Raw genomic sequence first — 144,179 nt, 5'->3', positions numbered from 1 at the left:
TCATTTGTGAATGCAAACTCTAGCACTATGTTACACACCAACCTATATGAGGGCATGCATACTGTCAGTTGCCTGTCTGCCATGATTAGCCACATACCCATACACTCAGACCACCTTTTGAGCTATACACATGGCTCTGGCATATTCCATGTTGTTGTGCAGGACCTGTGATGCAGTATTCTGGACTGCATGGAAACACATGTAGGAACTGTCAGGTCTTGTAGCCCATGTAGGTATGTCCCAAGGCCTGGGTAACATTCTGCCATTGGCCAGAATGATACTGCAGTATAGGGACAAAGGGATTGTATTCCACAATTGTCTAGTGTAGTGGTGAAAGTCAAAGGGTATACAGTATCTGTCATTCTGGGATAACATGGTTGACAGACCATGATGCTTTGCCAGACAGGGCCTGCACCTGTCACCCCTGGGAATCTGGATACTGCCTAGGGGTCATGCTTCCCCTAGAGTGCCTTTATCATGCATGGTTCAAGTGAAGGTCCACTGCTGTTACAGGGACAGCCAAGCAATAAACTGCTGGTCTCGCTACACAATCATACATGTCAGAAACACTATATGGACACACATATGTCAATCCCTAACATGGAGAACATATCTGTGCAGTGGCTGAGACATGTTTCAACGCTCCAGGGAGCACATCCGCATGACCATGTTATAACACATACCTCACCTCTTGCCCATTATCCTTTATTGGAACACACGGGCCACAGGTGTTTCCATATTCCTGAAGGATATGTACACCCCCACACTAGTTGCACTTGCATAACTTCAGATGCATTATGCTGAGCAACTACCTTTGTGCCAAAGTGAAATTCAAATTGCACCTTGCGACAGATCACCCATCAGGCCACGGATTTCCCAACTGTCATAATGTGCTGTAATGGGGAAGATTAGGTCTGAGACAGAACCATAATAATGGCTACTCTCAACTATTCCATTATGAACTGGGAAGACTCCTCATGTACCAACACCTGAGCTCAATGCATGTTGGATTCCATCAACCCCACTGACCTGGATTGCAGTAGTCACACGAACAGGGCTAACAGTATGCTACACATAGTCTCCACTGCCAATGTTATGTTTCCTAAGAGCAGAGTGGTGACTGTCATGGCACCCATGCAGATGGACAATGTATGTACAAATGCTGAATCCTACACAAATGAACCTTAAGCAGTCACATATGTGCAGTGATTGTGCCATTGAAACAAAACCAGGATTCAACCCAACACAAACAAGAAAGCAAACTGGTGGTACAGTGCTTTAAACTGTACCACAAAAGGTAATAACTGTTGCAAGAGTGAGCACACATGAGTGTAGGTGTTCCCTGGTCAGCCTCAGTAAGATGCAGATACACCATATAAAACCACACAAAGCTACTGTGAAACTAATCAGCCACATATTATGTGGCCAAACACAGAGCATTCTATAGCTGTGTCATTAATTGTAATGGCAACAACAAGACCTACTGTGCTGCACAGCACTTTGGCATGGGAAGAACTGCACCTACAGAAATAGCACCCGTTCATCCAGAGAGGGTCTTGGAGAACCTAAACCCATTCTCAACCCCCCAACAAGTACACTTAGTAATATATCCTTGTACACTACAGGGCCCCTGTACTAACGACTATGCAGGTACAAGTTGCACTCTCTAAAGGCATACATACAGCTTTCATGGGACCTGCCAGCATCCCAGGATGTATCCTAAACAAATGTAAGAACATTCAGCTATCCACATACACATCATGTTCAATCATAGCTCCATGTCAGGCTGTGTACACACCGAATGGTGCACAGCAACAGTTATCACACCCCTCAAAGGGGGAGACACCATTGATAATGGGACATAGTGCACAACTACCCTGCTGAGTCTGGTCTGTACAGCCATGAACCGCGATAATGTATTTGATGTACTCGGTACAGATGTAGATGACAGTAAGCTTGATTCACACGGCATATCATGACCTTGCCAGGGCATAGGACACCATCATCCATACTGTGTTCCAGCTACACTCAGTAAACTAGGTATATATTCTTATGTCACAAGAGTGGTTGGCAACTGGACTGCTGGCAGAACCTACATTATAGAAGGTGTCTGACTAATACACGCACATCAAACCAGTGCCAGGCACAGTAATACAGGGTTCATTCCTGGTACTCCCCCTCTTTGTTATCTATACCATACAGACTAACACAGAAGGCATCAACCTACTGATGTTTGCAAATGACTATGAACTAGGAGCAATAGTCGACTCAATGTGTGCTGCATTCAACATACAGAAGGGCCTTAGTGTGTCAGATGTGTGGTGTGTGACGTATGGCCACAATCTGACAGCTAAGTTTTGCATTGTTATCCCCTATGTTACAAACCCTGTACCCATGAACTACCGCCTAGGCAGCTGTCAACATTATGGCAACTATGTGTATGGAATGCAGCTGGACAGTACTTTCCTTTGATAGTTGCTTCACCACACCAGACAGGTAGTCGTATGTGGCACCCCTAATCATGACAGGGTGCCATCCAGTAATATAGAGATAATTGCTCAGCCATAATCAACACCCATGTGACCCATAATAGATCCCATATTTCCTTTAAGGGTTATTGCCCATGTGTAGATGGCCTACACTGCCCTTCCCATTCCCTAGCTGCACTATGTAGCATGCAGCCTACCATGAATAAAGACATGCTACACTTAACACATCCTGATCCCAAATAAACACATACGTCATGGACATCCACCTTTCTAGTACAAGGATCACAACATGCCTGACAGAGCTTTGTCCCATACACTTAACATACTCTTGCCATACTATGCATCCCTGTCCAGCGAAGCTGCACATAGCCCCTCTCTGTGACATGGTGTGATGACCACATGCCAAATATATCAGTAACCCTGTGGATCAGTTATGTGGCACTGCTTGAACTGGCCACTGAAACTTACCTGTCTGTTGCCTACAGCTAGGTAACCTGTCTGCCTATGCTCATAAATGGCCCAGGGCATATAGCCTACTAGATCAATATGACCATACATGCTATAGTTGATATCCAACTTTGCAAACACCAACAGGCTAGCTATTGTCCCATGTGTTACACATGTGCAACACGGGTGATATATGGCAGGATGCTACACAGCTATACAATGTCATGTAGATGTATATTGCAAAACACATACATGCTTGTAAGTCTGCAGAGTCACAGGTCATGTCCCTAACGGCTATATATGACTATATATGTGACATATACACAGCATTAAGGTCGATTGCATTAATGTTAACACATCCAGGCATGTGCTGATAGGTAAAGACACCAGTACAGGCAAACAGACATGCCCACGTCAAGACAACATCCACATGGTGTATAAGCAATGTCATCACATGACACACACATATATGGTGATAACATCATATCACCAGTAAATGTTAAATGTGCGTGAGTTATACATGTCAGTGGTGTTAGTGTCATGTAGATTTGCAAAGATGTATTTGTAATCTTAATAAATGTGATACACATGTATGTTCAGCTGTACTTCTGTACTTCTCTGTGAGTTACTGTGAACTGTCTCCATCATTATGTCTTCCAGGTATGTCACGTAGCAGACTGCTGGCATACAGCCACTTGGAGGATGAGGTCCTTGTCCCATACCTCCTTGACAACTACACAACACTCTTCAGCCATGTGCCACAGGATGCATAGCAGTGGGATGCCCAGTGGGAGGAACTCTGCAGATGGGTAAATGATGTTGGAGGTCACAATTGCACCTATCAGCAGGTGCTCCGACACTGCACTGACCTCATAGGACTGGCAAAACAGCGTGCTAAAGCAATCATCAGGGAGCAAGGTGCAACAGGTGGAGGGCCACTCACCCAGCCCCCACTCACACGTACTGAGGAGCTACTGGCCAACCTGGGGACACCTGCAGACCTCCAGCCACAAGCTTTAGCTGGTATTGTGGAGGTGGGTGTCTCTCAACCACCGAGCCTGGAGTTGCCTGGTAAGTCACTACTGCACATGTAACATAACTATATTTCACATAGTTACATGTGTTACTGTACAATATGTAATGTATCATCATATGCAAGGCATGTATGCACACATGCCACATACTATAGTCTGCTACTCTATGTATGCACAGATGTGCATACTCCATAGTATAGTGTATTGTACTGGCTTATGTGCTAACATGGACATTGCACCCTGTAGCTATCACACAGGTGTGTATAATGATCTTACAGCTGTGACACTCTTGTTTAGGTACCTCTGGTGTTTTGCAGCAACAGCAGCCTGTGTCAGGTGAGATTGTTATTATTTACCAGACTTGATAATGCATGGAACATATTAATTGCAAGCTATCTGCCATAGCACACGTACAAATAATGAATGGTGGTCCTGTTAATGGACACTGGTCAGACCTGCAACACATTGCAGTGTTTACCCATGTGAAACAATTGAAGACTATATAAAACACCTACACTAAACCTTCCAAACTGTCATTGCCAGACATGTGGACAACAGGGAATACAATGGTGGAGGTGTGTTCCACTGTAGGGACAGGTACTACATATCAGCATTACACATGTTGGAAATATGAACAGTACCATACAGAGAGCATAGGTGTGCACACACTCTAAATGTGTTGGAGCTGGAGTATGACCAGCACACAGGATACACCCTTGTGGAGTATACCCTTGCTATGAATGTCACACAATGTCATGTCCTATCAGACATGTCCATGACATGTAGTGGGCTGACTGCAACACTGCTCAACTATCCTGCAAAACATGTCTCACATCCCATACATACCACACTTTGTCTGCATAACACTGTCCTCAGTGGAGCATATGACATCTATGTGAAATAAAATGGCCATCACAACCATTGGACAGAACATGTTTACACATGGCCATGGAGGATGGCCTGAGACATGAAACAACACACACAGTAGAAGTGATGTACATGTGTGTACACCCTGTTGTACATTGGCTCGACACAATACAACAATGGCCTTTGGTAATGGCGATATTGCATTTGTGAAACACTAAACATCATACAGGCCTGTGCACAGCTTGTGTAGGCATAACATGAAACCACCACATAACATGTCTTGAACATCTTGAGTGTGTCACGACATGGAAGCATTCACCTATACAGTATCCAAATGCATACATGTGTTGCACAACATACACATACAACAACATCAAGCCACAGATACAGTACATTCACCTTGCTGGTGTCAGACATCACTGTCATGCCTGCTCCTCATGTGTGTGAGGTACACAGATGGCATGTGGGACATAGAGTACTGTTAAGTTAGCCATGTGTGGGCATAGTTGCCAGGCATCAGTAATATGGTTGTAGATGTGCAGGGGTGGCATCCGTATACCCTTCTGTGACCTGTGTCACACATTCCACATTAGGGTTTAGTGTGTATACACCTCAGTGACGTGGGTCACATTCCACATTAGATATGTATTGTATGTGAACATAGTCATGGCTATGAACTGTGTCAGTAGCTCACACTGTATAGCAGTTGTGAAGCCACATGATGCTCTGCAATGGATATGCATATCAGCTCAATGTACAGTATGTCCCTGCATATTTGTAGGGTGGACAGACAACACTGCATCAGCTGAAGGCCCATGTTAGTATAACAGGTCCCTGCACTGGGACGCCATTACCATACTGTAGATTGGGAAAGAACACCATTGTGTTACACATGTATGCATGTCATTCAACACGTCAGCAGATGACATGTCATGCTACATGTGACTGGCAAGGTCATACGCCACACAGCAGGCCGGTGCACTGTAAACCTGTGCTGGTCTGTGGCACCATTGCAAAGTAGGGACAACCATGTCAAACATGTGTGTACAGCCACATGCACAATGTCTAGACTCAGCTCAGGGGTAGGCAGAATAATGTTGAACAGACATGCACTGCTTTGGGGGAGATATGCAAGCTGGGGCTCAGGCAAACATAGTATTCAGTCGACATACCCTACTGCTCATGTCTTCACACATAGGGGCAGTGGCTAACACAAAGCATCAGTGACAGATGTACAAAGGTCAGTGATGGTTTGTTAACATGTGGTGTATGTTGCACACACCATGGCAGTGAGGAGAAACGGTGCAAAGTGCATGCATTGTGTTGCAGCTATGGAGCATAGGCTCCTAACACAAATGGTGCAATATAGGTATGTATGCTAACCACCACTACAATTGTCTAAGCTGAATGCCATCTGCCATATCACCTGCATGTAGCATGTGTGTGTGTCTGTGTGTGTGTCTGTGTGTCTGTGTGTGTGTGTCTGTGTGTGTGTCTGTCTGTCCATGTGTCTGTGTGTGTGTCTGTGTGTGTGTCTGTCTGTCTGTGTGTGTCTGTGTGTGTGTGTCTGGTATAACTTTTAATGTACAGTTCTTGTCTTCCCCTCACAGGTATGGATGTAGGTGTGTTGCCCTCCTGCGGTCCACCTAATGTTAGTGTCCCCACAGACTCTAGCAGTGATGATGATAGTATGATTGTGGCACAGATAGGGTTGTCAGGGGCTGAATCTGTGCCATTGGTTGCCATTCTACCTGTCTCCCCCTCATCCTCACACACAGTTCCCCTTCCAGCACATACCCCATCATCACTGGCCATAGAGGAAGGACAGTTGGCGGGTGGTAGCATGGAACAGGGAAGTGTGGAGACTATGATCCCAGTCAATAGACTGGTGATGTCCCACACAGGCATGTGCCAGCACTGCTCGTAGGAGGACTACTGGCCAACATGCCCCTGCGAGACAAAGCGCATCAGCTGGAGTCACCAGATGCATGTTTCAGGCTGTAATGGAGGCACAGGCACATGCTGAATGGCACAACAGAGAAGGTCTGAGGCTTCAGAGGGCTGCTGTCCATTCATTAACTGACAACATACAGGCACTTGCAAATGCTCACCATCATCTTGCAGATGTTTTGGATAGACATGAGATGGTGGGAGTCCTTGACCGTGGCATGTCAATCCTCGAGCATTGAATGTCTGTGATGGAACATCTGGTGGGAGTGAGGCGTCAGAAACATGGATGTAGGTCAGCTACATCACCTGTTGAAGGTCTACGTGAACATGCTACTGCACATGCCCACTCCCATAGTGGCGGTAGCAGCAGCAGTGCAACTGGTGCTGTGCAGTCCACACCAGGACACAGCAGGCCACGTGCACATGGTCCTGGATGGTCCCAACAGGGACAGGATTCCAGTGGACATGTGTCATCAGACAGTACCCAATCTGGACCTCTGCCTGGTTGTGCCCGTGCAACCCATGGCAGGCGCAGGTCACGTGGTCATGGCTGGACACCATGAACTGTGAAACCTGCCTTTTACAGTCTGCAGCTGTCAATAATACCCATGTGTAGGCCAGCCACATGCCAGACCTGTGTTCATGTATACACACACACTGGAAACAAATGTAGGGCACCTCAACACACACACGCATAACATCCACACACGCCCAATGATATCACAGGCCCTAACACACACACATGATGTCATCCAATGGTGCAGTCTAGGCCTCTGGCAAACATTATCACCCTGTGCATATGATGATGCCTGTGCCGCATCCCTGTCATCCACACCATCAGTGCAGGGACATGTTCATACGGTCTGATGGGCAGGGTGAACATACTAGGTAGACAACTGTAGATTAATATTGTTGAATAGTGTTGACAGGCAGCAGACATACCATGTATTACAGTTTAAGAATGCATTTTGTACATTTGACAGTATGTATCATGTGTAACAACACTAACAGCATTTTGATCTTGACATTCTGCCTTCCTCTTTCAGGTTTAGTTGCATGTGCCAGGGGATGTCAGTGTTTGTGGTTAGTGTCCCATATGTACATGCTGACTACCCACAGGTCAGTATGACAATACCTGCATGCAATTTGTAGCTTCCACATCACAGTTATATTCTCCCATGTTTCAATTATGTTTAATGTTCTAATGATCCAAGAGCAAGATAGCTGTGTAGTAAGCTACTGTTTTCAGAGCCATCACATCTATAGTGGGTGACATCACAGGTATAGTTACCTGGAGCGTGGAGGAGGTAAAAGAGTGGTATGCTGGATGACAAGGGTAAAGGCCAGTGGAAATAGTGGCTTCTCATTGGGAAGCAGTAATACCCACTGCCATGACAGCATGCAAACACAGACACACCCACACACTCAGGGATTCACAGACACAGTAACACACACTCTGACACACACACACAGTTGCCAGTGTTTGAATGAGAACCCCTATCTATGTGCATATCATCATTATAGTACTACGCAATTACAAGACGCCCCACAGAGATTACACATGTACAGGTAGTTGGAATGGCCTAAGATCGAGGACATCAAAAGGGATACTACAGTGCATTGAGTGTATGTGGGGAGGGGGGTCCATCAGTAGGCTATGTAACAACAGGTCACACTCCAGGGTGTACATGTTAACAGGTGGTTAGAATGCCCATCTACAATTGATGATATCAACAGGGATGCTAGATTGCATTGACTGGATGGGGGGAGGGGGCATTAACATTTCACTATGGTAAAATACAGCCTCACTCCAGGGACCAGACAGCCATACACACGGACAGCCATACACACACACACACACACACACACACACACACACACACACACACACACACACACACACACACACACACACACACACACACACACACTCACACACACTGTGGCATTCACAAAGATATACACCTATGTCACACACATACAGACACTTTACATGTGTGAGGTTCAACCACCTGCCTATGCCTTTCTTTCTACACTTCACTCTGTACTGGTGTCAACAACAGAGTTCAGGAGAGTGATAACATGTGGGATGTATTCCCAACCATACGTGAAATATATGGACACACACATCCACATGTGCCAGTACTGTGAATAAAACCTGCCTATCTCATGATAGGTATTACAGAAGTGCAGCACTATAGCATCTGGTACAAAGCTTACTGACTCTTTCCTTTGCCAGATGTGCTGATATATGCACAATATATGCACAGGGGAGGTATTACTGTTACAGGTGTCATGAGGTTTGCCTTCAGTGTCACCCTTACAGAATTCTACATTGTCTGTCTTCCACTTCATTTAACAAAACCTGACCTTAGCAGTTACACAGGTTATTGTAGGACTGTAACACACCAGTGAGCTGTTCTCAGTAATCATTCATCTGCAAAGAAGCCCCACCACTTAGTAGCCATGTCCAAACATATGTCCATTCCTCATGTACGGCTTACTGTACTTATAGCATATCACCATATACAGTTGGCAGTGTTGAGGCTGTATTGCAACAGTATGATGTACTAAGACAACAGTCACTTTCAGACATCAAGCACTGCACACACATGGAATCTACACAAATATCAATACATGTACACATATGCAGTCTACATCAGTAAGTGCACTAGCAGGTCAAGAGGATACATTCCACACCTTCCCCATGCCATGTGTGAAACATAGCCAGACATTACACTATAATGGATGTTGTATTCATGTACTGGTAGGACACCACCACCTTCACCAACTAACCAAGTGTACATATATGACAACAGCACATATCAGCAAGACACACACAGCATTATTCCATGTCATGCTCCTACAAACTGTTACTTGACAGTGCCATGGTGAAGCCAGGGCACTGTAATGGTCAACAGTGAGCACATCATATTTGCCACACACACCTCATGTTTACTGGAAGAGTGCCAGCAATGTGCTCTGTTAGAGCTAGGCAGTACACTCATTCAAGCATGTGCAAGGTCTGTGGCTTGAAAACATCTCACCCCAGCATGTTCTGGCTATTGTGGTACTAAGGCTAATGTCCAGACAGCACACAGCATGTATGGCTTGCAATTGTTGACATGTGGTATATGTCCACACATGGCTGTGCATGTCATGAACATATCACCTGTAACTACTCAGGAACATACAGAGCAGAGCTGGATTTCCCTGAGTCTGTCAATACAGGCCTTGTGTAGGTCCTATGATCCTGTTAGTTGGGTATATTTGTAGGCATTGCATTAGGTGGACATGTCTAAAGACACACATGCCACATGGGGTGTTGTATGATATAATAGGTGCCATGGGTGACCAGTATAGTGGGAATATTACCTCTGTTAACATAGATATCAAACCTTATGTACTGTTAGCATGCTATCTGCCATGTGCATGTGTGTAATGACTGTAGCTACCTGTATGTAGAAAGGATAACGAAAGCTATGGTAATGTCATTTATGTTGTATGAGTGTGGGATGCACGTATCCAGGGCTGGTACAGTTAGGTCATATCCAACCATGAGGGTGTTGTTTGCTGGTGCACAGCAACAGTCGACCGTGTTAATGCTGACAACATCTGAGGGACCCTGGTATGAGTACAACTGAGCTGGTTACAAACAATGGTATTATTGCATTGTATAACACATTATGCAGCTGTGTCTGTACATGGGTACTTTGCACAGTTGATGTAGGCCTAGGTACAGTCCACCAATTGAGGGTTATCTGGTGGTCTACCATACTATGTCATACCGTATATGGATTTGTGTTGGTAGTCTGAGGACAAGGTGGTAGATGTATATGAGGTTACAACCTAGAATGCAGCATTTGCCACTGTCACCTTTACCTGACTCATCTGTGATGCATTATGTCAGAGTAGTGGTCTTTACATGTGAGTAGCCTTTATGAATATGTGGACACCACCACCTGGAATGGCCCATACCACTGTTATGGCCCACATGTCTGGATCTGAGGTATATGGTGGTAGTGCAATTGTGCACTACAGAGCCTTCAGCCAGGTGTTCTTCACTGCACAGATGTCAGTATTCCCCATTGTAGGTTCTACATTGAACAAATGGATTACTAAAGCCACACATCTAGCACTAGTTAGCATAAGCATCCAATGCAATTGTCTTGTAGGTGTCAGGGTGTTACTTCTGGGTGTAGGACACTTGCCTTGGAATGCAGCTATATGGGTAAATGTGACCTAGGTATTATCCACATACACATGAAGCATGGATGCATGTGCTCTGTGCTGAAGGCTCGTCGTTCAGTCATGACAGCCCAGAATGATAGACACTGGACAACCTCATAATAACAGCAGGACATTGGCTCATTGTTTTGGTCTAGCAGTTGCCACTTGTACCATGACATCACTGCGAGTTGCATTAATGTGCGTGGTAGCAAATGCCTCATGTAAGGTGACAGACAGCAGTAGAAATTGTGTATATGACCAATGTGAGATATACTTAGGGTAGCAGTCCTGCTAATAATGACATCTACTAACACAGCCAGGAGAGGTCATCTTGGCACCTGCACCTCAGTACCATTACACAATGTGGCTCACACATTATGCTTGCACATGCCACTGTTCCATGTATAATGCCACTGTCCACAACCTGCTATCAATGTATGCCTTTCAGGGCAGCAAGGTGTGTGACACATGCTGTAGGTAGCATCCACCTGTGTGACCCAGGTAACCTATTGTCTGTCATGTCCACACACGCATAAATGTGTATACTTAACATATATATGTCAGTACATCATGTACATGTATGCATGGGTATCACACAGCACAGACACAGATATATCATTTACGGGCCACATACAGTTATCAGGTAGTAAACCAGTATGATGTGCATATATACTGACAGGTAAGATGTACCTAGCTGTAAATCTGTGTGTTTAAAATAGGAGTCCATTACAATGTGTTCTGTACATGTAAGTGTATGAGCATGCACACTGTGGCCTCCTGTGGTTAGAATCGGAGTTCATCCCAAACAGCCCTGTGCTACTAAGTGTATGAGCGTACCTACTGCCACCTTGTGTAATTTGAGTCAGTGCATCCAACAAGCACTTTTGTTACTATGTGTATGAGTGTGCCCAGTATAACCTTGTGTAGTTGTAGTCATAGTGCATCCCAAATGGCCCTGTGCTACTAAGTGTATGAGCATGCCCACTGTAACCTTGTATAGTGATAGTATTTGTCCATTCCACAGATGGCCATACTCCAGTTCAGGTTCCTGTTGTGCTACAACTATACCTCTCAGGCCTAACTGCAGATGATGTATCTTGTTTGTGCATACAGGTTGTAATGGACACCTACTTTAAACATACAGGTTTACAGCTATGTACTTCATGACTGTCAGTCTCCCTGTTGTCCTCAATCTTAGAAGGGCAGTCAGAGTGCCTTGGAATGTGCAATTTCTGTGGCGCGTCTCGTGACTGAGTAGTACTGTAATAGTGATCTGTAGAGAGACAGGAGTTCTGATCCCACCACTGGCAACTGTGTGCGTGTGTTTGTGTGCACGTCAGCAAATGGCTGAGTGTGTTTGTGTGCATGTGTGTGTTTCTCAAAAATGGCTGAGTGTGGTTGTGTGTGTGTATTTGTGCCTGCATCCTGTCATGACAGTGAGTTTTGCTGCATTCCAAAGAGATACCACCTTTTGCACTGGCCTTTATCCTTGTCAGCTGCTAACCCCCCCCACTGCAAGTAATCGGTCCTGTAATGTGACTCAGCTCAGAAGTGGAATCAGAGTAAGTGTAATTGTATGTGTTTTGTGGCACGTACCCCAACTGCATACCACTGTACTAGTTACCTTTACATAGGCAAGATGTGTATGCACAATACCGGCATGTGTGTGCATGTTTGTGTGTGTGACTACCCTGTAGCCAGGCATACACATGTGTAGTGTCTTTTAGCACACCATGGTAGCCATCTGTAGTGACCGGTGTCTACAAAGTATTACATAGTTAGGAATGGTAAAGAATACACAGTCAAGCACGACTACTGTTGGGTATGTTATTTTCCTGTGCCACTGTCGAGCAGTGACACAGAAGTGGTCAATGGGGAGTAAGTCCATACCCATCATTTCCCCACCCAAACTCCACAATCCCTGGGGTAGATTACATTAGCCATCATTCCCCACCTCAAACTCCACATGCAGAACAACCATCCCTTCTCTGGTGACCTGCTTAAGATTTAAATGTTATAACACAAGTGATGTCTCTGTTTTGTGTACACGTCAGTTCCTTTGGAATCCTTCTGTGTCACAAAGGGTGTTCAGATGTGTGTGTGTGTGTAGATTTATATACATATATATATATATTGAAAACAAACCCAGATAGAGATGTGAAGAAGGTGCTGATCCAAATGTAGTGAAGACAATCCAATGAAATAATCCAATTCAACGAAAAAACAAGAACAGCTTTATTTACAAAGGTAAGCGCTTTCACGGAGATGTGTTCCGCTTCTTCAGATGTACTACTAAACACTCATACATTTTCTCTTATATAGTACCATACAATTAATTAATCATTCAATAATTCAATAATTAATCCTCGTAATTGCAAAATTACAAAATTGTAAAACAGGGTTGGTAAAAACAATATCAATGCATAGTATAAAAAAGAAAAACACTTCCCAATACATATACACATAAATATGGATAGAGATAGTGAGTCTTCGGTAATTACCATATAAAAAAGCATAAATAAATTATTATAAAAGTTGTAAAATGTTATATTATATTATTGTAAAACATAAAATACAAAGCAGATAAGTTAAAGGAAACAAAGTATGATACATATGACTGAAGTGTGATTTATGGAATGTGTATATAACCTAAAAATATATGTATTGTATTTACTACTTAAGAGACCTTGCTTTAAGCATGGGCTTAAGAGAAACAGTCTCATTAAGCCCACTATCCTTGTGTGCAGCAAGTCTGAGAATCCACCTAACTTCAGCCTGTTCAGTCAGGTTAGTAATATCACCTAACCTAATATTGGTATTCTGTACATGTAGCACTTGAAATTTAAAAACATGTTCCTTGCCCTTATGAAGAGTGTGTTTGGCTAGGGCACTATATTCCTGTTGTCTGGAGAGACAATAAATGTGGTCCCTTATGCGCTCTCTAAGTGTTCTGTTCGTTTTGCCCACATAGAAACAAAAGCATGTTTCACAGTAGGCCACATATACTACATCTTTAGTATTACAGTTAGTTTGGCACCTAATTTCCCATAACCTACCAGTATCAGGATGTTTAAAGAATCTGGACTCATCTATACAACTACATTGGACACATTTACCACATTTCTTTGTCCCTAGATATGGTTGGTTATCCTGCATCCTACTATCACTTAAATCAGTATAACACAAATGCTGTTTGAGACTTTTCATGTTTCTGTACGTATATAACGGATAATTACCTACCAATTCTCTAGTCCTATTATCAACCATAAGCATATTCCAATTATTAGAAATAGCTTGTTTGACAATGTGTAAATTTGTACTATAGGGTAGTATCACATGTGGTTTAATTAGGCTACCATTATTACTAATACTTGAAACTGTCTGAGTTCTGTTAGAGTAATATGGTCTGGCTCTAGTTTCTCTAAACTTATGTACTATGGTATGAACACTATCCGCCTCTCCAACATTGTATCCTCTAGTTAGGAAGCTTCCTTTTAACTTATTCAGCTCAACATGTAGTGAGGTGTCATCACAGCAAAGCCTAGACACCCTCATAGCCTGTCCCTTGACTATGTTATTAAAGACTTTTGGATCATGCATACTAGTCCTATGCAGAAATGCAGGTCTGTAGCACGGTTTCCTGTATATCTTGGTCAAATACTCATTATTGTGTCGATAAATGGTCGTGTCAAGGTAGTTAATGCTGTTCATAGAGAACTCCAGAGTAAACTTCAGAAAGCCCCCCAAGCTATTAAGATGTTGTAAAAAATCTATGAGGAGTGTATCTGGTCCTTTCCACAGGAAAAAGATATCATCTACAGAACGTCTATAAAAGATGATACTAGAATGGTTCAACATAATCTCCCTTTCCCAGGCCACCATGACCAGATTCGCATAAGTATTAGCACAACTAGTGCCCATGGCCACACCTCTTTTCTGTCTATAGAGTTTGTCTTGAAACAGAAAGACGTTGTTATCTAAAACTTGTTCTAGTAGTAAGCAGAGTAAATCTGCCTTATCCACTGACATAAAATCTTGTTCCAACAATAGTTTCCTAACCATCCCTATGCCTTCCTCATTAGGGATGCATGTGAATAATGACTCCACATCCATGGTGGTCAATAAAATATCTGTAGTGTCAACTAAAGTAATGGTATGTACAAACAAGTCAGTTAGAAACTGTTCTGTATCTTTCAGAACATGTGTATATCTAGATAGAACCTGTTTAAATTCATTATCCAAATAAATGGAGACCGTTCTGTAAGCCAGCCTGCGCCAGAAACTATAGGTCTAAATGATGGAGAAGTAAGATTGTTATGTATTTTTGGTAAACCGTGTATCCTCGGTATTACAGGATACTCTACATAAAAATAATCAAACAATTCAGCAGTTATTAGATTCATCGTCTTACACTCAAGCAAAGTATTATAAATACTACTATGTATTGTGGCTATATATTCAGGCGAAATCAATTCATAAGATTCACTTCCTAACATTGCAAGCATGGAAAAAAAATAGAAGTCATGGTCCAACACTACCAGCGGTCCGCCTTTATCTGCTGGGCGTATGACTATACTCCTATTATTCTTAAGGCTATCAAAAGCTATTCTTTCTTGTTCACTCAAATTATTACCGGTGGTTATTACCTGACTATTAAATTCATTATATAAGTCATTTTCCACCGCTTTAAGAAATAATTCTAAATCCGGCGGTAAGTGTGGACAAAATGTGCTATTCTTTTTAAAACACATTAATCCTGAATTAGGAGCATCAGCAAACATAAATTTCAAAGTTACATTTTGTGTAAAAAGTCTCACTGCTAAAATTGCTTCACTCACATCTATTTTGCCTGATGGTATGAAATTCATACCTTTGTCCAACAGACTCAGTTCATCACGTGTTAGCTCATACTTAGAAATGTTCAATACTAAAGACCTTGATTCCAGGTCTTCTTGGAAAAATGTACCTGCTGTTGGACCGGAGGGTCCTTCCGTTTGGCTCCCCTTCCTGGATCCTGGTCCGTTGATCTTTTTCTCCCCACCCGAATAGGTAGGGGAACCACTGGAAAATTCTGGCCCTCTGCTTTATCAAGTTGTATCTTCCTTCTCACTACAGTGCTGGTACGAACCATGTTATCATCATCCTTAGCTTGTTGATCCGACATTAACTCTGCCGGTGTAAAATATATTGAAGTTGTCGGATTTGGAGATATAACTCCTTCTTTTAGCAAGCCACCTTGTACGTTGTCCTCCATAACCATTGATACACTTCGTTCTGTCTTTTCAGACCTGAACTGTTTCAGTTCCTCTTTTTCCTTTGATTGAAGATCCATCGAGCCAATGGCCTTCACTGGCTGTGAGGGCTCCTCCCTCCTAGTAATCGTAGATGTTCTCTGATTAGCTGCAGCATTTTGAGTAACAGTCACATTATCCATGGCCGTTCCATAAGTCCTCGGCCACATAAAAACATTGTTCTTAGTGAAGTCCTGTTTATCTCTATTAAGTTTTTTCTTTTTCTGTTCTAATAGAGTATGTTCATATCTTAGAACTCTATCTATTAACTCATGCATATATAGCTCAGTTGTATCAACTCCGTTCAGTTCATTCAACTTTTCCTGCTGTTCAATAATCATATTTCTCAGGCCTATCTCTAAGGGATGAAAAAAGTCTAGCAACAGCTGTGTATATGCATTGCTAGCTTTTAAATTGATCTGTTGCCACTTAATGAATAGATCTGGGTAAGTGTTCCCATAGGTGGGCATATTCAGGATCCTTAGCCCCCTAGGAACAACATTACAGTCAAGACATGCCACCAGGTGATAACGCTGACACTGGAAGCGTTTGAATTTATAAATATTATTCTCAATGTCTCATTTGATTTGTTTGATTACCTGTTCATTCGCAGGATTAATACCAGGTTCATGCTGATTGTTAAAACCTTCCGTGCACAGCAAAGGATTTAGCACTTCAGTTAGGACTCCTCGCAGCCTTCCATTAGACGTAAAGTCAGCTTGCTGAGAGCCTTGATTATTGACAGCACCTTCCATAGCACTGAAAGGAACCCCACTTAAATATCTCAAAAACAGTCCAAGTCCCAAGTAATTTACTGAAAACAAACCCAGATAGAGATGTGAAGAAGGTGCTGATCCAAATGTAGTGAAGACAATCCAATGAAATAATCCAATTCAATGAAAAAACAAGAACAGCTTTATTTACAAATGTAAGTGCTTTCACGGAGATGTGTTCTGCTTCTTCAGATGTACTACTAAACACTCATACATTTTCTCTTATATAGTACCACACAATTAATTAATCATTCAATAATTAACCCTCATAATTGCAAAATTACAAAATTGTAAAACAGGGTTGGTAAAAACAATATCAATGCATAGTATAAAAAAGAAAAACACTTCCCAATACATATACACATAAATATGGATAGAGATAGTGAGTCTTCGGTGATTACCATATAAAAAAGCATAAATAAATTATTATAAAATGTTATATTGTATTATTGTAAAACACAAAATACAAAGCAGACAAGATAAAGGAAACAAAGTATGATACATATGACTGAAGTGTGATTTATGGAATGTGTATATAACCTAAAAATATATGTATTGTATTTACTACTTAAAAGAAGGAAGATACAACTTGATAAAGCAGAGGGCCAGAATTTTCCAGTGGTTCCCCTACCTATTCGGGTGGGGAGAAAAAGATCAACGGACCAGGATCCAGGAAGGGGAGCCAAACGGAAGGACCCTCCGGTCCAACAGCAGGTACATTTTTTCCAAGAAGACCTGGAATCAAGGTCTTTAGTATTGAACATTTCTAAGTATGAGCTAACACGTGATGAACTGAGTCTGTTGGACAAAGGTATGAATTTCATACCATCAGGCAAAATAGATGTGAGTGAAGCAATTTTAGCAGTGAGACTTTTTACACAAAATGTAACTTTGAAATTTATGTTTGCTGATAATCCTAATTCAGGATTAATGTGTTTTAAAAAGAATAGCACATTTTGTCCACACTTACCACCGGATTTAGAATTATTTCTTAAAGCGGTGGAAAATGACTTGTATAATGAATTTAATAGTCAGGTAATAACCACCGGTAATAATTTGAGTGAACAAGAAAGAATAGCTTTTGATAGCCTTAAGAATAATAGGAGTATAGTCATACACCCAGCAGATAAAGGCAGACCGCTGGTAGTGTTGGACCATGACTTCTATTTTCTTTCCATGCTTGCAATGTTAGGAAGTGAATCTTATGAATTGATTTTGCCTGAATATATAGCCACAATACATAGTAGTATTTATAATACTTTGCTTGAGTGTAAGATGATGAATCTAATAACTGCTGAATTGTTTGATTATTTTTATGTAGAGTATCCTGTAATACCGAGGATACACGGTTTATCAAAAATACATAACAATCTTACTTCTCCATCATTTAGACCTATAGTTTCTGGCGCAGGCTGGCTTACAGAACGGTCTCCATTTATTTGGATAATGAATTTAAACAGGTTCTATCTAGATATACACATGTTCTGAAAGATACAGAACAGTTTCTAACTGACTTGTTTGTACATACCATTACTTTAGTTGACACTACAGATATTTTATTGACCACCATGGATGTGGAGTCATTATTCACATGCATCCCTAATGAGGAAGGCATAGGGATGGTTAGGAAACTATTGTTGGAACAAGATTTTATGTCAGTGGATAAGGCAGATTTACTCTGCTTACTACTAGAACAAGTTTTAGATAACAATGTCTTTCTGTTTCAAGACAAACTCTATAGACAGAAAAGAGGTGTGGCCATGGGCACTAGTTGTGCTAATACTTATGCAAATCTGGTCATGGTGGCCTGGGAAAGGGAGATTATGTTGAACCATTCTAGTATCATCTTTTATAGACGTTTTGTAGATGATATCTTTTTCCTGTGGAAAGGACCAGATACACTCCTCATAGATTTTTTACAACATCTTAATAGCTTGGGGGGCTTTCTGAAGTTTACTCTGGAGTCCTCGATGAACAGCATTAACTACCTTGACACGACCATTTATCGACACAATAATGAGTATTTGACCAAGATATACAGGAAACTGTGCTACAGACCTGCATTTCTGCATAGGACTAGTATGCATGATCCAAAAGTCTCTAATAACATAGTCAAGGGACAGGCTATGAGGGTGTCTAGGCTTTGCTGTGATGACACCTCACTACATGTTGAGCTGAATAAGTTAAAAGGAAGCTTCCTAACTAGAGGATACAATGTTGGAGAGGCGGATAGTGTTCATACCATAGTACATAAGTTTAGAGAAACTAGAGCCAGACCATATTACTCTAACAGAACTCAGGCAATTTCAAGTATTAGTAATAATGGTAGCCTTATTAAACCACGTGTGATACTACCCTATAGTACGAATTTACACATTGTCAAACAAGCTATTTCTAATAATTGGAATATGCTTATGGTTGATAATAGGACTAGAGAATTGGTAGGTAATTATCTGTTATATACGTACAGAAACATGAAAAGTCTCAAACAGCATTTGTGTTATACTGATTTAAGTGATAGTAGGATGCAGGATAACCAACCATATTTAGGGACAAAGAAATGTGGTAAATGTGTCCAATGTAGTTGTATAAATGAGTCCAGATTCTTTAAACATCCTGATACTGGTAGGTTATGGGAAATTAGGTGCCAAACTAACTGTAATACTAAAAATGTAGTATATGTGGCCCACTGTGAAACATGCTTTTGTTTCTATGTGGGCAAAACGAACAGAACACTTAGAGAGCGCATAAGGGACCACATTTATTGTCTCTCCAGACAACAGGAATATAGTGCCCTAGCCAAACACACTCTTCATAAGGGCAAGGAACATGTTTTTAAATTTCAAGTGCTACATGTACAGAATACTAATATTAGGTTAGGTGATATTACTAACCTGACTGAACAGGCTGAAGTTAGGTGGATTCTCAGACTTGCTGCACACAAGGATAGTGGGCTTAATGAGACTGTTTCTCTTAAGCCCATGCTTAAAGCAAGGTCTCTTAAGTAGTAAATACAATACATATATTTTTAGGTTATATACACATTCCATAAATCACACTTCAGTCATATGTATCATACTTTGTTTCCTTTATCTTGTCTGCTTTGTATTTTGTGTTTTACAATAATATAATATAACATTTTACAACTTTTATAATAATTTATTTATGCTTTTTTATATGGTAATCACCGAAGACTCACTATCTCTATCCATATTTATGTGTATATATATTGGGAAGTGTTTTTCTTTTTTATACTATGCATTCATATTGTTTTTACCAACCCTGTTTTACAATTTTGTAATTTTGCAATTACGAGGGTTAATTATTGAATTATTGAATGATTAATTAATTGTGTGGTACTATATAAGAGAAAATGTATGAGTGTTTAGTAGTACGTCTGAAGAAGCGGAACACATCTCCGTGAAAGCGCTTATGTTTGTAAATAAAGCTGTTCTTGTTTTTTCGTTGAATTGGATTATTTCATTGGATTGTCTACACTACATTTGGATCAGCACCTTCTTCACATCTCTATCTGGGTTTGTTTTCAGTAAATTACTTGGGACTTGGACTGTTTTTGAGATATATATATATATATATATATATATATATATATATATATATATATATATATATATATATGGCTATGGCTGTGTCTGTGTATATGCATATATATGTGTGTGTGTACACATCCCGTAGGTGTATATATATATATATATATATATATATATATATATATATATATATATATATATATATATATGCAGTTAGGACAGTTGTACAGATGTAGACTTGTCTTTATTGTTTCACAGAGTACAGTACATTCACGGGTACTGTACATATGTACACAAAGTGACTGTCCCATTTGTTTTCAGTACTGTGGAATACTTGTAGTAAGATGTGCATTATAGACTCCATGCACCATGTATACAACCCAGATGGCTTAGTGGTACGTCCAGTGACCTCAGTGCACATGGTCCAGAGTTCAACACCTGCAAGCCTTGTTGATACTGTCAATTAGGACTGCATAAGATACTTTTAAGCAGGTGTAAATGTGTTTTTGTGACAGTAAGCAGCGGGTACATGCAGGAAACAGACATACAACTCTTGGTACACTTGAAATGCCCTTCTTTGGCAATCCTGTTGATGTCACCCACCTACGAATAACCTCTGGGACTGCTGTAACCCAGTAATCTCCATGGCGTGTGTGTATCTGTGTGTGTGTTAAAAGCGATGCTTTTAGAGTACGCACACTCTTTGCAATTCATATACCCACCTTTGGAAATCCTGCTGTCACCCACCTAGAAATACACCTCTGGGACTGCTATAACCTAGTATTCTCCATAGCGCGTGTTGTAACTGTGCATTGCTATAGTGTGATAAACTAGTTAGGGAGGGGTTCTATTCCAAGAGAGTCCAACTGTGTGTGGCTGCCTGAGAAAGTAACAATTCCTTTTAGAGTATGCACACTCTTTACAATTCACATAACCACCTTTGGCAATCCTGCTGATGTCACCCACCTAGAAATACACCTCTGGGGCTTCTATAACCCAGTGTTCTCCGTAGTGCATGCTATAACTGCATATTGCTGTAGTGTGCTAAACTAATTAGGTAGGGGTTCTATTCCAAGAGAGGCCAACTGTGTGCGTGTCTCACAATGCTTTATAGAGTATGCACACTCTTTACAATTCACATAACCACCTTTGGCAATCCTACTGTTGTCACCCACCTAGTACTACACCTCTGGGGCTATTGTAACCCATTAATCTCTATAGCGGGTGCTGTAATTGTGTAATGCTGTAGTGTGATACACTGGTTAGGTAGGGGTTCTATTCCAAGACATGGCAAGTGTGTGTTTGACAGTCAGAACCTGTATGGAGGTGGCTGTGAGTGTCTAACCACTGAACATGTTGAGGAGTGGATTTTGTAGTTTTCCTATATGGTGTCTGTATTATATGTCACGATGTCCACCTCACGAGGAGTACAGATGTCAGTCAGCCAAGGGACTGTGTTGGCAATCCATACCCCTACATCTGGCAAAAGGCCTTGTGAACAAAGTATGCAACCCTACTATTATCCGGAATACGTTATGAACCCATGTGTCATACACAAACACACTTGCCTAGAATATCCCACTATGTTGCTAGTACCCTGCATATTGATGACGGGTAGTAGGCATGGTGTGATTACAGTGGGCTGCAAAGGGCATGACACCCTGTACAGTAGTACAATAGGCACATAATTGCAGACAATGTGCCTTCACTATGTTCCCCACTGGATGCCTGCAACATATGTGGTACCATCAAATGTGATCCACAGAGGCCATACAATGCCTTCTACAATGCCTTACACATGTGCCCTGTATGGACCGATGCCACTGACACCAGGGAATACCTGTATCATGCTATCAATGTGGGTGCAGGGTCAACCTGCTGTCTATAAGCAGATCCTGCCACACCAGGCCAGTATTGGTATATCTGAGGATAACAGTCTGGGTAAACATGTGCCAGCCAAACCAGGTACACTTGTACATGTCACTGTACATTATTGGTGGACGTGCACATCCCAGGCAATGTCCATGTCAAGGACTATCAAACACAGACATGGCATGCATTGCAAAGCTATGGCTATACACAATGGTAACCAGGATGTCAGGACAGTTCATACAATACCCATCTGTGCGGGACATTGCAGACACTACACCCCTGTACTACACTGCACACCATTGTCGGGTGGGGTGATGCCAAGGATTACCCCTCACCCAGCCTTGTACAGCCATCTTGCACAGCCAACCACTACACACCCATGAAGCAATGCATACATACATGTCAGTACTGGCACCTTGTGTCTGCATGTGGGGTATGATGCTCCCAACCACAGTCACTCCCAGTATAACTCCCATTGGCATACAGATTGATGTCAATAATGTTCACATGCCCTAGCCCACAGAACCTCCGGATATCCTCTGTGGTGCATGTAGTACCTGTGCATTACTGCAGTGTGGCAAATTAAGTAGTTAGGAAGTGTATTTTTGGGCCTGGCAATGTTTGTCAATGTGAGTCCATTAGAGACTGTGGTTGTGTTGACAATAACATCCGTTCATGTGGACAGCCATGTGTGCTGCACCTAATGTATGTCTACTATATCTCTGTTGCAGATGTCGCTCAGCCGCACACATGTATGTTCTTACAGCACACCTACATGTCAGCTTTTTTGCACATGGAGCAACTGCATGCACTTGTAATAGTAATGACTAGTCAGTCAGGGGTTTGAACCCCTGTACTGGTAGGTGTGTGACAGACGATGCTTAGGTTTTAGTCTCCAAGCCCTTCTCTGATGTACTTTACCTCTGTCTGTCCCACCCACACACTCTGGTGGATGTGGTGCTGTACACCTGCTCAGAAGCAGCTTGTGTTTTGTAAGTGATGGTCATGATCAGGTGATGGCCTCTGCACCTATTGCAGTCCTCCTCTAGCTATTTTCTGTGGAACAGCTGTGATGATGTTCCCATAGCCAATTTCATGGAAACACAGTACAATATCTAGGAACATCATGTTGGTGTTTGCCCATGACAGTCACTGTGAGTGGTACCTGGATCTGGTGTTTGGTAAACGGCATCACAGATGATATGTGGATGTTCCTCAAACAACATACACAGTGGGAAATAGCCTAAAGACAGGAGGGTGATGTGCTGACATGACTACAGCATGTAAGTGTAGCTATGCTTCATTGAGACTACTGCCTGCTTAACAAGTTGTGTGTGTTAATGGCTATTCTGCATGTTTTAAAACTGACAAGACAGTGCTCTGTTTGTGAGGGACCCCCATCTGTAGGGCCATCTGTGGACAGGTCAGTGTGTGGAACCATTTGTTTCCTGTGTTACTCACTGAATACACATCTGTGAACTGCAGGAGCATAGTGTGAGGATTGCAGTCAGTACATGGTGATAGTGATGAGTTACTGCCATCACATCCCTGAATCGACATATGTCACATGAAAGATTGGTATGACAGACACTGTCTGGGGTTCTCAGTGACATGCTAATAATGGGCCATTGTTCATAGCTGCAGTCACACGTCTTCTACACTTTGTACAGATGTCATGCAGTATATATGCACGTGATGTGCTTCCTCTGCAAATGTATACCATCTGTTGTGTTGGGTTGATGGTCATATCTATGCATGCTGTCATAAGTAATCCTGAATGCTCTTGACTATTACTAAGCCATATCTGTGATTAAACTGCAACACCATAAGCTGTATGGGTTTAGAGGTTCTGGCAGAACCTCCTGTCCCACTTCAGCAGGCCATGGCACTGGGCACCAGCACATCTGGGGCCCAGCTTTGGACCTCCACCTCTGTTGGCTCTGCACCACCTTCTGATGGAACTGCCACTGAGGATGGGGCTTGTCCCCCTGGGAGCAGGTCCAGACAGGAGCATGTCCACTGTCGTACAGTCCCAGACGTGGTGCATAGGGGGCTCAATAAAGGGTTTTAAGGCCAGATACACCAGCTCAAGGGCAGAGTGTTACATTTTACAGGGTGAGCTTGCCCCTCCTAGGCAGCCCCCAGCACTGCCACCTTTGCGGCTGTTTTGGAGCAGTGGTGGCTGCCCATGGCCAGGGACCACCGTCCCACTTTTTCCATCTGGGGGCTCATGGGCTTGTGACTGCTGAACATCCCTCCCCATCCAAGGTGTATCCCCCCACATGTGCCATATACCGACCCTGTATGCTGTCTTGTCTGTCATCCTACCCAACCTATCCTTCATGAGCATACCTACTCTCCTTCTCCCACATCTCACTCTCACCCTACGGAAACAAAAGGCCAGTCAGTTTCTAGAACATTTGCTTCATACATAGCTGTCCATTTCACACACATGTCCACTGGACACATGTAACCCTTTTAATATGCATCACAACATACTCCAGTAGTCCTCACCCCTGTCTTTCAGGCACACGATCCTGGTATGCACATAACTCCTAAAGGTTCCAGGTACACATGATGCAGACGACCCCATTGTGCACACACTACTGGTCTCTCTATGGTTACCCCATTTACCTTTTTCATGATGATGATGTTGCACACAGTACCTTGCAAGAGTACTGTTCTCACATAATGATTGGACAGGAACTGTTGTGTTAATGTAAATAAAATGCACAGAGTGATGTATTTGGCCAATGTACAAATGTTTGAGTGTATTAATGACACATGTCTGTCTGAGGGAGTCTAGATATTACATAGGATGACACCACTACATAATACAGGCATTGCTGGTGTTTCCCATTTCATTCCTTTGTAATGCTTTGTTGTCACATGGGATGTTCTTGATATATCTATGTATATGTATGTATCTATATCTGGACATAAACACTCACACATACATCTACATGATGGAATACAATTCCTATATTGTTGAATGACTGCACTGGATGATATGTTTGTGATAAGATCTGATGTCTGTATATCTGCCATGGCTTAATGATAAATCACAATAGATGTGTGTGCAGGGTCCTGGTTTCAAGCCTTGCAGAGGCCATTTATTTTGTTGCTGGGCAGAACAAGGCCGTTGGATACGGAGTGATTAAGGCATATTAAAGCAGTTGTGAGTGGGTGTGCATGGGTTTGCATGGAGCTAAGCAATGCTAACCTCCGGTTACAGTTTCTTATACTCAGCCTCTACATTGCTTCACCAGTGTAATACTCGCATACTGGGGGCCAAACAGGCTTACACCCGCTTGCAAATGCACTGCATTTGGTGTTTACATCTGACACTCTTACCCCTGGGTGGGAGTGAGGACTACAATATTACCTTGTGATGCCTATTACATCGGATTACATGCCTACAGTATCTGGAATGGCTGCCCATTAGGCAAAAGCATGCCATTCTACTGTACGGAATCCGAGGCCTGTCCAGAGTTTGATTCATATTATTGGTGTGTTCCTCTTATAATCTGCACCTGTCTGGCTAATACATGGGAATTGACACTCTTCAATACAAACAAGTAATTGGTTTTGGAACCCACATCCTTCAGCTGAGTCATGCTACTGCATACCTAATATTCTATCATCTTTCTAAGGTTGTCAGTGGAATATGTGCTTTCTGTCCCTATCAGACCTCTCATACGATTAGGGAAAAATGCCAAGTGAATCAGGGACATGTCATAACAACATCAGGGACACATTTAAATTATTGGTGCTATTAACCTGACACATTGACAGACTCAGAACATATGAATTCATACACATTTTCTGAGGTAAATGATGTTTATAACTCTTAATTGTTGTCATTATTCATTACGTGTAATTCACCACCTTTCCTCCAAAGGTCACTAGTTTTAGGAGGGATTAAGTGGGACAGAGTTAGAAATTGAGTCAAAATCAGGGACGTCCCTGGAAATTGGGGACAGTTCAGAGGTATGGTCCTGATTTGTTCCCCCAATGGTTTATGTTCTGTCCAGTGGATTTGCTCTTAGGTGTTGAGAAGTATGGGTGTCAGCTATGCCCATTTTGAAATATTACTTACATCCCCGGGGCGGTCTTAATATGACTGCGTCAGCCAACACCTGCATGCCTAGGCCCATAATCGCATACCCATAGTTCCACCACCTGCCACTCCACTACAGCACTCATCCTTACTGTGGGTGCAGGTGGAGTATAAGCACACCACTACACACAGCCCACTCTCCCCGTGTCGGGACACATGCCGTATGCTGTGTTGACTCTTGGGTTATCAGGCTTGCACAACCTACTGATCCGTGTACATCTACAGCCTGGTTTGATGAATCATTATTGGGACTGCCGCCGATGACCATTCATTTTTGGTGTCCCACAAGGGACATCAATGTCTCTGTTTCAAGATTAGACCTGGCAGGTCTCTCCCACTGGTAGTATCCTGACGGTGGTCTGGGAAGCAGTGGTGTGTTTGCTTTTATTGTGTGTCTGTATGTCTCACCAGCCTAGCTGGGGGGGTGAGTTGACGCTACATGTTACAAGTTTGTTTATTGGACCCCTCACCCCCATATGCATGGCCTGTGAACATATGTAACTTGTAACTGCATATCATATCCTGGCTATATACATGTGTATATTTACAGTCACATATATATATATATATATATATATATATATATATATATATATATATATATATATATATATATATATATATATATATATATATACATTACTATATACAGATATATCTGTATATGTATGCATACATGTATATATTTATATATTGCTGTCTATATATATATATATATATATATATATATATATATATATATATGTCTAACAACATATGGGTCTATGGGTGTCTGCATATGTATATATTTATATGTGGGTAATATAGGTATTCTGTCTCTGTATGTATACATTTGTACTACAGAGAGGGAGAGGCTTATCTCTATGTCGCTATGGGTAGATATACACACACATACCTCTATATATATACATTTACATATGGTTATTCCATTCCTTGTCATATAGATTACACTTTGCTGCAGTAGGACTCGTAGTGGGTGTGACTGCTCATTGGGCGACGCCACTGCCCAATGAACACATTTGCTTACATCCTTAGGGCTGTCCATATAGGCCCACATCAGCCAACACCTGCACACCTAGACCCATAAGTAGCTACCCATAATTCCCCCCCACACCTCCTCTACAGCACCCATCCTTAATCTGGGTCCTGGTCGGTTCTGGACACACCACTACACACTGCCCACTATCCACTTCACGGGACCCATTTCATACAATTGTCTCGACCCATTGGTCATCAGGCTTTCCCTCCCTTGTATTCTGAGAATGTATACACCCCAGCCAGAATGCTCAGTTTATCACCTTCTTTTGGTCTTGCCAATTTTTGGGGTGTCCCACAAGGGATGCTCCTGATTCTGTACCAAGATTAGAATTCACAGGTACACTGTGTACCCCCCCCCCCCGGTTGTATCCTGAGTGTGGTCTGGGGAGCAGTGGACTCTTTACATTGTTTGTGTGTATGCTTCCCGTGTCCAGCTGGGGGGGGGGTGTGAAAGATCATGCTATGTGTTTCATGTTTCTTGCTTGGCCCCTCACTTCCATTGGCATAGCCTGTGAACATATGTCATTCTTGTGTGCTGTTTCCTATCATAGCTGTATATCTGTGTATATCTACGCACACACACACACACACACACACACACACACACACACACACACACACACACACACACACACACACACATATATATATATATATATATATATATATGTCTGCAACTATATCTATATATATATATATATATGTATGTATATATATATGTATATATATATATATGTATAAATATATATATATATATATATATATATATATATATATATATATATATATATATATATATATATATATATATTTATATCTATCTCTCTCTCTCTCTCTCTCTATATATATATATATATATATATATATATATATATATATATATATATATATATATATATATATATATATATATATGTGTGTGTCTGTGTGTGTCTGTAAAGCAATGCATACCCCGCGCAAACATACTTACACATGCTTACTGGTGTTTATATTTGCTTAAACCTGCTTACTAGTGCCTTATTCATTATGACACTGACACTTCGCTCCAGTTAACTTTTAATTGTTATTTTGCAGGTTATACAGTGGACAGATGTTGCAATATGTTCATGTACAGATTACCGATGGTAAATGGTATGTGATGCAGTGGGATTCGGAACGGGAATGTCTGTTCATTAGGTGGTTGCTCTAACCAATACACTATTGCTGTGCTGCTTCATTTGCATATATACCCATATACCCATGGCTCCTGGTTCCCCAAACACCCACCCCAACGCTTCCCTAACACTGCAGTCATCCATTCTCCAGTTGGATTTGCGGTGTATCCACACCACTATACATTGGCCACTCCCTACTCCTATAGACCCATCCCTTTAGTTGACTCACCCCACATATCCTCAGAACTCCCTAACTTTTAGTCCACAAACATTGGTGACATGAGCGACCAAAAGGACACTATTCACAATTTTTGGGTTGTCCCACGCATGTGTTTATGCCAAGATTAGACTTACTTCCGTCAACATGACACTAAAATGAATTTAATAAGTATGACTATGTGGTAATGCACACATTACACATGTGAGCCTAATTATGTACATGTTCGGCATATTTCTTTAACAAATAAACCGGTTTAGTAATAGGCATTGCCGTAGCATGCAGATCACAGAAATTATTCCATGTGTGGGAAAGTCCTCACATTTGATTTTTTTCAGCACAGCACTGACTTTGGACATTGTACACACGTTTGTGTTTTGGCAGTTTCGTCCCTTCCCTGTTATGCACAACCTATTATTCTATCTACTGTCGAGGTTTGTAAGGGCACATTCATGTTATTTATGTCTGCAAATGGAATGTATGTGTTACAGAGAATGTACTTCTAGATATTGATGTCTGCATGTGTGTATGCATATATACTTTTAACAAACTCGCTGACCTCCACGGAGCGGTCCAATTAGAACCAGCCCATCCAACCCTGGCAAGTCTAGCTCCATAATTTCATACCCATAGTTCCTCCACTCCACCCCACTCCATCCCACCCAAGTTCAACATACACGGATACCATCCATTGTCCAGTTGTTATCGCAGTCATGACATACCTCCACACATTGTCCTCTCCCGAGCGTTAGGGGACCTACACGTATTTTGTCCCAACCCATGTATTCTCAGGTTCTCCCACCATTTAGCCCTTGAACATACCTGCCCTTGCTTGTGTAATGGTTGGATGGCAAAATAACCTATCAATTTTTGGGTAGTCTCACCAGGGATTACCCTCTGTGTGTAAAGTAGACTTAGCCAATCAACAATGTTACTCCCACTGGTAATATCCTGCCTGTGGTGTGAGTAACAGTGCTTTGCTCACTCCTGCCCAGCCTGATATGACATATGCTGACAGCGCTATATAATACTGGGGTTGCTGTTGATTCCCTTCTCATTCCTTTTGTATGCTTTATTGTTACATCATTCCTTCTTCATATATATATATATATATATATATATATATATATATATATATATATATGTGTGTGTGTGTGTGTGTGTGTGTGTGTGTGTGTGTGTGTATATATATATATATATATATATATATATATATATATATATATGTGTGTGTGTGTATATATATATATATATATATATATATATATATATATATATATATATAGATAGATATACTATATCTGTACATACTTATATACATTTCCTATGCTGGGCACTGCTTAGTCCCGCGCAAGTGCACTCAGACTTGCTTACTGGTACTTATATATGATTACTGCTGCTTATTTGTGCTTACACCTGCTTACTAGTGCCTTATTCATTATGACAGTGCCACTTTGCTTGAATGATATTTAAGTTAAATATCTCATGCGATACTCTTATGTCGGTTTTACAGCAAAATGACATTCATTCCATATGGAAAATTATATGTGCTATTGTTGGGCTCGAACCGTGAATGCCTGTTTGTTAGGCAGATGCTCTAAACACTACACTATTGACATTTACATTGATTCTGCATGTTTTTCTCTGTTTGACTGAATCTGATGTGTAAGCTACGCTCGGCAGAGGGCAGCAACATGCAAACATGCTATGCTTTGCTTACACCTTCAATATTGCAGCAATTCAAATGTATAATAGGGATACGGGGAATCTAATTGTGAAAGTTCTAGGGACAGGGCTCAACATTCCACTACGTGCGTGTGTGTTTACTACTTCAATTTTATTTCACTGTTCACGGACACTCTTGTATGCTTAGCATACATTTCTGTATCAATGGACACTGAATTGCTGACTTTCTATTAGAGGTGGGCTCTACTAGTAGGCATAGTAGGTTTTTCAACTGTTGGGGCATGTTTATGCCTCTATAGAGCACTTGTACATGCCCCCTGCACTCGCACACGTTTCGTTTGCACGTCGAGGGTGAGGTGGCGTGCCCTCATACATATTCATATGGCACTGCTGCGCCATCTGCAGTGAGGATGCTCGGTGCAAGGCTAAAACCTTCCTTACGCTGAGCGCCTTGAATCCCGGGAAAGGTCTGTATTAAAAGTTACTGCACACAGTAAAAACACACAGAACACCAAACCAAGAACTGTATACTGTGCTGGAAGCAGCACACTGACCACGATGGAAGAAACTTTGTATTTATTAAGTGCTTTCGTTGGTAATAAACCTCTGACTTCTTTAGAATAAGCAGCCATCACATAAATACTTTTAAAAATCACATGGTTTAACATGTAAATGCTTACATCAACCTTAGTCTATACATTTAAAATTACACTTTCATAAAAAGTCATAGGCTTGTTGAATAACAACAGCAGTACACCCAAACCAACTTATGTTAACCTAAATTTGTTAATTTCTCCTTGTTGTTCTTAAAAAATGTAAACTATTTTTTCAAAAATTTATATATATATATATATATATATATATATATATATATATATATATATATATGTGTGTGTGTGTGTGTGTGTGTGAACATGTATACGTATGTAATAGTGAATAATAAATCAGAGATGTAATAAAAACCAAACTACTATTACAATACCCATATTTTGTATATTTTATATATGAAACTCTGCTTTCAGTTTTAGGTAACTGGAAATAGATATCATATCATTGAGCCCAGGTGTTCTTGTGGCATCACATCTTAGTTGCCACATTAATTCTCTGAATTCAAGATAAACCTCAGTATGTCCACCCCTTCCATGGTTGCAAACTTGTCCAATACCACTAAATCGAAACTGATGGTTAGGGTTTTCCATAATGTGTTTACAAAGAGCATTATTAAGATTACCCTTCCTTACATCATACATATGTTGATAAATACACTTATAAAAGCTATTGATAGTTTTACCAATATAAAAATGTTTACATTGTTGACAAATAGCTACATATACTAAACATTTACTATGACAATTCATCCTCTGTCTTAAAAAAACTTTTCCGTAACCCAAAATGTCCACAACTTTATTTTCTAATATAAGTGGGCACTGAGGACAGTGTCCACATTTCTTCATATATCCTTTGTGTTCATTAGAAAAAGATCTCACTAACAAATTCTTAATACTGGGTTCCTTTTTATACACAATTATTTGTCTATTACCAAGTTTCGTGACATAATCACTATTACTACTAAAAATAGCCCAGTTATTCATTATTACCTCTTTGATATCATAAAACAAAGAATTGCACGGTAGTACTAATGCACTGTTATATAGCTTAGTTTCAAAGTCTTCGCTGACCATTGCATCTCCTGTTGATCTAGTTGAATTATATGGGACACCTAGCAATGGAAAAACATGCCCTTCAAATTTTTTCCTGATGACCTCGTTCAAAATAGGCTCAATAAATGTATTTGGATACTCTCTCCTACCAAGCATGATTTTCAGCATCTCATCTTCTTTTAAGTACATCTTGAAATCACTAACATTGGCCCTTTACTAGTGATCTTTTTTGGTTTATAGGGTGACAACTATCGAAATGTGATAGGGCATCGGAGTAGGATGGTTTCCTGTATAGATTAGATACAAATGTCCAATTGACTCTATCTATGTGCATTGATATATCCAGAAAATGTATCACCTCTAAGTTTGACTCCATGGTAAATCTAAGGAAATTAGTACTAGAATTAAAAAAAACAAAAAATTCCCTTAGTAATTTCTGCGAGCCTTCCCAAAAAATAAGAACGTCATCCAGGTAACGGCTGTAAAATTTGACATATTTAAACAATTCAGATTTAAACACCACTGAAACTTCTCATTGGGCAAGAACTATGTTAGCGAATAAGGGGGTGCAGACCACCCCCATGGCGACCCTGGTCTTCTGTCTAAATAATTGATTCTCAAACAATATAAAGTTATTTTGAGAACAATTTCCATTAATGTTTTAAACATAAGAATTCTACCATGACCATGTGTAGTGTTGGCACATAAAAAATCATAGAACATTAAAGTACCTTGCTCATGGGGGATCAATTGTAACCAGCATTAAATTATCTGAAAACCATTCTCTATTGATTTTTTGAGACAATCCCAATAATCCTTTAGAATATGTATATAGTTATCCAAACAAGATTTTAAGTGAAAATCAATAAATTTAGCCAATGTAAAAGTTTTAGAAGTCTTGGCATCAACTATCGGTCTTGGGGGGGGGGGTCCACTATACATTTGGGAATTTGTGGTATTCCAAAAATGGTTAGAATACATGGATTAGCTTGCCTCAAAAACTGAAATTCACAAACTGTAATTTGGTTGTCTATGACCAGGTAGTTCAAAATAATATCTATATTTCTATATGCTATATTTAATTCATTGAGGGAAACCTCCTCAGATAATTTAATACTAATATAATTATTAATTTAAGATTAACATGAAAAAGATGAAATTAACAAACTATTCCACAAACCCAAAATATCTGCATAAAATAGCTTCTAGGACCAAAATGGTTATAAAATCAAATCATATCAAGAAACTATACAGTAAGGACAAAAAAAAAAAGAACGTCACTGTCATTAAATATATAGTTATAAAGTCCAGTTCATATTTCAAAAAGATTAATAAAGATAAACCCACTATGGACTCACAAGAAATAATAAAAGCATTTATTAATAAACATGTTAAAAATGGAATAACTGAGCAACATTTGGAAATAATCAATAAATTTATATCTTTGTCTGAGCTCACCAATCAAATAACTAAATTAAAACCTAATAAAGCACCAGGCAATGATGGAATAATACCCAAACTTTATAAATTAATGTCTAAATTGCTTTAAATAATCTTCTTAGTGCATTTCAGTTAGCTAAAGATTTAAAGATAGTTCCTCCTTCACGGAAGTACACTCTTAGTTCCTCCTTCACGGAAATACACTCTTATTTTCCCAATCATAAAAAGTGACAAGGATCCTTTAGAATGTGTACCATATAGACTGATATCATTGTTAAATGTCAATTATAAATTATTTATGTCTATTATTGCAAACAGACTTCAACAATTTTTACCATACCTAATTAATAATGATCACACAGGTTTCATAAAAATAGGAATACTTATGATAATGTCAAAAGAATTCTGTCCATTATTGATTATACTAATAATATAAAGCAATATATAACTTTAGTAAGTTTAGATATAAATTCTGCCTTTGACAAGTTGGGATTACCCTTTTTTAGTATTGCAAGAATATAATTTTCCTATGGACATGGCTCGGTAAATCATTTGCCTATATAAAAATTGGTTCTTATTTATCACAGCCAATCCCTATTACCAAAGGTATGAAACAAGGCTGCCCCCATAGCCATTATTGTTCACCTTAATAATGGAACCTTTTGCAAACTACATTAGAACTAACCCTGAAATTAAAGGAATTCAATGTGGACATAATTTAAATTCAAAAATACTTTTATTTGCAGATGATATTTTGCTAACCTTACAAGATAATTCAGTTTCTCTTAATATTTTTTAAAGCTGTCAATAAATTCCAGTCCATATCCAGTTTAAGATTCAATGAAAATAAGACAAAAAGTTTGTGTACCAATCCCAATGAAACATCTATTTCTGAAGCATTTTCCAAATATTTAGCTATTGATAATAAAATAAAATATTTAGGAATTACATTAACTAAAACATTAAAGACATCATTAATATAAACTATAGAGAAGCTATTGAGAGGATTAAGAATCTCATAATTAAATGGAATAATTTTTTATTTACAATAGATGAGAGATATCTAATTATAAAAATGATACTTTTTCCCAAATTATTATATATAATTCAGTCTTTAGCCATCCCCATTCCTAAACAATATTCAAAAGATGTTAATACTTTAATACTTAAATTTCTTTGGCATCCTAATAGACCTAGAATAGCACTCAACCATCATCTGTGTAGTTGATCCAGGGGTGGAATAACTTTGCCTGATGTAGAGTTATACTCTACACCTGCTATTATTAAAACAATTAATTTGTGGACAGATAAAAACTATTATGCTAAATGGAAAGATATTCATGAATATATACTAATGATGAATAATCAATCAAAATTCAATTGCTACAACAAAATTTATAATAGCTTTCTCTGGCTATTAAAAAATCATATACTTGCATATCAAAAACTCTCAATAAATTCAACCTATATAGCTATGACACTCTCCAGTTTCAAAAATGTAGTGTATAAGGCATCTGAAAATGTTACCTGGATATTCTCAATCTTTCCAATGGCATATGCACAAAATAATATTATTACATTTAATACATTCTCAATGAGTAAATTTAAAGAAAAACAATTAATGTTTTGGTTTCAATTAATGGACAAAAATAAAGTGCACTTGCTAGATTATATTCTAAAGAAATTCAATCTACATACTGAAATGTGGCTTGACATACAAAATTGTAGATATGCTATAGAAAAGAAATTATCATTGATGAAAAATTCAGTTAAAAAGGAAATTCCAAAATTAATACAATATTTGATATCAATTCATCAAAATGTTCCAGAAAAAGGTTATCTTTCCAAAATGTATAAAATTGTTAAAAATAATGTGGAATTTTGTGATGATAACTATTGGAGATATTTTGTAACTATTAATAATCACCCAAATGAAACTTTGAAAAAATGTTACTTTTGTCCTCTGTACAAACTTCTACTTCTTTAAGGTGGAAATTATTCTCTTGGAAATTTCTACATAAAGTATTTATCACTTCTCGCAAAATACAATTGATGTTTAAAAAAAAAACCTCAGTGTTGGAGATGTGCTTCAAACACCATGGCTGATTGGCAACACATGTTTTAAGAATGCAATATAATTAAACCTTTTTGGTGTAATGTTAATTCCTTTTTACAGGCTCTTTTTATTGATAATTTTAATTTAAGTAAATCTGTAATTCAGTTTAATGCTCCTATACCCAGTTGTGTTAAAAAAGTTGATTACTCTCTTCTTTGGACCCTCCTCACAATTGCAAGGAAAGTAATGACAAAAAAATTGGAAGACCACTACCACTCCAATCATGGAAGAATTTTATAATATTGCCTCTGATACTTGTCACATGGAGATCTTAACAATTAAAGAAAGAGCTACTAAAATAACATCTTCGGTAAATTCATGGATGAAATTAAACAGACTATTGGACAAATATACACTACATCTGCTATGTCATAAATGGACTGTTAATGACACAGTTTATTTTGTTTATGTATTATAGACACCATGTAAATAGTTGTTTATTTATATGGTTTATTGTTTTATTGTTTGTTGATGATTCTTAATATGTAATTTCTATCTATAGATTAATATGACAATTGATTATTTTCATTTTGATTTAATAAAAATAATTGGAAAAAAGATGGATATATTAAATCCTCTGATGGAGTATGGCAACATCCAGATGGCTGACTAGTGAAGCCTGCCTCCTTGCTGCATTACCTGGTAAGGGCATATCTTTTACTAGCCCATGCAGGTAAGACAGCTTTAGTTAGTCAAATGAACTGAAGTTGGTATACCACTCATGGCTCCTCTTTGATACTTCAGTATGTCAATAGTTGTGCGATTGCTTAGAATACAATGTCAGCAAAAAAAAATGCAAATATTAAGGCTGAATGCTTACCACCACTTTGGGGACCTTTTGTTAATGTACTTTGGACTTTGTCTAGATGACTAAAGTACATAATTTACAATATGTTTTAGTAGTGATTTGTATCTGCATAGGTAAAAGCTCACCCATGTCACAAAGCAGATTCTGTAAATTTGGTGTACCTTGTACTATCAACAGTGACCAGGCAACTCATTTTAATTCCCTGACCACGGAACTATGGAATTTTTCTTTTTAAGTTGAGTCTTCACTGTCCCAACCATCTGCAATCATTTAGACTAGTATTGAGACCCTATGAGATATTAATGGGAAGATCTACAGCCCTTCCAGCTGCTCCCCTTGTGTCAAATGAAAAGATAACTCTAATGGATAATAAAAAACAATAATTTCTTATAACAGTATCTCTTCCTTCACCACCTGACCAGCCCTGTCACCAACTGCAGCCAGGTGACTGGGTTTATGTGAAAATTTTCCAAAAAAAAAGAACTGTTAGAGCCTGAGGTAAAAGGCCCTTTACCTTGACCTGACTGCGGTCCACTGTGCAAGACAACCAACCTGAATTCACTCATCCCACTGTAGGAAGACCTGTCGTGTGCCCCTGACAAATCATTATTGCTGGTGAAAGAAGATCAAAGTGTGAAGGATGACTCATCTGCCCAGTGAAATGTATAAGGAAATAATTCAACTAAAACAGCACCTCAAGATGAATCCCATGTCATCAGGTATTTTTGCTCTGTTTTTGCTGCTGTTTTCTTTAATAACTTGGTCAAGAGAAAATCGTTTCCTGTTGGTTCTTCGACAGTACACTGTGGACACTAATTTAACCTGGTGTAATCTGACTAATTTTTAAAGGTTGTGTCTCTTCAACTTGCCACCACAAATTGTGGACACACATGTTATGACAGAAATGGGACTGTGCCAGCAGGAATCAGCAAATACAATGACACTAGACATGAAAGTGTGTTGAATTCTTTGCAGTTAAGATGCTATGACTGGGGGTGTGGCATGGGCATGATGGAAAATTGTTACTACATTTGTGGTGATCATGCCTACTCCTGGTTACCTACAAACTGGTCAGGGTATTGTTTTGTGGGTTATATTACTCCTGCTATTCAATATTTAGAGAACCCTCCAGCAGGTAGACTGAGAAATAAGCAGGCAATCCACTGGGTGTAGCAAGTATTTTCAGTTAACTGCTGGGTATGGAGTGCAAAGGACAATGCTTGAAATCACCAAATGTAATCAAATTCTTCATGAGGTAGCTAACCATATCACATCACAATGACAAATTGAAAAATGACTGCAATATGAATTGATTGGTACTCAATGTAATGTCTGCTACAAAAGGTGAGGGGTCATGTGCCCTCATAAAAATCATTATTGTTCTTATATTACTGACTACCATAATGAACAAGAAAAATTGGCCAGTTTCATGGAGCAGAGGGCCAAATATTTGGATAGTATTTCTAAATAATGGACACTTTTCGGATGGTTGGGCAGTGTACTTGGCAACCTAGAAACTAGTATATTACAAGGTATAAAAATTGGCATTATTCTTGCAATTGTTTTAATATTTTCTGTTTTAAAGGCTGTAATCACAAAGTCCTTGATCGCACCTGCACATGAAATGCCACTTGCACCTGATGATGAACTTAAGATGAATAAAAAAGTCAGTCACTACAGATGAAGTGTATTTTATTAAATTAAGGAAAATCAAAATATAATTGTGTATTTTATGACGCTAGTAGTGTCAAAGGGGGGGAGTCTGTTAGAGAAAAAAACATCTCTCATGATTATTCTACACAAAATGCATATTAACTTACAATTTCTTCACAAATATGTTTGAATTATTTAATATTTGTTCATGTTAAAAAATGATATGTAGTATACATGCTTAGTAATGAAAACCACAAATACTTATTGTAGTTCTACTTGTTTCACAATTGCATTCTAATATTAAGCTGTAAAGTGTATTAACAGATGACTGAAGGTAAACAACGTGCTGAAAGGGTTAAGGGATGTATTATGGTCTACAGAGTCTGGAAAGCCCAGGAAGGGAGGAAAGTACACAATGTGAAAGAGATTTTGTTTTGTGTTAGCTCTGACCTTCCCAGGCTGGGATGGGTAGTTACAAGGAATGTTGGGGAGTTAGAATGTTACTAGTACTGAAATATACAAGGTCAGAAAACAAGACTGATTACCAAGCCAGATGGCTTGTGTTTTTCTAAAACATTATTGTTACTAAAAGCACAATTGTTGAGTGTTCACATGCAGCACTAAGCGGAAGCACAAGGGTCTGCAGAGACCCTATTTGTCAACGTCAGTATTCTGCATGCATGATACTGGTAAGAAAAGGAAATAAAAACTGTGTATTTTTGCTGCTTGGTGAGACTGATTTTTAGACTGTGAAGGTAGTCTCCCAGTGCTGATGTATATGGATTTAAATTAAAAAAATGTTTTGCACATCCTGAAGAGTTATTCTTGACTCAAGACTAAAAGCTAATTAATGTTATTTATGTATATTTGAAACTGCACTTTAACACACTAGAGCTGATAACATCCTTGATCTGGTCTTCTGAAACATGGCAGAATGTTGTACACTCTCCCACTCCATTGTAATGTCCTTGCTGGTCAGATCAGACCATAAAGCTGTCTACTTTGAAATAAAAATGAAAAAGGGACCTCAGCTGACTCGGGAAGTTTTGGGAATTATTCTAGGGCAAGCTTCTTACTATTAAGTGACACACTCTAGCAAAATTTCAAGCTTCCACAAACTCTGAGAACAATGCTGCCTATGAGGAATTGTTCACAAAAAGCCTTTACAATCATGTAAATGGCTACGTAGAGACAGCTACACCTACGCGAAATAAACACAGGACAAACTTAAAAAAACAAGCCACCCAGGTAGAATCCAAAAATCAATATGCTGTATAACAAAAGGAAAATAATCATGGCAAAATTAGGAACTACAATGACCAGCAAGGTAAAAACTCCCTCATCAATTTAAACAAGCAACTCAGGAAGATAATCAAGTCAACAAAAGCCACATTTCAGATAAAAATAGCCTCTCAGGCCAAGATAAATCACAATGCAATGCATCTTCAGCTATGTCCACAACCTCAAAGACAATACATAACAATATGCTGAATTAATTTAAATGAAGCCACCTATTCTGAGCTAGAAGATATAGAAAATCTACTTGCTGACAAATTTAGCACCAACTTTACCCTCAAGACACCCCTCAGGAAATATCCTCAATCATAACTCTTACAACTATCACCACAGATCAGGTCCTCAATGCATTTAACAAGGCGAAGAATATTGCATTGATGTCCCTGATAAATCCCAGTGTGTGTGTGTGTGTGTGTGTGTGTGTGTGTGTGTGTGTGTGTGTGTGTGTGTGTGTGTGTCTTTCGGCTTTTCCTGGTTAGGGGGCGGCACAGCGGAACTCCGGTCTGCTAATGATTGGCAGTTGATTTTTACATACCGGCTTGCCAGGCCTGATGCACAACCTTCAACGAAGGTACGCCCATTCACGCATGTCTCCACGCAGAAGACGCTCTAGCTGAGAATCGAACCAGACAGCGTCTTACTGTGAGGCGACAATGCTACCGCAGCACCACCACCGCGGGTTGCCTCCTTAATAGCATGAAACATGACCTATTAGGGCCACTAAAATCACTATTTAAATATATTGTCCAGATCAGCTTCATACCAAGTGAATGGAGGAGCACAACTAGTACCCCACTGTATGACAGCAAGCCATCTATGGACTAGGATAACCACAGACCCACTAGTCTGACTAGTTACATATACAAAGCCATTTAAGAATTATCATGGAAACCTTAAGACAATGGATCCAACCCAGTATGGTTCTGTCAAGGGCAGGTCATGAATGCTCAACCTGGCAGACTTCTTCAAGAAGGTCACTGAAGCAATGCATGAGGGCAAAATGGAGCATACTGCCTACCTTGACTTGGCCAAAGCATTAGACAGAATATCCCACTTGGGCATTTTATACAGACTCATGAAATTAGGTATGAACCCTTATGTCACCTGCTAGATAACCAGTTGGCTCAAATGTAGGACCCACTGAGTTAGGATAGGGGATGACTTTCTCTACAAAAAAGGCCAGCCACTTAGCAGGGTTCCATAAGGCTCAGTAGTGGGGCTGCTCCATTTGCCATCTACTTCACTGTAGTCAAGGCCAACATCAAGGGCCTCTGACTGATGAAATCTATAGAGGATTGCAAACTAGGTGCAGTCAAAGAATCCTCAATGACACAAATACCTTCTACGAAGACCTGACACAGACCACTTGCTGGTGCCAGAGCCATGGTTTAAAACTCAATGACAAGAAAGGCATAATAATATCCTTTGGGAAGATGGCTATCCCTGGAAATTCCCACATTAATGGTACACTACTAAGAATAAACACAGAGGTCAGGGATTTAGGAATTAATGTAATCAGTAACCTCGCCTTTGACCATCATGTATCTACAGTAGTAAATAAATCATTCTATGTTGTGGAACTTATAAGTTTGGGTTTAGCATCTAATCTAAGGATGTTATTGTTCCACTGTATTCAATCTCATCAGTTCAATCCTTGAGTATAATGCCCCCTTCAGTATGTGTCTGACCAGGTATATGCAACTTTTGGAGCATCCACAGGGGTTCCTCACAGAAAGAATACAGGATGTAAACTGCATGTCCTACACGGTCCACCTCAAAGCCTTATCCCTGTAGTTGGTCTCCTGCAGACTTTTGAGAAGTGGCCTATGCCTGGCCTACAAAGCATACTTTGATCCCACTATGATTGACCTGTTGCACATCTGTAAAACAAATTGCATCAATTACCTTTAATAGGGACCTAAACCTCATTTGCATCACAAATTGGACATATTGGAGAAAATTATGTGTCTTGAGAGACTACCCTTTCTCAGAAGCAGGTTTCCCATCTATGTGAATCAAGAGTTCTTCCCTAACCCAGTTCAAGTGTAACTTGAACCAACAGGTGGGGAATTGGAAATGGAAATGTATGTAATCCTGGTCTGGCACCTGCGTGTTTTTAGAGACAGGCGGCCTGTAAATGATTGAGCATCCATAGGCAAATCTACATAAACCCCATGTTATGTCTAATTTAGTATAATTATTTAAAGTGTATTTTTGTATTATTTTTAAAGACTGTAAAATTATTATTATTAAAATGTTTTGTAATACTTTGGAGATTTTCTCCCCAGGCCTTCACTGAAAATGGGCTCCTGCCCAGTCAGACTTTCCCAGTAATCAAATGTCAATAAATAAATAAATAAATAAAAATAATTAAATTAACTAAAATAACCTAGGGTATCATAACTTTACAAATTCATTTGTGAAATATAGCTAGACTTAAAATGACACCTGTGGTTCTTAGCCTAGTAATCTCCTATGAACCAAAGAAAAAGAATTAAGCCAAACTCTCAATGCCCCCAGCTTATTTCATCATCATCATCATCATCATCATCTTTCGGCCTTTCCCATTAGGGGTCGCCACAATGGATCATCTCTTTCCATTTCTTCCTATCCTCTGCATCTTGCACTGTCACACCAACCACCTGCATGTCCTCTCTCACCACGTCCATAAACTTTATCTTAGGCCTTCCTCTTTTCCTCTTACCTGGCAGCTCCATCCTTAGCATCTTTTTCCCAATATACCCATCATCCCTCCTCAGCACATGTCCAAACCAACGCAATTTAATCTCTCTTGCTTTGTCTCCAAACTGTCCAACATGAGCTGACCCTCTAATATACTGATTCCTAATCCTATCCATCCTAGTCACACTGAGTGCAAATCTTAACATCTTTAACTCTGCCACATCCAGCTCTGACTCCTGCCTTTTTGTCAATGCCACTGTTTCCAACCCATATAGCATAGCTGGTCTCACTACCTTCTTGTAGACCTTTCCTTTCACTCTTACTGGTACCCGTCTGTCACAAATCACTCCTGACACTCTTCTCCACCCATTCCACCCTGCCTGTACTCTCTTCTTCACTTCTCTTCCACATTCACCATTAGTCTGAACTGTTGATCCCAAGTACTTAAACTAGTCCACCTTTATCAACTCTACTCCCTGCATCCTCACCATTCCTCTACCCTCCCTCTCATTTACACACATATATTCTGTCTTAGCCCTGCTGACCTTCATTCCTCTGCTCTCTAGAGCATATCTCCACCTCTCCAGAGTCTCCTCAACCTGATTCCTACTCTCACTACAGATCACAATGTCATCTGCAAACATCATAGCCCACGGGGCCTCCTGTCTGATCTCATCTGTCAACCTGCCCATCACCACTGCAAATAAGAAAGGACTCAGAGCTGATCCTTGATGTAATCCCACCTCCACCTTAAACGGATATGTCACTCCCACTGCAGTCCTCACCACTGTCACACTACCCTCGTACATATCCTGTGCCACTCTTATATACTTCTCTGCCACTCCCAACTTCCTCATACAATACCACAACTCTTCTCTAGGCAACCTGTCATATGCTTTCTCCAAGTCTACAAAGACACAATGCAACTCCTTCTGACCTTCTCTGTATTTCTCCAATAACACTGTCAGTGCAAACACTGCATCTGTAGTGCTCTTTCCTGGCATGAAACCATACTGCTGATCACTAATCATCACCTCCCTTCTTAACCTAGCTTCGACTACTCTTTCCCATAACTTCAAGCTGTGACTGATCAATTTTATCCCTCTGTAGTTACTGCAGCTCTGCACATCACCCTTATTCTTAAAGATAGGTACCAAAACACTTTTTCTCCACTCCTCAGGCATCCTCTGACTTTCCAAAATTTCATTAAACAATCTAGTTAAAAATTCCACTGCCATTTCTCCTAAGCATCTCCATGCTTCCATTGGGATGTCATCTGAGCCAACAGCCTTTCCATTCTTCATCCTCTTCATAGCTGTCCTTACTTCCTCCTTGCTAATCTGTTTAACTTCCTGATTCACTATCCCCACATCATCCAACCTTCTCTCTCTCTCATTCTCTTCATTCATCAGCCTCTCAAAATGGTCTTTCCATCTACTCAACACACTCCTCTCTTGTGAGTACCTTTCCCTCACTATCCTTTATCACCCTTACTTGCTGCACATCTTTCTTATGCTAATATAATACAAACACCATTCCTGACGGACATTTTCTTTTTTATTTCTTTTTTCTTTTATTTTTAATTTTTTCAAGAAAGATGGACTGCCCACAAAGTGACTGAAAACAAACAAAAGTACTGACCATATGTTCAAGGCATGCATAGCTAGCTAACAAATTTAAAAAAATGAGAAAAAATATATATGGGCAAATAGATTAGCATCTGCAGCAATTTTGTGCTTTTAAATAGAAAAAATGTATGTTTCAAGTTCAGACTTATTTAAAAAAAATGAAATACAAGTTATTTGCTTTCTGGCTGGAATCAGCACACACTAAAAACATTGTCACTGCAGTTTTTTACTCAAATTCAATGAAAAAAAAAACTTCCTTTCAAAACTGGGGTGAAATAAAGGATAAACAGAACACTCAGTCACTGAAATTTTCCAGCCTTTTCCCAATGTAATAAGTACTACTGTATGTGTTAACAGATAGCACCAGCAGATAAAAGCCAAGCCTGGTACAAAAATACAAAACAACTAAAAACAATGGATCAAGAACCAACGAGAGTAGCCTCATTCCTCATTAAAGCTGATATAAGACAATAAGCTTTTGCACCATATGCTTTATCAGATCAATAAAATAATGCTCTAGAAAACTTGCTAAGTATTAATTTTAATAAGCAATACTCATAGTTTTCATACTGCTCACCTTCTAGATAAGAAAACAATTCCCAGCTTCCCTCTTTAGGATAATAGCCAGACATACTTTAACACCCAGGTAGGTGAGGTCACCTAACACTTTACAAGCAACCTGGGTTTCCTTTCAGCTTTCATACACACCAGAAAATTCTAAGTCCTTTTTCCAGGCTCAAAGTAATCCTCCAAATTGCCTTTCTCCAAACAATCAATGTGAACTCAGAGTTCCACCCTAGAGCTCCTCCTATGACCTTCCAGGTCATGGATCTGTCTCCCATTAGTCTCTGTGTTCCTCATAAACTCTCTGCAACATGCACTGAATCCCTGGTTCTAGCTGTAACAGAGAAGTTCATGGCCTTGGACAAGCCATCCATATTCATGTGTCCTGGCAGTTCAGTGTCTTAATCTGAAAAAGGCTGTGAGGGTACGGCCAGCCTAGCAAGTTTGGAGTTACTATGTATTTGTCTATATAGCTATTGGAGTGATGCATGGTCTATAACTAACAATAAATCTCTCTTTAATAATTAATGCTTGATCATTTTTATTGCCCACATTTTGGCTAAACATTCTTATTTACTTGCTGAATGTCTTGATTCAGCTTTAGGCAGCTTGCAAGTTTTGTAACATATTACATGTTCATCCCCATCAACTGTTTGTGTCAATGCTGCTGCTCTGACCACCTTAGACAGATCTAGGAATACTGAGAGCTGTTGGATGAAGTCAGATACTACAAGACCATAGCAGTTATTTCAATGTTTGGAATGCCTTGGCTGCCATCTCTGCAGAGGCGTAGCTGACTCAGTCAGTGCCCTGTGTCAACAACACAACCCAGCGCCACACCCCAGGTTTATTACAGTTACAGCCATGCCTCCACCCCATCCCCACCACCAGCTAGTTCTTTCATTGAAAAGCAGAAAAAATTATGTTTATCAAGCAGTTCATGGGACGTGCTATAGTGGCAAAGTTCAGGATAGACTTGTAATAGTTGCTAGCCAACCCTAAAAAAAACATGAAATTGTCTTTGATAATTAGTATCTTCTCAGTCTGTGGCTTCACTGTTCATCTTCTTATCCCTCTTCCTATGACATAACTTAAGTATCATGCTTCAGCCATACCCAGTTTACACTTGGTTGGGTTAGCTTTTAATATAGCTTGATGTAACGAGATTGGGACAGCTTGGCACTTATGGAACTGACTTTTCTAACCTTCAGAGAAAAATACATCTTCAAGATAACCTGTTGTTTACCTTGTGTGGGTCTAACAATCCAATCTATATGCCTCTGAAACATTGCTGGAGATCCATGAAGGTCAAATGACACAACCTTATAGTAAAAAAGGTCACATGGTGTGACCTATAAAGTTAAAAGTTTTTTCCAGTAATCTTTGGTCATGTCCAAAGTGGACATAAATATAGCATTGCTCAATTTTTCAACTAGATCATCTACTCTTGGCATGGAATAGGAATCAGATTTGGAGATACCATTCAGTGGTCTAATATAATTTCAAAATCAAATAGTCCCTTCGGGTTTGGAAACCAGTACACTGGAATTGGTTCTACAACTTACGCTTAAGCATTCTCTGTATGTCTTACTTATCTGCTTTGCATTGGGATTCTAACATCAATATGATTTCAGATTTACCTTTTCACCTGGGATGTATTCAATGTTCTGTTGGACTTAATTAGTTCTGTCAGGCAGTTCTAAAATCATGTACCATATCCTTGAGCACATTTGTTAACTTAATGTATCTGAGTTACTGAAAATTTCTCACCTATCTTGATGTCAGGATATTCCCTTTGCTTTTTAACTTTTGCAAATGTACATACTACAGAAATCTCAGTTTCTCCCAACAGCTGTTGCTTATGTGATATAACTGTTCAGATTTCCTCTTTCCAGTTTGTCTCACTCTATTTACTTCTCCTAAAAGGGCCTTGCCACTTGACAAGGAATTTGTTCTTGGAAGTGAATACCAAAATATGCCCTTCATCTCCTGTCTATAAGCTAAGAATTTCACTTACATGCTTTCCTTTATTTTTCCTGTGCTCTCTCCACATATTCTCTTGCATTAGGCATGAGACTTTCCTGATGTTCTGTATAAGGTCTTATCCTTCTCTTAAAAGGAATATTTTCCTCTTCCTATGCATCCTTCGTCATAACTAACAAAGCTCAAGGATGTTTGCCATATTATGTTCAAATGAAAACAAATCTGGTAGAGACTTGGAGTATTTCCATTACATCAAAAGAATACATGGAATCAGCTTGTCCCAATATTCCTAATACTGTTTTTTTAAAGCATTAAACTATCTAATCTATTTGACAGTGTTAGACAGATGTTCTCAACTCTTTCACCTTAAAGAAATCATAGAGTTCATGCGATGCTCTGGACATGAATGTAGTGCCTTGATCATTAATAATTTCTCTGGGAATTTCCTTTCGATAAAATACTAGTACCAGTTCTTTTTGCTGGTGACTTGGCATTTGTTATTCATAAGCATACTGCTTCTGAAAAGTTTGCTGCACAATCAGCGATTACCATACCTTACCACAAGCAATCCCATGTTGGCTTCTGCTTTCCAGCATAACTGTTTAGTAGGAAGAGCTTTATTTGATTTGTATTTTACTTATATCTCTAACTTTAATGTTTCTTGGTAAAAGGGTTAGATTGTAGGTTGTCACATTCTAGTCTTCCCAAGGGTTCTAAAACGTTGTAATTTCAAAGAGTGTTGGCAGAACATTCCAGACTGATATCAAACCATCCTGTAGTACAGTGTAGTTTATGCATTCTTACATGAATGTTTGGTTGGATGAGCTCTATTCAATTTATATTTGCTTTTTTACTGTTGATTGTTACTGTTTGCTGGTAGTGGGTTCCAACAGATACACACTATACCTTTCAGAAGGAGCCTAACTAGTTATAACTTGAACTGCAGCTGTGAACAGAGTTAACAAGCTAATGCAAAGGTTTGTGTGTGACATAGACTCATGCAGTATCTTAGTAGGATATACATGACTGGCATGATGGCTCAGGATAAGTATTTTATGAAGCATTTCCTAGTACTTGTCCAAGTATTTCTACAATATCAGCTCAGTGTACTTCATTTAATATTGTTTTTTATATTGTTTTCACAATGTTGTCATAAAATTTGACTTAATCTAATGATTGTTCTAGTTTCTGTGAACTCCTTTATCATTGATTTAGAATTTTTTTTTCTTCTAAAATTCACAGAGAATGGATTTATTAAATAAGTATGCTATTAATAATTTGCTGAAAAGCAGATATCTTTTCCAATGTATTAAATGTTGTGTATATATAAAGGTAATACACAATAACATTGGAAATTTGTGTTCCTTATGCCAGAAATTGACTAATTTCCTTACTATTACTGATAGCAAATCTAGACATGCTGTGGGTGACTGTATTGCTCAGTCAGCACAGCTTGGAAAACTGTTGCTACATATGTAATTCATTGGGTTGATGAGATATAGAATAGTAGGTAAAGTATAAATAGTAAACATTTATGAAAAAAATGCCCTCTGCCAGTAAAGATTACTCAACCCCCTGCTAAATCTGATACTAGAGATGACAGCTTTCAAGTTCAGGATACAAATACAGAGTGAGCAGAAGATTCAGAAAATATAGGAAAAAATTAGAAAAAAGAAAAGGAGAAAGTCAAAATAAATGACTAGGAGGAAAAAGAAAATGACCCATACATACAATCCATCCTTTGGATACTGCCATTCTTACAGGCCTGGCTCTCCCAGCTAATGCATGCATACTCATATCAATACATGCATTACTGGCATATATGTTGAATTTTCTCTTTTTTTTTACTTTTTAAAACATGTAGAAGGATGAATGCAAGCAGCAAGTAGTTATATAATATTGTATGTTTTGCATTAGTTTATAAAGAAGTACTAGTACAGAACCATATTCTGAGTGACTACTGCTTAGTCAATTCCCATGTAATCAAATGTAAATGCTCTAAATAAAAGTATAAAATCAAAGCCAGGGCAAAGTGATTAAACATAAAAAAAAAAATATATATATATATATATATATATGCAAAATTACATATCAACCGATGTAGATGGTCATTTGCACTGACACCTTCAAATATTAAATATACTGTGATATTATATTACCTCTCAAATACAGATGACATAGTTTTCAATGAAACCTAGTCTCCCTTTATTTTAAAGAAAGGCAGCCTCACAGAATACTTAGTAACTCAGGTTGTGAGGCATGATGCTATACAGAGAAGCAAAGGCACACCCTCTACATGAATAGCAGCTTCAGGTTTTACTAATTTCCTTCGTTCATAGATTTTTTTCATTAAAATATGTATCAGATGGCTTCCATTATTCTACAAGCTTCTTATCATAATAAAGCTCATTAAATATGTGAACAATTTTGTAGTGCATGGAGCACTGTAGATACTCTCTGAAAATGGGACAGAGATAAACTTGTTAAGCACTTCCCTAGCACAAGACCTAACCTTATCAGTGCTTACAGGGACTAAACAACCATTTGTTAAGGACACACAAATGCTATTAAGATTGGGTCTCATATTGCAAAGAAACCGCCAGAAAGCAAACAGCAGAGGCAGAAGGTATAAAAGCTTTTAAAACATTGTTCTGCCACACTTGCAAACAAAAAGTTTAACAGCTTTTAAAGCCATTAAAACTATGGAAAAGTATTTCATTTCTGCCTGCTGTCCATTTTTCCCAAATGTTACCAGCTCTGCAGAACATCCCTGATTTTATCTCGTATTTCTGCATGTTTCTTTTTTATACTTCGAGAAATTGATAAAGATTACAGTCAGTTAGTAATGTCAGACATTAGAGTTTCATACTTATTATTCAGAAAATTCATATTAAATCAATCCTGTTGCTCTACTCTTTACAAGAATTAGGGCAACACTGTGATCTAAGCCTTCTTTTTGTAAGGAGGTACAGTGTATCTTAAACTGTGGTCAGTTTTGTGTTGAAAATTCTAAATCAGAGGCGGGTTCAGACATGGCATACAGATGAGTCTAATCATTACGCAGGGTGTTGAGATTTGGTAGCTTATTCTTTGGGAACAATCCTCCTTCAATTATGTGTTCTGAATGACCAAATGGATTTAATGAGTTAGTGGTCACTCAGACTACTGGGAAGTATTTCACTGTGAAGGCCCCTATTCTGTATGTAGGTTATATTAGGTGAAGAATGGAGCTAAAACCAGTTATTTGGGCAAGGCTAATTGCTGCAACATTTTCTTCAGAGTCAAAAAGTCTTTCATCACCGAGAATAACTGTGTTGTTACGTATGCCTTTAAGGAAGATATGTTGTAGAGTTTTATGTGAAACAGAGACAGAAGAGGGTGGGGGTGTAAGCAGTAGAAATCCACATGTGAGCATCCCCACCTAATGGGATGTGACAGAGTATTCAACTGGGACTCTTGTCATCTGTAGTATGAGAATTGCTGCAATCCACAACTCTAATTTAAGTTTTCCTTTTGATTAGAACTGAAGCACTACCACCAGTTCTAGGGCCTGGTCATAATTACAAATTATGCAGTTGAGTTTCCCACATTTGGGAAAATCACAAGGAACAACCCAACTGAACTGTGCAATGGAAAGGTAACACACTAGGGAAACCACCTTCTTTATCATGGTATTCCCCGTGCCAGATAACTATTTTGTCATTTTATATTCATATCTGCATTTATCTATCACTATATACAGGTACTCTCTCATATCCTATTAAGTGTATATATACACATATATCTATCTCTCTCTCTCTCTATATATATATATATATATATATACATATATATATATATATATATATATATATATACATATATATAAAATGTATGTCTGATATATATATATGTATATTTATAGATATATATTCACACACACACACACACACACACACACACACACACACACACACACACACACACATACACACACACACACACACACACACACACACACACACACACACACACACACAGATATATATCTATATATATATATATATATATATATATATATATATATATATATATACACACACACACACACACACACACACACACACACACACACACATATATATATATATATATATATATATATATATATATATATATACAAATAAAAAAAAAAATATATATATATATATATATATATATATATATATATATATATATATATATGGGTCTACTTCACATAATCGAACATCCAAATGTTCGACTTTCATATGGCTGAGCCCATAAGATCAAACATTTGAATGTTCGACAATGTGAAAAAAATAAATAAACAAAAGAAAAAGAACTAAACAGTGCTAGCAAGAGGGCAAGCTCCCCTGCTCCCGCCACATCCCCACTATTTGCATATACCAACTCCAAGATCAGGCTACAATGCGGTAAAGGGAAATCTTCCCATTCCGCACTCTATGGAGATCCCCATTCAGACACATTCAAACTTTTACAAGTTCTATCATATGGTCTCGGCCATAAAGAAAGTCAAACTTTTAAAAGTTTGACTATCTGAAGGGGTCGATATCAGCATATTGAATGCTGAAAACGCCAAATGCAATTTAATCGAACTGAAATGTTTGAAATCTCAAAAGAAAGAACTGACGCAACATCGATTTCTTTCCCAAGGAAAGTAATCGGTGTTCTGTGCAAAAAAAAAAAAATGTCAATACTTTAAACACTGACCCACACCCCCAAATGAGGGGGGCTGTGCCCCCCACACCCCCCCTACTTAAATATACCAACTCTGAGACCGCACGGCAGTTGAGGAAATAGCAAACTCCTATGACGGCCCACATTTCAGTTCGATTAAATTAAATTTGGCATTTTCAACAATCGAAATGCTGATAGGAACCCATATATAAGTATGACTGTTGCCGAGGCTGTACTATAGTGCGGGTAAGGGAAATGTCACTTTTCCCCACTGTAGTGCTGTCTCAGAGGGAGAATATTTAAGTAGGGTGGGTGTGGGCCCCCTGCTAAAATGTAAATGAAGTGTTTTTTTTTTTGTCACACGCTTTAACAAAAGCTCTTTTTCGATAAAAGCGTTTTCGTTAAAGTGTGTTCGGGTTGTATGGATTTGGACGTTTGCTCAGTCGAGCAAACGTCCTAGATATATATATATATATATATATATATATATATATATATATATATATATATATATATATATATATATATATATACATACATATATATCTATGTATGTGTAAATGCATATATATATATATATATATATATATATATATATATATATATATATATATATATATATATTTATATATGTTCATAGGTAGGTACTAGGCTATCTGCTTGAGGGCATTTATAAGCCTAGCCAGAGTGTGTCGGGTTTCACCGCCCCATTGATTAATTAACTGAGCCTCTGTCAAGCAGAGCCAATGAAGTTATCCCAGGGGTGTACTTTCTGTTACCCATCCACTCATCAAGGCTTCTTTTGAAGAGTGTTAGTGAGGGGCTCTGCCTAATGTAGTTAGGAATTTTGTTCCAAAGCATGGGGAATCTGTGACAGGAATCTATCCCTCCAGCATGTTCTATTTATTGTTGTGGTGAGGTTTAGCTCACTAGAGCATGTGGCTCACAGTGACTTGGATTTCTTTAGATGGAGCATGTCCATCAATTCTGAGTTGGACATGGCTTTGTAAGTCAGGCAGAGATCACCTCTCAGTAAGCGATATACCACTGAGTACAGCCGGAGTTTTTTCAGTCGGGCTGCATAGGACATATGTTTGAGGCCAGTAATCCTCTTGGTGAGGTGCTTTTGTGCTCTTTCAAGCTGTTGGAAGTGTCTTGTGAGGTACATCCCAAATGGGGCATTGTACTCTATGATTGGTCTGATGAGTGAAGAGTAGAGGGGCAACATAACCTCTTTATTTCTAGATGCAAACCCCTTAGTAATTAGATGGGCCACATAGAAGGATTTTTTAACTACTTTGGCAATATGATTGTCAAAGAAGAGATTACTATCTACCTGGGTCCCTAGATCTCTTATTACCTCTTTTGTATTAAGGAGCCTGCCGCCTATGTGGTAATTCATGGGTGTTTTGTTTTTCCCATTCGGGATAACTATACATTTTTTGGCATTTAGCTTGAGGACATGACTTTGACACCAGGTGTCTGTCTCAGTAAGGCCTTTTTGGAGGATGTCCGTGTCAGCCGGAGAGTCAATTATGGCTCCCAGTTTGCAGTCATTGGCAAACTTGGTTAGCCATAGTCCTCCTGTGTTTGCCTGTACTTCTGAGAAATATATGCCAAACAGTAGGGGTCCCAAAACTGAGCCTTGCGGGACACCACTTGTGACTGGCTTAGAGTCAGACCTGGAGCCCGCTATTCTTACCATGTGAGTTCTGTCTGTAAGGCAGTTGGCAACCCATCTTGTGACGTAGGGGTTTATGCTCAGGCTGGTGAGTTTTTCTATAATACCTGAGTGAGGAATGGTGTTGAACGCCTTGACAAGATCAAGGTAGGCTGTGTGAACTACCTTTCCCTCGTCTATTGCCTTGGTAACTGTCTTGAAGAAGTCAACCAGGTTTAGTAGGCATGATCTGCTCTTAACAAAGCCGAACTGGGTTGGATCAAGTGTTTGGAGGTTCCCAATGTCTTTGTTAATGAGTTTCATGATGATTCGCTCCATAGCCTTGCAGACCAGGCTAGTCAGGCTTATGGGGTGATAGTTACCAGGGTCAGTTCTGGCTCCTCCTTTGTGGAGCGGAATAACCATTGCTGTGTGCCATTCTATGGGCATGTAGCCTGTGGAGAGGCTGAGGTTGAACAGCATGTTTAGGTGGGGGGTTAGTTAGTTCAGTAGTTCATGCAAGACGCAGCCTGGGACACAATCTGGCCCCATTGATGCTGTGTTTTTGGCTTTTGAAAGGGCTGTTTTCACCTGTGCTTCTGTGATTTCTGGGACACTACAGTTTTCCGGTATTGTTGTGGGCCCTTTTGAAGGTGAGAGGGAGGTGAAGTTTGCAGTGAATCCATCTACCAGTATGTTGACAATATCAGTAGGGTCAGTTTATCTCAGAGCATATCTGCGGGTTGCCACTTATATTTTTGACATAGCTAAAGAAGGCTTTATGGTTATCTTTCAACTCCTTGGCTATTTTTCTTTCGAAGTTAGCCTTGGATGATTTTATGAGGGACCTTAGTTTCTTACTGTTACTGATCAGGGATGTCTTTCCTTCTTGGGATTTGCTTTTTTTCTGAACTAGTTTCCTCCTTTTGTTGTATAACCTGTTTATGGCAGGGTTCCACCAGACTGGTTTCCTTCTCTTAGGGTGAGTCTTGGTTTTGCTAGGGATGGCATGATCCATGCATCCTTGTAGGTGCTCATAGAGTGCAATTGTAAAGGATTCTGCATCTTGGGCAGTGTTATCCTTTAGCGTGGCGGCTGTGAAACTTACCACCTCTTACTTAAGTAAGGTGAAGTTTGCTTTAGAAAAGTTTGTCACTGTGGTTTCCTTGGTTGGGGGTGGTGGTGGGGTGTGGACATCCAGGGTGATTAGTTTATGGTCTCATCTAACCAGTGACGGGTTGACCTCTGGTATGGAGCACCTGTCACCCATGTTGGTGATGACCAGGTCCAATATGTTGTGGCCTATGGAAGGGGAGTTTACCAGCTGATCCAGGGCATTTGAGTTGAAGAATTCCAGGAAGTGCTGATCCTGGGAGTTTGTACTCAAGTAGTTTTCCCAGTTAATGGTAGGGTAATTGAAATCTCCCAAGATCAGGGTGTTCGGTAGGACCTTCATGTTTTCCATTGTCTCCAGAAAGGTGGAGTGGTGGTCCTGGGTCATGGAGGATGATCTGTAGCAGGCCACAATTTGCATTGCAGATTTGCCCGATGTTAGTTGCACATGTATGATCTCAGAGATATCATGCTGCGCCACTAACCTGGAGGTGTGGGTATCATTGATTAATATGGATACACCCCCTCCTTTTGTGTTTCGGTCCTTGTTCTGTGGCCGAAATATGTGGTATGAGTTGTAGCCCAGTAGTGCTGGAGTGCTCTCTGGAGCCTTGAACCAGGTTTCAGTTACTGCACAGATGTTGACGTTCTCCATACTTAGGAGTGCTTTGAGCGCATGCATTTTGAGATTTAAACTTCTGGCATTGAGTAGCATAACCCACAGTTTTTTTACTTGTGCTGTTTACGGAGGTGGGTTTGAATTTTGAGCCTTGCCTAAAAAAGGCACTATGGGGCAGCAAGAGCCTTGGCCAGTATTTGAAAGCCAAGGGGTGACAGGTGCAAGCTGTCTCTTGCAAAGCAATGAGGCCTGTCGAGCATGTCATCCCAGGCTGACAGACACTGGATCCCCTTTGAATGACACCAGAAGCTTATCCAATCATTGAAATTGATCATTTTTTCTTTATACTGAGGTATCATTCTTGGTGAAGGCAGGGTGCTACACAGGGTCAGGAATGTACCGCCTGGGCTATATGATCAGAGAGCTCTTTCATGTCTCATTTCATGTAGTCCATGGAGGTACGGCTCAAGTCATTCACACCAACATGAACAATGACAGAGTCATATTTGTACCTGTTCTGGAGTGACCTGAGTGCTTGTGTTATATGGCGGATTCTGGCTCCCAACAGGCACCTAACAGTAACTTTCTCCTTGTCCAGTCTAGTGAGTGATATATATATATATATATATATATATATATATATATATACATATATATCTATGTATGTGTAAATGCATATATATATATATATATATATATATATATATATATATATATATATATATATATTAGGTTCATAGGTAGGTACTAGGCTAGCTGCTTGAGGGCATTTATAAGTCTAGCCAGATTGTGTCGGCTTTCATCGTCCCATTGATTAATTAACTGAGCCTCTGTCAAGCAGAGCCAATGAAGTGATCCCAGGGGTGTACTTTCTGTTACCCATCCACTCATTAAGGCTTCTTTTGAAGAGTGTTAGTGAGGGGCTGTGCCTAATGTAGTTAGGAATTTTGTTCCAAAGCATGGGGAATCTGTGACAGGAATCTATCCCTCCAGCATGTTCTATTTATTGTTGTGGTGAGGTTTAGCTCACTAGAGCATGTGGCTCACAGTGACTTGGATTTCTTTAGATGGAGCATGTCCATCAATTCTGAGTTGGACATGGCTTTGTAAGTCAGGCAGAGATCACCTCTCAGTAAGCGATATGCCACTGAGTACAGCCGGAGTTTTTTCAGTCGGGCTGCATAGAACATATGTTTGAGGCCAGTAATCCTCTTGGTGAGGTGCTTTTGTGCTCTTTCAAGCTGTTGGAAGTGTCTTGTGAGGTACATCCCAAATGGGGCATTGTACTCTATGATTCGTCTGATGAGTGAAGAGTAGAGGGGCAACATAACCTCTTTATTTCTAGATGCAAACCCCTTAGTAATTAGATGGGCCACATAGAAGGATTTCTTAACTACTTTGGCAATATGATTGTCAAAGAAGAGATTACTATTTACCTGGGTCCCTAGATCTCTTATTACCTCTTTTGTATTAAGGGGGCTGCCGTCTATGTGGTAATTCATGGGTGTTTTTTTTTTCCCCATTCGGGATGACTATGCATTTTTTGGCATTTAGCTTGAGGCCATGACTTTGACACCAGGTGTCTGTCTCAGTAAGGCCTTTTTGGAGGATGTCCGTGTCAGCCGGAGAGTCAATTATGGCTCCCAGTTTGCAGTCATCGGCAAACTTGGTTAGCCATAGTCCTCCTGTGTTTGCCTGTACTTCTGAGAAATATATGCCAAACAGTAGGGGTCCCAAAACTGAGCCTTGCGGGACACCACTTGTGACTGGCTTAGAGTCAGACCTGGAGCCCGCTATTCTTACCATGTGAGTTCTGTCTGTAAGCCAGTTGGCAACCCATCTTGTGATGTAGGGGTTTATGTTCAGGCTGGTGAGTTTTTCTATATTACCTGAGTGAGGAATGGTGTTGAATGCCTTGACAAGATCAAGGTAGGCTGTGTGAACTACCTTTCCCTCGTCTATTGCCTTGGTAACTGTCTCGAAGAAGTCAACCAGGTTTAGTAGGCATGATCTGCTCTTAACAAAGCCGAACTGGGTTGGGTCAAGTGTTTGGAGGTTCCCAATGTCTTTGTTAATGAGTTTCATGATGATTCGCTCCATAGCCTTGCAGACCAGGCTAGTCAGGCTTATGGGGTGATAGTTACCAGGGTCAGTTCTGGCTCCTCCTTTGTGGAGCAGAATAACCATTGCTGTGCGCAATTCTATGGGCATGTAGCCTGTGGAGAGGCTGAGGTTGAACAGCATGTTTAGGTGGGGGGTTAGTTAGTTCTGTAGTTCGTGCAAGACGCAGCCTGGGACACAATCTGGCCCCATTGATGCTGTGTTTTTGGCTTTTGAAAGGGCTGTTTTCACCTGTGCTTCTGTGATTTCTGGGACACTACACTTTCTGGTATTGTTGTGGGCCCTTTTGAAGGTGAGAGGGAGGTGAAGTTTGCAGTGAATCCATCTACCAGTATGTTGACAATATCAGTAGGGTCAGTTTATCTCAGAGCATATCTGTGGGTTGCCACTTATATTTTTGACATAGCTAAAGAAGGCTTTATGGTTATCTTTCGAGTCCCTGGCTATTTTTCTTTCGAAGTTAGCCTTGGATGATTTTATGAGGGACCTTAGTTTCTTACTGTTACTGATCAGGGATGTCTTTCCTTCTTGGGATTTGCTTTTTTTCTGAACTAGTTTTCTCCTTTTGTTGTATAACCTGTTTATGGCAGGGTTCCACCAGACTGGTTTCCTTCTCTTAGGGTGAGTCTTGGTTTTGTTAGGGATGGCATGATCCATGCATCCTTGTAGGTGCTCATAGAGTGCAATTGTAAAGGATTCTGCATCTTGGGCAGTGTTATCCTTTAGCGTGGCGGCTGTGAAACTTACCACCTCTTACTTAAGTAAGGTGAAGTTTGCTTTAGAAAAGTTTGTCACTGTGGTTTCCTTGGTTGGGGGTGGTGGTGGGGTGTGGACATCCAGGGTGATTAGTTTATGGTCTCATCTAACCAGTGACAGGTTGACCTCTGGTATGGAGCACCTGTCACCCATGTTGGTGATGACCAGGTCCAATATGTTGTGGCCTCTGGAAGGGGAGTTTACCAGCTGATGCAGGGCATTTGAGTTGAAGAATTCCAGGAAGTGCTGAGCCTGGGAGTTTGTACTCAAGTAGTTTTCCCAGTTAATGGTAGCGTAATTGAAATCTCCCAAGATCAGGGTGTTCGGTAGGACCTTCATGTTTTTCATTGTCTCCAGAAAGGTGGAGTGGTGGTCCTGGGTCATGGAGGATGATCTGTAGCAGGCCACAATTTGCATTGCAGATTTGCCCGATGTTAGTTGCACATGTATGATCTCAGAGATATCATGCTGCGCCACTAACCTGGAGGTGTGGGTATCATTGATTAATATGGATACACCCCCTCCTTTTGTGTTTCGGTCCTTGTTCTGTGGCCGAAATATGTGGTATGAGTTGTAGCCCAGTAGTGCTGGAGTGCTCTCTGGAGCCTTGAACCAGGTTTCAGTTACTGCACAGATGTTGACGTTCTCCATACTTAGGAGTGCTTTGAGCGCATGCATTTTGAGATTTAAACTTCTGGCATTGAGTAGCATAACCCACAGTTTTTTTACTTGTGCTGTTTACGGAGGTGGGTTTGAATTTTGAGCCTTGCCTAAAAATGGCACTATGGGGCAGCAAGAGCCTTGGCCAGTATTTGAAAGCCAAGGGGTGACAGGTGCAAGCTGTCTCTTGCAAAGCAATGAGGCCTGTCGAGCATGTCATCCCTGGCTGACAGACACTGGATCCCCTTTGAATAACACCAGAAGCTTATCCAATTGTTGAAATTGATCATTTTTTCTTTATACTGAGGTATCATTCTTGGTGAAGGCAGGGTGCTACACAGGGTCAGGGTCGTACCCGCCTGGGCTATATGATCAGAGAGCTCTTTCATGTCTCATTTCATGTAGTCCAGGGAGATACGGCTCAAGTCGTTCACACCAACATGAACAATGACAGAGTCATATTTGTACCTGTTCTGGAGTGACCTGAGTGCTTGTGTTATGTGGCGGATTCTGGCTCCCAACAGGCACCTAACAGTAACTTTCTCCTTGTCCAGTCTAGTGAGTGAGGCATCAGTGTTCCTGACTATTAAGTCACCTATTACTAGTGTGTTAGGTATGTTATTTTGCCTTAAGGGCTTTGATTGTGCAGCACATTGATTTTGTTTTTTATGTGTTGTCTGGTTTGTGACAGGAGGTGCAGGTTTTGTGGGTGTCTGCTTTGGAGCTCTCTGATGCTTTTGCAGGTTTTTATTTAGAGCCTCTGAGTATGATTTTGTGTATTTATGTGTATCTTTTGCCAGTGCTGGTTTAGTAGGTCTATGTGAGGCTGATGGTGTGGTGCAAGTGTTAACCTTCTCCTCATGACTGTCTGTTCCAGTCTTGGGTGGAGATACCTTAGCCTCCAGTTTGGCTGTATAATTGCATCTCTCACATATGTTAGTGTTTTGTGGTAGGAGGAAAGGGCTGTCTGTGTACATGAGGCAGTTGTAACATTGCCTCAGGATACCCAGATTCACCAGCTGGACTGGAGAGTACACCTGAAGTTGGGGTTACATCAAGGATCAGCTCTGAGCCCTTTCTTATTTGTAATGGTGATGGACAGGTTGACAGACGAGAACAGACAGGTGTACCCGTGGACTATGATGTTTGCAGATGACATTGTGATCTGTAGTGAGAGTAGGGAACAGGTGGAGGAGACCCTGGAGAGATGGAGATATGCTCTAGAGAGAAGAGGAATGAAGGTCAGCAAGACTAAGACAGTATATATGTGTGTGAATGAGAGGGAGGATAGAGGAATGGTGAGGATGCAAGGAATAGAGGTGGCAAAGGTGGATGAGTTTAAATACTTGGGGTCAGTAGTTCAGAGTAACTGTGAATGTGGAAGACAGGTGAAGAAGAGAGTACAGGCAGGATGGAGTGGGTGGAGAAGAGTGTCAGGAGTGATTTATGGCAGACGATTACCTGTAAGAGTGAAAGGGAAGGTCTACAAGAGGGTAGTGAGGCCAGCTATGTTTTATGGTTTGGAGACAGTGGCATTGACAAAAAGGCAGGAGTTAGAGCTGGATGTGGCAGAATTGAAGATGTTAAGATTTGCACTGGGTGTGACGAGGGTGGACAGGATTAGGAATAAGTATATTAGAGGGTCAGCCCAGGTTGGAAGGTTTGGAGAAAAAGCCAGAGAGGCACAATTACGTTGATTTAGACATGTGCTGAGGAGGGATGCTGAGTATGTTGGGAAAAAGATGCTAAGGATGAAGCTACCAGGTAACAGGAAAAGAGGAAGGCCTAAGATAAGGTTTATGGATGTGGTGAGAGAGGACATGCAGGTGGTTGGTGTGACAGAGCAAGATGCAGAGGACAGGAAGAAATGGAAACAGGTGATCTGCTGTGGCGACCCCTAACGGGAACAGCTGAAAGAAGATGATGATGATATACACATACATATCTATATATATATATATATATATATATATATATATATATATATGTATAAAGATACAGTTTACTGTGTATATGTTCTTTGGTATTCAAGAAAGAGTTGCCACATTTCCCAAACTCTGACAAATTTCCATAGTTATAAAACACATTTTGAAACCTTCACCTGCTTCCAATATCTAAGCCTCTGCCTAGATCAATGTCCTAATTTCCACCTCCATAGTGATTCATTTAGAACTAAAACAGTGGTGGCTGGTGACTTCAAATCAAAGGAGGGCTGCAGGAGACCACTGAATGGGTGGGGCTAACAAGAAGAGGTGTGGCCAACTAGAAAGGTGTGGAGCTATGCTAAAAAATGCAAAAACTGGGACTTTAATTAAGTACGCTGCCCTGGGTGCCAAACAGTCATTGTGAGATTCCAATCAAGACAAGTTGAAGTGTAGAAGAAAAAAAAAAAGTTTCAATGCATTGGCTACATGACAGCTTACTTCACATCTAGATGGAAACAAAAAGGTTGTGAGGCATTAAAAAATAAATTACTTTTTAAATACATTACTGGAATGCCAGTCAAAATCAAGTATAAAAAATCAACTCAAACCACTTCTCCTTGCATTGCAGTTCTAATTATAATTTTTATTCAGCTTTATAAAAGTACCAAGTAACATGCTGAAAGTAGCAATCTCTGAGATACTCCCACTTGTAAAAATGTTTTTTTATCCAAAAAAGACCTGCTGCCTGACAACAACTATTTACTTGTTTCATGGGGAAAACATGATCAAAGCACAAAATGAACAGCAAATAACAAACAAGCTCAAGATAAATTGCTTAAAGGATTACTGCACAGGTTATGGACCACACATGATAGACTGGCATTCTGTTTAGTTTACGGGTAAAGCCTGCATAGATGACTGCAAGTCTCCAACAAATGTAATGAGGTTCTGAAAATACTGTAATCCTGTCCTTTATTACAAATGCTGTCATATGCATTTCAATACCTAAGGTTTATACGCTATCTAGTTATGTAAATATTCTCTGCATGGCAACAACAAAAAGGCTTTCAATGATGGTAATTCTTTAACAGTATGCTTATTAAAGCTTACTTGCATCTTACAATCTCAGACAAGCTTACCTGATGGTCATTAAATCATTGCTACTTAAACACACACCAACAGGTATTGCAACAACATGCATTTTCTGAATAAGAAGAAGCATACATCGACAGTATAAAAATATGACAGAAAACCAGAACATTCTGCAAAATCAAGGACAGATGAAAAGACACTGTAGTACTTGTGCCTACCTTGGATGGGGTATACTCTGCACACTTACTCTGCATAACTGCTCCTTGCCTTGCTTGGACGCATCCAGAGTTACTACATGGGGGAGTGGGGTACAAGTATGTCACAATTTGAAATGTATCTGGTTGACGGTGATGGCCCTGACATATGTGTCATACCTCTCAACCTCAGACCAAGAAATCTGTACAAAGTCATAAATAGAAGTGAGACAAAGGCCCAAAAATAAAGACAATTTTAAATATTGCTCTTATAAACTTGGAAATATAATAGAATAGTAGGTCTTGCATTAGTATGAATTTTCTGAAGGGTATTAAATCTGAAACTCAAATGTCTGTCATTATTTTCTAACTTCAATCTTTAATGATTTGCCACTAATTTGCCAGAAAACCACAATTTTATGAAAAACAGACCAAAAATGTGATGCAAAAATATAAAATAGCCACACAATACAGCTGGGAACCTGTCAAAGAAGAGACACTTTTTAATATTAGTACTGTTAACGAGCAGCTGACAAAATAAGAATCTACATGCATTCCTGAAATTAAAAGTAATCTATAACTCTGATCATTACAATTACTTATTAATTGTAAACCTTCCACAATTTCTTCCAAATTTGCCATTTTGCAGAGGGATTATTCGGGGGAGAGCAACACTTTGAGCCAAAATGGGGGACAGTTGAGTGGTTTGGATGTACACAATTCTATAAAGTGATTTATTTGCACATACCTCTCAACCTCTTAATGCCAAAAAGCTGGACAAGAACAAATATAGTGGGAGAACATACAAACAGTACTAAAAATTGTTCTTGTATAAACTTAGTTGATATAATAACAGGTCTTGCTTTAGCAATCATTTCTCTGAAGGGGATGAAGTCTGAAACTCAATGTTTCTCATTACTTCGTGACTTCATTCCTAAATGATTTTCCAGAAAACCACAGGTTTTATGAGGAACAAACCAAAATAAGCAAAAAAATCTATTCATTCTGTAAAAATCTTTACAGTTGAGAGGTATAGTTCAGCCAGGACTGTCTATGGGTTTGCTGCTCTTCCCCCTTAGCAAAATCATGGTCAAATTGGGCCTTCCCCTGTAGCCATTCCAGTGTCCCATTATCGGCTATTTCACCCCATTTACCATAAACACTGTAATGTGCATATTGCTTTACTTCTATGATGATTTGGAATTCATTTAAAAGTTTTATTTTATATTTTACAAGCACAAACACTAATAGACATCTGCTAAACAAAGCAATGCAGTCTCACAATGAAAATCGACTTAGCATTAAAACATCTCTGCCCTTGAAACTCACATTAATTGAAACATCATTGAAACCCACATATAAAGAAAATACATCTGGCCAGTGGCAGATACAGATTAACTTTGAGCGGTTTTCAAATCACAGGCCCCTTGCACACGAAACGTACATGTGTTCTTTAATACACCTTCCTGATTGTATTAAATTATATTATATAATACAGTATAGTTGTCAGAGGGTGTTTTAAATTTATTGTTTTAAACAATTTTCCAGTAAACAATGGAACAAAATGCATGCACCAATAATGACAAAATTGCCCATTTCAGAATATGTCCATCAAAAAGTCTACTCAAACTTCTACAATCCACCAGTCATCTAAATAATTCCACATTAAAGAGATCTGCAACTAATGAAGAGGTTACTGCTAGTAAACAACTTTATATTTCATTGTTTCATCTACAAATAAAGTGCCTGTTGCCCTTGATGAATGCATTGCCTATGTTACACTAAAAAATAAGTTAGTAAATGTGCAATAGGGACTGGATAGCAAATTGATAACAGGTTCATAATTACTAGGCATCTCCGCCAAAGAGGACATTCTCAGGATTGCAGCAAACACCCCCTTTAAAAGTATAACACAGTACAGTATCACCAGTGCATCTACATATTGTGGGAGTAGAACCCACGGCCTTCTGCATCAAATGCAAGTACACTACCTGTTGCGCTATTAACAAAGCAAGCTGATGCAGCATAAGCAGCACTAAACTTATCTTCCCCTGAAGCTCTCAGCTCCTTGTAAAATCCACTTGACACTCAACTGTATCTCTCAATTTTGCAGCACAAGAAATCTGGAAAAGCCAAAATTTATTGTGGGGGGGGACAAAAGCCCAAAAACCAGGGACACATTTTAGACATTGCTTGTATAATCTTGGAAAGATGCTAGAATAAAACGTTGTGTTACCATTACCACCATGCATTTCACTGCCAAGCCTTGAACCCAAGACCTTGTACACTACAGTTAGAGCAACATACCTCTATGGCAAACTAGCTATTTTTGCAAAGGGAGGAAGACTGAAACTTAAACGGCTATCATTTAGTGAATTCATTTCTCACCATAGCTCTCAACCTCTTCACACAAAAAAACCTGAACAAAGCAAATAATGGGAGAATACAGCCCCAAAAATAGGGACAAATTTCAATTACTGATCTTATAAACTTAGAACAATTGCTATTATAAAAGGTTTTGTGTTACATATACCTTCTGAATAATATGAAGTCTGAAATGCACATGTCTATCATTCCAGAAAACCACAGATTTTATGAGGAACAGAACAGATAACAAATATGAGGCAAAAATCTGAAAATCTTTTACAAGTGGTGGTGGGTGAGGAATTCAGGCTCTTGCTATTTGCATGCAAGGTACAGGGTTTGAGCCTGTCTTTAGGTATATTTGCATGGGACATTTTACACACACACACACACACACACACACACACACACACACACACACACACACACACACACACACACACACACACACACACAAACACACACTAGGTCCTGTCATGGTCTCCATAAACAACTTGGTCCCTGGTAAACTCTGCTTCAGCTTACCTCTATGGTCCAGTGAGAGCAGCAGGCTTACAGTTATCCAGCCTGCAGATGTTGCAGTCCAATCCCTTCCAGTCTATGTGGTTGTAACTGCATAGACTTCTGGGGCATCTGCAGTCTCTGATGCCTTGTTTCCCATTCCAGACTGCTGTTTAACCTGACTGAGTTTGTGAAATGGACACGCTATCTATTTTTTTTTTTCTTTTTATAGCAGTGATCAGTCTGAGCTAAATGGTCTGGACACTCTAAATTAGTGGTCCAGACATTTTCACAGCAGTCTGAGTATTTTTTTTTCTTTTTACAGCTGAGGGGGGCTGCAGTCCAATACACAGGCTGCCACTGCTTGTGTGTCTTAGTCTGTCTTGTGTAGTGGAAGGTTTTAGTGATGTTAAGGTATATGTTTATGGTTAGGCGAAGCCCCCCTGCATCATTAGTAATGGATGCTAACACTAACCCTAAGTTTGCCATATCCTCCAACCTCGCTATTGTTCTTGATTGAACTTATTTTCGTGGTGTTTTACATTCAACATTAGGGCAATTATATCATACACAATTGACCTATATATATATATATATATATATATATATATATATATATATATATATATGAATACATTGTCTCTAAATGTTGATTTTACTTGCACTTTTCTATGTCATCATGGTAGATTCAATATTTAGCTCATTCTTTGTTTGCAATTGCATGAATCCATCTGTATTCAGGTTATTCTGAACTGAAAGTTCCAACCCAGTTAGGTTTCTTGATGGAAGTGTAGATACATTCAGTGTAAAGTGCAAGGTGAATAAATCTTAGTAACTACGTTTCAGTATTTTGTAATACTGAAGAATTTTGTGATGAATTGAAGGCAAAGCTGGGGACAGTGTATTCAAGCCATGTTATGAGGATCTATAGTGCTGCAATTCTTCTAGCTTCATATATCAGCAAAATGGGAATTCTATAGGCAACTTAATGAATTTAATATGTTTTGGACTTGCCATTCTACATGATTAAAGCACAGTATGCGAATAATTAATATAATTAGGTATTTAGCTCTTGAACATTTGTCCAGATGCATTCCCTTATAGTTCTTTATTTAATGGTGATGAACTACAATGATGGTTTTCTGGTTGTTCCAGATAACATAACATGTCCGATATGGGAAATTGATTTCTAATTTGTTGCTGGTAACTAATTCCAGAGGAATTTAAAATCATTGTACAAATAATGCTGCAGTGTGGTATTATTTTTCTAGCACAAATAAGGGCAATACCATCTGCATAATGAAGAATCTGAAATTGTGGAAGGTCAATGTTAATAATCATGGAAAAGAGAAATGGTCTGAAGATATAGACCTGAGGGATATATTACCTGAAAATGAAAGGTGGGTCCCTGAAGAGACTACAAAAGTCCTTCTGTCAAGATATCAACTACAGATATTGCCAGAAAAGGCAACCTTTTTCCAGTTTTTGTAGTAACAGTTCATGATTAACATTGATAAAGGCTATTTCTCAGATTATGAAATATTGCTCATGTTAAAAGCCCCTTTTCACTGTTTGAAATAATTAGGTTAGTGAAGGAGTAAAGTGTTATGAGAGCAATATGTTTATTTCTGAAGACATGCATGGCTTCAGTAACAATGTCTTAGGTATGGAGGTGTTCTAAAATTTGCTGATGCACAATTTTTTAAGCAATTTTTCAACTAAGCAAATGTTTGAGATGGGTCTGAATATTTAGGTCCTGATGGAGTATTTACCTTTGGAGGAGGAATAATAAGAGTGTTTAAAGCTAAAAGGGATAGAAGTGGTGGTTAAAGTAAGGCTGAAAACAAAGGCTAACAGTTTGTAAACAGTTTCATTTCCAAGACAAAGGAGCTATGCAGAAGCATTATAGTCACAATCCATGAACAGAAGCAGAGTCTTTAAGATGATGGGCAAAGTCTTTTTTATCATTTCTTTTTGGTATACTTATGCCTTCATCATGTAAAGTGGGCTTGCTGATTCTAAAATATGTAGGTTTTACTTTAGTTACTTCAGCGGACTGAAAAACTTGTGTTTCTGTTTACTGTCTGCTAATTAGCTGTCCGATTAGTTCCTGATTCCATGTGTCTCAGCCCCACCTTCTGATGACGCAATAGTGGGAGGAGACAGTTTGTAGTGGGTAGGCATGTTTTCTGTAGTGTGAGGCAATTATTTACTTAGCCAGACAATAAAGCAAAAAAAATAACACAGGAATATTCAAGTGGAAGGGAACAAAAGTAAGATGGAACAGGATAAGAATCTTAGTAAGGTATATAGTGTGTGACATACTGTATAATAAATATTTGTCTACCAGTGGGTTATACACTATGGAGCCATTTCAACGATAGCCCTACTATGAAGTGAGTTTGTATGTTGTATCTCAAAGAGATTAGTGCTTAAAAGAAAACACAGAGTAATTTGCCCATCTGTGAAGATGAAAAAACAGTGGACTATGGCTGACCAAGTTTGCAGATGACTGCAAGTTGGGAACAGTCATCAATTCTCCAGGTGATGTGGACATCCTGCAAGAGGGTCTCACCGAAACAAATCACTGGTGCCAGAAACATGGCCTCCAGCTGAATGCCAAAAAATGCATCATCATCCCCTTTGGGGAGAATGACATACCCACATATTATCACATTGATAACAATGTCCTAAGTACACAGTCAGTAGTGAATGATTTGGGCACCCAGGTTAATAGCAACCTGACTTTTGACCACCATGTTGATTCTGTTGTATGGAAAGCTTTCTACATGGCCCACCTCATAAGTAAGGGTATCTCATTAAGGGACAAAGAGGTCATAACATGCCTGTATTCTTCCCTTATAAGGCCGATTATTGAGTAAAACTCCCCCTTCATCATGCAGCTGGAAAGACCACAGAGGTTCCTCACCAGGACCTCAAGCATCTACCCTATACAGATAGGCTAAAAGCCCTATCCATCTACTCAGTTTCATACAGATTCCTCAGGGATGACCTCTGGCATATAAAAAATCTCAGACCCCACCTTGATAGGACTGATGCATATCTGTAAGTCAAGCTCCACTCAAGCAACCCGTATGTGTGACCTCAATCTGGTCTGTGATATCAACAGGACTTGTTGGTGGGCAGATTTGTGTCCCAGAGACTCCCACATCTGTGGAATAGGCTCCCTCTCCACATCAAGCAGAGTACCTCATTATCCCTTTATAAAGGAACCTGAATAACTGGATGGGAAATAGAAAATACACCCCTGACAAGAGGCTAGTAGCCTTGTGATTGATTAACAAAGAATAAATGAAACAAATGCTTGAGCTTTTACTGCATTTACTGGCTGCCTAACAAGCTGAACTACTGTTTGTCTTAACATGCTATACCCACAATTTACTTAAAATCCATCTACATCCAGTATTCTACTCTCTTTATTGTAAAGTCAGTTTTTTTTCAGATCTTTGCAACCAGTATTTTTGCTAACATTATTGCATCTGGCTATCACTGCCCTTGTACCTTTATTACAAATAGCCAAATTAGCATCACTACTTGTTTACTCTTGCTGCAGCTAAAGGGAAAACAAGCAAAACTAAGAAGAAGGATAAATCCAAAGCAAAGAAGCCAAACCAGGATGCAAGTTGATGCTTTATTATGAACAAACAGAAGTTAAAAACAAGCGCTTTCGCTCAGTTGTTACCGAGCTTTATCAAGTTAAAATGAAAAATAAAAAATGCACCAGAGAGTTTAAATATGCTCTGGTAGGTCGCTAATTAACTAATTAGCATAACTGATTACAAACCAAGTTTTGACCTTAAATTTATTGTACTAGAGCAAGTGATGCTGGATGCCAGGGGAGGAGACTGGGAAACAACTCTTGAGTACAAAGAACTCCTTTGGCAACTTAAGTTGGATGCAGGCAGATACCCCGGTCTGAATGACAACATTAACATAAGTAGTGCCCTTAAACTGAGAATGGCCCAATTATAAAGAAACTATTTCTAGTTTTTGAAACAACTCCTCGGGGAACAACAATTAGTAATCTGTTTTCTTACCCCACTTGCTTTTGCAAGTTATTTGTATTTGCACATACACTTATATTCACTGTATATATTTAATATTTTGTTGTACCTTTATTACACACCTTTTGAGAATTCAATTCTGAGTTTTTTATGAATGCTGTATTTTTATGAATGCTGCATTTGAATGTGTTTTCTACATTAGAATATCTGATTTAACATGTTTTTAGACTCGTTAGCTATTTTTATTTGTATCAATCTTTATAGAATTGGTCAAAAGAATATATATATATTTATATATTTTTATACACATATTTTTATATATTTTTTGTGACAGCACATTGATGTTTTTGATTTTAAGTGTTAGAATGCTATATTGACTTCAATGCACTTGGTTTGTAATCAATTATGCTAATTAGTTAATTAGCGACCTACCAGAGCATATTTAAACTCTCTGGTGCATTTTTTATTTTTCATTTTAACTTGATAAAGCTCGGTAACAACCGAGCGAAAGAGCTTGTTTTTAACTTTTGTTTGTTCATAATAAAGCATCAACTTGCATCCTGGTTCGGCTTCTTCAGTTTGGATTTATCCTTCTTCTTGCTGCAGCTAGTTAAATTATTATCAATAGCTTTGCACATTTATTGTAGGTTAACTGGTGAGTACTAGATTAGTTGCCCTTGTGGGCCATTTTATGTCTAGCTAGTTTCTGTTTCAAGGGTGAAAATCAATCCATTTCCCCCTTGTGAGTGTGATGTAAACTCAAGCTACATCAGATGTCTCTATTTAACCCAAGGAGATTAAAGGAAAAGGTGTCCAAACTGAAGCTTTCTTTTCTCTTGAGTATATCCATATCTGTACTTTTACTGAAATTTGGCTTCAGCATATTAATAATACTACCTCTACTTCTGGGTTCAGTGTTTAGTATACATAAAGACCCAGCATAAGAAGTGGAGATGTCTCCATATGCATGTTTGATCATATCATCAAACTTGAGCTTAAGATCTTGCTTATCCTTAATAAAACCAATGAACATATCCTTGTAAATTACAAGCCCCCTTCCATGTCACCTGATAATCATGTTTGATAGCTAAATTACTTGAAAATATATCTATTAATTTCAGTATGCTGCTTCAAGTTGACTTTAACTATGCTTCTATCAACTGGAATAACTATATTACAATTATTACACATGTACAATGTTTTCGAGATTTTCTGAATGCTTATTTCCTAGACCAAATTGCACACTGCCACATTAGGTAGAAATGCAAATTGTCTTGACCATGTCCTCATCAATATTGTCCATGCATGTAACCAGTAGTATGTTTCCCTCTCTTTGGTTAAGTCTGATCATCAGACTGCTATCTTCTCTATCAGAGCTAATATTGCTCCACCTGAATCCTGCTATATTCAAGGACTAGTCCAAATCAACCCTCCTCTTTTTCTCAGACAACTAAGATAAATTTCAAAGAATCCTCCCCACTTACCCATTTCCAAAGTTACCATATTTACCTCTGACTTATACACCCATCTTAACATATGTTTTGAAGCATCTGTTCCACACCTCAGGTACACTGGGAAATGCAAAAATAAATCAATATGGTGGAATTCCTATATCAACAATACATATAACAGAAGGAAAAGTCTTCTTGCCATACATAGGAAAACCTCCAATAACCTCACAAGGGATCTAAAACAGGTTAGCAAAAATCTCAACCAATCTATTAGAAAAAGTAAGGCTACATATAAACTAAAGACAAACACAAAGCTCTAGATTTAATAAAATCCATATAGGCATTATGTAGGCATAATGTAGAGCCTACACAGAATGTTACTGTGTCCGTATACATGGTTCCACCTCAGCAGTGCCGCATGCATATTAATTATGGTGCCTTGCCGAGGGAGAGCCATGGGACACAGTTATTGAATCAGTGTAAAGATTGTGGTGCTGTGTCCACAGATGAGTAACACACTCCCTGCACTGTCCAATTGGAGTATAGCAATGTAATTTATTTTTTTTAAAGCATGTTTGCATGGTGCAGTGCAGAGCACAGCAATGCTAAGCCGTGGCAAGACACCAGACATCTAAAAATAGAAACTGGATGTATTTAATTATTTAGGTAAAGGTCAAGTTTAAGCATATCTGAGCATGTTTGCATGGTGCAGTGAGGTGCTCAGCTGTGCTTAAAGGTAGCTCAGAGGTATATGTAAATGTATAGCAGCATTCCACATATCCATGTAGCCAAATGTGTAGAGTTATAGCCTTAGGTGCAGGGTTTGAATATCTAAAATGGATATTAAGCATTTATTTTACAAATATAAATTATACTAATTATTTTTAAATCCTGATCTGCTGCACTCAGCTAAGCTCTGCTAAGATGTGCTATGCCTTGCCAAGCACTGCTCAAACAAGATATGTTTTAGCACTGCCTGGCAGTGCTTGCACCACTCAGCTATGCTTAGCTGGTTTATGCACTGCTATGCACTGCCAGGTAAGCATTGCTCAATTGAACTGTGCTGGTTTTCATGGTGCTAAGCAACGTGCTGCATTTTTAAATATTGCCTAGTGGCATGTAAGGGTGGGAAAACAGGCTATATTAAGCTCAATTGGTGGGAATACAGCATATTCTGTTGGAGTTTGAGCTGTGCAGTTGCTATGGCTGGCATTGGAGAGGGTGTGCACTTCTGGAAGCAGTGGTGGGCCATTCAGGAGTCCAGGGTCATGGTTGGACTCCTGGTGAAAAACCCTGATGATCGGCTGCTGCAGGGTGAGTTCCAGGGCACAGAGTGTTAGGAGGAGGCCTTGGACCACGCAGCATGTCAGCTCACCAGTGAGACAGGTATCTCCTGCACAGGTGAGCAGGTCCATTCCAGTAAGTTGACCTGAAGCATCAGAAGGGGGATGTCTTGACCACCTGGGTCCAAGATGCATGGGCAGGGCATACCCCACAAGTTTGTAAGTACTGTTACCATTGTTTCACCAATACCTAATCCGAATGTCTGATAGACAAGTATGCATAATGATGTGCTTCTCTCCGTACAGCTGCAGGGGAGACAGCTTGCAATGTTGAGGTGCATGCTGGGTGCTTGGCCAGGTTGCATCATGAGTGTGGTGAGTACAGATGTATTTTGCAATCTATAGTCATATAAGCAAGAAAGAGTAAAGCATTAACTGCCATTAGGTATATGCTGTAAAGATTGTATTGCAATGAATATGGACGTAGACCTTTTCTGCAATAAATGTCTTTTGGCAACTTTAGTGCAATAAGCAGGGAAAAGTAAAGCATTAACCTTGATAAAGTAAATGAAATGAAGTTTCTACTACAATAACTGTGGAATTACAGCTGTATTGCAACACATGCATTACAACTGCTGTGCAATAAAAACCTGAAACTATATCAGTAACTGCATGAAGGTACCTCTAAAAAAGCTGGGCTGTGCAATATGTGTGAAATTAGGGCTGTTTTGTATGAAATCAATTATGACAACTGTTCTGCAATAAAAATAAAAAACATTGCCAGTTTCTGCCTCAATGTATATCTAATAAAGTGTCTTGTGCAATAAGTGTAAATTCAGAGCTATTTTACAAGAAATGGATTATGACACCTGTTCTGCAATAACACACGAAGCAATAACAATAACCCCTCAAGTATATTGTGTATATCATGATTGTCTTGTTTTAACCATTGTATTTTAGCTATATGCATTCAGCCTCTGAGGTATGGTGCTGCAGGCAAGTATAACAGTGTAATAGCTGTAGATTGCAAATATAATGTCTGCAAATGTATAGGGTGAGCTACCCAACCCAATAATCTGATATGGCTTGTAGACCTCACAGATATTTCAGCCCACTAGCAATATATTGTGTACACCTGCATTCAATGTAGTAATGTATAGGTTACCTAGTCTCTCTGTCATTGTTGAATTGCATGCCCGTGTGTTCAACTGTCACTACAGTCTACTATAAAACTGTACTACTAATACCAAGTTATATATTGGTTCCAGGTGAGGTCTAGGTAAATATCAGTCTGTAAGTAAATAGCAGTCTGAAGTACATTTTGCCACACACAGACCAGGGTTCAAATCCAGTGCACTGTAGCACTATATATTACAGTAGCAGTGACAAAATGATTACATATTTGCTCCCACAGGAACTACAGGAAAATGGGTGAGGTAGGCCATAGTCTGAGTAAATAATTGTGTGCTTAGATGTCACAGACTGTTAAAATTATTACCAGGTATGTGAATATACAGCATAAAATAAAGGAAATAAATATAATACTAATAAAATAAAATAAACAAATGTGTAATCATTGTTATGGCTGTATGCCTGAAGTGTCTGTTAAAGGTTGCTGCAGTCAATTAAAACATTTGATGCAGAAGTCCTCTGCAGTCACTGCTTTTGCATTCTATCCCCATGCCTCTCAAGCAAGACATGATAGCAGTATAGTTTTTGTACTGTACACATAATTGTCTCTCAAGTGTCACGCTGTCACAGAATGTAATTAGTAGTGCATAATCCCGCTATCACACATTTACCATTGACATGAGTATTTAACCAGGAATGTATCACTACACCAGCTGACAGTACACCTTGGTAGTTATATAGGTCCACCTGATGTGCAAGTGTTCTGTGTAGCTTACTACCCACATTTGTTATGGCTTGGCCCATACTACCCCATGCAGATAGCTTGAGAGATATGTATGTGCTACAGCAGCTATAGCCCACTTGTAAACATAAAGAAAGGACAGACCTATAGAGTAGATAGCAGTACTTTTCTCCATGAAATAGACTATAATGGTATTATTGGACTGTTTATTTCTCTCTCTCCCCACCCCTTATCTTTATTTATTATTGTTATCCCTTGCTTATGGTTTGCTATTAACATCTGTTATTACATTAAACTTTATTTTGGGGCATGTGTATTACTATTGTTATGTATTATAATGGTTGCATATTAACATATCTTGTTGAATTACCTGTTATTGGCCTTATGTCAAAACTGTTACTGGCATGCTAATATACTGACTGTTATGTTATTTATTGTTGTGTTCCATATAATATGCATTGAAAAATGTGAATGGGTTATTTCCAATGTTCTGGCATGCTGTTATTACTAACAAATTGTGCTGTTCATAACAAACCTATACACATTGCTATACCTCTATCACCACAGCATGACAGGGTAGGCCCAGTTCCTGCTGAACAACCTCCTCTACCTCAACTAGCTATGGTACTGGGTACCAATGCATCTGGGACTCAGGCCAGTGGTGCCCCCTCCTTTGGCCCTGTACCAATTTTGGGTGGAACCACCTCAGGGGACAAGGCCCAATCCCCTGGAAGTGGTGTTGGAGGGATGCAGTAACCCAAGATCAACTACTGGCCATGGTGCACATGATAATTCATAGGAGCTATGAATTATGTCTGCACTGGATTGATGGCAGACTCGATAACCTGGTGGGACCTGCTGGCTCTGGCACCCAGCCTTCAGTACAGCCACCTTTGGGGCAGTGAAGGAGCAGTGTTGACTGCCCATGGGTGGGGCCCTCAGTCATGCTGCTGTTGCCTGGAGGCACATGCTTCTCAGATTCCACAACATCCTCCCCATCCAAGATGTTTACCCCCCCATGTCTCACACATTGCTCTTGATTGCTGTCTTGTCTGTCTTCAATTGCATCCTCTCATATCCAACTTACCTCCCCACATGTACCTACATCCCTTCTCCAACATTCCACTGTCTCCTTATTAAAAAAAAAAAAAAAAAAATGGGCACCTGTCCCACAAAAAAAAATCACCCCATACATAGCTCTCCATTTCACACACATGTCTACTGGACACAACTAATTTGGTCCAACTGGCTTGATAACACATTTATGTTGTCCTCATCCCTTTCTCTGGTGTGTGAGAGTCCAAAATCATCCACAAAATCTGTCAAACTGCACAGCTGTTGCTGTACAAGAACGGGAGAGCTGTGGTTATTTCCTACACCCTTTCTGCACATCCCTGCCTGCCTTTTAGTATGTTTCCCCCTGCTTGCCCCCATTTCAGTACTGTCCTATCACCTTGTTTTTCTTTTCTTTTTACATTTTTAGCGTGAGTTTGTGTGGAGCTAAGTGAAGCACCGGAATGGGGCATGTCATGCAAACCCACTCAAAAGTACTTGAATTATCTTATGTGTTTCTCACAGTGTTAGGCACATGTACTAGTCATACCTGCCAAGTCTCAAACCCTGGCCCCTGTTGACTACAGCCTACAGCACTAAACTACTAGGCCACAGAGATCTGGATTCAAGCAGGTATTTCCATCAATACTTCTGATTGCCAATGACAGACTGAAAGCAATCTATGTGAAAAATGGGAGTGTACCTAGGGCTCTGATGCAAAAACACCAGTAGACAGCCAAATAACTAATAATAACAGTATGTGAGACATGGGATAGCAGGTAAATGCTCCCTTTTACCTGCAATACCTTTTAACACACTTGCCAATGCATTCTTGTTACAGTGCATATGTTCAACTAGCAGCCAGCTGCAGAACAACTGCCTTTGACAACCGTGCATGTACTGATGGATGCAGACAATGTGTGTAACAGGCTGTATGTCTGCACATATATCTGGCAACTACACCTGCTCCAGCACTGACTCAGTAGCTTAGTGTGTTAAATGACTTGCATACAGAACATTTTTCCATACACGGTCCTGGATTTGAATCCTGTCTGTTGCAAGTCAATTATATTGTTGTGAAGACAGCAAGAAATAACTGAGTTTTGCACTTTTAATCCCCATAGGTTGCTGCTACTGAATTATCTGCTACCCAGTTTTAAAAGTCAAAGGCCTGCAGGTAGGAACACACTGCACATATTCATGTAGCCTAACTATATGTTGTCTACTACTCTGTTATTGGCACTGTTGCATAACAGCTATACCTTTAGCACATGCCTCGATTGGACTGTAAAGGTTACCCCCTACCCTGGCTCTGCTGTAACAACAGGGCTGAAACTGCTGCCACAGTTACATGTACAGCTTGCTGACCTCCAAAGTGTTCAAACTCTGCCCTATGTGTCCTAGACTGCAGCAGCAGCTGCAGTCTGGAGCATACACAGTTGTATGTTAAGCTAGCTGCTACAGACATAACATACCTCACAAGCCCCTATAACAAGGGATCAAGACACAACCAGACATAAAGGGGGAGCAAAGGCCCAGAGATAAGTACGTTTCACAGTTTGCCCCTACAAAGATAGTAAGTTGATAGAATAGCAGCTACTGCATTACCATACATATTCTGATGGTTATGAAATGTGACACTCACATGTCTCTCTCACCCTTCTGACCTCAACCTACAATGTTTGCAGTGACCTGCCAGATAACCACACTGTCATGGGACATTGACCAAACATATGAGGCAAAACTGTGGACATACATCATACATCTCTACAATGGACAGTATTTGTACTTACCCTCTGCTATGCTGTAGTCTCCACAACTCATTAATGTCCATCTCAAAAACTTAAGAAAGGGGCCTTATATATTGCACTGTGGTGCCATGTCATTGGTTAATAAAAGTGCTACCCAGCTGTTCTGGATGCAATTAACAAGTCTGAGCCACAGATTGGTGCGGAGGCAAAAACCTGTGAATGAACATTACCTACAAAAGGCAAGCAACTGCTAATGAGGAACAGGTCTGTATGTGGTTTTACTCACACAGTGTATGTGCAAAGCATTTGCAGAGGAACCCTTCAATAAAAGGAATACATCACTTTACCAGGTATGTATTACATTTCCCCATAAAAAGGGATGCAGATGGGAGGTTGGAGGTATGGGAAATAGGGATTAAAACAGTAGGCCTGTATTAGATCTATGATAATGACATGTCAGTGATACTCTACTGTCCAACATCTGCCTCTCAATTGTCCCTGCTTTGAATCACATCTCTACTCTGTCCCTGTCCATCCCTCCTACAATGGTCAGCTGTTATAGTAAAGATAATGGATTACACCTAAGACATAGTGACACTAAGTAAGGGTGTACACTCCTGTAACATCAACCTATGAACTTTAATTCACCTCCTCTCAGTCTGTCAATGTCATACATAAATAGTACAAACATTGTAAAAGTGTCCCTAAATGTCCCTTTCGTACTCTGGCTAAGACCCTGTTTCCTGGGCATTCATCTCTGTCTGGTTGAGAGCTATACCTAACATACCTTTCAACCTCCTACAGTAAGAAATCAGGACAAAGTCATATTTAATGGGGGACAAAGGCCCAAACTCAGTGACAGAGTATACATATTGGCCATGCAATGTAAGAATGTGATTAGAGAAATAGATATTACTATAGAATAAGTGTTGAGTGAGGGGTCTGACAGGTGACAATTATATGCTGTGTCAGTCTTCTGACAGCAACCATAAATCTGTGGACAACCATTTGTCAGACATGCATAAGTTTGTGCAAGAAGGACCACAGCAATGAGGCAAACATGGTGATATTCTTCAAACATCTGCATAGTTGAGAGGTATGAGCCCTACAGGGAACATATACGACAGCAGGTTTGCATTACTGTCTGTCATTGTGGCACACTGGTGTGGCTGGATTGCCCCCATATAGTTGCTGGAATAGTGCACTGCTATTTGTCTGACAGTGGCCATGTCACATATTAGTGGGGATTTGCCTGTAGGGGACACACCACAGTACACTACAGTGATGGGTGTAGAGACATACAGCAGAATTTTCCCAACAGAGACATTACACAGTATTGCTACTATATTGGTGATAGCCACACATGTAGTGGGTCACCAAACTGTGGGGTATGATGTGTGAGGGAGCAGTGGATAGTACAGGCCATTATTGGTGTGTAGGGTGTGTACACAGTGGACATCCAAGTATCTGGTCCTGTAATGTGTTCCTCTCTTGTTGTCTTGCAGGAATGATGTACCGACGGAGACACCACCCATTTTTATCTGCAAAAAATGATGCTATACTGGATGCCCTCAGACTCAGCCATCACATCCTGCTGTCAGGGGGACAAGAGCTATGAGCAGGTTCGACACTGGGCTACAGACATGGTCAATGCCACACATCAAAGGGCAGATGCTGTTACCAGGGATCATGCTGCCACTGGTGGAAGACTTGCAACAGAACAACCACTCTCAGCCACTGAGGAATTCCTGGTGAACCTAGGATCAACCCACAGCTCCGAGCCAACCATCATGCCATAGAGCCTGGAGGTGGGTGCCACAGCATTCACATCAGAGGAATGTCCAGGTAAGCTGACTGTGTTCACCAGTATAATACATTAGCAGTCATTGTGGCAGGCTCTACAGACCAGTACATGGGTGTCAGGTCTATCTGAATTGGAAGGGGGGGGTGGCTTTTAGCCACAGTTGTGCACACATACTCAGAATGTCAGCAATATAGCCAGTATCACATTAGCTACTGTACATGTGGATATATGCACATATTACCTTGTAACACTGCAACATTTGGTGTTGCTAATAATACCTCTCCCTTACCTTTTCACAGGTACAAGTGTGGCTGGAGTTCATGGTCCTGTACCTGGTAAATGTGAAACTGTTGTTTTGCCCAATCAGATGCTCCCTGTGAATGTTGAGGGCTGCCATTTTGTCTTTTGCACAAGTGTTGTGCTTAGCTAGAGTAGAATATTTGTATGTTCCATTTTGGAGCAGTTAACTACAGTGCATACCCTATGGAATGACAGGTATGTATTTGTATAAACATTAAAACATTTGCACTTATAGTTATGAGCAACTATGCAGCCTGCTATACATGAGGCAATTACTGCAAGATGCCCATTCAAACACAATAGGGAACAGGTACAAACCTGAGGCAGTGCCACTACAACTGGCATATCATTGTCAAGATAGGTGTACTGGGTTTTATGTGTAGTTCTGTCACATACACTGTCATATTGCTTACCTTACAGGTGTATTGAACTGGCAACATTACCTGGATGTAGGTGAAGTGCATATTATACAGGGCCTGGGCTGTCTGTGTAGGTTATTGTGAATGTGTGTGTTGTGCATGGGATCAGAGATGAGAAGATGTGGGACATGTAATGCAGTTGTGGATCCACATATATATGAGCCTGTGTGGATTACCATACGTAATAGTGCAGGTAGTAATGTACTGCTTTTGTCTTGCTTCCCACAGGTGAACAAGGGGGTTGGAGTCTGTCCCCCTCATAACCTGATGTCAGTGTTTCATCTGACTCTGATGATGGTGGTGGCCATAGTGAGGCACAGGTGGGGTTGTCAGTGGCTGAATCTGTCCCTCTTTTGCCCCCATTTTCCCCACACACATTCAGTATGCCCACACATACCCAGTCACCAGAGGCCACAGATATTGGACAGTCAGAGGGTGGTGACATAGTACAGGACAGTGTGAGAACTATGGCATCAGTGAGTATAGACACTGGCCATAGCCAGAGAGCTGGTGAGGTCTCACACAGACAGATTGACAGGGATGCTAGAAGGAGGACTGCTGCCCATCCACTTCCTGTTGCAGGTGTCACATCATGGGTCACAGCATGTTTTGAGCTGTCATGGAGACACAGGCACGAGCTGAACACAACACCAGATGGATGCTTAGAGTTATGTATGCAGCACAATCCAACATCCATGACTGCCTCCACCACATTGGTGATGCCATGGAATGTTTCACTGATGTAGTGGACAGACAGTGGGCTCAAACAGTGTCTGTCTTTGAGCGCATTGTCTGTGCTGAACATGTGGTTGAGGTTGGGCATCAGACATGTGTACATAGACCAGCAACAACACACACAGGGTAACAGTCTGCATACCTCTCCCTGTACATATTTTTGCGGAATGTCCACAATTTCACCCCATATCTCTGCTGTGTTCCTCATGCATTTGTGGTTTCCTGGTGCTATACTGTACATCAGTCGCTGACTTGTTGTACCTACTGACACATTTAAGTGATGGCCTTTACATCCTGCTTCTAATCTGACTTGTTTCAGCCTGCTGTTAAACTAACCACATGCTAGGTTACTCAGAGCTTATATAATGTGTCTGTAGGTATGGCCCTTTTTACCTCCATTCACTCTGTCTTTGTCCAGCTTTCTTGCAGTAACCTTTCTTGCAGTAACAGATTGAGGTGCTCTGACAGTCTAGACTACCATCGTATATGTACCTCACATACATTCAAACCACCAGCACCATCACATCTGCTACAGTCCCTGGTCCACTGAACCACACTGGCTGCCAGACAGAGAGGTTTCTTCCCCTCATACTATGAACAAGATAGGGGAATTTTCTGGTCTGCTGGTATATCATTGCAGACTTACTGTTACAGCAGTTGTATGGCAACACTGATGTGTTTGGGGTGGGGGACGATCAGCCTATGTAGGTTGTCAGTGCATGTGCTATGTGTTGTCTCTTGGCCAAGGCCAGGGCATATTGGGCACTCCTATGTCTGACTACAGGGACATCCTCAGGGGGTTCCTCCTCCAAGTCCCCCTGTGGGTGCAGCTGTGGTCACCTTGGCACTGGTGGGAGGCTGTGTATCCCTTCCCTTTGCTGATCCTACTGCAGCTGTTTCTGCAGGAACATATTGTGCAGCATAGCACATACTGTGAACATCTGTGCACATCTGGCTGGAAAGTACTGCAAGGCTCCACCAGATATATCGAGGGACCATAACCATGACTTTAACAACTCAAACACACACACACACACACACACACACACACACTCTATGATGTTCCTGGTTTGTGTGTGTGCCTCATTATGGTATTCTTCGGTGGGTGGGTGTGCATTTCTGATGGGTGTCATCATCAACAGTTCCAGTATGTAGCCAGCATCCCCAAGTAAATGGCCATGTGGGATGCCCCCCTAGCAAACATCTGGTACAGCTGTGATGCATGCCAGATATGGGAGCTGTGATAACTTCTAGGGCTGCCAGCACACACATTCATGATAATTCCCTGGGCATTGCACATGACCTGGTAGTTGATGGAGCGATACCCCTTGCGGTTGACGTAGATTCTACCTTCTTTACTGGGTGGTGCCTTGATGTGTACATGAGTGCAATCTATGGCACCTAGTACCTCAGGGTAGTGTATTATGTGATAGAAGAGTCACGTACTGCTGGCCATCTACTCAGGAGTGTGTGGAAGATAAATGTGCTTACTGGCATGTAATTGGTGGAATACCCTGGATGCAGATGCCTGTGAGACCCCCATCATGTCCCCAGTCTGTCTTTGGAAAGTACCTGTAGTTGTTTACTAAGGGCTACACATACCTTTGTTTCCACTGGGAGGGGTTCCCCTCTGTTGGCTCTGGGTCTGAGTTGAGGGCAGCAGACCTCACTGAGTTGTTGTAGTATGTCCTGTCTACCCTGTAGATCTCTACAATCTCCAGCTTATGTAGCTCCTGGTAGTTTACCCTGGGCCTGAACACTCTTCTCCTTCACAGTCTAGGCCTATGGTCAGCATCAGCAGCAGCTGCATTGACCTCATCATCTAGTACATGCATATGTAGCAGACCTGCAGCAGCCCCTAGCATTCTCTAAGTTAAAATTCCCAAGTCTGTACTCCAGTGGTGTAGAGTATGGGGAAAAAGCAGATTGTAGGGCATATGCATAGTTTATAGTGCTCTGCTGTAGGTGTACTCTGTGAGATTGGCAAGCTATGATGCATTCCACCTGCCAAGTACATCATTAAGGGGTTTAATGGTCCTAGTTTAAGTGTAAAAGGGCTCATCAGCAATTAATATATCATTGGCTTTTTCAGCCATTTTTTTTGTTGGCAGTCTTCCTTGCTGAGCATTGTGGTGCACCATGCAAACACACTCAAACATGCTGGCACAGATGCCCCTAAGGTAAACATAGCTTAGCAGTCATCAGACCCCCCTCCTGCTGAGCCAAGCAGCGTGGCATGCAAACATGCACCACTAAGCTCCAATGAGCTTAAAAATTTGCAGACACACACACCCTTTTGATGCAAGCTACCTCTTCTGTAGATACCAACATGGTTCTGTACCTACATGGATGGGAGCTGCAGACACAGATACCCATTTCTGCTATTCAGTAACCCCAGCTCATTTGCATACAGATTTGTACACAGTACCTGGTAACTACACAAATTCAGGCCCTGCTTCATTAGCAACCACAGCAGTCCTACAATGTACATACTCCACAGAGGGTCCTGTAATGCATTCCTGTTACATACTTACAAATTCTGACTTTCACTATAGATATATATATATATATATATATATATATATATATATATATATATATATATATCTATATATATATATTTTTTTTTTCCCCATAACTGCATGTTTGCACACTGTAGGGTGCTGTGCAAACATACACAGGGGTATTAAAAAATATATTTTACATTATTTTCTATATCTGTGTCCTCCATACTATTTCTGCCACTGTAACTCCACTTTTATAGCCCCTGGTGTAATTTTTACTTCCTCTACACGGAATTTTTCCGTGTACATTATGGACACCAACACAGAGTCTGCACGACTGCCTATCTGCTTGCTGGATCACTCTACCTACCTCATTTGCATGCATTTCACCTGCTTATGAGGTGATTTTCATGCCATGGACACGTCTGTGTTTGCACTCTCGTGTTCGCCCTTTTGGCTTCCTTTACTGGATCATGCCATTTTGCCTACATGGCATATACGTCCATGTAGGCTTTATTAATTTCCCCCTAAAGTCTTATTTCACTGTATCAGAAATTTCAAACACAACACTCAGTTCTGCTCAAAGCACGTTTCTAACAGTTTTACTTATTCATAATCTAAGACCGTTACAATAGCTTTGCTGATAAATTCAACACTTGTCGCACCTTGCCTATCCAATCCTAACTTCCCTCTGTTACTTACTAGACCACACTTACCCTATGCGCTGTCTTGATGATGTCCTAACATTGCCATCAAAGATAAGAAGAAGAACACCATTTCCTTGGATTCAAACAATGTACCTGTCTGCTTCCTAGTAAATATCAAATACAGCTGTGCTCAACCCCTTCTTAACATGTTAAACCATAGCTTCTTCACTTGTTACATAACATATGCTGTAGTGATCCATTTACATAATAGTGGCCATATTACAGGTCCAGATAATTACATACCCATAACCATCACCTATATTATTTGTAAGGGTATAAAATGTATCAAAACTGATCTAATAAACTAGGACAAAGTGAACCTACATTTCCTTGATTCAACACAATATGGCTTTGTTGAAGACAGATCCTATCTAGTCTATCTAAATGATTTATTTGACAGGATTTCAGAAGCTATAAATGTAGACTACTTCATCTGTACTGCTTACCTGGACCTGGCTAAAGCCTATGATACATTCTCCCACATGCAATTATTTTTGACAAGTTTACACAACTTAACATTAATATCTACAACATCCAATCAATAGTCAGCTAGCTTAGTGACAGCACTCATGCAATTAGTATATATATAATAATATATATATATATATATATATATACATATGTCTCTATCAACATATATATATATTGTATGTGTGTGTGTGTGTCTGTGTGTATATATTTATATATATATATATATATATATATATATATATATATATATATATAGGGGGGGTCTAAGTTAACATGTTGCTACTCTTACAGTACTTTTCAAGTTGCAGCTGTAATGTGTGAAGGTCTGTACTACTATAGACTTACTATACAGTTGTAAATGTTTTGTACCATGCACATACCACATTGAATGATAGTACATGTGATCGCAGAACTCTTGTCTTATCACTGGTATTATTCTGTACTGTCCTTACCTTTCATGCCTATTTCATGTATAGACTGGTTAGGTTAACCAGTATGATTAGTAAAACTAACAGGTGTATTAGAACTCCAGTACTAGCTTGACATATAGCTCATACTGGAACTACAACATACACCTGACAGTTAAAAGCAGAGGGCATGTACATCAGGGTGTTGAACTTTTACAGATGATCATGTTGTCTAAGTTTTCCTCAGATGTTACCAGTCATATCCTACTGATCCTCTAATTGCCAAAAGATACCACGGGACAGCCACCACTGCACATGCTGGTGTTACGTGTCATTAGTGAAACTACATGTGCTATCATTCAAGTACTGCAGAATTATGTGCGCCAACAAGCATGGCTTTTTAAGCACAAAGGTTAAAGGAGGATAAAGCTGGTTGGTACAAAGGAATATAGAAGGATGACAATGCTCATTGCCTAAGATATGCCATATACAGCAGATACGGAATAGAGTTTCATTGTGTTCAATTGCAGTGTACCAACTAGACCTTTTCTCTATTGTTTTCTTGCTTGTACCTATACTCCTACAAGCACACATATATATTTTTATTCTTAGTGGCTACCAAACATCTCTCTCCTGCAATGAACCAGACCCATCTTTCCTGGCAGAGGTTGTTCACTATTCATAGGAGACCATCGTCCAAGTAATCATCATTTTTTGTTGTTTTTGTTTGCTATTGTTATACTATTGCAATAGCCCTTCCCCTGTGTGACTAGCTGCATATCCACAGATGCAAGGAGATGCAATGTCTTTTGCCAGGGGCATGCACGTTCCCATAAAGACTTCATGAAGAGAACCATATATGCAGCTTTCAGAGACCAAATCATAGGTCCAAACTATTTCTGTATGTGAGACACACTTTCTCCAATAGATGTCTGCATTACAGTGAGTCATTTGCTGCCTTCTTTCCCATCCCAGGATGTATGACCCAGTATGTGCCACTCACTCCCATCCTCCCCTGCACAGCTCATCTAGTGCCTGAGCAGCTAATCAAACTTGGGTCACCTTAGTGATGGCCATGACTTTATCCTTGAATGCCACAGTCCAAGTCTTCTTCTGCATCCCTTTTAGTCTTCAATTTTCTTTTGTACAAAACACTAAACCCTTTATTGTTTCTCATTCTCAACTTTCTCTTTTCTCAATCTACAATTACGTCTTATGATTGCTTGTTGGAGCTCTTCATCATTAAAAATGCATTTATCTGTTAAAGTCTCTTTTATTACTAATTGAATGAAACATGAATTCTCCAACAATAATATTCATTTTATTACAGTGTTTTTCTTTTCATTTTCTTTTCAACGCATGTGATGGATTAATGTCTATGATGCTTTTACATGGGCTCCATTATGGAATCCTGTTGCACTGTCCTGTAGTATGCCATGATATATGGGGATATTCTGCATCACTTCAACATGAAATGGCCACATCTACATCCTGTCTTATTTCTTCCATCAATGGCACAGCTTGGAAAGTTGCTGCCTTTAAATTGGGCACAATGCCTGTGTAATTCCATTCCCCTGTCCTCCCATTATTAATTACGCCACTGCTGTATAAGCCATGCTTATCATTTCTGTGGCAAATAGTAATGTGCTACATAAGGTCAGATTTATACTACTTATCTATTGTTCTGCCTCACCCTTTGCTTGTGCTATCCGATATCCCATTTATTAATGAGCTTTAATAACCATGTAAGTGAGTAAGCAAGTAAGGTTCCTTTTAAAGCATGATTGAATGCTAAAGCAAAATACAGTATCATAGAGTCCAGGTAAAATTACAGAATAAACAGACGTTACATATTTTTTTCCCAACTATGCAATCCATTTTCCCCAGTAATATTTCTTGCCTGTCTGACTGTTCCATAGTCTATGTATTATGAATGAGCTGTATTATGCACCCTGCTGCCATTCCATCCACTTCAGATATAGGATGTACTTTTAAGATTCTACTTTCTCACAGTGATACGTTGTACAGGGTATGCCCATGCACACTTAAACACTGACAAATTCTGATTATCTGAAATATATTAAGTGTCTACCTCTCACTTACACCTTTATCATTCTAAAGGATGCCTCATTTTTGTTAGCACAACATTAAACCACATTCTGTAGGTACCCTTTTATTGTTTCAGCACTTCATTTGGTACAGTCCATCATCATGTGCTACTAATAAGCCATTGAGAACATCACTGAAATGCAGTTGTGTTGCATTAATCACTGAAATGCAGTTGTGTTGCATTAATCACTGAAATGCAGTTGTGTTGCATTAATCACTGAAATGCAGTTGTGTTGCATTAATCACTGAAATGCAGTTGTGTTGCATTACTATTTCCTGTAGAGATGCATAGTTATAGCTGGACTTCTCATGCTTATTGATTATTACACATGAAGATTCACTTGACCCTTTTTACCATTATGTCACAGCTATGCTGAATTGTGGTAGCTTGCATTGTTTATATCATTTTCAAAAGTTCAGGCTAGAAACATAAAGCACAAGGACCTTGGATCCTTGGATGAGGTGAAAGCAGTACATACCAGCTATCTTGATTTAGCCAAGGCATTTAATGCAATTCACCACTTGGGGATCACTGAGAAATTCTCCCAGCTGGGGATTAACCCATACATCACTAGATGGGTTGCCAACTGGCTCACTGATAGAATGCACACTGTTAAAGTTGGGGAGTCTATGTCCACTAGTAGATGAGCTACCAGTAGTGTACCACAAGGATCTGTACTGGGCCCTCTTTGGTTTGGAATCTATTTCTCTGAAGTCCAGGTCAAAGTAGATGGCCTGTGACTTACCAAGTTTGCAGATGACTGTAAATTGAATGCAATCATAGAGTCCCCCAATGATGTTAACATATTAGAGAAGGGACTGACACAGACAAATGATTGGTGCCAAAGAAGTGGATTAAAACTAAATGCAAGAAATGCCTCATTACCCCCTTTGGCAAAGAAGTAGCCCCTCCTACTTCTATTTGTATGATGTAGATAGCACCACTCTAAGCTCAAACATAGTGGTACGAGACTTGAGAACACAGGCTGATAGCAATCTAAACTTTGCTTACCAGTTGTGCTTAGTGGTAAGGGAAGCCTTCTACATTGCACATCTTATAAATAAGGGCATCACATCCAAGACCAAAGAGGTTATACCTCTACTGTACTCAACCCTTATCTGACCACTAATTGAGTACAATGCTCCCTTCTGTATGTACCTCAGCAGACATCTACAGCAACTGGAGAGACCATAGAGGTTTCTAACTAGGAGAATCCAGGGCCTCCAAAACATGACCTATATAGAAAGACTGAAGGCCCTGTCACTGTACACTGTTTCATACAGGCTGCTGAAAGGTGACCTGTGTTTGGCCTACAGAGCAGTCTCTCACCCTGCCCTAATACATCTGTAAACCAAATGGGACAACAGTCACTTGCTCTAGAGATCTCAGCTTAGCTGTGACATTAATAGAACATATGACAAAGACAAATATATCTCCCAGCGACTGCAGCTCCTCTGAAATAAGCTCCCACTTCAAGTGAAGCAAAGCTCCTCAATGACCCTATTTAAGCCCAACTTTGACAATTGGATGGATAACCATAAATTTAACCTGAGTGGCACCCATGTCCCTCATGGACAGGGGCAATCAGTGCCAATCATAGATAAGCTATGTTAACAATGACCACTTAACTATGGTCAGTTGTGGCACATGGGTTTTTGTAAGGCTAGCCTTGTAAAGACTCTAGGGCCATTAGCCTAGTAACTTCCTATGAACCTATGAATAACACCTAATTATTTCATACCTATCTATCATGTGAGATCATTTATCCAGCTTATTTTGTTTAGGCAGAGTGAAATTCTGGCTATAGTTTGGTTAATTTTATTCCAGGTAACCAAAAAGCACAATACAGAAATCCTTCTGACTGGATAACTAAAGTTGCATCACCTGCAGTATTGAACCAAGATATGGAATCTGAATATGTATCTTAATTGAACAAAAATGTAGCCAGCACAGTAACAACTAAACAGAAAAAAGTCTGATAGTTAAAGAGATCATCATATCAATGAATTGTGAGTCAGTTTTATTTGAAGTAAGATGGATATGCATAGCTCCATTCATATCCCTGGCTCACTTATCTGCGCAAACACACACACACACACACACACACACACACACACACACACACACACACACACACACACACACGCATGTACACATGCACACCATGTTTATACACACACACACACACACACACACACACACACACACACACACACACACACACACACACGCACACACACACACACACACAGAGTCATATACACACGCACACATGCACACCATGCTTATAGGCACACACACACACACACACACACACACACACACACACACACACACACACACACACACACACACACATGCACACATGCTCACTCATGTACACATGCACACATGGACATCATGCTTATAGACACACACACACACACACACACACACACACACACACACACACACACACACACACACACACACACACACACACACACACACACACACACACATTGACAGCTTCATGCTCTTAGAACTTTGTCCCTGATGAGGTACTGACTTTTGCTAATTATCAGTACTGCGTTACAAGGACAGCAATAAACAAGACAAAAAAATTAATCCAACTGTGCTGTACCTTCAAATGAAATGTATTTTCTTCTGACAACAGAGTATGTACACTGAGTTCCGTGGGTTCAAGATACTGCGATTCCATTTGTAAGAACTGTTACTGTTTCTTGTAAAGACTAAGTATCACAGTACAGAATAAGAATGTATCAAGTCAAAAAAAGACCTATAATACTGTAAAAAAAAGAAAAATATATATGAAAAAGAAACCAGATGACTGTCAGCCATTGCCACTCAGTGTAACATGGTTCAGCACATTTGGTGCCCAATGCCGCTACAAAACTCAAAAAAAGAAGCAAGAGTAAACAAAATACCACTCTAAAGTGGATAATACATTTTTCATTTCTATGCTTTACTGTTATCAGTGATGTTGCTTTCACAGAAAATAAGTTGAAATGGCACTGCATTATATTGGCTTTCTTAAATTCTGAAAAGCAATTTTCATTCCATGTAGTTAAAACACTAAAGCTGCTCACAACTCCCTGAGCATGCTTATTTTTCACCGCAGCTGTTGTGAGGAGTACTGAAATATTGGCAACAGCAATCCTGCTTTTAAGCTAGTTTGACATATGAGCCGCATAGCAATCAGAAAACTGCTGCTGTAGCTGTCTTTAAATGATTTATCAGTGGACGCAACAAGAGGCCAAAGTAGTTCTTTGCAGAAATTTAGCAAGATTACAGGTATGACATCCCTTATTATAATGCATTGCATCTCTTGTGGCAAGTCAAGACTTAGTTCTAAAGCCTGTTTTACCTGTCTTTATGAAACATTTCTGAGCTGTCGCCATGGACAGATTATCAGCTGTGTGCACAGTTCATGATATTTTCATACTTTGCTAAATGACAGAAATTCAGGATCTTATCATGGTCATAATGAAATATGATCAGCCTAATTGTCATTTTCCTGACTATGTCAGCATTTCAAGGTGGTGACCTGCAAAGAAGTGAACCACAAAGCCACTATCACATGACACAATACTATGATATGACATGGCATCCTCTCTTTAATGTTAATTCAGAACTGATGATGAATTGAACTCCTCCTTTGTCCTACCTTATCACATGTTTGTTTGGAAAATAATAAGGCTAATTTCTGTTTAAAGAAGTGACATAAACATAATACAAGATCAATGTATGAAAAGAACATATAATATGCTGTTATTTTTCTTTAAAAGTGTTTTGAATTTAGTTGTTCAGAACAATAGTAAGGCAAAAATCTACTTTTACTAGTTCTTAAAAAAGACATGTAGTTCTTTTTTAACTCCTTTCAATAAGTGGTAATTCTGGCTGGATCTTTTCTGTGCATTTTGCCAGACAGCCCTTTCTAAATATTTATCCAAAGCACACCGACTCATTTTATACTTAATGTAACATTCATATGTTCAGACAGAAATCATTATTACATGATGCAAGTAGGAATGACGTGTAGGCTCAAAAATAGCTTGACTTTGAATCTGTGGTAATCTTCATGCCAGCAGATGTCATCCATTATACTAAATTGTCAGAAATGCCATCTCAGCCAGAAACAACTCTGATGCAGAGTTCAATAATGGAACAACATTGCTGAATGACAGTTGATACCATCAGTAAAGAAATGCCAGCTGTTTTCTTTCTTTTTTTTTTTTCAGTCCCAATTTGGCCATCTTTTCATCACCCTGGCCAGCAGTGCCCTAGATCCATGCTGGGTCTATTACTTTACCAGTTTGTCTTCTACCCCCCTAGACTTGCTCTGATATCACTAGGGCTGGTCATGGATCCTAAGAGCTTGACCATCTCTACTTCCATTCTGTTTTTTTTTTTAAATGCTCTACTCACCTCCTCATTTCACAGCCTTGACACTTACATTCAAGAGCAACTCCCCTCCTGGAACCATGCCTTCCCTAACAGAAAGTGAGCATCAGTGACAAACTGTTTTACTATCCCTCCATTAGTTGTGTAAGCCACTAATCAAACCCCAGCCGATCGAGCCAAAGGCTTTACACCTCTATGTCACTGGAGTGGCCAAGAAATGTTAGCTGTTATAACCAGAGATTTTTCTTCGATGCTTGTGCAAAAATATCAAACACCATTTACTCACTTTCCAGAAAAAAACAGTAACCACTAAAAACAAGTAAACGTTTTGATTATCCTGGGAAGCCATGATCTATTGATTAAATAAAATTGAATTTGCACCACCCTCATATTATAGCCATTAACATCAACTGATCTTGTCAAGCCTTCAGAAATTTAAGGGATCATTATTTACCAGATGACCTTCACAGGAAGGCATGATTACTTGTAGGACTGAGTAAACAGCCTCTGATGTCAGTAGACCTTGCTGATTGCCTATTATTAAGACATTTCTGTTTGCAGGGGTCTGTGTTATCTGAGATACTAACATATTGTTTCATATTCAGCAGATTCCTTGTCTCCTCTATGTACTATATTATATTTACTTTTCTTCAAGATGTTCTGTAATATGACAGCACCCATATTCTGAAATCCAGGGAGCCATTTTCTTATCCATATCCATGTCTGATTTGCATTAAATATCATGTCTTAACTAGAACCCCACTTCCCAGTTCAGCTCTACATAAGGAAAAAAGAAAAACATTTCATGATACCTACAGGACTTCAACTCATCCAGTATTAGCTACAGTATAAGATAATAACATTTATTTTCTAATAATAAACTGCTATCTTCACTTTCTTATGGAAAAAAACAGAGTCTAAAACATTTGATTAAAATAAATCCAAGAATTAAATGCTCATTTTACATATTTAAAGTGTGGTCTCACCCACAGGTCCTTCTGACAATCCTTAAAAGTTCCTGTCCAAAACCAAATTTCTGCCCATAAACATTTAACTCCAGATTAATTTTGTTCATAGTCAAGTTTGCTTATCCCAGTGGAGTAGTTCCTCTAAAATGACTTTATCTTATTTGGATTACTGATATTCCTTTTTTAAGTTTAGGTTAAGCACATACTACCAACACAGTCTCTTTGTTGACACTTCATGTGTAATTTTCTCCTCTTCCTGTTTCTCAGTACCCCAGCACATTAAATGCTAATGATTTTGGTTTGTTTTATGTTTGTGTCTGAGGTTGTGTCTTAAAAATGTTGGCTTCTTCATTAGCAAGCCTACCTCTGACCATAGCTGACTGAACAACTAAATAATGTTTCCTCAGAAATAAATAAATAAATAAATAAATAAATAAATAAATAAATAACACGAATAAATACATAAATAAATAAGTAACGGGCGCTAGGATCCGCCACATAACACAAGCACTCAGGTCACTCCAAGGCAAGTACAAATATGACTCAGTCATTGTCCATGCTGGTGTGAATGACCTGAGACGTACCTCCCTGGACTACATGAAAAGAGACATAAAGGAGCTCTCTGAGCATGTAGCCCAGGCCGGTATGACCCTGACCTTGAGTAGCATCTTACCCTCACCAAGAATGATGCCACAATATGAAGACAAGATGATCAATTTCAACAATTGGCTTAAGTACTGGTGTCATTCAAAGGGGATCCAATGCCTGTCAGCTTGGGATGATATGCTCGACAAGCCACGATGCTTCGCTAGGGACGGCTTGCACCTGTCACCCTGGGCTTTGGATATTGGCAAAGGCTCTTGCTACCCCCATAGTGCCTTTTTAGGCAAGGCTCAAAGACAAACCCACCTCCATAGGTATCACAAGGGATAAGAAACTAAGAGTAATGCTACTCAACGCCAGAAGTCTAAACCTCAAGATGCATGCACTCGAAACTCTCCTTAGCATGGAGAACATCGATATCTGTGCAGTAACAGAAACATGGTTCAGGGCTCCCGAGAGCACCCCAGCACTACCAGGTTATACCTCATACCATGCTTTTCGGCCCCAAAACTTGGATCGAACCACAAAAGGAGGGGGAGTATCGATATTCATCAAAGATACCCACACCTCCAGGTTGGTGGCAAAGCACGAAGCATCAGAGACTATCCATGTGCAACTAACAGTGGGTAAAACTGCCTTCCAGTTTATAGCCTGCTACAGACCACCCTCCCAATCCCAGGAACCCAACTCGGCCTTCCTGAGAACACTGGAAAATATGAAGGTCTCTCCAAACACCATTATATTGGGCGACTTCAACTACCCAAACATAGACTGGGAGCATTACTCTAGCTCCAACACCCTAGCCCAAAGATTCCTAGAATTTATAAACTCAAATGCTATGGAACAGCTTGCTACCACTCCCACAAGAGGGGAAAACATACTGGACCTGATCATCACCAACATGGAGATTCTATGCTCCAGACCAGAAGTGTATCCCTCTCTGGTAAGATCAGACCATAAACTAATCTCACTGGATATTCACATCCCGACCCCACCCCCTGCCCAGAAAACCACAGTGAAAAACTTCTCTAAAGCAAATTTCACACTCCTCAAAACTGAGGTGGAATCCTTCAAAGCCCCCGGGCCTGTGGAAAATACAGCCCAGACCGCAGAATCCTTTATAAACGCATTCTATGAACACCTTCAGGAATGCATGGATCATGTGATCCCAAATAAAACCAAGACCCAATCCTCCAAAGGCAGACGTCCTGTCTGGTGGACCCCAGCCATAAACAAACTATACAATAGAAGGAGGAAGCTACTAAATGATAGAGCAAAATCCCAAAAGGGAAGGCATCACTGATCAGTATTAGCAAAAACTACAGGCACTCATAAAATTGTCTAAGGCCAGCTTGAGAGATAAATTGCACAGGACACTAAGGATAATCACAAGGCTTTCTTTAGTTATGTTAGGAACCTGGGTGGTAATTCCCAGATATGCTCAGAATTAGTCCAAAATGACAAAAATACACTGAACCCACAGACATTGCCAACATCCTAGCTGACAGGTTCAGCAAACTTCTCCCTCCCCACCAAAAGGGCAAATATCTATCCCAGCAGAGTGCTGCCCCTGACATCTCAGATGCTCAGGTAAGAGCCGCCTCTCCAAAGCAAAAACACAGCATCAATGGGACCAGACGGTGTCCCGGCTGCGTCCTACATGAACTCCAAGAAGAGCTAAACCCAAACATAAAACTACTGTTCAATCTCAGCCTTACTACAGGATATGTGCCCAAAGAGTGGCGTACAGCAACAGTGGTCCCTCTCCATAAAGGTGGTGCCTCAACGGATCCTGGAAACTATCGCCCCATAAGCCTGACTAGCTTGGTCTGCAAAGCTATGGAAAGGATCATCATGGACCTCATAAATAAAGATATTGGGGACCTACAGACACTGGATCCTACCCAGTTCGGCTTTGTTAAGGGCAGATCCTGCCTCTTAAACCTGGTTGATTTCTTTGAAACAGTCACCAAGGCCATTGACGAGGGGAAGGTGGTCCACACAGCCTACCTGGACCTCGCAAAAGCCTTCGATAAAATACCACACTCGGGCATTATAGATAAGCTCACCAGCTTAAATATAAACCCCTATGTCACTAGATGGATTGCAAACTGGCTCAAGGACAGAACCCACATGGTTAGAATTGCTGGAGCCATGTCAGACTCCAAACCAGTTACAAGTGGTGTCCCACAAGGCTCAGTCCTGGGACCTCTCTTGTTCGGTATATATTTCTCGGAGGTACAGGCCAACACGGAAGGACTGTGGCTGACCAAGTTCGCAGATGACTGCAAACTGGGCACCATAATTGACTCTCCAGCCGACACAAGCATCCTCCAAAAGGGCCTCATAGAAACAAACAACTGGTGCCAGAGCCATGGCCTCAAGCTAAATGCCAAAAGTGTATAGTCATCCCCTTTGGCAAAACAAAGTGCCCACAAATTACCACATAGGTGGTAATCCATTAAGTACAGAAGAAGTAATTAGGGACCTGGGGACCCAAGTTGATAGCAATCTCTCATTTGACAACCACGTGGCCAAAGTGGTTAGAAAAACGTTTTATATAGCCCACCTAATCATGAAGGGATTCACATCTAGATCAGGGAGGTCATCGTGCCTCTTTACTCATCCCTCATCAGGCCCATAATTTAGTACAATGCCCCTTTTGGGATGTACCTTACCAGACACCTGCAGCAACTGGAAAGACCCCAGAAGTACCTCACCAAGAGGATCAAAGGGCTCAAACAGATGCCATATGCTGCCCGGTTAAAGAAACTCCAGCTCTACTCAGTGGCATACCGCCTGTTCAGAGGCGATCTGTGCCTGATGTATAAAGCCATGTCCAACCCGGAATTAATGGACATGCTGCACCTCAGAAAATCCAAATCCCATCGAGCTACACGCTTGAGAGACTTGAACCTCAGCACTGAAATAAATAGGACATGCTGGAGGGACAGATTCATAACCCAGAGGCTCCCTTCACTCTGGAATAAAATCCCAGTCCAGGTTAGGCAGAGTCCCTCATTGACTCTATTCAAGAGGAATCTTGATGAGTGGATTGGAGATCGTAGGTTTACCCCGGGTATCACTTCTGTGTCACTGTTAGACAGAGGCACAGTATACTAACCTCGAAAAAGGGAATAGCAAAATAAATTTAAAATGGGTGGCGAAAGCCAAACACATTCTGGCTAGGCTTATAAATGCCCAAGGGCAGATAGCCTAGTATGAACCTATGAACCTAAATAAAACACCGCCCTGTGACTTCCTGCCACACTATCGCATGGTAATGATAAAAGTCATTGGTACAATCCTTCACTACCTAGTAAAGCTGGAAATCACTGAAGCTGTAAATAAATATTTATATTAATAGCTGACTGCAAAGCAGTCCTAGGTTATTTGCAATTGCACTGCTGTGGTATCCAGATAGGTGGATGCTTGCTGCATTCATAAAAAGGAAAGAAAAGGGTGTACATGAAAGTAGGGAAATGGGATGATCAACCAGAAGGTAATAAGTAAAAATGACATTTAGGAATGTGCAGGACAGTGAGGGAGAAGGAAACTTTTCTTTTTTGGGAACTCTTTTTTTTTAGTATAGAAAAGGGAAGACAGAAAGGGTGACATGGAAAGCAGGGGATAGGAAAGAAGGATAGGATATCACACAGGTGCAGGCAGACAAACACTTAACAGCATACACAATCCAGGGTGGAAATACACACAGTATAACAGAAACATTGCAGGGACAGAAATAAGCAGAGGGTAGACAGATGCGGATGAGGAGTGTTGGAGAATGCTCAGAGTATGGGGCAGAACGCAACAGGAAGAAAGAACACATTGTTGGGAATAGGATGATGTACAAGCAGCTGCCATGATCCTCCTTACCCAGTTCACAGGGGGAATGCAGTAATTCATCACCTTATAATAGATTATGGTGGTTATAGTATACATCACATCCCCTTTGGTTGCTCAAATATAGGAGACAGCTGTTTGAGAAATCTGCTATTCACTCTACATGGGTCACATGCTCACTATACTACAACCTCGAACACATGAAGCAATGTAGGAAGGCTTCTTGCTGGGGATAGTCCAGAACCATCCTGAAGTGTGACACTTCTAGCCTCATCATCTTTATGAACCTCAGCTACAGCCTCAGTGGGGGATGTGGTGGAGGTGCATGCAGAACAAAGCTATTGTCTGATACAAGGATGCAAAAATGGTACATTACTCATAAGTGAATGTGTTTTGACAAAAGACTGAAAACTCTAAGACATGTCAGCCCTTTTGTGCATAAACAGCTGTAGTTGGCCGCAAAGCTCTCCGGCCTCCTGCAGCAGACAACACAGTTTGTATCACATTCCACTTGGGCTGAGAGAGAAAGGGTTCATCAGGAAGAAATGATAACTGTAGGAAAAAAATATTATAACAGTATACAATCCCAGAAGTATTTTTATTATATGCAAGACAAGCAGCAGGCAAGTGAATTCCATGAACAAACATTAAGATACAGGAACTGAGTATGACACAGGAAGAGATGGGGAGATGCCCACACAAGGTGTAGCTCAACCCCACCTCAGAATAGGGTCCTGTAGAAACCTAGAAAAAAATGTATACGCGTAATACAGGCGGTGCTGCAACCACTATGGTGTCCATTTGTCATGGAAGATCCAGAGAACTGCAGATGAAAGTCCTACAATGAGCTTTGTATGATCTGCTGCATGCTTAGCTGCAGAGCTACTGACTGACAATCTTCCAGCAAACCAGCCCTATAAGACCTGTGCTAACTGAACTTATTATAATAGTTGTGCACTTGTTGGTCTTTATTGGTAATCTAGTTTAGATCTGCTACTGATTTAACTTTATTGAGAATGGAAAAAGAATGTAAACATTTATAGGTTTATAGGATTGCTGTAGAGTCTTGAAGAGTATCATTTTGCTGTTGGTGTGTGTGTGTGTGTGTGTGTGTGTGTGTGTGTGTGTGTGTGTGTGTGTGTGTGTGTGTGTGTGTATGTGTGTATGCATGTGCTTGTTTTATTTTTTTCAGCTATTTTAGCTTTTCTGTCTTGTTATAAATTGTCTGTGTTTGGGAAGCCCAGAGCTTATTTGCTGCAGTCTGCTACATGATTAACTACAAAGATACGGATTGTGACAAATTTCCACTGTATTTGACTAAATACTAGCCATACAAGACCTTAGATAAGTACATTTTGACTTCTTGTAAATGGTTTCATGATTGGTAGTAATGTGGTGGGTGGAGATTAGCTTACAATAAGTACAGATGATGTGGAGGTGGGTGGGATTGGGGTTAGGGTAGGGGAGTGGCATGAGTCTGAACAGAAAATGCTAAACCAATCAGGTACTTCAATAGAATGCAGTTACTCCCCCTCCACAGATAGTTTTCTACCAGAAACAATCAATGAGGTAGAATGTTTAGGGATATAAAGACAAGGCCTTTGAACTCTAACTACTTGAGGTGTATCACAGCATTTAATTTTATTGTTATGCACTTTATTTGCTTTCTCCATGGAAATTTTGCACTGCTAAAGTAAAATATGCTAAAGTGTCAATTTAACTTCAGCTAAAGTGTATAAGGCCTATGGGTGGGGGTGCTGTTCCAGCCGATTAAGCACTATAGTACAGAACACAATTATGCAGAAGTGAGGGGAAGAAAGATATTTCAACAATTTAATTTGATTCTTGGAAACTTCCTTGCATTGGTGCTAACTGAAGGTATTTTTCCTTTTGTGTATTTACAAATGAAGTGAAATTCAGCTGTAGACATTCCTTTGTCAGTGGCATTGTCTTACTTTTGTATCAGGAATCTTCAGTGATACTTTGTGCTAAGTACATTGGGAGAGAAATAGATTAAAATAATTAAGATTTTTTGGTGGTTAAACTGGGTAGACAAAGCACTATTCTTCTATGCTCTGCTGCATTAACTAGTTTTTGATGAACATTAGTAATGCTCTATAATTCACAGTTGTACATTTGTGCTTTATACCCTTTAAACTGGAAAATAAAGCAGATAATAGGAGATATGTCTTGGTAGGAAAGTTTAGGATTATTAAACTGGAGGTTGCCAGAAGTTAGAAGGACAGATGGAAATAAGGCAACTAACAAGAGACATGTTTTGGTATGCAAGTTTGGGATTACTGAAATGGTTTCCAAATTTTAGAAGGATAGGTTGAATGCCTATCTCAGGTAGTTCTCACTCACAGATCCACAGCATACAGTCTGCAAATGTGAAATGTAAGCACTTTAGAATTAACAACTTGAATTTTAACAGATATGAAAACATTAGGCAATGACCCAATACTTTTCACAACCAGAACTATCTCAGATTATCAACAGTTGACTAGAATAGCCAGTAGCTGTGCTGCTCATAAAACATGAAGTCAGGTGCTATAACTGCACCCTCTAGAAGAAGCGAATTGAAACATGTTAATGTATTTGCTAGAGATTAGCAGCAGAAAAAAATCATTTGTTACTTAGTACAACTAGTTGTTTCCTCCACACTAGAGTACAATATATATATCTCATTTAGCTGAATATAGTACTCAATGTATTCAAATTCTCCTAATCAGTGGACTAAAATGTTGGATCAACCTGATTGTCTTCCTTCTCTTATCAGCCTCTTACCACTTCATATGCTCACAGATAATGAATTTTTACTTAGTACAACACATTCTGTTTGTGACAGATGCAAGTATTTAACCAACACAATGGCCTCACTCTCACAAAAGGATTAAGGATTTAAACAAACACTCTGATCACTGACTGAAAACTCCAGTTAAATAGCCAGTTGGCCACCATGGTGATCTTTGCCCCTTTGCCCTCTGTAGTGTGATCTCAGAGTTGGTATATTAAGTTGGTGTGCAACCCCCAGCATGGGGGGGCAATGCTCCCCACATGGGTGAGTTTAATTTGGTTCAGTTTATATTTTACATTGTGATATTGACAAGTAGTTACCTGGAGTTTTTAGTCAGTGATCCAAGTGGTGATGTAAATGCATTTTTGGCGATGTTGCCTCGGTCTTCAGAAAGTCAGGTAAGTGGGATTTCAGTAATTAGAAGTAGACCCGTTCAAAGATTAATACTAGGCTAGCTGCCCTTAAAGGCCATTTTAAACCTAGTCAATTTCCCTTCAAAGATGATAATCAGACCCTGTATCTGTGAAGTAAACTCCTTAACCATTATGCCAAATGCCAACCGAAGATGTTGATGTTCTTTTTTCCATTTCATTGCATGTATTCAGCAGCAGCTACAACACACATGACCAAACAGTAACTCTCACTAAGACAATAATTCAAGAAGATAACATCACTGACTGATTTGAAGATTTGTATGTGAAAAACATAGAAGACTATGAGCAGGTGGCAATCGTAACTGCTTTATTATGTATTGGAGACATTGATGTCAATAAATTCACCTTGAGAGATAAGCTCGAGAGGTGATTTCTGGAATTCATGTCAAGAACGCTGACATCAGTATTTTTATTGGAGAAATGATCATAATTCTTTGCAGTGCATAGAAATATATTTCTCTGTATACTACTAATTAGATCAAAAATGGCAAAAAAATGTGTTTTGTTGGCATTTATAGCCAGTAAAGCACTTAGTGAGTGCTGTCAAATGGACAGCAATGCACATTAAGAAAGTTAGGGACAGATGTGAGGCACATCAAGCTGAAACAAAACAGTTTTTGTTTTTTAGTTCTGCTACTGTGTTTTGCTGGCTGGCACTGTCATTTGTGTGTGTCCTGATCTTAACAGCTCTTAGAGGGTTGTTCAGCAATTATTAATATCAAGTTTTGCTTAACTGATTTGTCTTTTTTAGAATATCAGAGTGCAGTCATAGCACTTCCTGCACTAAAAACTTATTAGACCATATAACATACAAAGACTAACAGTTGCCATTGACATTCCTATAAGTAGCTAACAATGAACACAAATTAGGTATACTGAAGAGCAACACGTGTTTGTTATTCTGGCAATGCATGAATTTATAATAATGATTTCATGCTGACTCCAGAATATTGACTACCTCAGAAGGTTTACAGCATTTAACAGTCTGTTGCAGTTCATATAATGTTGTCACCTATGTTTTATTCATGCAAAAAAGAATAGTTAACGTTGCATTAAGTAAACTTTTTATTCAAATTTCAGTTTGAAAACTAGTAATCATTTGCTTAATAGTTAGGAAGATCTTAATATTTAACTCATTCCTTCCAATGGCGCTCTTGAAGTTTGCCCTGTAACTACCAATGGGCGGAGCCTACGTTTCTTTGATAGAGTAAAATGATGTCCTCACATTTCAAACAAAAGCTCTTATCACTGGAACCATAGAGGTTACAAAAAAGTGTACATTTCAGACACCTCAACACAAAGTATTTTTATACTAGTAATATTCTTTAGCTTCTAAGTCGTAAAACAGGATAAGTCACAGTAAACACAGTAACCATTAAGTTTCTAATATTTTGCAAACAGCTTACAATATCTCAGCAGCCACTCAGCTTACAAACATACTGCAATCAGAATTTTGTTCATCCAGCTTGGTGCTTTCATACGGGGTGAAGCTATTCTGTCTGTGTAACCTTTTTTTGAAGTATTTAGAAAAATATGAAATTTATGACAATATAAATATTATACAAATGACAAGTAATATTTCTTTATCTGCACTAGACAGAGATTAGATATCATGCAGTTGAGTTTGTCATTGTGTAAGATTTAGGATGAAAGCTTTTAATACTTTGTATGTAGAATGGTTGTGGGATTATTAATGCAAATATGAAAAAGCAATATATGATGCCTATAGGTGTTAGTAGGGTTGTAACTGCACAAGCTCCGGGAGGTGTCACTCAGCTGTAATGAGTTAATACGGTTTAACATTACAACAAATTATATGTGCAGTACTGCTTAATGTTTACATGTTAACACTTAGGCAAGGATTCATAGAGATGCATTGCAGGATCACTGTGCTGTATGACTAGAATGCACTGTTGTGAAAAGGAGACATGAATAATGTATTTGGAACACGTCGCATGGGTAGGCAGAAAGGTATACTTCAGGCAGTGCATATAAGGCAGGATGGAAAACTTACACCAACAGTTAAAGGTACAGAAGAGCTACACAGCAGGGAAGGTCAGTGGTCTCTGCTGCATGAGCCATGAAAATGTGTACTAAGGTCAGAGCAGGTAGCATGAGTAAGTAGCCATTGCTGCAGGCTGTTGGAAGGTGCTCCATACCAACAACATGTAGTATATGTAAAGGAGCTGTTACCTAGTACTAAGCTAGCTGGACAGCTTATTTGTTCAATTAAATGAGTTGAAAGTGGAGTATAAGCAGGTGTAAATTAGGGCATATAACACACAGAAGTATATACAGAAGGAAATCATAAAAGGAAATTCAAGGGTGAGGATAAGACACTGTCTTTGCTAGAGATTGGTCCCCTATGTTATGTACACACAGAAGGAGAAGGTATGATGGGAAGGAAACAGAAGGCAGTATAAAAAGAGAAGCTGCATCTGCCACACATCATTTGGGTGTGAATAGCAATATGAGAATTAGAGGGTTCCCTAGAAAATAGGAAAAGGTAAGCAATAGATGGAAGCTTACCATTTTCAGGTAGAGTAGGCAAGTATAACCCCTGCCATAGAGACACAGATATTAGCAAACAGAAAAAAAAGAGGGTGACGTGAAAGAATGTTGGCACTCTGAGTCACTTCCACCTACCTCACCATCATCAAACAACAAGTATAAGGATAGGTGGAAAAGAGTGGGACATAACAAATTCTCCAGTAACTACCAGGATGGCTGAGGCTGCAACCAAGCTCTCCAAGAGAGTAGGAGTGAATGAAAAGTATGGACAAGCATAAGACCCTGTTTCACATGTCAGCTATTGGGAGACTAAAATTATTTTACAAAAAGAAAAAAAATGCAGCAGCAAAATGTCTTACCTCCTTCTTGAAATCTGATCATATTTCACTACTAACAATTGCTCTTCTTATAGGAAGCTTAAAACATCTAACTGTGAGTAGCATAACTATAAAAATAAAGTGCAAGTTTCTAAGGCGTACAATAACTGTTGAAAGAATATAATCCAGTAAGAGTTTTTGCAAGGGGCTTTGCTCCACATAACTCTGTCTGTGGGAGCTGTGGCCTGCAATTTGCCTGCTACTTATGCTATATATATATATATATATATATATATATATATATATATATATATATATGTGTGTGTGTGTGTGTGTGTGTGTGTGTGTGTGTGTGTGTGTGTGTGTGTGTGTGTGTGTGTGTGTGTGTGTGTGTGTGTGTGTGTGTGTGTGTGTGTGTGTATGTGTGTGTGTGTGTGTGTGTGTGTGTGTGTGTGTGTGTGTGTGTGTGTGTGTGTGTGTGTGTGTATATACTGTTTACATTAGTAAACTTTGCTTTTACTTTCAGCATAGTCTCTAGACTAATCACAACCCTCTCTAATTTACACTGCAGGCACATAAACAGGACTGTTTGGCAGTTTTAAAGTATTCCAGAGCTACTTCAATTAAGCTTTTGTTAGATACTGATATTTTAAGCTCAGTATTCACCTTTAAACTGATAATTTTTTCAGGTCTTCTCTCTGTGGGGCTGAACCCGCTTCGTTTGCTATGCTCACTCCGCTCTCCTCCCTGCCTCCATCCCCACCCTCCCCCAATAACATCAACCTTATAACTAGCCTGACCCCTCCCATACTTCTCTTCCACCTATCCCATAACCCCCCTAATTATTCCCCTATTATACTTCCTCATTATTGTACTCTACCTCCCCACCTATTTCTAAATAAGCCCATATAGTACTCCATTCTCTAAACTACTTCTATCCTGCTCATATTCTTTATCACACTGCACTCAGCCACCATCATGTCCATCACAACTATTACTTTGATCTTGCTTCTCTCACTTACACTCTCTCTCCTAACAATAATCACAACTTTCCAGGCACCCAACATACCTCCTGCACATACCTGTACAACCAGCACCCATAATCCACAATTATCAAGTTACTCAGACATCCACCCTAGCTTATTCACAGCTAATACCTCTGTACTATGCAATGTGAAAATTCTACCTCTCCAAAGACACTCCCCTTATCATACCACCAGCAGCAACTACACCATTTTTTGGAAAAAACTGAGAAGTATAACCTACACAATTTGCCAAAGTGCTATTTCCCAGTATGGTGATGTACAACCCAACCCAGGCCCAGCCCCCCTCAGCTCCAGCAAACCTAGCAAATCTCTTATGCTATCAACCATAAATCTCCAAAGCCTTAGGAACAAGATACCTGAACTCCATGCCTGGATTTCTAAGTACAACCCAGATATTATAGCAGCTACTGAAACCTGGTTGAAATCATATATAAAAGACATTGAATTTCTCACCGCAAGCTACTCATGTCTGAGAGTTGATCGACCCAACAAGAGAGGAGGAGGAGTAGCAATACTTTTTCCTAGCAATTATACATTAATCCCCTATTCAAAACCAACACCCAACTTCTTCCCAGAAAAAATACTAATCTCTATATTAAAACTTAACAACCATAAAAACATTTGCATAATTGCTCTTTATATTCCCCCAGGGAACAACATACCAATATTAGAAAACATACTTGCCTGGACTTCCCAAAATATAGATAATGAAACCATCATTCTAGGTGATGTAAATATTGACTGGCTAGATATAGGCCACAACAGCCCCTCAAAAAACATAAATCTTTACAACTTCTCCCAACTAATTGAAGACATCACTAGACCTCACAAAAATTACAACTGGGGCTCCACAATATACTGGATATGTGTCCCACTCTTTCAATGTCATCAGTGCAGGCATACTACCTAATACCATTAGTGACCACCACCCAGCATATATCATACGCAAAACTACTCCAGCCACAGGCCAACACCAATACAAATCTACCAGAAATTTTACTAAGTTCCGATCATCCATATTTAATGAAACCTTAGCTAAAATAAACTGTCAACCCCTCAAATCCCTACCACTTAATGAGGCTGTTGAATTCTTTAACTCAACATTTCTAGACATCCTAAATAGGCAAGCACCCACCCGCCAAAAATGAATAAAACATAACCATGCATGCTGGCTCTCAAAATCCACCAAAGAAGTAATGTATACAAGGAATAAAATCTGGAAATCATGGCAGAAAAACATAGACCCCTCAACTCTACTACATTACAAGCAACTCCGTAACCAAGCAAAACGTCTAATAACCACTGATAAAAAAGACCACTACTTCCACCTAAAAAGCCAACATAAAAATAATCCCCAAAAATTCTGGTCTTCCATCAGCCAACTATTACACACCCAGGCTCACAAAGCAATCCATCCCCTGACCCACAAAAAACTCCCACTGAACTTGCCACCCTCTTCATTTCCTACTTCATTGACACCACAGCTAACCTAACCGCCACCTTTCCTACAGTTAAAAGCACCACCATCAAGACAGCTGATGACCAAATCATCCCAGAAAACAAGTCTACCCTTAACCCTAACCTAAAATTCTCCCCCATACCCACCAGCATAATAAAAAACTTTTACTTAAGCTAAAACCCTGTACTCTGGCCCCTGACAATCTACTCCCACATTTTCTGCAGCTAGCAGCAAACTCTATAACTTATCCCATCAGCATACTCATTAACAGATCGATTAAAGAATCCCTTGTCACAGACATCTGGAAAAAAACATTAATTCTCCCCTTACACAAAGGTGGCACCAACACAGACACCACAAACTTTCGACCCATAGCAATTCTCTCACCCCTCTCTAAAATACAGGAAAAATGCATCCATGCCCAACTCCTCAACCATCTGCATGAAAATCAAATTTTATCACCCACTCAGCATGGTTTCAGACAAGGACACAGCACCACTACCACCCTCCTATCCTTCCTTGATACAGTTAACCAGGCATGGGATTCTGGTAAAATAATTGCTTCACATTTCCTTGACCTCTCCAAAGCTTTTGACACCATTTCCCACACTATCCAACTCTTTAAACTATCCACCCTCCACATTTCTCCCCCTACCATACAATGGTACAACAGCTATCTCTCCAATAGGCAGCAATCCACCAAATGGCAACAGTCTTACTCTCCCTTCCTCAGTACATCCACAGGGGTACCCCAAGGCTCCATACTTGGTCCTCTCTTATTTAGCATCTTTATTAACAACTTTCACACCACTCTCCCACAATGCTCAATAATCCAGTATGCTGATGACTCTACAATAATATGCACTGCAAATTCCAGCTCTGAACTCCAGAAAATTACCCAGAATGCCCTCACATCTACTGAATCTTGGATGCTTAACAATCATCTTGCCCTAAATCCAAAAAAAACTAAACTAGTAATTTTACTCCTAGGAAAATCACTCCATATGATAAAAAACTCTTCACTATACAAGCCCAAGACAATACCACTATAGAAGTTGTCCCACACACTAAATTACTAGGCATTATTATAGATGAAAACCTTAACTTTGACCTACACATAAACAATAACATCAAAAAAACATAACAAAAGCTTGGTATGCTTTACAGGCACCAACACTTTCTTAGCCTCTCTACTAGACAAACCCTTGCAACTATCTTTTTATTACCCTCTCACCTTTATGGTGCCCCTCTCCACACTAATATCCGAAATTCTAAAAAATCCAAACTTGCTATGTATTACAACAGAATAGCAAAATGTGCCACCAAGGCCACATTCTCATCCCACCACTAAAGTCACTGAAACAATTAGGGTGGTTGGAACTCCCCCCACCATTTCTCATTCACCCAACTAACTACTGTGCACAAAAGAATCTACAGACCCACAGACTGTCCTGCTCTCTCAACTCTACTTGTCAAATACCATTCTAGCAGGCATCTAAGATCTGAAAATCATCTACTTCTAAAAGTAGATAAGCCCATCTTACCTGCTGGTCAACTCCTCTATGCCTTCACTGTCGCCAAACTATGGAACTCACTTCCGCCTTCTATAAGAAACACAGGCAGCACTACCACCTTCAAACAAATGCTGAAAAATCATCTCAACTCTTCCTGGATATGTTCCTGCTCTATAACCTAACCTCTTCACTCTCCTTATATGATTACTAAACTCCTATGTCTTTTGCTACTAGTGACTGATGATATTTTCTCCATATTTATTTTTATCTTCACTTGTTGATTCTGGTACAATAATACTGATCTCTGTTTATACCAATCTGATTGAATTCAATGAATTCTGCTTTAATGAATATTTTCTGTATATATTGCTGTAATCAAACAAACTAGATTCTTGCTTTTATGTATATATCCTGTATATGTTACTATATTTACTATCTGTAACACTGTTTCTGCTTCTGTACTAATTAATGTTTATATTTTTTCTGTATCTTGTTGGAGCTTTTCTCCCCGGGCCTCCACTGAAAATGGGCTCTTTTAGACCCAGTGGACTTATCCCGGTAAACAAATGCAATAAATAAATAAATTATATATATATATATATATATATATATATATATATATATATATATATGTGTGTGTGTGTGTGTGTGTATATATATATATATATATATATATATATATATATATATATATATGTATATATATAAAAGTAATACTGTATGACTGTGTTGTTCATAGGTTCATAGGTGTGTACTAGGCTAATGGCTCTGGAGCCTTTACAAACCTAGCCCACAGGATTACCCTGACATCATGCCACCTGACCTTAGTTCCCAGTGCCTCTGTCGAGTAGAGCCACTGGAGTGATCTATGGGGTGAATTTTCTATTCCCTATTCATTCATCAAGGTTTCTCTTGAAAAGGGCCAGTGAGGTGCTCTGTTTGACATGTATGGGAAGTCTATTCCATAGCAAGGGCAGTCTCTGGGTTATGAACCTGTTCCTCCAGCACGTTCTGTTGATTGTGGTAATGAGGTTGAGGTCACTGAAGCATGTGGTGTGGAGGGATTGGGATTTCTTTAGATGAAGCATTTCTAACAGAGCTGGGTCAGACATGGCTTTGTATGTCAAGCAGAGATCGCCTCTAAGTAGGCGATATGAGACAGAGAATAGTTGGAGTTTTTTGAGTCTGTCCATATAGGACAAGTGTTTAAGGCCTAGGATCCTCTTTGTGAGGTACTTTTGCAGCCTCTCCAGTTGCTGCAGGTGTCTAGTGAGGTACATGCCAAATGGGAGCATTGTACTCTATGACGGGCCTAATGAGGGAAGAGTAGAGGGAGACAATGACCTCTTTCTTCCTGGATGCAAAACCCTTAGTAATGAGATCTGCCACACAGAAGGACTTTCTGACCACAGTGGCAATGTGGTGGTTAAAAGAGAGGCCGGTAGTCTGCCATATTAGCCTATGGACTTTATATAATAATGTGCATCACACATTTTACTTTCCCACACATATATGGAACTGTAACTACATAAAAAAAATCTGCAAAGCCAAGTGTCCAGTCATTATCAATGGCACAAGGTGGGAGGAAATACATGAGGGAAAGCCTAACACCAAAAAAGTGAGTGTGGATTATTGAATTGTATGGCTTACTTGAAAGTTCTGTCATTTTTAATTTCTCCAAGTCTTTTGGGTTTCTAATACCATGATGGGAATAATCCTCATTCCTAATTCAAAGTACGATTAAAGTTCATGAATTTAGTATTGTTTCACTCTTTGATGTCAGCCAAAAGTGCTCTTCGCAGCACCCGCAATGTGCCCAGTAATTACTCCTACTGCAATTCATACGGTGTTGCATGAATTGGTAACATATCTAATTACAATTGTAAATTCTTTTTTATAAGACCAGTTGCTCCTACTACTATTGGAACTGTCTGGGTATCTTTCTTCCACATGGTTCTCATTTCTGCCTGCAGACCAAGGTATTTTATTACTTTGTGTCTCTCTCTATGCAAGACACTGTAGTCACTAGGTGTGGCAATTTCAATGATCAACGCTACTTTCATCTTCTTTTCTTGGACCACTATATCTGGTTTTCTAGCATCTATCTTTTGAACTGTTGGTAATGGATAATCCCATGTGATATAAACCTCATCATTTTCTATGATTCTCTGTGACTCATGTTTCCAGTGTTTTTCAACCACTTCGATACCATAATGTTTGCACAATTTCCAGTGTAACAGTCTCGCCACATTATTATGCCTTTCAGTATACAGTACTTCTGCCATTAGTTTGTCCCAAACAACAATAAGGTCTGTGACTGCTTCCAATTCGGTTTTACAAAACCTACATATGTCTGTTTTTCCCACATATTCAATGGGCTTTGTAAACCAGCGTGTACATAGCCCACTATCTTGGGCTGCCAATATTAACCTTTCATTTCTTGATGTGAATCCACCTCTCCTTAACCATTCCTGCATTCGTTCTTGCTCAACATGATGCTCTTCCAGAAGTTTTCTATACTTGCAACTATATTTATGTTTTTTCCCCATTTCTTGCCTTTTCATCTGGTCCTTCACCTTTTATTCTTTCTTTTGTTTTTAGCACATTCAGTTGCTACCTGGTTTTTATCTACTTCTGGTTTGATTTCCATTCCTGCATGACATCTATATGCTTCTGTGAAATTAGGCAGGGATGTCATCTTAGATTTATTCTCCTCATGTTTCAAAACTTTCACTACATTTGGATATTGTGAGGTCAGCAGATATGTGTGGAATCCCACGATTGCAAATCTATGCATGTAATCAATTTCAAGGAGGCCCATCCCTCCTTTGGAATGGGGAATATATAATCTTGGTATCCACTGATTTTTATAAATCATTTGGTGAGCATGAAACATCCTTCTTGTTTTAATATCCAATCTATCAACCAAAGAAATATAGCGAACCAAATTTCACCAAACTCCAAAAGAAAGGAGGCGGAAGACTCGACTGCTAAACCAGCTCAAATTTAATGTTTGTGATTAACAAACCACACAGCACGAACACAAAAAGTAAAATTTGCTTATACCAAAACATGAACGCCTTCCTAGTACAAGCGTTTTCGTCCAAATGGACTTCATCAGATAACACATTAAACAGTCCCATACATCTATTATACACATTTAAAAATATATTAACCAATCAGTTGTCAGAATGCCTTTAAAATCATCAAATAAGCCTCAGACCTAATTAATAATTCATTATATTGCTCTCGTATTAATTATTTTTAAATCACATAAAATTCATTGTAAACTTCATAAAAAATTGTTAAAAACTGTTCCTTCATATTTAAATGTTCTAATAAATAAATAAATAAGTAAAAATGTTGTTTGTTAAAAACAATTATTTCATACAAAAAGGGGTTTTAGCCATTGCATAGTGTTTGTATAAACTTTGATGCCATCTGCTGTCAATTATATGTAAACACACCTTTTTTATTTTTTATTTTGTATTTTGTGTTTTATACCTTAGCAGATCTCATTTTTAATAAGGGCAAAATGGATATATATTCATTTAAACCAGGTGATTTATTAGCTTCCAAATTCACCTGCCACCACAGTTCCCTGTAGGCTATAATCTCTTCCCAAGGACCCCCTCTAATGTCCCATTTCACTTGATCTAGGACAAAAAATTGAAATTTTGCTTCTGGGCAGATCTTTAAATGCCTAAATAGTGCATTTGTTTCCTTTTCTTTTTTCACCTCATACATATGCTCATATATACGTCGCTTCAGGGTTCTTTCAGTCTTCCCCACGTAAAATGATGGACATTTTATACACACTGCCAAATATACTAAACCCCTGGATTTGCAGTTGTGGTACCCTTTACTATTCACCCATTTTTCTCTACTTTCTATAAATACTTTTTCTTTGTTAATTAGGTACTCACATTGTCTACATTTTCCGCATTTGAAGGTTCCCTTTTTAGTTCTTGCTCCATTTAACCTTTCCATACTATTCCTGTTTTTTTCCAAAATTCCTTTAATACTTGTAGTATTCTTGAAAACTACCTTAGGGGAATATTCTGGTAACCCTTCCAAGTCAGTTAATGCCCTAAACCTATCCCATTCCCTCTGAAACACAGTTTTTATATTTTTGTTTAATAAATTGTATTCAAGGACAAGCGATTGCTGAAAATTATCTTCTTCTTGTTTTCCTTCTCAACTCATTTCGTCTCTTTTGCCTAAAATTGGACAAAATCTGTCCTTTCTTCCTTTTTCTACCTCATCCCTTAAATTCTTAACAAATTCTACTGGATACTCCCGATCTATGAACATTTTTTCTAATAAATCACATTCCTTTCTAAATTTGTCGTCCTTACTTGTCATTCTGGACCCCCTTACAAATTGTCCTTTCACCAGGTTTTTCTTAGTATATAATGGATGGGCACTATTGAAATGCAAAAAAGAATTTACATATCCAATCTATCCAACACTTTTTGGGGCCAGTCAGTCACTCCCAAACTATAAGTTAGGACAGGAAGAGCAAATTGATTTATGGCTTGCATCTTGTTCCTAGATGTCAATACTGTTTTCAAGATTAATTTAAGTCTTCAAAAGTACTCCTTGCTGAACTTTATTCACATTTGCTCATGCTTTATTGCTGATCCTTCATCAATTCTCAAGTATTTATACACTCCCACTTGCTCAAGTTCTTTTATAATACATTCTTGTCCCAAACTGATGTTTTCCTGGTGCTGCAGTTTTCCTTTTTTAAAGGTTGCTTTTGCACATTTATCAAGACCAAATGGCATTCCAATATCGCCTGAAAAGGTTTTGACAACCAGCAGCTGTGCTTTTAGTTCCTCATCTGATGAGCTATACAGTTTTAAATCATTGACAAAGAGAAGATGAGAAGTCATTAGACTTGTTGTTTTATAGAAGCCAAATTGTAGCCATGGCCTAAGATGTTAAGTAAACAGCTTAATGGATTAATGGCAAGACAGAATAGCAACAGTGACAGAGAGTCACCCTGGAATATCCCCTTTTGAATTTTTATCCCTGGGATAAAATCTGCCCTTTATCATGGCTTAATTGCAAAGTGGTCAGACACTGTTTCATGATTACTGTAAAGTAGTCAATCAGTGTAGGGTGTATTTTATACATTTTTAAACACTCATTTATCCATGAATATATGATGCTATCAATGCTTTTTTGTAGCCAATCCATGCCGTACTTAGATTCTTCCCCTTCTTACAGTTCTCCAATATAATTTTGTTTAACAACAGATGATCTCTTGTTCTGTATGACTTTCTTTTATTGCCCCTTTGTTCTACTGCCATACTTGAGTTTTCTTCTAAATGACTATAAACTCTGTCGCCGTCAATTCTCGTGTATAGTTTATACATCGTTGGAAGACAAGTTATTGGTCTACAATTTTTAGGGTAGCTTGCAGCTTCACTCAAGTAAGAGCATTGTTTTTCCTGTTGTTAACCAGTGCAGTGTGTGTTCAGGGTGTGCATATAAATAGTTTTTACTCATGACTAAATCCTCATGCAAAGAAGTTAATACTGTAAACCAAAAGTTAGGTACTGCATCTGGGCCTGGGATTTTCCAGTTAGAGGCTTTTCTCAACTTTGTTTCAATCTCTCTGGTTGTTATCTCATCCCATTTCATATCCGGTACCTTTAAACTTCTTATTGTTTCTTTTACTTCTTCTATCCATTTAGCATCTTTGTTATGTTCCGCATGATCTTCATATATACTTCTCCAAACTGTATCTACTTCCTCTTCTCTTGTCGGTCTTTCAATTCCTTTTACCTTATTTCCCAATTCTCTATAAAACTTTTTTGGGTCATCAATAAATTGCTTATTTTGTGCTTTTCCCTTATATTTATCTTTGTATCTTCTAAGTCTTTCCGCCTTTTTTGAAATTTTTAGTTTGTTATCTCCAGTAGTGTATAATAGATCCTGGTCTGTTCTAATACTACGCATTGCTTTTATCACATCTATCTTTCTTAGTATTTTTTGTTGATCCATTCCCTCTTCTATAATCTTCTAACAATGATACTTCTTGTCTTAACTGCTTTATAGTTTTTTCTATTCGATATTTCCATGATGGCATTTGCTTTCGCCCCCTCTTTTCCCTCACTACCCTGTGTTCCTGTGGTAGAACTTTATCAGTTATTAATTTAGCAGTGCAGTAATATATTCTGTTTACTTCTGTTATATCACATGGATCTCTATGGACAGTCCTAATTACTGTGTTCATTTGTTTTATCAAGCTTCTGACTTTTGGGGTTTTATTAACCTTCTGCAGTCTATTTCTCTCACTGATCTTTTTTTTTTTTAAAAACAAATTTATTGTTTTAACATATAAGAGAAATATCATAACAATTTTATAGAAATAATTAAAAATAGGTATTATTATAATATTCAACAAAACAACTAAAGTATTTACAAAGACATCCACTACAATCAGATCAATTAATTAAACTAAAATACTGTGCTATTGAAATTAGAATTTTTTTAACAAATTTTGTAAATTATCCCATACAATAAAATGTGATGTTTTTCTAGTTGTTCTCATTCTAATTGTGTTTATTTCCATATGACACATTATATTCATAACATTTTTAAATTCATTGAACGAAGGAGGTGTATCTGAAATCCAATTTCTAGTTATTATTTTCCTAGCCACTGCTAGGATAGACCATAACAAGGGAAGCTTAATCTTTTAACACATTGAGGTACAGGTGTGTTGAATAATATAAGAGACTTAGAAATAATGAAATTATCTGTAAAAAGAGCCTGCAAAAATTCATTAATTGACTTCCAGTATTCTTTCAACTTCATACAGTCATAAAACATATGAGCCCAGTCAGCATTAATTTCTACATTACATCTCTTACATAGATTATCTTTATTATTAATTTTATTCATCATCAAAGGTGTATAAAAGATCTATGTAAAATTTCCATGTATAAAGTCTCCAGACAATGGAAGATGTAGTTCTATAAGCAGATTCCAATATATATTGTTTATCTTGTTGAGTTGGTGGGTCCCCATTAATAGAGGTGAAATAATTCCAGTATGAATCTACATTGTAAAAAGTTTCTTGTCTGATAATTTTATGTATATATGAAAGTTTACCTTTATCAGAAACTTTATGCTGTAAATTTATTATCAAGTAATCAATCAGTTTTGGAATAGATTCTTTAACTGTTATAGACATTAGATCTATTCTATCAATGAGATGTTGTCTAAAGATCTGAACCTCTAACCAGCAAGTTTCTCTTAGATCAAATTCTTGTTTTAAGAAATCTAGATTTTAACTTTATTATCAGATATCAGCTGATACCAGTACTTTAGATTATTATCTATAGCTAAATGAGCTCCTTCAGAAGTAGATGACATAAGCATACCCTGAGTATAAATTATAGGGAATACAATAAAATTCCATTCCCTATACTTAGGGTGCATGAATATAAAGTTACGATAACTAATAATAATATTTAATGGGTAACAGACCATATGTTTAGGTGTAATAGGTGAAGTACAAAATTCCTTTAGCAACCACAACATGGAGTTATTTATAATCATATTTTTATGTGTTAAGGAGATTTTCATGAAGTGCATACTAATTAGCTCCCAATAATCTTTCCATTTTGCAACATATGACCGATCTATTAATAAAGTAATAACTTTATAATAGAAGAGATAATATATAAATTAAAGTCTGGAAAAGAAATACCCCTTGAGACCAGCTATTAGTATGTTTCTTTAATGCAATCCTAGGTCTATTAGGTGCCCATAAGAAATTTAACATTAGTGTATTCAGTTTCTTGATAGTTATTTTTGTAGGGGAAAGTATTATTGATTGTATTAAGTATAAAATCTTGGGGAATATTATCATTTTAATAATTGTAAGTCTCTCCTCCATAGTAATAAACATATTATTCCAGGTATTAAAAGATTTTGTATATTAAGAAAACAGGTATTATAGTTATTATATATAATAGATTTAATATCTTTAGATAGTATTATACCTAAATAAGTTATCTGACCTGAGTTGGGTACATATTTAGTAAAATCACTAATGAGAGTATTTTTTCGTATATATAGGTAGTATTTTAGTTTTTCTTCATTGAATATTAAACCAGAAATACTTTTAAAATTCATCATTTTATCAAATAAAGACTGCATAGAAGAATTAGATCCTGCTGATGTAATTAGAACATCATCTGCAAAAGTTGAATTTTGATGTTGTATTTTCTTCTATTTCAAAACCCTCTATGTCAGTACTGTTTCTAATCAAATTAGCCCAAGGCTCCATTACTAAAGTGAATAATAGTGGAGAAAGTGGACATCCTTGCTTTGTACCTTTAAGAATGGGTATCTTTTGTGAAACATATGTTCCTACCTTAATATAAGCCAGCATTCCTTTGTATAAATGCTCAATTAAATTTACAAATGCATCAGAGAAATTTGTGCACTTCAGTAAGGTAAACAGATAGTCCCAACTTACTGAATCAAATGCTGAACCTATATCAAGACGAATAAGTGTTAAATCTTTCTTTTTCCTATTTGCAAAATCAATTAATGTTAAAGTTCTTCTTATATTATCAAAAGTATTTCTATTTACAATGAAGCCCGCCTGATCTATGTCTATAATGCCGGGATAATTGTCTTCAATCTATCAGCAAAAATACTCATAAACATTTTATAATCAACATTAAGTAATGAGATGGGTCGATATGAAGAACATCTAGTTGGATCTTTATTAGGTTTTAAAATTGGTGAAATAAATGTATATTGCCAAGATGGGGGTTATTAACTCAGTTTGGGCCAGAATAAAACCTTATGTATTAATGAATATGTAGTTTTAGAAAGGATTTTATATATCTCTGGTATAATACCATCATTACCCGGTGCTTTGTTTGATTTAAGCTTATTTATTTGTGTAATAACTTCTGTATATGAAATACTCTTGTCCAATAGTTTAATCTGTTGTTTATTAAGCTTTTATTCATGTTTGTGGTTATAAACTCCTTTATTTTATCTTTAGGTTCCATGTTAATGTTGTTATGGTTAATCTTGTGAAAGTGATTTCTAAATTCATCCAGTATTTCTGGTATACTAGAAACATTCTTCTTTTCCTTAGAGAAAAGATTTCTTTGATATGGTTTTGTTTATTCAATCTTTTGTTTTATTTTTAAGTCTATGTAAGTATTTGGGGCTTATTGAATAAGACAAAACTTGTATTTCTCTAAAGTTATTTTAACTTTATGAGTTCAAATTTCTTTGTATTTCTCATTTAGTTTGTTTATTTCTTCAATAACTTTCTTGTCCATAATATTTTCTTTATTATTATGTTTATAAGAGTCTAGTTTACTTTGAATATCTAACAATTCCTTATCCCAAGATTTCCTTTTGTTATTATACCATCTGATACTTTGTCCATATAGATATGATTTTAAGGCATCCCAAACATAGACAATGGAGACTTCAGGAGTATTATTTATGTCTAGAAAATGTTGTACTTCTGAAAGTATATATTCTTTATAGTCTTTTAGCTGAGTTAAGTATGCTGGTATCATTTTGATCTGAACATTATGAGTATTTTTTATCATGAATTCAAAGACAATTGAGTTATGATCAGATATAGGACATGAAATGATTTTGGAATTAATTAAATCTGTTACCATCTGGTTAGAAATAAAGACCCTATCTATTTTTGAATAAGTTTTGTATCTGTTAGAAAAAAGGTGTATGGTAATGATTTTGACTCTATCTGATTATTAATATCATTCAAATGATAAGAATTAGCAAAATCATTTAAATGTTTTGCATTAGATGTAATTCTTCTTTTCTTTATAGTGGTAGTATCACTTTCATGTAGTATACAATTAAAATCACCAGCTAAAATAATATCCCCTATAGAGAATGATATGATCTTATCAATATGATGTTTCACTGTATTAATACCAATTCCAGGTATCCAGTATACATTAATTAAAGTGTAAGTCTTCCCATTAATTTGTATTGTAACCATACAAAACATTCCTTTGTCATCCTGATAAGACTTAATGGTTTTAGGAATGGGCATACTTTTATTCCATAAAATAGCCACTCCTCTTTTTTTCTGACTGTGCTCTGAACTAACCAATACTGCATACTTATTAGTGGCTAGTTTATCAATATCTTTTTTCAAGAGATGGGTTTCTTGCAGGAAGACTAGATTGGCCTTGTGTAGATTAATGTATCTTATTAGGCTTGCCCTTTTACACGGATTATTCAATCCATTAATGTTTAAAGAAATTCCTTTTAAAGATGTCATTTGGCATTTTTAAAACTCAAGAATCTTATGATCGAAATAACAAATAACAAGATAAATAATGTTACATCTCCTCTTTAGGTGTACCTTTAAATATAGCTGTATTTATTAAATCTCTTATGGGATTTTGTATAGGATTCAATTTTGTTTGTAGTGACAATGAGTGTACAAAATATATTGTGGATGTCAAAACTATATACATATAACAATGAACAAGTGAAAATAATGTAAGGATTAAACCTTGCATCCTGCCTGAGTTGAAAACTCCAACTTAGAGCAGTATTTACTACTCAAGTTAACCCCTACCCTAAGCAGCAGTACCTCAGCTACCACCTTATCAATTTAATACTAGTTATATTTAACTGAGGTTAACAGTTTTCAATTCAATTATCTATCAAGACAAAACTACACATTTGGTAAAAGAGCATCATATAAACTAAAATAAACTTTTTTTTTTTTTAAAAACTGTTCATACTATTATATAGATCTATGTAATATATAACACTTGAATTCTAATAGCATTCAAATAATCTTAATGTTAGAAATCAAGAGGAGAGAAAATTATGTTCTAACATTCATTTAAATCAAAAACTTTGGCTAATATGATTCAGACATTACATGCATTAAGATGCATCTGTCATGTGAATTCTATCAACAGCTTCCAAAAAAATCTTGAATTGTTTGTATATGAGCATTTACTTAAACTCATTATTGTCAATAGAGTAAAATATTGTATTCATAAAAATTATTATAAATCATATTGCATAGTTATGCAGATTCTCAGAAACACCTGCGTTATTACCTAAAAAAAAAAAAAAAAAAGCCATCACACACATAAACACAGACACACACACATACATATACACACACATATACACACACACACACACACACACATACATATACACATACACATATATACATAGATACACACACACACACACACACACACACACACACACACATATATATATATCTGATCTCACTGAGTTGTGTGTTAGTAGAGCACTGTCCTACTTGCTGTCCCTAGAATAAATCTGTCTGCTTTATACAAAATAATGCACAGCAAACACATATTAGTAACCAGATTTTACAATCATGCTAACCTACTGCTTTAAAATATATCACATGACATTTCTTCCAGAATAGAGTTATAAGATTATTTATGCTTGCCAATCAGATGAATTAAATGAGTTATAGTAAAGTATATGTTTGGGACACAAGTTTTTAACACAGATTATTATGCTACTGTTAAGTAGATTTTCAAAAACATTTAAATAAATGTTTCATTTTCTATGCCTTCTAAAATAAGATATTTACTTGCTACAAGAAACTACATCATCCAAACTCATCATAACTGACATATTTTATGAATAGAGTATTTTTCCTGAATCTGTGGTGTGTCAGTGTGATAACCTTGTCAATGTTTATACTAACTGCTTTCAGTTTCTCTGTGAAAATTCTGTGAGTGAAGCTTGAGGAAACTCATGGACACTATGCATGAGACAGCCCACATCCCAGATTGTCTCCCTTAACATTTTGGCGGAAACTTATTAAAATTTGTGGCAAACATTCATTTTGTCAATAGAGTAAAATATTGTATTCATAGAAATTATTATAAATCATATTGGATAGTTATGCAGATTCTCAGAAAAAAGCCATCACACTCACACACACACACATACACACACACACACACACACACACACACACACACACACACACACACACACACACACACACATATATATATATATATATATATATATCTGATCTCACTGAGTTGTGTGTTAGTAGAGCACTATCCTACTTGCTGTCCCTAGAATAAATCTGTCTGCCTTATACAAAATAATGCACAGCAAACACATATTGGTAACCAGATTTTACAATCATGCTAACCTACTGCTTTAAAATATATCACATGACATTTCTTCCAGAATAGAGTTATAAGATTATTTATGTTTGTCAATCAGATGAATTAAATGAGTTATAGTAAAGTATATGTTTGGAACACAAATTTTAACACAGATTATTATGCTGCTGTTAAGTAGATTTTCAAAACATTTAAATAAATGTTTCATTTTTTATGCCTTCTAAAATAAGACATTTACTTACTACAAGAAACTACATAATTTAAACTCATTATAACTGACATATTTTATGAACAGAGTATTTTTCCTGAATCTGTGGCGTGTCAGTGTGATAACCTTGTCAATGTTTATACTAACTGCTTTCAGTTTCTCTGTGAGAATTCTGTGATTTGAAGATTCTGAGGTAACTCAAGGACATTGTGCATAAGACAGCCCACATCCCAGATTGTCTCTCTTAACATTTTGGCGGAAACTTATTAAAACTAGTGACAAACATTCATTTAGCAGTGTAAATGCATCTAAACATGACAGAACCTCCACAATGTATTCCACAGATCATCACAGCCTCTATGCAAGTGAAATTAAAATCAAAATTACCAACAAGCAATAAAACTCAGCATTCTTCTCCCAACTCAATTTTCATACAAATCCTATTATTCACTGTGCCCACACAGTCTAAAACATTTCTATATATTAATAAAGAAAAGAAAAAGAGTAGAAAATAAAAGGGTGAGGCAGAAATAAAAAATGTAAGAGAAAGCTGTAAGAAGTATATACAATGGAATGTTACTTACTGTTTATATTAATAGAGTTAAAAATAAAACATATTATTTACTCTTATTTAGTTCTGATTATTATTAGTTAAAGCATGACAGATTATTTACAAACAAGCATAAGCAGTATAATCAAGAAAGTATAATTAGAAATAGCATTTGAAGAACTTATAAACTTTTACAAGAAATAAATACGTTATTATTCTATTAATGATATTTTCATTACTGTTCTCTCCTGCCCTCCCCACCCTTTACCCACTACATAATCTAAATAGAATGTCATTGTTTAAACAAAGAAAATAATAAAAGAAGAAGGGAAAAAAGGTAAAGATAAAAAATGTGTCAAATTACTAACCTTACTTTTTCAGAAAGAAAAACAAATCGAGTCACAGCCTGCCATTAAATCCTCAGGCATTTTGACTGGTTATGAAACAAAACATTTCTTTGCACATAGAGAATAACTTTGATTAAATCTTTTCCAAAATATTTGTGGCTTTCTGGAAATGCAGGAACTATATTCAAAAGATTAATAATGAACTAAAATGATGAGAGAGAAAAAACATATAACAAATCATTTGTTTTTTAGTCTCTTTTTCTTCTCTGAAGTCTTCCAGGAAGCTTCAGTTGCCAATCTCTTTAATGAAGAACTAGCCCATTCCATTTCTTCTATTTTATCCAAAATCCTTTTTCTTTGACAAACAGTAAAGCAGAGTCTAAATCATCAAGACCTTAGGACCATCAGGAAGGAAGATTTTAAGCTTGGCAGGAAACAGAAGGTATGTTTTAAACTGTGCTTTTTTAAGCTCCCTTATTAGTGGCAGAAAAACTTTTCTTTTAGCAATTACCATGGAAGAATAGTCATTGTCGAAACGCACAGTTGTCTCATTAAACTTAACAGGAGCTTTAGCCCAAGCAGATTTAAGAACCATCTCTTTATCAAAGATGATAGAAATCTAACTATAACTGATCTAGGATAGTTTTGTTAGAGTTAGTATTAGCTATAGATCTATGTGCTCTTTCGATACCAAAAGAGAATGCTTCTGGTAAATCTAAAGTTTTAGGGAGCCATGTTGTTAAAAAGAAGTAATATTGTTACCTTCAATATTTTCTGGCAGTCCAAAAATCCTAATGTTATTGCGCCTAGATCTATTTTCCAGGTCATCCAGCTTTGTTTGTAAATGTGTATTTTGTTTCAGCAGAAACTCAATGTTGATTTCCTGTTCTTGTATTTTATTTTCCATGTCATTCACAGCTTCTTCTATGCCTGTCATCTGGATCTTCTGTTGTTGCAGGTCCATATGTAACAAGTCTATTTGTTTTGTAGTTTTTCTATGAAAGTGTCTATTTTAGTATCCATTTTATCCATCTTAGCAGTAAGTTGCTGGACTATAATTATCAGAGACTGAAGTTCTTTCTTGATGCTGGAGTCTTGAGAATTTGTCTTACTGGAACTCATTTCAGACTGATAAACTGACAGGAAATTTTCCAAAGTAATTTCTGACAGGAATATTATTAAGATTTCCTTTCTTTTTTAGATATAGTTCAAGAACTATATAAAACAAACATATTTAGAAAGAAAATTACTTCAAGAATTAATTTTTTAAGTAATTAATTCCTGTCAATGTAATGAAATTGGTGGAGCTGAAGAAATCTGCTGCTATCTTGTGTTCATCCTTGGCCACACCCCCTTCTCTCACTGATCTTGATATATCTGTCTTTGTCTATTAAATCAAGCAACTCTTCTCTTAACTCATTTTCTTCCATACTAAGGGCACATTGTTTTCCGTTCCCTGTGGGTATTTTATAGAAAGTTCTATAGCATCTTCCTGTGACACATTCTCTTCAATTTAATCATGTGTCATCTGTTGTTCTGTCATATGGGAACCCACTGGCCTATCACTCCTCAACATTGACTGCATCAGAGTTTCCACAGTTTCCTCTTCCTTTCCTTGCTGTCTAGCTTCAAATGAACATTTACACTGGTTTCCTGTTCTGCAGTATACCCACTGGTGTTGTCCTCTATATCAGAACCAACATCAAAAAACAAAAAAAGTAAAAAAAATAAAGCTCCATATCAGTACGCTTAAGTAAATACAGCCTTCTCCCAAAAAATGCAAAGGAGGTGAAAAGTAAGTGTATAGGTCATGTAAGGAGAACAACTGTGTAACTGAGTAGTACATTTGAGTATTAACTAAAGTATTGCATACCTTTCCAGCACAAATGGGTAAAATTGTTCTATGTTGTCCACATATATAGAGATTGCTCAGTTATATATCACAGGCATAACATATTTGAGGGCTACAAATGTCAAACCCCTGACCTTATTAGAAAGTGATACAGTGCTCTTCTGCAATAACTTGCCAGATGGGCATAGAAAATATTCCATAATGTCATGTGATATTATTCACAAACCTTTATAACAAATAGCTGATATACCTGCCTATGTCACCAGCAAAGGGCAAGCAATTCCTACATTAAGCTATAGATGTACTGTGAAATGCAGTCCATAACTAAGGTTGAAATATAACATTTGGTAAAAAACAGCAAGTTGCATTTCCATTAAGTCAGTTGTGACACTAGAAACATTTTTTGCAAACAACTAACAGAATGCAACTCTCTGGATAAACAGTCTATCCTACCAAAATGCACATTTCATTGCCTACATTATTATCTTGATATAGTGCACATTCAGCCTTGGGAGCACTATGAATATGCAAATGGGGTGCACACTCATTAATATTCATAAGTTCCAAAAATCAGCTGAAAGTATGAGCACTGAGAAGTGCTATCTGCTAAGTGCTTGCAAATGTCAATGATTACTCTGACAGCAGTATCAATCATGGTGTGTCAGGGAGAAGTTACTGACAAGAAATTTTGTGATTACCATTGATTGACTTAAGAGGAAGCATTGCTGACAGTGATATGAAAATTGTTTATGTCAACAGTTTCTGACTCTCAGTACAACTGAGTATGCAATTCTAAGGAAATAAGATTACACAGCAAAACATATCAACTGCAATGCAAATAACACATCAGTCTTGTTTGAGAAGTATAGATATTTGAATGATGTTCACAAAATAAACAGAAGCAAAGAGGTACATAGTTTAAATAATGAGGTCTCAGTATATTTCCGTTAGAATTGCAAAACTATGGAATTACATCCCATTTAATGTTAAACGATATAAGACCTTAGAAATTAAAAAAAAATAGATACCTGTGCTGGTAGAAAGGCCTACATACTATACTTGGAGAAATCAGCATTTATTGATGGCCAATTGGCCTAAAATGCTGTCTTTGAACTTATGTTTTATTTTATATTATGTGAGGAAAGACTATCCTCTCTGTTGCCAGTATCCCAACCATCCAAACTTCTAACTGCAAATTGCACACAGCATTTGTAATGTCAGTTGTTACTATGATCACATACCGTGTATAGGTAACCTCTTTTTTAACTTCACAGTATAATGTGTGTGTGTGTGTCCTATGCTAGACATGACTGTGTCTACGTGAACATAATGATGTTTAATGCGCATATGCTCATTGTGAAACATATGCAAGTTGAGAAAATATCAAAAGTATACCTCTAACTACTTGTTTCATAATGTTTCCTCAATTTCAGTAACTTTTTTCTCTTCCTTATTTGCAAACCATTTGGAATTACGCACTCTAGACTGGCAGAAGAAAAGTGAAAGTTTTAATTTAGGCTGCCTTCTGTGGCACAAACAAGCCTGGTTGCAGTATGCAGATGTCAGCATTCTGCGTAGGACTCAGTGAAGAAAATGCACCTGTTAGATAGCTTTCTCTGTGGCACAAGGTGAAAAGGCAATGATCTTAGAGAAACAAAATGGCTGTTGCTGGGTTCAAATACAGTGAAGGGATAATTTTAAAGATGGAGGGTCTGAATGCATAATTATACACATTTTCTGATATCATCATGTTGCTGTTTGAAAATCAGCTATTCCCAGTATTGCAAACAAGATGTGAGCCTTTGTATGTACCTTTTAACATTATTTGCCAATATTTACAGTCATAGGCTCATAGGTTCGTAGGTAAGTATTAGACTAGCTGCCATTATGTGCCATTTTAAGTCTAGCAAATTTCATTTTTATGCTCAAAATAACAGTCCTGATAATGTATGCCAGAAATTAAAGTTCAGATGTGTCAAGGAGATGTGAGATGGATAAATGACTCACTGAAATGCATACCTTCCAATGGTTATTTCTAGATATATCCTATGCGTAAATTAAGCTTTTCTTTCAGCATTTTTCTTCATCTATTTTTATTTTTATTATTATTATTTTTTTTTTTTATTTCTCTCTAATGCTTCTTGCATTTGTTTCTGCTTGGCAGTATGAAAACTAGATTCACTTCCTAAGGGAAAAAGTGAAAATGTTATTTTAGGCTGCCTTCTGTAATGCAAACAAGCCTGACATCAGTTTATGGATGTCAGCACTTTGGATAGTACTTAGTGAATAAATTCTACCTCTTAGATAGTGGTGTACATGAAGTGAAGTGAGATAAATAAGACAGGTGATGCAGGTCTCAAATCCAATTAATTATTAATTGTACACAGGGGTGTATATACATATTCACATATTTTTAGATCACTGTGTTGCTGCACAAAGCTCAAATATTCTCAGTATTTCTAAGTTGTGTGTCCACTTTCACATTATCTGTCATTAACTACGAGTCTGATAATGTGCTCCACAAAGTACATTTCTGGTGTTGCAAGGAGATGTGGGAAGGATGACTGTGTCACTTGAATATACTTCTTGCTCTGGTCATTGCTACATATACCCATTGACTGAATTCATTTTACTGTCAGATTTTTTTCTCTCACATTTTTTCTAATGCCTTTTGCATTTGTGCTAACCTCAGCAGCATGCAGACATGGTTCACTACCTAAGGAAAAAAATATAAACATTAATTTAGTCTGTCTTCTACAGTGCAAACAAGCCTGCTGGCAGTGGGTGCCCATCAACACTCAAGATAGCATTCTGGATAGCACTTAATGAATAAATTCAACCTGTCAGGTAATTTTCCCTGTGGTACAAGGTATAAGTGCAGTGATCATAAAGACTGAAGCCAGCTGATAAAGGGTTCAAATTCAGTTGCCAGATACTTTGACAGAGGAGTCCAGAATGCAGTTTGTAACCACATTTTGCTCAGGAATGTCATAGTAAATGCATCTCATTATCATAACTCTGTTGCAAGAAATGTGCCATTACTGTTTGCTATAGAAGCCCAGTATAATATGTGCAAAGTATTTAAAACATGACACTGGTGATATTTAATGTAAAATGCACATACATAGGTATGATGTGCACAATATTTTTTATCATATTTATTGATTTCTCACATATCATAACTATTTGTGTCTATGACAGTATGTGTTATGAAGTATGCATGTAAACTCACCCATCATGTCTTACTCAGGCCATGCATTCCCAGTATTGCTGGAAGCATGCCAGAGCAATCCACAGGAAGTGCCCGGCATGTGTCCAGAGTTGCCACTGCCGTCCCCCCTCGGGAGGGGAGACCACTGTGAGAGGGCCCCACTTCACGCCTGAGTCTGACCAACCCAACCCTTAGAGCCAATCCTTATCCTGAAGTTATGAATTTGGCTTGCTGACTTCCCTTACCTACATTGTTCTAACATGCCAGAGGCTGTTCACCTTGGAGACCTGCTGTGGATATGGGTACAGCCTGGTGTGAGACTTATACCCTCTCCCCCAGATTTTCAAGAGCCAGCAAGAGCTCACTTGACGCCACCGGAACTGTGATGCTTTCCAAGGTATGGGACCCTCTCTCAGGTGAACCCATTCCAGGGTACCATGCCCTATACAAAGAAAAGAGAAGTCTCTCAGGGGCCACCGCAGGCTTCTCTGGGATCATTTGCATCACCAAACTGGACACCAGGGATCTGAACCCGACTCTTTTTCAATCAGCCAAGGGTGACAGAGGCCATCACCTGTCCCTTCAGAACAGCACTCACCTATCTCTCAGGACCGACTGACCCATGTTCAACTGCTGTTCACATGGAACCCTTCTCCACTTTGGCCTTCAATGCTCTCATTTGAATATTTGCTACTACCACCAAGATCTGCACCAACAGTGGTTCCACCCAGGCCCTTGCCCTGGGCTTCAGAGCCACCACGGCAGCCTTCCTACTCATCACGGCATAGCCCCCTCAGCTCCCAGTGCCAGCGATGGCTGGGTATGAGCCCAACACTCCAGTGCCATCCATTTTCAGGGCTAGTTGATTCAGCAAGTGAGTTGTTACACACTCCTTAGCAGATTCTGACTTCCATGGCCACCGTCCTGCTGTCTATATTGACCAACACCTTTTAAGGGGTCTGATGAGCATCGGCATCGGGCACCTTATCCTGGCAAACACAAGCAACCTTTCACATAGAAATGCAGTCCCATACTAAGTAAACTCATGGATATACATGTATCTCATCATTATTTCTACATTCAGTCTTGTATTACTATATCTCAAATTACCAGTGTCTAACTCCCAACATGTCAGTATGTCAGACATTATACCATTTTTCATCCAATCGGCCATGATCATAGCCAACAACATAGCAGTAGTAGGGGAGATGGTGATTTTATCACCTGTCAGGTGTTGACACAGTTGCAGAGGACATAATGGAGAGCAGTTTTGGTGCCTGAATCGGCAACGTTGAAAAGGTCCTGCATCAGATTGCAAAAACAATGCCATGTCCAGCAATGGCACAGGCAGCTGACACAGTAGACATTTATGACAGTTCTGAGAGTAAGGACTAGATTATCGCTGTTCTCAAGATTGATATGGATGTTCCTCCATGCTCCTCTACCTATTACCAAGCATGGTGTTCCCCAACCTTTGAATCCATCACCATCCCGGTCTGTCTTGAAATTATAGTTTGTCTTCAGCTGCTACCTAACCTGACCCTCTCATTCCTAAGCACCTTCCCCAATGTTTTTCTCTGTGCAGGAGAAATGGGCACCTGTCCACTTTGCCCATGGGTCATCTTCGCACACTTGATTTGGTCAAATTGGATATGCAACATTATTCAGTTGTTGTCAACCATCCCTGGTGTTGTGACTCCAAAGTCATGAAATTGTGTGTGCAATAATACATTTATGTTGTGAAGAATTGAGCAGATATGTCGCTTTCCCATCACCTTCCTACAAATCCCTATATTCTTTCCCCTCTGTCCTACCTTCTGCTTGCCATGCTCATTTTCACCACTGTCATATTAACCCCTTGTTCACATGTTTAATCTGGTTGAAAAGTAGTCACACACGAAACACAACAGATGGCTAGAAATGGCCTATGGAAATGCCTTCACTTTTTGCGGCAGCATTTGCATGGAGATTGGCATCATGCAACAATGCTGAAGGGCAGTGAATGCCATTTCACTTCCTATGGCAGAAGTTGAAGATTTTAATTCCACCATCAGTAGTCTGGTTACTTTCATGCAAATGTGTTTAAATCTGCTGTGCTGAGGGAACACTGAGTAAAAGCAGACTAAAGGCATTACTGTGAAACAGTTATTGTAACAGTTCTCAGGCTGCTGGACATAATGAACTAGAAGTTCCAATGTGGTGTGTCGAGATAATTTCTCTGTCTGTACGCTGATGTTTTTGATAGTGTAATGGGTTTGATTACAGCTGTAAGTCAAATTATGACTTCATGACATTTTATATTGCTATCGTATAATTAACTACAAATGTCTGTATTTTTTTCTGTTTTCAAAATTTTGTTAACATACCATTTGAATAGTACAGCAAGACATAATTTACAAAAACATTCCATCACCCTCAGGGAGACTTAGTAAACCACCCTTATCCTGCTTATGTCTTAATCCTGATTATACTTTCCTTCCTCTTCTAGCTCCCTATAGCAAGTATTTCATTCTAGAGAGCATCATGGCTAATAATGAGGAAATAAGTAAGAGTAACACACCATACAGATGGTCCTACATGTCCCACAAAAAAAAAAAATTGCTGTTCTTCTCTCCATCTGTCCATCTGTCTCTGTCACTCTCTGCCTCAGTAGGTTTTCACTGTCTTTCAATCATGTTATTTAAAGGGTGTGAAGTAGGAGTTCCTTAGTGGCATAATGACATAATGCATACTTTCAAGAGTTCTAATCCAGGCATTAGATGTGTGTTACTGACTGTTTTTAGTACACTATGTTATGTCTAGTAGTTGCCTACATATTGTTATAAGCCAGCGTTATCCTGCTTTTGTCATAAGCTACGTGGTCCCTGTCTCCCTCTCCCCCCATCTATGTACCTTCTTCCTTCTGTGTCATTAGTCTTCCTCCTATACACCTGTACTATGTCTGGCACTGAGCACCAACTGCAACTAAGGATAAATAGAAGTACACAGTGTATGGCAAAATCTTGAGAGTTTTTGCCTTCAGTAGCATTACTGCAGTGTCTTCTGTGCTACTGTGCATAGATACATTTAGTCAGGTTAATCTATTTTTGACCAAGCTGAAGAGCTGAATGTACATCTCACACTTGTCATGACAATAATTAAGAGTAATACATTTATTCTCCTTTTCTACAATCTTTTGTCACATGGGAACTTTGTGAAGTATGACTTCCTAGGTGCTGTGTTTAGGTAATATTCAGGTCTGTAGATTTTTCTTGCAATAGTCTCAAGGTTCGAATACAGATGTATACCAGACTGATTTGGAATGTTTTGCATGACTCCTGTGGGTGTAAGTGCTGACTACACCTTTTCTGAAAATACGAGTAACCAGCTGCTATACTAATATGTATGCTCCCTATTGTGAAACCTCTCTTGTACAGATCTTCCATGAATAATTATGCTGATGAAGCATAAAGTAACACAACAGAAATACGTGCAGAAAAGAAACATGAACTAATATATTAGTATTCTGTATTGTGTAGTCCTGTCATCAGCCATCCACCTCTTCCTATCACTTCTGTGTCACTCATTTAGCCTCTTTGATTCATGACTGTTTCCATAAGGCATGTTTCCGCCAGCAATAACATGCTTGGTCATTTATGTCTTTCATAATACACCTCTAACATATAAATATAAGGACTGACTGACTGCAACTGTCATGACAAATATGTGAATCATGACAACTGAAACATAACACACGACACAAATCTGTGCTGTATGCCATCAGATTCACACATGGTTGTATGTGTATAATGCTTCTTTGCACAAACGTTGGCAGAGAGCACCACAGACTACTGCTAATTCCCATCATAAGTTCAACACCTTAAGATATGATTATGTGAGCTTAATACCTTGTCATCAGCAGCTCAGCTGAGCTTGGCAGTGCTGCTCTTCAGGCAGAGAGTAAAAATAATTACAACAAATAAATCTTTGTTTAGGTTGCTCAATGTCTGTAGTTCTGTATTGCATTTTGAGAAAAAGTTATCTTGATTTCAGAGTGATGTTGACTCAGCTAAGCCAGTCTACTAAGTATGTTTGTACTCTAATGGTTACACTTGCAACTGTGTTACAATGTTGGGTAAACTATTTTCGCATAATCCATCAGCGTTATTCTGCAGTGCACTGTCCGATTTAGGAAGTGTCTGTCTTTTTTGTTAATGCTCATTGTGCAAGCACGACACAAGTTAAGTGTGCAATCATCCCAGAATGAACTGGCAGGAATGATTGATTGAAAAACCAATGGTTTACAACTGTGACTGTCACTTGCATCCCATACTGAGAAACAGGTATGTGTCCTTCACAGTAATGCAATGCAAATGAAAGACAGTGAGTCTACTTGACATGACTAAAATGTCAGTAGACCGACAGTCATAACATCGAGACAAGAAAAGCAAAGTTTCATATGTGTGAAACCTCACTATACCAATGTTCAGAAGACTGAATGTTTCAAATGCCAAATTTGCCAGCTCAGCAGAACAGGAAATCCACTCATTTCCGCATTGTGGTGTGATCTCAGACTTGGTATATCTAATTTGCAGGGGGTGCCGGGGGCACAGGGGGGGCAAAGCCCCCTGCAAAAACATATAAGTAACAAAATAAATAAATATATATATACTCATATATATATATATATATATATATATATATATATATATATATATATATATATATATATATATATATATATATATATATATATTTTTTTTTTTATGTAATTTAGGTATCTGCAATGAATATTCATGTTGGTGCTGTAGATACCGTCATGAATGCTCAGTGGGATTTTCTTTGGGTAGTATGTGGATTGAAAGTTATAGTGCACTATGTATATGTTATGTGTTCTTATTTTCATTATTGTATTAAATAGCAGGTAAGTCAGTGATTTAAAACTTCATCCTTTTGAAAGTCGGCAATTTGTCTTGTCAGGATTATGAAGTTTCGGTTTTCTCGTCTTGGTGTTATGAATGTCAGTCTACTGACATTTCAGTCATGTCAAGTAGACCCAATAGAGTATACACATCTTAGTAGAGGAGTATGTCATTATGTGGGACAATCACGGTGCTATTAGGGTGGCCTGTCCACACATATGCATTTATCCCAAAATCTGGGATGCACAGTATCATACTATGAATTTTTACTAATTAAAATTTGCTTTTTCACATCATTAATTCAGACTTCTCCCATGTAACTTGTGACTAACACTATACTCTCTAGACTATGTAACTGTATAGGTAGGAAGTTTAGTTTTCACTGTGGGGAACTTACGTGTGTCTGCTAATAATATCTTATAATTCTGATCATCAAAAACACAGTCTGCACTAATATGAAAGATACCTATCTATTTTGAGTGTGGTGAAGTTATTAGCAAATCTGTGATGACAGAAAATTCAAATTGTTTAGCACAGTCAGAATAATTCGATTGTTCCTCATTCCAGCTGACTGAGTCTTATTTCTCCTGGGTTGATAATTTTGAATTCTGTATTGAGTCCATGTAAGCAGTCAATGTAATAAGCATTTATCTGATGACTGCATCTATTCTTGCTGTCTGAATTAACAGAAACAGTTTATAAAAAAACATTAAGCCTCATTGACTAAGGGCAATGTTGGTTTTAAGCACTGCTGGCACTGTTTAACCATGCAAACCTGAGTGAATAAATGTAACTATTCATGGCCAAACTAAACATTGACATTTGCTGAGTATGACTGATTATTACCCAAATGACTCATTTTAATCATTGCACTTACTTTTGTTATTCAAAATAAAACCTACCTAAAAGGCATTCTTAACTTCTAAGAGATACACTATACTCTAAGGTAAAAAAACATTGCTTTATTGTGGAATTGTCATTGTCTAGATAATAGAAACAAATTAAGCATTCAATAATAAATCAAAATGATTTGATTGACTGTATGAAAGGCTTCATTTTGTTTACCTTGAACTTCTTCCAGGTGTAATTCTAGATGTACTTCAGAGAAGACAAAGAAATCGGCTAGTCAAACAACTGGAATGAATGGCCTTAAATATTTATGCTTTTTAAAATAAATTATGAGGTAGAAAATATTCTTGTTGCTCTTGCTGAGAAAATTCTATAGAGAATCTAAACAGAAAAGTTAAGTGGATGAATTAGTTGTCTGCTGCTGACTCATTTTATTCCTTTGCTGGATTAAAAAAAATCTGCTCTTAACTGCAAGAAAAACTTGTGGTTAAGCACATGAGAAAATTGGAGATTCATAGTCATACAAATTAGAAGATATTACTGGGCAGTAATGACTTGTAAGTCATTTTTATCCTGACATTACTGTTTTCAATTTGTCATGCCCCCTATATTTATTACATACTAGGACAGCCAGCATTACTTTTGCTCTATATTATAAACCAGTCTGACAATAACAAAACTTGAGATTACCAAAGAAGTTTTTGAAAGCATGGTGAAACAATTGGAGCTAACAAATCGATTCAGGCTAATTTCCCCCAATGTGCACTCTATAAAGCAACACAAGACCATTAAAATAAATTTTGGAGAGATCTGTAAAACAGGATCAATGATAGAGTCAACGATAGAGTATCCTGCTCATAGTAAATTATATCTGAGAGTGCAGGTGTTTGACAAAGAAAGCCTGATCATCAGAAAACAGTCTTCATGTTTTTTTTTTTTTTTTTTTATGTCCAATGAGTATGACTAACAACATAAAAATACTGAAGAAACATATTAGTTTCTGGTAATTATTTGTATGTGCAAGTGAACAATGCTGATGTCTGATTGCAGTTGTTTTTTAGCATGCCAATGAACACTTGTGACTCTTAATCAAGCCAAATATTTGATACCTGAGCAGTGCCTTTTTAAAGGTTTATGTTGTAATACATGTGTGTGTGTGTGTGTGCATGTGTGCTTATATGTACGTGAGTGCACGTGTGCATGTGTGTGGATGTGTGTGTGTGTGTGTGTGTGTGTGTGTGTGTGTGTGTGTGTGTGTGTGTGTGTGTGTGTGTGTGTGTGTAAGACTATATTAAAACCACTTTTAACAGCCTCTCAATTCAGGAAATTAGGATGTTATCAAATATAGGTAAAGAGGGAAGGAAGAATGAGGGATTCAGTATTAATATTTACAACTAGAAATACTTCAGAAATAATTAATAATATTTACATGAAATGAGGTATACATGGAATTATGAGATACATATTTTCATACAGTCTGGAAACATAATGATACTCTGTAATGTTAAACAAAATAGCATTTAAAGAATTAATCAGCATTTATGTTGCCAGAAGTTTGCTTAGTGTGATGGATAGAGCGGTTGTACATGTTCACACCTCCGCAATATGAAAATAATGCAGATAACTTCAATTATTTTCAGTAATCATTTCAGTGAGTGTGTGGGGTCCCTCCGAGAATTATTCCAGCAGTGAATTGCTTACCTTGGATTATATTATCATGAAACTGAAAAAAAAAACTGAAAAAAGGAGTATTTGCGTTTACAAGCATTATCACTGAAAAGTACAGGGAGGAGCTACAGAGCAGAGCCTTTCAATTTAGAAATGCTTATACGCTATATCCACATATCAAGGGGATGTGTATGCTGAAAATAGTAATCACTGAAGTGTGAAATGGACTAAAAACACCCTGTTGTGTCTCTTCACTTGCATTACTGTGCATCTGAAGCCTGCTTTTATCTTAAAGGTTTACTTCTGTGGACCTAACCTAAGCTAATCTGGTGTTATCCTATATGGCCCACATCATACCTATCAGATTGAATTTCCTAACCTTTTCACCTAAACTGAAAATGAGTTTTGCAAGTGTCTGCAAGAAACTGGACTCAGTCTCATCTGAAGCTCACAGATATATAGATTTTTCATTCTCTTTTTCACAGTTTCTAGTTCAGAAATGGGTAATTTATACCATTACTGCAGTGCATAGCAGTTCTATAATCTATATTCTACTAATTCTAGTCATGAAAATAAGAGCTTGGTAACATAAGTTTTAAAGATATTGAAATATGATTCCATTTTAACATTCTTTCACATTGCTGTTATGGCTATACTTGAAAAGTATATTATAAATGATGAAATGTGCTCAAATATATTGGAATATGCAATAATGTCGTATGAAAAATATATATTTTCAGCACTGGCCTGTGAAACGATAGGGACACAAATTAATGCATAATTTCTACAATGCCTCTGTAGTCCAATTTGATTGAACGCGACTAGGCAAATAGACTAAACAATCCTTTATTTGCTGTAGCATTTCTAACATGCACCATAAAGCAATCAGGAGTGTGACTTAAGCTTTTAACCTTTACCGCATAAATTTGCATGATAAAAGGACAGTGAAGATACAAATATTAAAATGTGTTTTATGTATTTGATATCCAGCTGTTGTAATGGATGTAGTCACATGCACATTATGTGCTTTACAGTATCCCTACCTATAAACACTGGAGGTTCTTCAGAGGAACTGAAGCAAAAAAGAATATATAGTTTCCCTGCAACTATGAAAGAAACAGGAAGGCATATAAGCTTCTATAACTGCATGAGTACTTACTACTTTTTCTTTTAACACAAAGACTGACCATTTCTAGCAAAGTGCAGAGAAGCTGTTGCTTTCTGAATAAACTTATTTTCTGGAACATAAAGATATCATAATTAACAATGAGTTTACCCAGATGGCCACTGGCAGAATAATAAAAAAGAAAATTCTCAGGCACGAGAAGACTTATTGTCTTTACACGTAAATGAGCCTATGTGTAATTCTGTCTAACCTATTTATTCATTTTTTTTAATTGTTTAGCAAAACTGACCAAGTGTAGCTTGTTTAAGGGAAGAAATGAGTGCCTCCTCAGTTATACAGAATACAAGTGAAGACTACAGGAATCAAACCCCGTCATGCATGGTACATTAATTTACCTAAGCAATTATTCCTAACTACTAGTCATTGTATTCTTATACGTCTACATTGCTGGGTAGACTGGTGTACATCTTAAATGATTTACTTCTTTATTTTTATTAGAAACAGGTTAACAACTTAGAAGTTTATTGATTTCTGTGGACTTGACAAAATGCATTCACCCATTCCTCTTAAGTAACCAATATGGCATAACCATATTCATGTCATGATATCAGTGCATCTCGTTTTAGCAAAAGTAAAACAAAATGAAATAGTTCACTCAATATTTAGCTACAATTAGCCAACCAAGATATGACCATTGGAACAATGTAGTTATATCACAACATAAGTCTATGTTTTTATGCAGATTGAGAGATAGAAAAATATAAAACAATATAAGCCAGTACTGCTCTACAATCTTTCAGAGGTGCAAGTTTCCTTTCAACAGTACAGGTTCACTTTCTTCTGATGACGGCCATATTCTTGTCTGCATTGCAGAAATGAAAATATTCACTTTGTGTTGCACTTACAAATAAATTCATGCCTACATTCACTTCTAATTGTGACCATGTGGTTCAGAAATCCTAACTAGTCTGGCTTTTGGATGGTCTATACCCAATTTACAATAAGCTTAGTTAGTTTTGTGCAATTTTTGTGCAAAAGTCAGTCACGGAGTAGTATTTATTTGTTATACCATATATTTATTTCATCTTTGTTAACTAATTAAATCCCCTTGCATTTTACAAGGACTATCTGTTAAAAAGCTCCAAGAGTAAGTAGACATATAAACAGGGGGAAACAATTAATAAAAGCAGTGGCTCCATACTTCTGAACTGTGCAGATTTTTGCAGAAAGTCCAGATTTTTGCTTCAGATATTTGGTCTGTTCCACATAAAATCAGTGGTTTTCTGGCGAATCCAGAGGACTGAAGTCACTACATAATGAACAAATAATGACATATATTTGAATTTTAGACTTCATATCCTTCAGAAAAATGCATGCTAACACAAATCTTCTTATTTTAGCAGCTTTCTGTTTATAGGAGCAATATTTAAAATCTGTCCCTATTTTGGGCCTCTGTCCCCCGATTAGTTTAGACTTTGTCCGGATTTCTTGCATTAAGAAGTTGAGAGTATGAGTGGCTCTATAAATGGATTATAAATCAGTGAACAGTATAAATGTTATAAGTGAAAAAAAATGTAGGGATAAATGCAAGAATGAAATTATGTTAATATTTTCTTTTCTGATCCTGAAGTAGTAAGGCATTTGTAACTACCAGACAAAAAGACAAACTGCATACAATAGTTTAATATGATCTACCAGCAAACACAATGCAACTTGAAAGGTCTCAGATAGTTAGAGTTATAAAGTACTATGCATGCTATCCAGCTCCTTATGACACTAAACGTCTTTTTTTTAGGAAGAAATATTGTAAGTCTATTTAAATAGTCCACATTTGTCAGCTAACAATTTCCACCCAGAAGCACCTGCATAATTATGATGTTACTTTCTCCATGTGTTGTCATCCTTGGGAAAAACATCAGCAGCAGCCAACATGAGGAAATGAATGAAATCTAGTCATACAAGATCTTGTGAAGCACTTTCCTAATTATGTATGCTGCAACCTGTCACTCAGTAGTGTCTAAGAATCAGCCTTCTTCCAACCTTAGACTGTAGCAAATTCTCCAGCTGTTCTCTTCCTGCAGGAGCATGCATCATCCTTCACTGGTTACTTTATCCTGCTAAACTTTAGCTAATCATCACATCAGCTTGCCCCATCTCACTTAGGTTCATAGGTTCATAGGTAGGTACTAGGCTATTGGCCCTAGGGCCCATACAAGCCTAGCCAAAAAATGTACCCTGGCTTTCGCCACCCAAGAAAATTATTTTTCTGTGCCCCTGTCAAGCAGAGCCACAGAAGTGATCCCCGTGGTGAATTTCCCATTTCCCATCCAATCATCAAGATTTTTCTTGAAGAGTGCTAATGAGGAGCACTGTTTGACATAGATAGGTAGTCTGTTCCAGAGTATGGGAAGTCTCTGGGACAGGAATCTATCCCTCCAGCATGTTCTGTTTATTGTGGTGACAAGGTTTAGGTCCCTAGAGCGTGTAGCTCAGAGGGATTGGGATTTCTTTAAGTGGAGCATGTCCAACAGCTCTGGGTTTGACATAGCTTTGTATGTTAGGCAGAGATCGCCCCTGAGTAGGCAATATGTGATGGAGTAAAGCTGTAGTTTTTTGAGACAGTCTGCATAGGGCATCTGTTTGAGGCCAGTAATCCTCTTTGTGAGGTATTTCTGTGGTCTTTTCAGTTGTTGTAGATGTCTTGTGAGGTACATACCAAAAGGGGTGTTGTACTCTATAATGGGTCTAATGAGTGATGAGTAGAGGGGAACAATGACCTCTTTTTTTCTGGATGAGAATCCTTTTGTGATGAGATGAGTCACGTAGAAGGATTTCCTGACCACTGTGGCGATGTGATTATCAAAGGAGAGACTACTGTCCACCTGTGTCCCAAGGTCTCTTATCACATTTTTGGCATTAAGTAGACTACCAGCTATGTGGTAGTTCATGGGTACAGAGTTTTTACCAAAGGGGATGACAATACACGTTTTGACATTGAGCTTCAGGCCATGGCTTTGACACCAGGTATCTGTCTCAGTGAGGCCCTTTTGTAGTTTGTCCACATCGTTAGGAGTTTCAGTTATGGCTCCTAGTTTGCAGTCATCTGCCATCTTTGTTAGCCAAAAACCTTCTGTGTTGGCCTGCACTTCAGAGAAGTAGATACCAAACAGGAGAGGACTGAACCCTTTGGTAATCTACATGTCACTGGTCTAATGTCGGATTTGGAATCCGCTACTTTCACAGTGTGGGTTCTGTCCTTGAGCCAGTTGGCAACCCATCTTGTGACATAGGGATTTATACCTAGTTTAGTGAGCTTATCTATAATTCCAGAGTGGGGGGTGGTGTTGAAAGCCTTGACGAGATCTAGATAAGCTGTGTGAACCATTTTACCCTCATCTATGGCATTGGTGACTGCTTCAAAGAAGTCAATCAGGTTTAGGAGACATGATTTGCCTTTTACAAATCCAAACTTTTCAGAAGTATTTGCTTTTATACCTCCTCTTTTATCAGACATTCACTGAACATCTCATCTTTGGCTGTGCCAAAATGTACTACCACAATTGCTTAAAGATCAACATGTAGTGTCACTACTTTACAGCTTTATATAAGAATGCAAAAGTAGTTAATGGTTTTACCACTAGTAACTTTTTACCACTAGTAGAAAATTATCAAAAATTCATTTTATAATCAACATATCTTTACACATGATGCTCACTATTTATTCCATCATTTACGTGTAAGAGTGAGAATCTTCCTCTGTGATTACAGCGAGACTCTGTGATGGCTGGGGCTATTGGGCAGCAGTACTGCTTCTAATTTCTAACAAGCCAACATGTGTTAAAATGGAGCTTCCTTTTCATATTTATGGAGCTGATTAGGTTATTTTTCACCACTCAGATATCACAATAGCTGTTGAATCTGCCCACATACCCCACAAAACTAAATGCATAAAAGTTATCATAGATACAAAAGCATATTATTCAAACTTATGGGCTATTTTTAATACAACCCAGAAATTACCACACGCCCTGTTATTCCTGCTGCACATATCCCACCATAAGTTAGAGAAATTCAAATATCATTGCTGCTCTGTCTGGTTGGATTAAAAAGAGTAACAGCCAGGGATAAAATTAACAGGCTGGCTAATATGCTAAATATGATTAGTCTCCATTTCTTTATTTTTCCTCCCTCATCTGCTGTTACTACTTCATTATTTTCTGTTTTCACTTTCTTGTTTTTCTCATCTGCTTCAAATTTATTGAAATGCTTCTTGTAAACATCCATTGATGCTGGAAGGTTAAGGCATTGAAAACCCTAAACGTTCAAGATGACCAGGGATTAAAGTATGTCTCATGTAAATATTTTCTTTAGTCTTTGAGAATAACTGTGCAAATTGTCTAATCTGTTTAAAGTATGAATCAGATCCTGCTTGCTTACTGCAAGCCCAATAATAAAATATAATAAGATTAGTGATGTACTAACAGCTATAACTATTATCTATAAAAGAGGAATATTCATTACATTTAAGGCTAACATTACATTACATGTTTACCTAACTCTCTATGCTATATCATTTGAAGCTACATCTTTCAAAATGCTATGGTATGTGAAACAGGGGAGCTGCTAACATTCTGGGTCACGTTAAAATCTGGGTTTTGTTATACTTTTTTCTCTGTTGTCTGTACCCCACACCTTCCATATAAAAGTTACACTTGCTTCCATCTAGTTTGCTTGCTTACCTTTTTTTATATTATGGAAAAAGAAGTTATGTACTCACCATTATCTTCCATCTGTGGTGTCCATTTTCATTTATCCTCGACATATACGTTCAATTCCAATCCTCAGAACTGACTTGGCCGTTACTACAGCTAGCAGAGATCAAACAATTCTCCAGCTTAACCCCTACCCACAATGCTCCTCTCCTAGTTACCTCAGATCAAGTTTGCTGAAAGATAGACAAAATTAAAAAAAAAAACAAAAAGCCTTCATAGAGACTATATCTGGGACCATATGACAATAATAGAAAGTGATATGTGTCCACTACCCATTCCACCAAAATAACTTCAATGACAGGGGTAAGGTGGGAGAGGAGTCCAGGATAAATGAAAATGGACAACACAGATGGAACATTATGGTGAGTACATAACTTCTTTACCTGATGTTGTCAATTTTTACTTTATCTTCGACATATGGGACACAGTCCCCAGCTACCTTAGATCTTGAATGGGCTCAAAAAAGGATATTTCTAAGTGCCATTGAAGCAAATGAAGTTCTTCGCCTGGAGACCAGATCCAATTTGTAATGAGTGATGAAGGTATGGGGAGTAGTCCAAGTTGCTGTCACAGAGATATCATCCATTGAAGCTCTAGACTGAAAAAATGCTGAAGTAGCTATAACTTTGGTAGAATGTGCCTTTAGAGGCTTAGGCAATTTCATTTTATTTTTGTTATAGATAAATTAAATAGATAATTTTAGCCATCTGGCTAGCATCACTTTGCTCACTGGTTGACCAAGTCTTGTAGAAGAGAATGACACAAATGGTTGGATTTTCTTAAGTTTTTAGTTTTGTGTAGATAGAAATGTATTCCGTGTAGATAGAAATGTAATTGTCTGTGAACATCTAATAAATGTAAGCATTATTTACCTTTGTTAACGTAAATGGGAAAATACTGGTAGATTGATGGTCTGATTGATATTAGACTTTGACACTACTTTTGCCAGAAAGGAGGGATTGGATCTCAATGAATTTCTGTCTTTGTGGAAAATCAGGTAAGGAGTTTTACACAATAAGGCTTGTATTTCTGAAATTCTTCTGGCAGAAGTTATTGCCACTAAAAATATAATTTTCCAGGAAAAAACTTCAGGTCACATTCTGCTGAAGGTTCAAAAAAAGGTTGAACAATGGTTTGTAATTCTACGTTTAGGTCCTGAGGAGGGGTAGGATCTTTGTAAGAGGGTTTTAGCAAGATTATTCCTTTTAAGAAGGCTTTGCAAAACTTATGAAAAGCCAAAGAGGATTTTTCAAAACCATTATGGAAATTACAAAAAGCTGCTAATTAAATTTTTATGGTAGATTGGAAAGCACCTGCATTAAAAAGTAAAACTAAAAATTCTAGTATCTTATGGATGGCCACTGAAAAAGGATCAATACTGCTGTCACATGCTCAAAAGGTAAAGCTCTTCCATTTACTAATATAGAGTTTATCGGTAGCTGGCTTATGCGAGGCTAAGATAATATGATGTACCAGGGAAGAGAGAGACAAAAGCCTGGCTATTAATGGAACTGAAGAAACCAAGCTGTCAGTTTGAGGTTCCTGATGTTGAGATGGATTAATCCCTCAAGAAGGACAAAAGATGCAGATCCAGGTCCAGAACCCAAGGATGTTGAATCAAATAAGGCCAAAGAAAGCAGAACCATATCTGTCAAGACCAATAAAGTGCAAAGAGGATTACTTTGCTCTTCAGTCTGATTACTTTCTGTAGGAATTTCCGGATTAGAGGAATTGGGTGAAAGGCATACAGAAGTCCCGGCCAAATGTGCAGAAAACCATCTCCCAGTGACTCCCCTATAGGAGGGATCAGGGCAGAGTAGCTGCTGCAGTTGTTGTTCAAGGGATAGGCAACTAGGTCTCAGCAAGGCTGGCCCCACTGATGGAAAATCCTTTCCGTCACTTTTGGATTGAGAGACCACTCATGAGATAGGAGAATACACCTGCTTAGTTTGTCCACTATCACATTGGAACTCCCCGGAATGTGTGTTGCTATCAGAAAGTGGTTGGACAAGATCATCCACTGTCACACTCTGAGAGCTTATTGACAAAGGGGATAGGATTTGGTTCCTCCCTGTTTGTTGACATATCAAACCACTGACATATTGTCTTTTTGAATTGCAATTGCTCCTGAAGGAAGAGCAGTCTGAAAGGCTTGCAATGCTAAAAGCACTGCCCTTAGCTCCAGGACATTGATATGCAAGTTGGCCTCTGTAGGGGACCAAGTGCCTTGGACAGTCTTGCCCAGATAATGCCCCCACCCCATCTGGGAGGTGTCTGTGGTCACTATGGCTTGGCACTGTGGTAGGATAAAGAGATGGCTTAGAAGAATATCTTTGGAATGCATCCACTAAGCTAAATCTTTTCTACAAAGACTGGTGATCAAAATCAGGTCTGACCTGGGTCGGTATAACGTTAACCACTGAAATGCTAACAACCATTGTAGTATCTTCATTCAGTATCTTGCTTAGGAAACTAGAGTTATAGCTGCAGCTATTGAGCCCAGTGCTTAAAGGATAAGATGAGCTGTTACTTTCCTGTTACTGATTAGCTTTTGTACCTGAACTCTGATTTTCTGAAATCTTATTGGGAGAAGAGAAGCTATTGATGTTTGACTATTTAGAAGGGCTCCTATGAACTCTAAATTTTGATTTGGGATAAATTTTGAGTTTTCATAAATTACAGTTATTCCCAGATAAGAGCAAATGTGAAGTACATGGTCTCTTGTTTCTACCAAATGATGACTGGTTGGAGCTGTAATGAGCCAATCATCTAGCTACAGAAACACTCAGAATCCCTGCATTCTCAAGTGAGCTATTACTACTGCCATACATTTGGTGAACACCCTGGGGGCTGAGATGAGGCCAAAGGGCAGAAGTCTGAATGGATAGTGATTGGCTCTCAGCCAGAAGTGGAGGAAGCTTCTGGATTGTAAGTCCATTTTGGTATTGTAATATGCATCCTGAAGATCAACTGAGCACATCCAATCATCTTTTCCCAAAAAAGGAATAATGGACTGTACCATGACAATCCAGAATTTGGTTTGATGAACTGACCTATTTAGTACACTTAGATCCCCAACTGGTCTCCAGTCCCCTGTCTTTTTTTGGCACTAAAAAAAATTTTGAGTAAACTCCGGACATTCTCTGGTGTGGTGGAACTTCTTGGATGACTCTTTTTTCTAGCAGTTTTTGTTCCTGCTGACTGAGTGAAACATCAAGGATTTTCATGCATATGGGGAAGGAAGAGAGAAAAGGGAATTGTGTAGCCTCTGGATATGATCCTCTGCTCCCAGGTATCTGATGTTATTTGTAGCCAGGAAATTTGGTGCAGGGATAAGCATCCCTTGACTGCATCCAGAGGAAGACAATCAGGCCTCCTTTCAGGAGCACTGGTAGGGTTTGCCAGAGAAAGAATCCCTGAACCCCTGGTTCTGTGGGCCACCTCTGCCATGCAGATGGTGCCTTCCATTAAAGTCATCCCTCTGCCCTGGGGGAACTGCCTCCATGTGTGTCTTGAAAAGATCCTTGGGACTTCTTGAATCACATTTTTCCACTGCATCTCTGACTTCTAGAAAATGGTCATTGATTAGTGGAAAAATTTATGCCCACAGCAGAAAGGGTCTTTCCATTCTCCTCACACCTGGATAAGGCTTCTCTAACTTTTGGGATGAACAATTATGATCCCTCAAAGGCTGTATTGATGAATGAAGACTTAAATGGCTCTGCAAAGTCACATAGTTGCATCCATGTGTGTCTTCTAATAGGAACACCTGAACCTGCCACTCTGGTGGTCCCTTCAGCTGCATGTGCAATGAGCCTCATGGATGAATTTGACACAGACTCCAGGGTAGCCAACTGGAATGTCACCTTTTCTTGGACATCCTCAGAAATGGTTCCAGCAAGGGTATCAGACATCTCCTTAACCAGATCTCTCCGAAGTCTGGTGAAATGTGCCAAGAAATTCAAGCACCATAAAGCAAAAGAAAATTATGCACTTTTCAAATCTATATATAGCCTAGGACTCTGTTAGGTAGATGGATAGAGGAACTTTCTTCTGCCAGTTTCTTCTTTGTGGCTGCCACCATGACCATGGCATCAACAGCTTACCCTTTAGCGCAGAACTGTTTTTCTTCAGGGACAGACAGAATCTTGTCAGGCCTCCTGGGGATCGGTTCAGTAATACCAGGGGCTTGCCACACCTGCTGAGAGATTGACTGAATGAGATCATCAGCAAGTGGAGTCACCCAAGAGGTAGAAGCTTGAGTGCTAAAGGCCTGCAGGTATACCAACTCCTTGGAAGAGGGATATTGTGACTTACAGCCACCCCTCTGTTTCAATATTTCCCTGATATCCCCAAAGGAAACATCATCAGGTGTGACCTTGGGGATCCCTCTCCTTCATTGAAGTCAGTATCTTCATTGACCAATTTCTCTGGGGAATCCAAGTGCTTCCTCTTGGACTTTCTGTTCTTAGGGACCTCCTCAGTGGGATAATCTGGGGAGGTATTAGAAGAGGAGAAAACTGTTGTCTGAGACTCTTGCAGTCATGGCAATTAGTGACCCAGTGGAAGTGCTGGTTGAATATCTGGGTGTGAGGAGGAAAGGGACACTGGCTCCAAAATGGAAGGATCCAACTGTCTGACAGCAGCTTTCAGGCCTTGAAGGCTGGACCCCCAAAGAGAGAAGGGAGCCTGAAACTGATAAGGATTGCCACAGAACCGCAGTCACTCCCGGCTCCAAAGAGACAGCCCTGAGACCAAAACCAGAGCCGAGCTGATCCATGCCAAGGCTCCAAGGTGCAGAAATGGCTCACAAAATAGGAGTTGACTCACATGTCTCAGAGACAGCAGGGCAGACCCAGCCCTGAGAGGCCTCTGAGTTCAAAATGACAGAAGACCTCTGAGCAGGAATTGGTTGTGAGGATAGGAATACCCCCAGAACTGATACATTCGGTGCCAGGTGGCTCAGAGGAAAAAACTCTAATGCTTCAGATGGAGTCACAGGAGGAAAAAGGTAGGGGTAAGGGAAGGTTTGCCTCCTATACCCAAAGGGGCTGGGACCAAGGAAGTACCTGACAAAACTTTTACCCAGAGTATTTTATTCACCAGCCCCTCCACATCATCCTCAGTTAAGCTTTTGGTGGAATGAATGGAAATGTTAGAGGGTGATTTGGGTCTTTCTAGAAAGTGATAAGGTAGCCTTCCTGCAATGGCGTCAATGGATGTTAAATATGAAGTTCTAGGTAGATTCATAAAATATATATCCTCAGATGTTAACTCATTGCTGAAGTAGGCAGCAGTGAAGAAGGTGTCTGCATTGACAGTTTTGGTGTTGACAAGTCTAAGTGCTCCTGCACCAAAAGGACAGATGCTGAAGATTTCATCTGTTCTGTGAAACTTAGTTCCATAGGTTCCTTTGGAGTTGAAGGTTTGAAGAGGAGTGTGTCTGTTCTGAGGGTTTCATAGCAATAGAGGAGTTAGTCCTTTTAGAAGATGGTGCCAAAGGAATGGAAGGCACAGATAGGCTTCTCTTTTTAGTTTTATTAAAAGTCTTGGAGGAAGAAGATGAGGAGGAAGAAGAAGGAGACACATCAGTCTTGATCCTAGCTTTCGCAGCACCAGATAAGGCCTTGCTGAAGGCTGAGGGAAGCATACCCTTCAATAAAGTTTGTTGCATCTCTCCACCAAGGCCCTGTGACTAAAACTTTGGCAAACAGAACAGTGGTCTTGAAGGTGGACAGTACCCAAGCAGTAAACGCGTAGCAAATGAGATTCAGACATTGGAATTTTGTGGCCGCATTTCTGGCACCTTTGAAAACTAGGTAAGATTGGTGATAACACGCCAACTATACAAAAATGCACACACACGCATGCACGCGCGCACACACGCACACACACACACACACACACACACACACACACACACACACACACACACACACACAGTATAAAAGTCTCACAAACAGTGCACTCAATAGAAAACAAAGATGTTTGTTTTTTTTTTTAAATAGAAAGGAAAGTATCGGAACAGCTCTATCAACAAAAAATTATAGAAAAGAGTGCACAAACGTGTACAGGAAAAATAGAAACTATCAACAATGATAGTTTAGAATACACTGAAGTGTACAAAAAAGGGAAAAGGGCAGGGCAATAGTAAAAAGAGGATGAGAAGTAGCAGGAGAGTTAATGACAGAAAGAAGAAGTAAGAAATAGAAAAATAACTCCTTCAGACTCAGAAAAATATTAATAAAGAGGCACTTAACTCGAGAGTAATTGGTGAACATGTCTGTCTTGAAAAGTGGCAAATGAGATCTGAGGTAACTAGGAAAGGAGCATTGTGGGTAGGGGTTAAGCTCAAGAGTTTTTTGTTCTGCCTGAGGTGTATTAACAGCAGAGTCAGTTCCAAGGATCAGAACTGAACCCATATGTCGAAGATAAAATGAAAATTGACAACATCACATATAGGTATTTCTCTGTATAAGTTCTAAGGGAATAAAAGGGAAGATAAGTTAATGTAATGGAGGTGTATGGTCCACAGTTAGTTGACCTCTTATAATTGCTTTGAACTAGGAAATAGGAGACATCTTTATATATGTGAGGTCCATGAATCATGAGGTGTTGTGAATATTGTTGGATCAAGGCTTTGTAGAATATACTGTAATAAATGAGAAATATAAAGTTAGTCCAGATTTAATGAAACAGTATTGCAAAAATATGAAAAAAAAAATATATTGGAGGCCAGTTTAGCCATATTGATATTAAGCAGGGCAATGATTCTTTCTAATAACAGTAAGATTTCTGTTTTATCATCCAAACATTTTTGGGATTATGACACTGGCTTCAATAAGTATTTTCACCACATATCCCTAATGACGTCATTATTTGCATACTTACTATGAACTGAGATAACAGTACTGCCTTACTCATAGTTCAAGCAGGAAGTAAAGCTGAATACAAGTAAGGTGTTGCACTTGTCTTCAGCTACTTTATCTAATTTTGAATGGTATAGATAGATATAGTGTGCACAGGAATGTTGCACCAACATGCCAGGAGCTGATACCCAGGATTATCTTTAAAGAAGTAACTGACACACTGGGTCAGAGAACCACATAAACAGGAAAATAAAATATTTTACCCATTTTTGATTGATTGATTATTGCTGACTTTTGGAGGCTGAAGAATTTTCAGCTATATAAAGAATATTGGGCAGGATTCACGATGGCTTGCACGGAGTTTAAGAGTCGTGTAAGACTCCATGCAGCCATCGCGATCCTGGAACAGCCCGAAATCCCATGTAAGACACCAGCTAAAACATCTCTTACACGGGCAGGGCGTGGATATGCTAATTACCTCACTTGCAGCTGAAAGGCATGCAAATGAGGTAGATTAGCGATCCACGAAGCTGAAACCAGCCCGTGTAAGAGTCGTGTTAGGTGCAGAAATGTACTCAGTTGACAACTGAGTACGTTAC

General features: G+C 38.8%; 1 non-coding gene across 1 annotated transcript; it reads right to left on the bottom strand.

The window, feature by feature from the left end:
* Positions 1 to 50,085: 50,085 nt before the first annotated feature.
* LOC122800552 lies at positions 50,086 to 50,245 on the bottom strand. Its single transcript, XR_006364580.1, has one exon. It is a non-coding gene; the product is annotated as a U1 spliceosomal RNA (small nuclear RNA).
* Between the last annotated feature and the right edge of the window lie 93,934 nt (positions 50,246 to 144,179).

The sequence above is a fragment of the Protopterus annectens genome, chromosome 4.part0 (assembly GCF_019279795.1).
Source record: "Protopterus annectens isolate FY-2018-M chromosome 4.part0, PAN1.0, whole genome shotgun sequence".
NCBI lineage: Eukaryota > Metazoa > Chordata > Ceratodontiformes > Protopteridae > Protopterus > Protopterus annectens.
The sequence above is the reverse complement of the archived record's forward strand: the minus strand, read 5'-3'. Positions and strand labels throughout refer to the sequence as shown.